This window comes from Capsicum annuum, chromosome 7, assembly GCF_002878395.1.
Source record: "Capsicum annuum cultivar UCD-10X-F1 chromosome 7, UCD10Xv1.1, whole genome shotgun sequence".
Taxonomy (NCBI): Eukaryota; Viridiplantae; Streptophyta; class Magnoliopsida; order Solanales; family Solanaceae; genus Capsicum; species Capsicum annuum.
The window spans coordinates 54,082,972-54,227,150 of NC_061117.1; positions in this window are offsets into that span (position 1 = coordinate 54,082,972).

Sequence of the window (144,179 nt, forward strand, 5' to 3'; positions counted from 1 at the left end):
TTCCGACTAATAGGTTGAAATGAGTTCGGGTGTAATGGGACCTAAACCAAAGGTCTACCTCACCAACAATTGATACTTCGGAGCTATTGGCACAGTCAGAAATTGTATCTGAGATTGTTTTACTAAATTTTTTACCCAGTGGTCATTTGGAACCAACAAAATTTTTTAAATAGGGAATTGGTTCTAAAATCAAACGAACCATTGGTAATTGAACTGTCAATCTAAGAAAGTTATAAATGACTTAGGGCACTATAGGAAAGACCTAATAGTGAAAATAATAAAAAATATGAAAAATAATCAAAAGGGTCATTACAGTTTCATAGGGAATTGCTTTGAGGACTTTGTCGAAGGTGCTTGCTTTTTGACATGTTTGATTATTGTACCAAGAGATGTTGAAAATATTTTCGAGACATCTTTGAATCAATATATATTTATATATATATATATATATATATATATATATATATATATATATATATATATATATTTAATTATGTCTTATTGCATATTTAGCAAGTATGTTAGTTCTAAATATTTTGTCCGTACCGACTCTAAGTTGGCTTATTAACTTTGATTTGACAACGTTAGCCAAATATAAATTTATAAGAAATATATACCTAATGCAATATTTATTGATGGTTACTCTATACGATCTATTATGACTTCTTTTCATTTGTTACTTTTTTATTCTTTTTTGCTCTTTACTACTATCTTTCTTGACCAACTAACTATGAAAAGCATCTAAACACTAATTATTGCTAAAAAATATAAGTGTTGGGCATGTGCTGGCATAAGCCGCACCCATCTAGTCCACCTATAATAGCCAAAAACTTATGCACCTACCTTGACTTCATCAGTTGAGATTGTTAAGTTGATTAATATGCAGATAATTAAGTTGATTACCAATGAACTATTATTTAAAAGTGATAACTAAACTGTCAATTTATGTTAGACACATGTCTTCAAAATTCTTTCCTTAAATTATTAAGATTGCTTAAAAACAAAACCTTTTATATGATATTAACAAGCAACCACTTCTATGCTAGATTGTCCACTAACCACTAGATTATAAAATAAAGAACGGAAATTTATGGAATATCTAAATTTGTTCTTAAGAGGTCTTTTCCAAAATAAAGCAATGCTACTTCTTGAATGTATAATTAATATTATGAGGTTTATCAAATAATAGTTAATGTGGGATTTTCACTTGTAAGACAATTTAAGATCGATATTTGAATTTTGTCCTTGTTTAAAAATTACACAAAAAAACTTATCACAATCACAATTGGATTAAAACATTTTCATAGGCTATCCTATATTTAAAAGAAGGGTGACTTACATAAATGTAGGAGGTTTGCACCCTAATTTTAGGGAGGCACCAATGTTTCCAAAATTATATGATATGTTTAAAGTGTACACATATGGGATTGTGTATCAGAAATTTCGTATCTAGGACAATGTACCTATAACTATGTATCTCAAATAATTTTAAGCATTGCGTATCTGAAATGGTTTTAGATCTGTATATCTTAGATATTTTAAGTCTTACGTATCTTAAATAGTTCAAGGATCTATGTATCTTAAACATATTAAGGCTAGTGTATCTTAATATTTTTAATACCTAAATATCTTAAATATTTTCATGCCTGTGAATTTAAGTTTTAAATCTTATGTATCTTGAATAAAAATAAAAGACACCCAATCATAGATACATAGTCAAAAATTAGTAAGATACAAGAAAAGATACACCATCAACCACCCTAGTTACACCAATAATCATTATCATAACTGTCAAAACACCCCAAGCTGCTGCCTCCCCCATTAAACCATCTGATAGACCACTAATCATAGGTGTATTTATACATCTAAGTGTCGTTATCTACACGTATTTAGATTAGTTTTGAGGATAACTTTATGTTCTTAATGAATTGTAAAATGTGTATTTATGTGTTAAATTACATGTTGAGAGTTTTTAAAGTGAAACAAATCAATTCAAAAGAACCAAATAGAGTTTAGATGAGAAAACTAGTTAAGCTAGCCTAAGCTATGCTTGTTCTAGTGTACTTTGATGAGCTCTATTGTATTTTATAGACTAATTTTTTATGAGATGTAGTAGGAGACCATTGGAGGAGCTATTTAAGCTAACTAAATCCTACAAATAGTCTACAAGAAGTGGAAAAAAAAGAAATAAGCGGATGAGAAAAAGAAAATAAAAATTGGATGAATCCTCACCATGAGGAGGGAGGCCTTGCACCACATCCACCATAGCATAGGAGGGGGCCTTGTTATTCATCTCCTAGGGATATTCACACTACCTTAGTTTTATAATGGACCTACTCCACACCCCCTTGGCCAAGCTATTGTCCATGTAGTGCATCCCTCTTCCCCCCCTCCAGACATCTAAAATTTGTTTTTTCACTTATTTGAGTTAGGGGAAAAGTGGTAAATTCTTATATTTAATTGGGTAAGCTTATGTACGACCTAAAGGAATATATAAGGAATATATAAATGTAATACCCCAAAAGTTCAGATATTTTTAGGATCATGCTTCGAGCTCATGAGTATTAAATTTTAGTGCTTTGGTAGTCCTATGATCAAGGTAGATGCATATTAAGGCCTCAAAAGTGTCCTAGATAATAGAAGAACCAAAACATTTCCTTACCGATTGAATTCTTAAGAAGGATCTTGGTATAGTCAAATTCAAATGATCATATCTCTCTGTATGCTATGAATTTCTGAGCTCATTACCCACAAATAGATAGATAATTTAATTATCTTTCCAATGATACTAATTTTGCCTAAATCCGATATCGGATCAAGGAATTATTCCCATTTTACTCCAGCATGTCAGGCTGGGAAACCGAGTGACGATATTCGCGATAAGCTGTCACAAGCGTGATGACTTATCACCAATGTCGTCAGCCCTGGGAAGATTTCCACCCCCAGTGACAACATTTTATGATAATTCATCATGCCCAGGATGGCCTATCACCAATGTCGTCAACCTTAACCAGAAAATCAGGATTTCACCTTTATGTGATGATATTTCATAACGACTTATCACCAGCTTGACGACTTGTCACAAATGTCGTCAGCTATTTTTTTCCAGCAATTGACAAATTTTTTTGCAAGGGTATTTTGGTCTTTTCCTTCAGTTTCCATGACTTATAACCCTCAAGGAGCGTATTATCTTCCATTCTCTTTAGTTAAACATCTCAAAATATAAAGCTCTCTCATACACTCTCAACCCCAAGATTAGGATTTTCTCTCAAGATCATCTCCTCAAGAACAAGAACATTCTCTCCCAAAGGAGTCAAACCCTAGTCAATAAAAATAAATAGCAAGCCTAAGGATTTCTTCAAGAACCTTTAGAAACATTACATCTCTTTCAAGATTCAATCACTAAGGTATGCATAGTGTTCATCCATGGATCTCTTTCATCCATGGAGCTCAAGAATAATGTTTTAAATTATAAATTGTGATTTCCCTGTTGTTGGATGACTAGTGTTTTTCATAAAGCATGTGATTAGGTTAGTTGAAACCCATGAGTTTTGGATGGATTAAGATGGTCGAATTGATAAATATACCTATGCCTTAAAAGAGTGCATGCAAGGTGTTTGAAAAAATGCCTAAGGAACTAGAAATCATGCAATATAGCTAAATTGTGACTACGTGAAGGATTCATGATATGCCCTTATGTTTCAATGACTTTCATATTGATAGTGTGCCTCGTAAATGTTGTTGTATTGTTCATGAACTAGCCTTACGAGATTATGCTATACTTACTTGAAAATCCTACTTATGTACAAGATGTATGAAAATCATGTACTTTATGAAATTCTCCAAGTTATGATATTATGAATTGTGAACTCCAATCTTGTGATCAAGTTAGTCATGTGTGTGCCAGTTTCCTTCTATCGAGTCCTGGCAGTATTTGTACCCGAAAAATATAACTGTGTGAATAGAGCCATATCATGTTTCACGACATCCAAAATCAAGCCATGATTCAAAAGAAATCAGTCAGTCATGTGACTCAAGAAAACTCATGATCTCAGTCAGTTATCAGTTATCAGTAGTATTCCATTAGTCAATGGAAATTCAATAAGTTCAGTTCATGTACAGTCAGTTAAATCATGTTTAATCTCTTCAGATGGGAGTAGGATTTAGCACCGAGTGAACTCAAGGATGGGAACTCACCTGTTATATGAGGGTATGATTCTTAGCAATCATCTTTGCGTTTCAGAACTATGTAGCCAGCATATGTTGAGACATCATAGCCTGTTATATGAGGGTAGATGCGGTGGCTTAACCTGTTATATGAGGGTTCCCACCGTTCTCACTAGAGTTACTTGTTATATGAGAGTGGATTACACGTTGTCCTTACTAGTGGCACGGTATTTACACCCTTCCAGTCACGGCAGGGATTGGACCCCAGCTTAGCCATAATGGCACATATGGGGCATGTCAGTTAAATAACTAACTCCCACAGTTTCAGTCTCAGTCTCAGTAAAATAACTCAGATAGTTCTTCAGATTTTAGTATACCAGGACTGTCAGATATAGTCAATTCAATTATAGTACGAAACTTAGGTAGTTCCATCAGATTCAGGACTGTCAAACACAGTCATCCATATTATTAGAAATCCCAGTATTAGTCATGTTAGATATCAATAAACCATGTATTATCGTACAGATCTATATATCATGTATTCACGATATCAATTACTATGTATGCATGTTTGCACTCTTATATTTATATTAGTCATTCAGTTAGCACTGCTCATATATGTAAGCCCTTTTTCATATAGCCTACCTCACTCGTATACTTAGTACTTTCAGTTGTACCGATGCAATAACGCTATGGTGCTTTCTTTTATGTTACACATAGGTTTAGAGCCACGAGTTCCAGATTAGCAGTGGTAGTCGCATTTCAGTATACAGAGTTGCAGTGAGTCCTCTTCATTTGAGTACGATATGATTTGACTTCATTTATTTTCTTTGGTTATCTTTCAGTTTATAAATTTAGTTGAAGACATGTTCCTTCAACTCCTTACTCAGACAGTATTTAGAGGCTTTTAGATTTATATTCAGATTTGTTTCAGACTTCAGTTGTTTTGGATATTTGTTACTCCATATAGATATTATGATTTTTCAGATATTTTATTTAGTTGAACCTTATGGCCTATTGTTCATGTTTTCTACATTTTACATGTATATTATGCAGTGTACAGGTACAGATATTACTCATGGATTAGCTTGTGGTCCTTTGGGGCCATAAACACCGTGTAGCATTCCGGTTCAGAAAATTAGGGTGTTACAATAAGGGATATCTAGCCACATTTACAATGGACTTTTGTAATAACACAAGATTGGATAAAGGAGAAGGCATCAAAGGCTCTACGGTAGGGTTTTTCTTCCTTTAACATTTTGTTTCTTGTAGTTCTACTTATGAACTCTATAATGATGATTATTTGTATCACTAAGAGTTTATAAACACTATATTTCTAGGTTTGTAGCTACAACATGATTGTTTAATAATGGTTTATTAGTTGGTGCATATGTATATCAAGTAATGTGATTATTCTTGTGTTCTTACTTTACCATTCTAAGGAGTCATGAACTTTGGAATAAATCTAGGCCCCAAAATGAATTGAACATAGGAGTGGAGGGACAAAATGAAGAACAGAGGGAGCGTGTATCATATATTTAATTGATTTAATACTAATCATTAAATAATGTTTTGTAGTTAGGCTAGAGATATACTTAAACTCCCCACTTGGTTAAGGAAATGGAAAGATAACTTAGTGCCTCAAAATTATAGACTTACATCCCCACTCAAATATGTTGTTGTGAGATTAATTTGTGTAGATGACTTAGTTGGTGACCATCCCCAAGTTATATTAGCAACCTCATTAATTAATAATCATGATTACCAAGATCGACTAGAACCATATTTATGGATGAAGTTTCATATCGTTGTTATTTCTATTATTTAGTTTATGAGAAAACAAAACTCAAACTTTTTTTGTTGAAAAATCACATTTTTTAACATAAATTGTAATACTAGAATTGGATCATCTTCTAAACACCAAGTCCTTGTGAGATTGACATTTGGGTTGCAAGAGTCATTTTTCTACTTGTTTGACCATGTGCACTTAGGAGAAACATTGCTTGTGACATGAAAAATTAGCAAAATTCTAATTTTTAGTCTTGCTATTTTGTTTGATAAGTGCTAACAACTTGGTCTTAGCTACTAAATTTGCAGGTACATGTTTAAGTTTTATGTAAGCTGGCAAGGAAAAGGGGTTTGGTTTATTCATATCCCAAACCTAAGTGACATTTTCACTATTTGAGGAGAAAAGTGAAACTTCTCTATCCAATTCTATAATTTCAATAGGAAGAGACCATTCCTGCAGTAATGGGTGATGAACAACTAGCCTACAGGACCATGCGTGAAATAGCTATCACACTCACCCAATGTGACCTCTGTTATCTAAAAGATGGATACAGGAGGTAGATTTTAGCTTAAATAGAATATGGTGCAACTGTTGTAGACAATCTAGCAATTTACAGGTTTGCCTCATGAGAATCCACAGGTTCAATAACAATGATTCTTGGGGATCAATGACACATTTATTCTCGTTGAAGTCTCCACATATTATTTGTGGCTCACTCTTTTTCCATTCTCACTATTGGGGATAGAAAGAAATAATTAAAATAAAAACCACTAAACTCAATCACAACTTAGGAATAAAGTTCCTTATTCAGTTCTTTCTATTCGAGAAAATGACAAAGTTAAGGAGTGAAATCTTAAGTTTTAAGTAGACGCCAGAGAAAAATATCTATCATGCATAGGAGAGCTTTAAGTCTTTTCTCAGGGATTTCCTGCAACACCAATAGACAAGTAAGGTATTAGCTCATACTTTTGTTGATAGTCTTCACTATAACACAAAATTTTTGCTAGATTTAGTGAGAAGTGGTTAGGTTTTGGAGAAAACCTATGATTTAACTATATTTTCTCCTTAACAGTATTACATAAGGTAATTCAGAGTAATAGGGTGATGTATCTAGAAGTATGGTGAAGTAGCCTATAGGTATGATCATGGTGGATAGTATCACCACATTGGCTGAATAGTTGTACTCTTTTCCAAACTAGATGATGACTCGGTTAAACAACTTGAGTTTGGCTCAGCCTTATGCCTAGATTAATGTAGTTCGGTAGGTTTAGGCTTGGTGTGAAATTAATTTTAGTAGTGGTCATTCTGCAGATATATGTGGAGAAATTCTAAAGTTAGGGAATTTTGTAGGCTATGCACAAAAATGAAATCATAATTATGGTAATGCCTAAAATAGTAACTAGCAGGGTTAGCCCAACTACTTCTAGGGCAATAATCAGGTCCAACCTTAGTAGTTTTAGCAGCAGCAAGGTATGCAAACCAACACTCATTCCATCAATATAGAAGAGACTTTGAAAAAAATTATGGCCAACTAAGAACAAATGTCTGCAGACATTAAAAATCAACAATTAAATCAAAAGAATTTAAAGACATAGTTGGTCCAGTTAGCTTAATTGCAAAACATAATACGTCAAGGGAGTTTGCCTAGTGATAAATAAAATCCAAAGAAAGTGATAACGATCACCTTGAGGAGTGGTAGAGACCTAGTTGATGCACTTCTAAAGAAAAATAATAAGGTGCAAGCAGAATTTCGGACCAAGGCATATGGAAAAGCTAGTGACAACCAAATAAGCTAACAAAAAAGGAAAGTCTAAGTACCCTAATAAAAAGTTAGTTGAGCAATCTGAAGATAGACCACCACCGCCATTCCCCCAAGAGTTTAAGAAAGCCAAAGAGGATGCTTATTTTAAGAAGTTATTTAATATATTTAGAGTACTTTACATTAACCTCTTTTTTTTTATATTTTGTAGGGAATTCCAAGTATGCTAAGTATTTGAAGGACGTGATGCAAAACAAAAGAGAGCTTGGTGATATAGTGAATGCAGAACTTATTGAAGAGTGTAGTTTTATGGTTATGACCAAGTTACCCAACAAGCTCAAGGACCTTAGGGTTTCACCCTTCTTATAGAAATTAGTTAAAATTGTCCAAGCTTTGTGTGATATGGGGGAATGTATTAATTTGATGCCCCTTTTTTCTTTTGAAATATTAGTCCTGGTAAATACAAGGCCCTATTTAGTTGTGCTACAGATGGAAGATAGAACTAGAGTAGTCCCCAAAGTAATCATAGAGGTTGTTCTCATTAAGGTTGGTAAGTTCATTATTCCTGTTTACCTTATTATTCTTTATTATGATGTTAATGACAGGTTACCAATCATATTAGGACGTCCATTATTGGCTACTGGTGGAGCATTGATAGATAATAGAGAGATGATACTCAAGATAACTTTAAATTATGAATAGGTGGTTTTTAGAGTGCATAAAGCACTCAATACACCCTCACACTGTAGATTTCTATACATGATCACAATGATAGAAGTGGATGAGTATGGGATGGAGGAGAGCAAACCTCCTATTTCCTCTTCATACTCTCTCGCAGAGTTGTCCAAATTAACAAATAAGCATAAAATTTAAAAACTTGAAGGGAAATCTTAAAAGGTGAGTACTCAAGAGGTAAAAAAGAAGGATAAAGTGGGCCCCAACAAAGAGAAAAATAATTAGAGAATGTGGATGATGTGTTGTGATTTAAGTCGTGTTCGATAATAAATCAAGTGTTTCTTGGGAAACAACCCATTTTAGAGAAGTTATTTTTATTTTTTAGTTCTTCTTTAGTATCACCTTTGGTTTTGTCTTTGTTTTGTGTTGATAGGTTGAAGGGAAGCCCAAGTACCAGAGATCTTAACCAAGGTGCATGGAAAAACCAAAGTGTGAGGTTCTTCTAACCTCATTGATGGATATGATACTACTATATAAGCCTAGAGGCCTCAGAGTATGTTTCTCTTTCTTTATTATTTGAGTTATACTTTAGGAAAAAAGTATGATTTTAAGTGTGGGGTGGAAAGTCTTTAAATTTATTCAGGGTAAAGTACACTATAGGATATTTTGATTTATTTGCATGTTTGGTTTGACTAAATCTACAAAATTACAAAAAGATTTTATCTTTGTTTATTTTTAGTTCTTGATGTTTGGTCTGTTTATTAGAAGCATACTGCACCCACACCTCAGTTTTTTTTGGTTCTTTTTTTAGGGAAAGCCCTTTGAACCAATATCCTCTTTGGCTTTTAGGAGTAGTTTTAAAATTTTTGTCATTTTGAATAGATAGAAATGCTACAGATAGGTGCTAAACATGATTACTTATTGAAAGTGTTGTAGAATTTTCTAAGACATGATTCGGACATTGAATGACTTTTATGAGGCATCCAAGCTCTTTTATTGGACTCTTGTGTGAAGTTGTCTTAAATTTCAATTCTTATAATTTCTTGGTTCAGATTCTATAGATATCCTTCTTGAGTTAAACATATGCCATGTGTGTTGAGGTTTTTTCTATATTCCATATTTGCATATTGACATCTAGAACTTGCCCGATTTGTTTGCAAAGCGATATAAAGAATGTTGAGTTTAGGAGATTATATAGGATTTGTTCAATAGACATGTTTTAAAGATACTTTATCTACCTTTTTTGCATGACCTTAGCCAACCCCATTGTGCCTTTAGCCTATTTATTGGAAGCCTAATATATAGCTTAGTCCTTTTCTTCCAACTAATTTTAATTTGATCCAAAACTCCTAAGCAGTTTATGTGAAAAATTAAGATGTTAATGAGTGTAAAATTTAGGAAGAAAAAAGTAAAAGTGAAGTTCCAATGTATTGTTGTTAGGGAGTAATGTAATGAAAATAAAAAAGTGTTCAAAAGAAGTAAATCATTTGGTGATGGCAAATACTCCCTACTAAGGATGTGTAAGCTAGCTTAAACAGACGGGGAAAAACAAAATATAAGTGGAACGATAAAAGTGGTGAAAAATATGTTAATTAGATGTGTTTAATGTAATGTAAAGTGTATTTAAGTGCATAGGGAAGATATTCACTATTAATGGGCAGAATAGTTCCTACCCATCCTTTAGCCTACGTTACAACCCTTAAAGTCCTACAAGATCTTGAGATTTTGATATTAGTGTACTACACTAAAGACAAGATTATGGTTCATCATATTTGACATGTGAATTCTTTTTGAGGGTGAGCAAAATTTGATTCTTACATCCATTATTGTGTTAAATTGCATATTTTTTAGTGAATGATAGGTGACTTGTATGTTCTCTTTGTTGAGTAATGCACATGATTTTTCCAAGTGTTGGAGTCAATTCTTGAGGATAGGAAGTCTTGAAGTAGTATTCATGTGTTTTTTCAATTGTAAAATGATATGCTTAATAAAGAATTTGCTATTCATATAGTCGTTGTAGTTTTATCTTGAGTGTCTTGGTTCAAGTAGTGATGCTAGAGTTTTAATTGGCTGATCCTAGTGTAAAGATTTGTTATAGGATGAACAAGTCGTTAAGTGTTTGGTGGTGATCTTAGGTGTATTTATACACCCAATTGTCGTTATCTACACGCGTTTAGCTTAGTTTTGAGGATAAATTGATGTTATTAATGAAGTATAAAGAATTTATTTGTGTATTTTTTTTGATAATTTACATATTGATAATTTTTAAAGTGCATTTGAAACAAGTCAAGAGTCAAAAGAATTAGATAGAGTTTAGATGAGAAAACTAGTTAAGCTAGCCTAAGCTATGCTTGTTGTAGTGTACTTTGATGAAATCTATTATGTTATAAGGACTAATGTTTCTTATGAGATATTGTAGAAGACCATTGTATGATATATTTAATCCAAATAAATCCTACAAACAATCCACAAGAAGTGGAGAAACAAGGAACAAGCGAACGATAAGAAGAGAGTTAAAATTGGACAAACCCTCACCCTGAGGAGGGGACCTTGCACCGCACCCCCTTATAATGGGAGGGGGACATGTGATTCACCCCCTATGGAGAGGGTAAAATTATTTGTTTGTTATATGAAGATGTGCCGCACCCCCTTTCTCGATGTGATTGGCTAACCCCCAGGACGTCTAAAAGTTGTTTATTAACTCATTTAAGTTAGGGAAATGTGGTCAATGGTTATGTTTCATTTAGCGAATATTATGGACAATATAAAGGACTATATAAGGGATAATTAACCACACTTACTAGGTAATTTTGGAATAACATAAGATTGGAGAAAGGAGAAGGCATCAAAGGCTCTACTCTAGGGTTTTCTTCCGTTAACTTTTTGTTTCTTATAGTTTTACTTATGAACTCTTTAATGGTGATTATTTGTATGACTATGAGCAGATAAACACCATTTTTATATTTTTGATGCTACACCATGATTTTTTATAAAGGTATATTAGTTGGTGAATATTTTTATTAAGTAATGTGACTATTCTTGCATTTTTGATTTTCTATTATAAGGAGTCATGAACTTTTGAATAAATCTAAGTCCCAAAATGAATTTACCGTAAGAGTGGAGGGATGGAATGAAGAACAAATGGAGTGTGGGTCATATCTGTAATTGTTTTAATACTAATTATTAAAGGATGTTTTACGATTAGGAGAACGATATACCTAAAGCCCTACGTGGTTAATGAAATGAGAAGATAACTTAGTGTATCCAAATTAGAAACTCACATCCCCAATCAACTATGTATTTGTGAGAATAATTTGGGTATATGACATAGAGGGTGACCATCACCGAGTTATATTATCAACCTCGTAAATGACTAGTCATGATAAATACCTACATGGGCATGAAACCATAGTTATGCATGAATGTGAAGTAAATACCTCAACCCTAGAATTCTTCGCATATTGTCTACAATACAAGTTTTATATAGTTGTTATTTATATTATTTAGTTTATAAGAAAACAAAATTCAAACTCTTTTTGGTTGCAAAATTGCATTTGTTTAACTTAAATAGTAATAATAAAATGGTTCGTCTGCTACACACCAAGTCTTTGTGGGATCAATATTTGACCTGCAAAAGTCACTTAAATACTTGTTTGAACATGTACAATTGGTTGTGTCCTAGGGAATACCAACCACTATCATCACTGTAACACCCCATGCTCCTACCTTTTCTGTTACTCCATCTGACGAATCACCAACAACCACCATCACCACTATAATGTCCCACACCGCCAACTTTCTTGTTACACTATCCATTAAACCACCAGTAACTACCATTACCACTTCAACACCCCACGATGCCACCTCCACCATTAAAGTGTCATATGAGCCACTCGCCACCACCATACCAATGCAACATCCTATCTTTCTTCTTCTTCTTCATTATCATCTCCTCATTCTTCTATAATTTTAAGGACCAAATAGACCTCACTATTATGGATGAACTAGTCTCCAGAGAACACACTTATATGTCCTAATTTTTAAAGTGGAAGAGTGAAATTGGAGATAATTTAGAGTGGAACATACATTCCCTAATTTTAAAAGAGGAAGATAGACAACGACCTTATCTTTACTGAAGATACATGAGTGTGGGTAAGATTAGTGATTTTTTGTTATTAAATTTTAAGAAAAAATAGCATAAACACATACTTTAACTTACCATATTTAAACAAATCCCCACCCGTACAAAGTAATTACAAAAATCTCTACTATCAGTTTCTCTCTCTAAAAATTTGATACATAGCACCACACCCCTATTTTTGTAAAATTAACCAAAAATACGACTGGAATCTTGGTTATTCATCGGTGATTTATCCTATTTGGAAGATTTTTAATTGAAGTCCTCTTCCTTTGCACTCTATCTTTAATTTTCAAGCTTCTACTATTTTTCAATCTTTATTTAAACTTCTTCTCCAAATCATTAAGGGGTTAGTTTGTTTTCAAATTTTTCAAGTTCAGTACATCTTAAATTTATTATTATTGAATATATTTTAGTCAATTAATGAATCAAGACCATCGTTTAATCTTGGTATAACCCAATTAATTGAGCAAACTCTAATGAAAGAATTAGATGTAGAAAATCCAATGCCTACTTTAGATGATATTAATCAACCGAAAAATTTTATTCCGGGCCATTTTGATTCCAAAGATAATAATTTCCTTGAAACTAGATCCAAACATCATAATAGCCCTGGTGTAACAAAGAAGTTATGGGAAAAGTAGGGTAATAAAAGAAAGAACCAGTGACTCCATCTTCAAAAAGAAAAATGAAAAAATATACATCACTTTGGCCTCTGTCAAAGGTATAAAAGTTATGAATCATCGGTCGTTTTGTACTTAAGATACTTTGGAATAATAGGTTTTATTGAAAATCCATAAGAAATTATGTATCTGCCTCTTACCTTTTCAATCTAATACATAACAATCATGTATCAGGTTACATAATATCTTAAAGATACATAAGTGTTGTATATTAGTGTGGTTTTGTTTGAAAGATACATACGTTGTGTTATGTTGTGTTATATAGTCTGTGGTATGTTTCTTATGTTATGAATCATCAGTTAATAATGAAATAATTTTTTTTGTTAATTTATTGGTATGTAAGGCATGAAATATGTCCTGTAAGATATTCCATCTCACCTTTTGAGGTTTGACAGCTCATGCAACTAAAAAATTCTATTGAATTTTAAATAGTTTTTGAGTAAGGAAGTTATTAAGGTATTTTGAAAAAAATGTTTTGGTGTTTTGTATGAATATACCAAATTGTAAGTTCCAATGTCAGGTAACCTAAGGCATTTTGATGCTCTAGTTAGAACTGGACAATCTTGATGAAGTTTATGTATAGGTAAACGATAATGTGTTCAGATTATCCATATTTGAATTTGCTCTTATTATCGATTTGAATTGAACTGGTAATACAACAAATTTTGAATATCTAGATTCACCACCTAGTGTGTTGATGGAAAAGTATTTCCCTAAAAAAGATGTCGCGTGTACGATGAAATTTATTCAATGTTTAAAGTTTAGTAATTTTTACAATGATTAGAATGCCATCCAGATGGCTATCTTGTACTTTGTTTATACCTTTGTGCTCTGTCAAGTGGAGAATGCACCTATGGCCGTTGTTGATTTTAAAATGGTTGCGAATGGAAGATATAGTGTCACAACCCAAACTCGTAGTGAGTTGTACACACACTACTCACTCAGTGGAAGAATCATCTACCATAAAATATCATCTTTAAATACTCACCTAAAAGATATAATAAAAGTAATCCATCAATAATTATCCAAGTCTAAACAAAATTCATAAGTACAACTAATTGTAGAATATTGAACTTAAACAGTATAAAACCATCCTTAGAACCTGAAAGTCATCCAACTAAAACATCAAAGATTGTCAAGAAGAGGTTGCAACACCAAAATTAAAAGAAAGTGAAAAATTTCCAATAGAAAGGACGATGTCATAAAAGAAAAATCTCATGGTACCCCAGATATGCCGCTCACCTTGAAATCTGAAGTCAACTGCTGAAATCACAAGTGAAGTCTTGTAAGACCACTGGAATATGTGTTGAACTAATAAAAGTAAGAGTAGGTATATTATCGACACAGAAGAAATCAACAATGTACTGGTAGGGTCATTTGGCCAATTCAAGATGAGAATATGTAGACTTAACTAAAATATAGTACAACAAATTAATCCATGATAAAATTAACATACACTTAGCACAACAAGTATTAAATAAGAAACTTAGATTTTTAATCAACAAGTCAACATATTATCACCAATTCGATTTTTGTCAAGGCAAGTTGAGACAACTCAAGATAAATTATACAATTGTCAACCATATAAATATATTCCCCAGTTCACTCATGAAACTGTCCAACTCACCCGACCCTTGAACATACATGCTATGGATAATATATCCACTCTCTAGCCATGACCTATAGGGAAAATTTTTTTATCCATGTACTAAAATCCAGACACAAGTGTCTGCCAATCTTATTTTGCCATAACCCATGTGAACATTCTAGTTATCGAAACATTCCACATTAAACAATAATGTAGGGTAAAATCATACAATAACATAAGATTATTTGCACTGACCACACAAAATAACATGAATTAAAAATCCACACTACAAGGTATTTAACATGAGTATATAACACAAATTGAATTAAACTACAATACCATCACCTACCTCGATCTAAGCTTGCACAACTCCTCTAAGCCGGAGCTTTATTTGTTCGTAAACGTTTTTCTTTATCTTGGTCTTGAACACACATATAAACACATAATTAAAGAAAGGGAAAAGGCATCGTTTCCATCCTAAACTATACACAAAAGTCCAGTTCATACTTAAACTATACTAGTGACCTATTACATACCTAAACTATAAAAAAGTTATATTTTTACACCCTGTCAGGCATTATACCACTTGCACGTAGTGTGGTTTTGTACACGTGCCTGCCACATCAGCACCACATTAGCATGATATGAAAAAGATAATAAATTTATTATTTTCATAAATTTTTCTTTTTTCTTTTTAATTTAAATTCTTTTTCTTTCTTCTTCAATATCCAGAATTTTCATTGTTGTCCCAAACCTCCATTGTTATGAGGTCAATTTTTTTTCTTTTTCTTCAATATCCAAAATCTCCATTGTTGTCCAAAACATTCATTGTTCAATTTTTTTTCTTTTTCTTCACTACCAATCGAAGATTGTGTTTCCTCTGCAAATAGCCTACTGGACTACTAATGCAACTTTGCACTCCTCTTTTACCTTTCATACGGTCCACCAATCCATATCAACTTCGGGTTATTAAAGCTATCAAGCCCAGAAACCATGTTTAAATTTTTTTCTTCTTAAATTGAGTTTTGGGAAGTTTCAACATATTTATACTTTTGGGAAATTGAAGGAAAACTTGTTTTGCCTGGAACTGAGAATTATAAGGATATTCCATTAATTAAAGATTTTATTTTACTGAGTTTGGGACTATTTAAAGAAACAAGTTGTGTCCTTTGTTGGAAAAATCAGTTGCAAACTTTTCAATTCATCTAAAGTGATTGAAAGTTTGTATCTTGATTTAATGGAGAAAGAATTCGATGAGAAAAAAGCATGGGCTATAGGTCCATTTAGTCTGCTGATGCTAACGGAGATGATAAAAGGCTCCAACAAATATCATGAGTCATTGGATTCTGACGAACCCATTTAAGCTTAGTTCGAAATTAGTGATCTAGAATAAATCTATAAAAAAATATTAAAAATTTAAAATTTGTTAGCTAAAACAATAATGTTGACGGATTAGATGACTAATCAATGGTATTGTGAGAAAAATTGGTGGTTATAGGTGAAATTGACATTGATTCAATTGGGTGGGCGTATCGGGGTGTGAAAAATTCCCATTATTTGGGGGTGGGATTAGAGTTTAGGGATGGTGAGTGATGAAGAAGATGTGTTAGTTGGGGTGAGGTTGGAGTTTAGGAGGTAGGGGTGATGAAGAAAATGTTTGGGGGTGGGGGTGATGAAGAAGAAGATGTTTGGGGGTGGGGGAGGGGAATTTTTAATTATTTTTTTCATTATTTTTTTATTTAGATGCGCCTTTTTTAATTTAAATAATTATGTTTTTTCCACGTCAGATTCAGGGGGTAAAAAATTTCACTTTTAAGAAGGTGTGTCTTAGACTTTTTGAGTATAGTTTAGGGTGAAAACGATGCCTTTTCCCATAAAGAAATGAACCACCATGTTGAGAATTATAACTCACACTCAACCTCTAAAGTTAAGTTCATGATCATTCCCTTCCTGTTCTAGGGCTTTTCTACCATAATTTGCCTAAAATTACCAATTGCATAGACAAATTAGGGTATTAGAAAAATTCAAGGGTAAATTAATAGTTATTAATATAATATCAATAACTTATTACTTAATTTTCTCCCTTGAACTGGAAAACAACTAAAATCAACCCTAAACCCCTCCCCAAACTCTGTAACTTAGCAATTCCAAGTCTTAATTATAAAATAGTAGTTAATGAGCATCAAATTCTTACCTTGAAAACCCATATGATGAAAATATAGCGGAAATCACCCCGAATTGGCCATATTTTACCCCAAAATGAGTGTTTGAAAAATGAACTATTTTGAAAAAAGATAAAGAAATATGTGATTTTCACCACTAGAGTGGCATAAGTTGCTATAGGAGTGTCACTATAGCAGCACTTGGCACTATAGTGGTCATTTACTAGATTTAACTATCGCTATAGCAAGAATTTATTCACTATAGAGATGGTTGCTATAGCAACATACGTGCTGCTATAACAGTATCGATAGGATAGAATTTCAAGTTTTGCCTAAAAATCTCCATTTTTTCAACATACCTTATTGTTAATTCCTACTGATTCCTTATCATTTTAACTAATTAAAAATCAAATTAAACACCGCTAAACTTGCTCAAATCATTCTCGAATTTCTCTAGACCATACCTTCCTTTGATTTTGCTTGAAACTTTCCTAGCCTAAAATTATAACTTCAAAATAGAGAGGAATTTTAACGTAAAATTTCGTTGAAAGGCTTATACATAATGATAGAAATGATCATTACATATAGAAACTTTCCATAGGGATTAATAGCCTTCTCCAAATTGATCCATTCATTGAGGCAAGATGTGATTGTCGTAAAATAGTTGTATTAATTAGGAGGCATGTTGTAAATAAATGTTGTCTTGAAGTTGCGAGAAAGATAGTTTAATGAAAGGTTTATACATAATGACAGAAATGATCATTACATACAGAAACTTTCCATGGGGAATGATAGCCTTCTCCAAATTGATCTATTCATTGAGGCAAGATGTGAATGTCGTAAAACAGTTGTATTGATTAGGAGGCATGCCATAAATGAATGTTGTCATGAAGTTTTGAGAAAGATAGTTATATGTAAGGGTAAAAATATTCTAAGGATACTGAACTGGGAGGTCATTGGAGTCAGGATACAATATGAATAATTTATGGAGGCAATGTTTAGCAAGTTAACATATTAGTTTATTCAATTGTAGTTTCAGTTGTTACACCGAAATTATTATTATGTTTAGTTCATTATAAAAACTTCCAAGATACATCACCTACTACATTAGTACTTATGTATCCCAAGAAAAAGAACCATGCTACAAAGAACATATATCTATCAATTATGTATCTTTTAATTATCCAAAGATACATCTAATAAAAAATATAAAAGTTATATAGCTGACATATTTAACCTTTTGATATAATTTGTACTCATATAGATGATACACAGGTGTTTAATTATTATTGTAATTGATTTTTGATGATATAACCATCATTTTTAGTGTGTGCACACTAACCTAGTTTCTACAGTAGGGGAACTAAGAAAATCTTTACTTTTGAACCCATACATCTATTGCACCATTTGATCCTACAACATCATCTATATCCACATCATCTCTTGATATGCCAAAAAAATTAGTTGCTGAATATAAGGTTCCTAGTGTTATGTTTGAATATGATGATTTTAATGACTTAAATACAAAACCATTTGTTGATCTGTTAAAGAAAGATAAAGTTATTTTTGGTACATATTTTCCCCCCTTGATGTTCCATGGTTTCATGATACTTTCAATGCTTAAAATAAGGAAATTGTGCAAGTACTTAGGTATCTTGTTGGATGAGATGAGCTTTTGTATTGATTTTGTAGGAAAATAGAGTTCATAGAAGACAATGAACAAAAATAATGAAGAGAAGTTGGGAGTGGTACCAACGATCCAATCTATGGTCGTAGGTAGTACCTACAGACATGTAGGTAGAGATGTAGGTAGAGTTCCTAAAAGTTCTGAAGCTGGTTGTTTTACTCTGATTCCCATGAAGCCTACCTATGAGGTGTAAGTAGAACCTATGATCCATAGGTTTCCTCTTAGGTAGGGGTTCTACAGTTTGAAGATTTCTCTGATTCCCATGAGCCTACTTACGCCCCATAGATACAATCTATGACCTGTAGGTTGCCTTATGGGTTGGTGCTGATTAAGGTTCCTAAATTATTCTGGATAGGTTTTTTGAGTGTCTATAAATACCTATTGGATGTTTATTATCTGTTTATGAACTTTATACACTTTTTAGATTGTTTTGAGTTTCTAGGTACATTATTGATCTTGGAATTATTGTTCTTGGTTTTTAGGATTTGACATTAATTTGAGATTTTAAGTTTTCATTATTATTCTTCATAAGTTCATTCGTATTGTCTCATCTATGGAATCTATGTGTGTTCTTAATCATGAGCAGCTAAACCCCATAACTAGGATTGTTCGAACCGTGATGGATTAACCAAGTAAAGGAAGTTCAAAGTCATTCTAAATTGGTGTTTTTGCATATATTGGGATGTCTTTTATTTTTATTTCTTTTCTTGATGGTTGCAACCGTTAGGAACTTGCTTGTATTTGATACTTGCTCGAGAACGAGGTAGAAATTAGAGAAAACAAATCACTTCAGTAATTTGAAGCTTTCAATCTTTATCTAATTAATTTGAGATAGAAAGGCGATAGTTAATCTAAGATCCAAAATAATGGTTAGTAATACGACACTCTGAAACTGACAGGAGGTTAGTGAAATTCACTCGAACCAAAGTTGAGAGACGGGTAGATGATACCTAACTTGTTATATTTTTTATGCAAGGTATTGAGATAGTCAGGCTAGCAAGATAAATCTGTAGAGTTATGAACTTAGGGTAACATAATCCTAGTGGTTTTCTCATATTGATAACAACCCTAATTGCCCAACATTGTTGCCTTTACCCTTACTTTTTCCGAAAAACACCCCCATTTACTTTCTATAATTTCTAATTACACTAGCAAGCTCAGGATAGATTTTTGACTAATTTCATGTAGGATCAAACCCAAACTATGTTGGTTTCTATATTTGACAAGTGACTGCTTTATAATTTTTAGGAGGTAGAATTTGGACAACATCAAATTTTGGCATCGTTTCTGGTGAATACAATTACAAAATAATTGATTGAGGTTGTTGAAGTTTTTGGTTTCATTTGTTGATTTTGATTTTCTACTTCTTCTAAGTCATACAATGGTATATGCCAAATACTCAGAGTAAAGGCAATCCCCTAATTCCATTTAAACCTGATCTTGAACGAACCTTAATACAAAATTATAAGATGGAGAGAGAAGAAGACTATAATCCTGGAGCTTGACATGAAGGGGTTTATGATGACCCAACTAGATTGAGTTAGCCACCTCAGCATGGTGTTTAAGAAAATGCTGCATAAACTACTTCCTGGTTAATAGCTAAAGCAAATATGAGTTTAGCACTTTTCCTACGTGCGAAAGAAAGGGCTAGACAAGAGAAAAAAGAACGTTAAGTATCACTCAACATAAATATATTTAGGAGGAATAAAGTTCAACCATCTGATTTTTAGTACTTGTTATTTTATTATGATCTAGAAAAAGATTTGAGGTATGTTGAACCAATTGATATTGGAGCTATTATTTCTCTAAATTGCCCTATGTACCAAAATTTGACATTATGAGTGTAATGATTCAGTTGCTTAATTTGAAGGGAGTGTTTTCCGGTTTGCCTGTTGATGATGCAAACATACACATAATGAACTTTATTGGGATTTACACTTTGTATAATCTGCTAGGGGTGAGTCAGGAAGCTCTACGACTTAGGTTGTTCCCATTCACGCTTACAGGTGAAGTGATGTTATGGTTAGTAGAGCTACTCATGGGTCCATTACAACTTTGAATGAGCTGAGGACATAATTCTTAGATTGATTGTTCTCGCATCCTAGAATGCTATAGTTGAAGGATGATATTTATAATTTCGAACAATTACATTTATAGGCATTGTATGAGATATGATTGAGGTTCAAGAAGAAGCTAATAAATTTTCCCAATCATAAAATTTTAGGGAGGAATTTATTAAAGATATTCTATAGAGCCTTGAATGTTGATACCAAGACAGTGGCTAATGCTATTACAAGTAGAGCTTTCATGAGTCTGTGATGGAATTAGGCTATAGAGATTTTAGCTCAAATTACTAAAACCAACCGAGGGTGCCATACTCGGAAGGCAAACGGGTCAGTCAGTTTATGCTATTGGTTCTTCCAGTGAGTAGCGAACCATAAATAAGATAGTGGCTCAACAAGTATCACATCCAAGGATTAAGATTGGGTTGCTTACCAATAAATTTGTAGCTATTAGAGCATAAAAAGTGAATGTAGATGGAGCACAAGGTAAATGTTTGAGATATGACGAGTCTAATTTTGAAGAGAAAGCAAAGTACTTTGATAAAAAAATAGCGGGTTCTCAAGCCAAGGGTCAAGGGTCTAGCCAAGACACTTAGAATCAGAGGTAAGAGAATCAAGGTTGGAATTACTATGGATACATGTATAAGGATAAGAGCAGAGAATGTGATGGTGATCAGAGGAGAAATAATGATTACATGGCGAAGATTGGTCTTTATATTCCATTGCGAACCATGATGCTAACTCTAGAATGGAAGAACTACTTACTAAGATTGTGAAGGGTTCAAAAAGCCAAGAGAGTTACCTAAAGTAGATTAAGGAATATATATAAGGGTTGAGCTAAAAAGCAGAATTTTATGATACCGTAATTAAGCATCTTGAGCATCAATTTGAGCAGATGCTCAGTTGTGTTGAACCAATATAAATTGATACTTTTTCTAGAAATACCATTTAGAATCTAAAGTGCTATATCTTCCCAATCTTTGGTTGAGAAAGAGGAGGATCCTGGAGCTTTCACTATTCCTTGCACTATTGGGTCCTTAAATTTTGCAAGAGCATTATTTGACTTAGGAGCTAGTATTACTCTCATTCCACTAGTTGTATACAAGTAGTTAGGGTTGAGTTCTCCTAAGTTGATCTTTATGAGACTATTAATAGTGGATCATTCTATGAAGAGGATAGTTGGTATATTATGTGATGTGTTGGTAAAGCTAGCTTTGTTCATATTCCCAACTGACTTGTAATTCTCGATTGTAAGGTAGATTTTGACATCCCTATCATTTTTGGAAGGCCCTTCCTAGCCACGGGTAGGGCATTGGTTGACGTAGAGATGGGATAAATAAAATTCAGGCTCAATTATGAACAGGTCACTTTCAATGTGTGTTAGTCGATTTAGCAGTCAAAAGATATATGAGTGGTGTCTATGATAGATTGTGTAAATGAAGATCAAATGATTGCACCCATAAAGAAGATACTTGGTGTCGAGGCATTGGTGGTAGTGATCATGAATTTTTGTAGCAACGGTATCATAAGTATGATGAGATGGTGAGCGGATTTATTAGTAGAGGTTCTTATTCTTATACGCCAAAGAAATTGAATCTTGATTTGAAGAATATAGCAACCCCACCAGCTCGCCCATCTATTGAGATCCACCATCCTTGGAATTAAAGACCCTCTTCTTTAATTTGTGTTACGCATTCTTGGGGCCCAACAGTACATTGCCAATTATCATTGCTTTAGATTTATTAGATACGCAAGTTGAGGCCTTGAATTCAATGTTGTAGATGTTTAAATGGGCCATTGGTTGGATTATTACTGATATTATCAAGATTCCACTCAAAATTTTCATTCACAAGATTTAGCTTGAACTAGAGTGTGTGAATATCATTAAGCATCAACATCATTTTAATCTACTAGTGAAAAACAAGATTATTAAGTTGTTAGATATATGTGTGGTTTACCATATTACCAATAGCAAGTAGGTGAGCCCAGTTCATTGTGTGTCGATGAACAGTGGGATTATTGTGGTCCCTTATAAGAAGAATAAGTTAGTTCCTATGAGACCAATTTTGGTATGGTGTTTTGTATGGATTATCAAAATCTAAATACTTGGATGCAAAATGATAACTTTCCTATGCCATTCATGGACCAAATGTTAAGCCATCTTGCAGGTAGAGAATGGTATTATTTTCTTGATGGTTATTTGGGGTATGATCTAATTTCTATTGCTCATGAGGGCCAAGAGAAAACCACTTTTACTTGTCCATATGGTATATTTGCATTCAAGGGGATGCCTTTTAGTCTTTTTAAAGATATCTCCACCTTTCAACATTGTATGATGTTTATGTTTTCTGATATGGTGGAGGATACTATTGACATCTTCATTGATAATTTTTCTATTGTGGGTGACTCATCTAATGATTTTTTGGCTCACTTGGATAATTAACTTTAGAGATGTGAGTAGTAAAATCTAGTTCTAAATTAGGAGAAGTATCACTTCATGGTTAAAGAGTGGATAGCTCTTGGGCATAAAATTTTAAAGAAGGGGATAGAGTTGGACAAGGCTAAAATTAAGGTGCTTAAAAAATTACCTTCACCAATTTTTGTAAAAGGTATTTAATGTTTCCAGGAGTCATGTAGTTTATTTTTGAATATTCATTAAGGACTTGTCTAAGATTGCCAATCTATTGTGAAAACTATTAGAGAAGATGGTGAAGTTTGTGTTTGATTATGCTTGTCTCAAGTCTTTTGAGTTCCTAAAAGAGAGGTTGATTTTCTCCCACATCACTTTGTCTCTAGATTGGACCTTTTTATTCGAGGTGATGTGTGATGGAAGTGATGTATCCCTAGGAGCGGTACTAGTACAAAGACGCAAGAATATATTTCATCCCATTTATTATGCTAGTAAAGCACTCAACCCTATACAAAAATTTACATGATTACTGAACAAGAATTAGTTGTGGTGGCGTTTTCTTTTTACAAGTTCTAGTCCTATTTGATTGGAACCAAAGTTATTGTGTACATTGACCATGCAACTCTTAGGTACCTTATAATGAAGAAGGATGCTAAGCCAAGATTGATTTGATAAGTGCTATTGCTTAAAGAATTTGACTTTGAGGTTAAGGATTAGAAGGGCACAAAAAATTAGGTTGCAGACTATCTATCTAGCGTAGAAGATGAGGCAATGCTTAAATTAGGGGATGATATTGAAATTGATGATACTTTTACAGATGAGCGCATCTTGACAACATCACAAGACTTAATACTTTGGTTTGGTGACTTTGCCAGTTATTTGGCAAGTGATCTCATCCTAAAAGACATGTCTTTCCTGCAGTAAAAATGATTTATGCATGAGGTACAAAAGTTATTTTGGGATGATACTTACTTATTTTGGATGTGTGCACATGATGTGATTTAGAGGTGTATTCCTGAAGTTTAGATTATGAGTATTCTAGAGGCCTGCCATTCAACTCCTATTGGGGGTCACCATAGAGGTACTCGTAGGGACCAAAAGATTATGAAATGTGGTTACTTTTGGTCAATGAGTTAAAAGATTCATATGACAATGCTCGAGCTTGTGACCAATACCAAATACTGGGCAGTATCTCACGGAAGCATGAGCTCCCCATGACACCTATTCTTGAGCTTGAGCTATTTGATGTGTGGGGTATTGAATTCATGGGGACATTCGTGTGTTCACAAGGTATGATGTATGATTTCACATTTTATGAAGTACATCTTGGTGGCAATCGACTATATGTCTGAGTGGGTGGAAGAAAATATGTTTCCCAATAATGAAGGTCAAAGTGTCATAACATTTTTGAAGAAAAACATTTTCTATTAATTTTATACTCCACAAGCTATTTTCAATGATGGTGTGTTCCATTATTTCAATCATATTCTCAAATAACTACTTTAGAAATATGGAGTGAAACATAAGTTTGCAACACCTTACCATCCATAGACAAATGGGACGATTGAGGTCTCAAATCAGGAGATCATGTCTATTTTGAAAAAGACTGTGAATGCTAATCAAAATGACCAATCGAGAAAGTTAGATGATGAACTTTGGGCCTACCAGATAGATTTTAAAACTCCCATAGGTTCCTGACCCTATCTTCTTGTATACGACAAAGCATGCCACTTGCCAGTTGAACTTGAGCATAAACCGCTATAGAAATTGAAGAAGCTAAATTTTGAGTAGTGTGATGATTCAAACTTGAGATTGGAAAAGATGAATGAGTCAGCTGATTTTTACTTCTGTGCTTATGAATGTTCAACATTGTATAAGTATAATATGAAATTTTATCATGAAAAGCAAATTGATAAGAACGTATTCCAACCCAGTGATATGGTCTTATTGTATAATTTGAGAGTTTTTTTTTTTTTTCTGGCAAGGTGAAGTCTAGGTGGTCTGGATAACTCACTGTGGCAACAGTATTCCCACATGGTGCAATTGAGCTAAAGAAAGAAGGAGATTCCACATTCAAGGTGACTGAGCATCATGTTAAGTATTAAATGGGATGCAAGAAGGAGTTGAAAGTGTGAGAATAATATCCTTGGCAAAGTTTGAGTAGGCAAGGGAGATAAGTCGTGCCACAATGTTAAATCTGGCACTACATGGGAGGAAACCCATAGGATTATTGGTGAAGTCTGAGTACCCAACATAGTCATGTTGTGCCATGACGTTAAATCAAGCACTGCTTGGGAGGCAACCTAAGGTTATAACATTTACTCTATTTTTGTTATGTAGGTTAAAAGCATTGAGTAGTAACTGAAGAATGGTAAAAATTGCAACATATCAAACAAGTCTAGGTAAGTGGACCTACGGGCTCGTAGGTCCAACCTATAACATGTAAGTTGAGTCATGGGAATTAGAAGAAAATTTGGGTCTCCCTGAACTTCAACCTATGACCCCTACCTACGGCTTTGGTGGTATAACCTACAACCCCTTAGGTTGGCTCGTAGGAATCAAAACCAAAATAAGGTTCAAAAGCCTATCTATGAACCCTACCTATGGAGTTGTAGGTACAACCTATGAAACATAAGTAGGGTCATAGTTAGGGCTATCTATTTTTTTCTAAATTTTATAGGTCTAGCCCTATAACCCAACCAGGACTGAACAACCCATGTTATTAAAACCCTAAAACCCAATCCATTCACCCATTAAATCAACAGTTATAACTTTCCACTAGAAATTAAATTATTTCTCTTCCACTTAAAAGTTAAAAAGGCAAACTCTACTCCATAATACAACACTTGCACATATTACATTGAGAAGTTGGGAAACTATCCCTTTTTCTTCTAAGATCTTTATTTGAGGTAAGGTTTTTCATGTTTCAACTTTGACTGATAACTAGATTTTGATTGAAATAACTGGTGCATGAACTTTAAAGTATATTAGAAGTCAATTTACTTGAACAATGTTTGAAATACCGCTGGAAATTGAATTGATGTATGTTAAAGTGATAAAAATTGGTCTAAAAATTGAAGAATTATCTGTGTTGGATGGGAACTTTGGGAATAAATTGAAATACACAGATAGAAAACCCATGAAAACTACTACAAACACATAAATTGAACCTACGAGCTCGTAGATGGCCACGTAGGTGTCATACTTGAAGCCCTGAAAGTTTAGAGGCTTTATATGCTACCTACGAGGCTACCTACTACTACGTAGGTACAACCTACATCCCCTCGATAGGGTTTGTAGGTAGCCTCTAAGTTAGAGTCTCAATTTTTTTTATTTTCTATTCTATTATTGTGTTTCAATTGCTGACATCTTTCTTTATAGGTACTATGTCACCCAAAGCTACACCAATGGAGGGCGTGCAGTCTAGACTTAGAGACATCTCCCAAACGGAGTGGATTTATAGAGGATTGACCAATTTATAGTGCACCTATGGATCCACTCCAAAATAGGGGACTGACATTGAGATAGGCAACTACTAGGTCTAGTATGTTGTTGGGATCTTAGCCTACACCAGCACCAATACCTCAACCGACACCAACACAGGCACCTCAGTTCGATCCCCAGGATGCCCCAGCTCATGTAATCCATAATAGATCATGGATTAAGTATGATAAGACATCACCGCCATACTTTCCCATCTCTTCCCAGTCTGATAAGGGAGAGTACAAGTCTAGTTCTAGTACAAGTAAGAAGTATTCAACTATCCCTAGTTTGAAGAGGGGTTGGAGTCTGCATCCAATAGCGATGCCTACGAGATAGGTGCATCCTAGTCTAATGAGGGTGTTGATATAGTAGAGGGTACTCAAGATGCTTTTAATTTAGCATAGGGTACTCATTATGCTCTTGATTCAACTTTTACAGCTCAAGAGTCTATATACATCTCCACCGTATCAGCTGCTTAAGCCATTCAAAGATGGTGTATGGTTGATATTTAACTTATTTATAATAGGGATAGTGCTATTACTGATAAATGTAGACCTCGACATAGTATTGTTTAGGAGACTCATATTAAGCTCACCGCTTTAGCAGGTTCTCCAAACCTAAAGGACGCTATTAATCAATATTGACTTGGTTGGATAGGTGATCCTTTAGGATTATGCTACCCAGAAATTGTGTGAGAGTTATATGCATTATATGAAACTTTTGTAGATTTGATCACCCAACTAAGGGGAGAACAGGACCAGCCCCACTGACTTATAAACTTGTTAGAAGGATTTAGGTTGATTTATCAGAGGAGACCGTTCATCGATTCTTACTTAGGGAATAGCTTGTGGGGATATCCACCATTGTATGGAGTAGGAATACTATGAGAGACGCTGATTATAAAGAGAATATGATAGACCTAGTGAGATGGGTAGCTAAATAGAAAACTAAGCTTGGTACTAATGCCCCTTGGGTCGAGAGAAAAGAGAGATAAAGATGGTGTTGCTGTACTTTGTAGTACAGTTTTGGTGGACCATTGTGAGGCATCAGTTGAGCCCAACTTCTACAGATAGTATGCTCACATGAGATAGAGCTGTATTGATTGCTAGCCTCATAGATAGATATGCTATTGATTTTTCCATATAGATTAGAGCTGATATTCATAATAGGGAATTTTGTTAGTTCACCACCATTTCCTTCCTTGCCTAGTACTCAGATTGTGTAATGCAATGAGAGTGTTAGATATTTTAAAGGTTTATCACAACGATGATGCCAACCCTATTGCACTACAAAGAGCACAACTATTGATATCTTCAAGCAGGACCCGCTTTGAGGGATATTCTATTTCAGCTGACAATGTTAATAGACCGAAACCTAGTGGCAATACAGATACAAGTATCTAATAGGTAGAGCCTTCGACTACTACAGTCAGTGAGGGGGATACAGGCACTTCAACTCTATTTTCTACTTTTACGTTACCCTATCTTTTGCCAGTTTTAGGTATTGTAACTATGTATCGAGATTTTTTATGGTAGTCGGTGGATCGATAATAGGAGTTGAACGATTGCCAAAAAAATATGGTGACCCAATTGGCCATATTATTTGGTCAGAACTGGCCATGGATACAAACGACATTAGAGACATCTAAGGAAAAAGTAGAGGCTAGGATGATAATTGCCATGGAGCAGTTCATGAGAGCTTCACAGGAATATATTGATAGTTTTAAGACCAGAAAAGGATATTAGCTTTGTGAGGCTCAAGTGCCCGACATATGAAGCCTACATGAGAAGGTGGCTCCGTTAAGATCAAAGGTGTGCTCTTTATCTGACAGCCACATTCTAGTCTTTCCTTATGGATATTTGTGCAGTTGCTTCCCAGAAAACCACCATTAATTTTTTATTATTTTGCTTAACATGATGAGGCCCAAATTATTGGGGCCAAGAGGGGACGTGAGTAGGAGGAACAAGGTAACTCAGACAAGGAGTTTAGGCATGCCGTGAAGAAAGCCACCATAGTGTTTGTGATTTAACTTGATATTGACAAGCGGAGGAGTGCCCAGATGGCATTAGGTGCCTCTTCTAGTCACGCACCACACCACCTCCTAGAGATAAGCCACATGATACCTCGAATGGGGGTGAGCCATTTCTTACCCCTAGAGCATCCCAGGTATGTTCCTATACCCTTTTGTTTATTATTTTCTAGTATGCACTATGGGATAATGCATCAACTTTCAGTTGGGATTTGGTTTTTACCAACCACTTGAGGTTTTTATTGCTATTTCTCTTTTACCCAAGGTGTGCTATCGTAATAAAGATGACATGTTCAGGTATTATGTTGTGTCATGATATATATTATGTGTTGGTTTTTTTAATTAGAAGAAAAATAAGAAATCTAAGTGAAGTTAACATGTCTTGTTTTTTTTTGAAAAATATCATACTGCTCCTAAATACTTTTTGAACTGGGTGTTGTGAATATATGCGTGACCTTGTTGAATCTTGTTATGGAGTTAGTATTAGGAATAAAATAACCATATCTTAGCATTGCATGAACTGGATAGGTAATAGGTGATAATATCACCATGTAACATATGTGTGTGAGGCATTTACCTATTTCTCTTTATGCATTTAATCCAGAGCTTGCCCAGTTAGTCTTGACTAGGTTGTAGGATAGTTGGTTGGGATATAATCATAGGTTGTGTTTGAATAAATCTACTTTTATCCTAAAAGAAAAAATAAGAATAAGTATCCCTTGATCCCTAATTTGTGTCTTAATTGACCTACTTTCCTGTTTTAATCTTTTCACCTTCTTATTTAATTACAATGAATTTATTTTGGACCTAGTCTATCCTTGGACACTGTGTACCTCAAATCAGGCAAATCAACTAAGTTTTGGGTGGCAATTATAGGGTGCATAGTTGAAAATAGAAATAAAGAAGGGTGTTGAATAAAAGAAAAGAAAGTAGGGTTGGGTGTGGTAGAAAAATGTGAAAAAGAAAAAAAGGAATAAATAATAAAAAAGAAAAATTAAATACAAGGATTGAAGAAAACCGCACCCAATACGGATAAGTAATAAGGGATAAAAAGGAAGAATAAAAAAAGCATGATTAAGTAGTGGAGCCAAGAATGTAAGTGTAGTGTCAAGGAGGTTGAGTCACCATATCCCATATGTACCATACTAGCCCTCAAGCCTATATTACAAGCCTAGAAAAGTCCTATAGTGATCCCAATCCAATTATCCAAAATACTAAAATATAGAAAATAACAAGCCTATGGTATTTTACGCACATTATTTGAAATTATTTTGAGAGCATGAGTGCTTTGATGCATTCCCTGCATTGACATGCATTATGATCCTCTTTAGAGTTAAGATTTTCTTGTTATGAGGGAACGTGGATTGTATTGTTAACTGCTTATTTGTTTTGGTAGTGTCAGTTGTATATATTCCTGGATGACATCACTTTATTCCTTTGTGTCATGCTGCGGTGCTACATGAATTCACATAATGGTTTTAAAAGTTATGAATAGGAGGGGGTAAGCAACTTAAGTTATAATAAGTTGACTCTTGTTGGTGGATTATGCTTCTTTTAGTTAATCATCTTGTTTTTCTGTTATGTGTTAAATTCCCAAGGACATGCAAATGTTCTAAGTTGAGGGTGTTGATGTGCCATGAATTCATGGCACTTTTGATATTTAAAACAAGGAAATTGAACAAGTATTTAGGTCTTCTTGTTAGATGAGATGTGATTTTCTGTTGATTTTACAGGAAACTAAAGTTTAGAGTAGAAAATCATAAAAAATAATGAGGAGAAGCTAAGAGTGGTACCTATAAGCCAACTTACGGTTCGTAGGTAGTACCTATGAGCTCGTGCATAGCAACAAAGGTAGAGTTCCTGAAAGTTCTAAACCTGGTTGTTTTACTCTAATTCCCATGAAGCCTACCTATGAGGCGTAGGTACAACCTAGTGTTCATAGATTGCCTCGTTGGTAGGGGTTTTGCAGTCTGAAGATTTCTTTGATTCCCAAGAACCTATTTACGCCTTATAGGTACAACCTACAACTCGTAAGTTGCCTCTTTCGTTGGTGCTGACTCAAGTTTCCTAGACTATTTAGGATAGGTTTTTTGATGTATCTACAAATACCCATTGGATGTTTTATTATCACTCTTCACACCTTATACACTTTTAACATAGTTTTGAGTTTTGAGATACATTATTGATATTGGAATTACTGTTCTTGGGTTTTAAGGATTGACATTAATTTGAGATTTTGGGTTTACATTATTATTCTTCGTAAGTTCATTTGTATGCTCTCATATGTGGAATCTATATGCATTCTTATAATCATGTGTAGCTAAACCCCATAATTAGAGTTGTAGGAACCCTGATGGATTAACAAAATAGAGAAAGTGCAAAATAATTCTAAATCAGCGTTCCTTCATGTATTAGAATTTCTTTTATTTTGATTGCTTTCATGGCGGTTACCAATGTTAGGAATTTTCCTATATTAAAACTTGCTCAAAAAAGAGGTAGAGGTTAGGAAAAGGAAATCACAACAGTAGTTTGAAGCTACCAAGCTTCATCTAATTAACTTTAAACTAAGAGGAAATAGTTAATTTGAGATGTAGAACACGGGCTAGTAATGTGAAACTCTAAGAATGAGAGGAGATAAGTGATATTCACCTGAAACAAGGTTGAGAGATGGTTAGGTGATACATAACTTGATAGATTTTGCATGCAAGGCATCAAAATAGTCTGACGAGCACGGTAAGTCTGCAAAGTTAAGAAGTCAGGGGGAACACAATCCTAGTGATTGTCTCACATTGATAACAACCCTAATTGACCAACATTGTTAGTATTACTCTTACATTTACAAAAACTCCCATTAACTTTTCAAATTTCTAATTACATCAGTAAGCTAGTGATAGATTTTTGGCTTATTCCCCGTGGGATTGACCCCAACCTCGTTGGGTTCTATAATTTACAAACTATTGCTTTAAACTTTCTAGGAGGTGTAATTAGGGAGATATCAACTCTTGACAAAGAGAAGGAAGACTGATCCAGTACCAACGAAAAAGTTTGTTCAATGAGAAACAAGGAAAACAACAACAGATTCTCCAAAAGTAAAATAAACCTCGTGCACTTTAAAATTCCTCATGTCCCCATGTTGAAGCTTCTAGCGACATACTTCCTGGGTTCGTTCATGCTATAGTATCCTTTGTTGGTGGTTTTACATTACCTAATTTACTAAGTATTAATCCACAATCACCAGCATTCGCTTCATAACCACGTGTGCCAGAAAAGTTCCTACATACTACTGTAGTCATGAAGCTTAATAATTGGAAAATAAGATGTAGATCCATTAAAGTCCTACGCCCAAACCTATGTGAGTATCAGTTGAAATTTATAATTTAAAATCATTCAAGTAAGATTCAAACTTAATCTGTAATTGTTTATGTTATAAGGTTTGCCAAAAATCATCTACCTTGAGACATAGTCACTAAAAAACACATGGACTTCATGAATGCTTTGAAGTAGAAGAACCATGTTGAGAAGAAAGTAATTAGTTTCAAATTTAAGAGCCTTGTATTAGTTACAATTTAATGAACATGAAAATCTTTTTTAACAAATTGTTGTTGAAATTGACAGTCCGAATAAAGATGAACATATAGATGGAAAAAGAGATCTTGATCGATCTCAGAAATATAAAAGTTTAAAAGATCATCCAAAAGAAGATGATGATTAGGATGATGCTAACATTAACGTGTCTTGGGAGAGATTGTTACTGGTATTTATACCAGAAGGTAAAAACTATTTAAACAACTGATGTTTTATTGTACTTATATGTATCAATTATACAAATATATACATATATATATATATATATATATATAATACATCACTTTTATATAGTGCATTTATTACAAATTTAAAAATAACATAATATGTCTGATACATCAACAAATATTATCAATCTTAGTTCATTATGTGTCCTATGCATATTATTTCAATATCAACATATAAATTACAACAATTATGTATCTTTTAGTGAAATATTTGGTATTGTATTTGTGTGTTAAATGACATGATTATTTTCAGTATGATGCCACTCTACCTAATACAATTAAACAAGTTAGAGTCATACTTTTTTCTTCTCCAACTACCTTCATAATAGCACAAACATTGAAGGCTTTCAGTTTGTCCTAAAAAATTGGCAGTCAATTTTACCTCCATGACAGTCAATGGCCAACAGAATTTCGAACAACCGAGGTAGTTCATAATGATGATATAGATACCTCTTGCTGCAAGGATCAAACAACCTTAAAAAATATTCAAGTCCCCATGCCTAATAGATTTTGGTTCATATTCCAAAGGCAAGGAGGATGTTACTTTAGATGTTCATTAGAATTATCCTTTTGAAGGTTTTATCATTTCAGACGAGGCTCAAACATAGTTAATCAACATTTACTTAGAATAGATTGATGATGAGCTATTAAAGTATCATGCCAACAAGTAAGTTAAATCATATATTTTAAGAAAATTTATTTCATAAACTAATTGTTATACATACATGATGTTAACACATAACAATCATACAAGAAATCAAAGGACCACCACTACAAATTAAGAGCATTGGGTATTGGATTTGATATGATGGAGGCTATTATGTACATCCCAAAATGAAGAATTGATTCTATTTTTGTTCCAACATAAAACATGAAGGAATGATGAGGTATAAATATAATTTTCCAAATACATTATCAATACCCTTATCCTGCCTAATACATTTATCTGAAAATGTATCAGTGCTCATACAATCAATTATGATCAACATAATATTTACTTATAAAATATTACACATACGTATCTTGGTATGTAGAAGATTGGTTTTCTTTAGTTAACTTATTTTTCTAACAGATGTTATTTTTATTTTAACAATGGTTGATACAATGTGCAACACCTAGATGTTATCTCTTAATACCTTTGAGCAAAGTCGAAGGTACAAAATCATAAATAAACTGATGCATGTCCATAAACTATTTGTTCAAAGTCTACATAGATAAGACATATATAAGGTATTATCAAGAAATGGGGACTATAGTTCTATCATCTCAAGAGGATTATCAACAATATTTACTTATTACTAAAAATGAGAAATACTTTAAGTAACATCATCAAAAGTTTTAGCATCCCAGCTATCCTATCTTGGCATTTGATCGATAAGGTGTACATTCCAGTAAACTGCGATGGTGAGTTCCATTATGTGGCCGCTCTTATTGTTCTCAAACAACGATGCATTTGCATTTATGATTTGATATTATCAAAGAGACATAGTGAACCGATCTACAAGTTTGCTATAATCTAGCCTACTTACCTACATCTCAGTGGGTATTTTGACCTATAAGTTCATACGAACTGGTCAATGATTGAAGCATACAAGGACAAATCAAGTGATAGTCAATTTCTACAAGGTCGTCTTTTTGATGTTGAATATCTGAAAGGCATTTATCAACAATCAAGTGTAAGCTTGTAACTATCTTGAGAAATTTTTAAATAATTGATAATTTTACATTACTTATATATGTATCTATATGTTAGCAGTTCTTTTAACACCAGATTCATGTTTATGCAGGGATTGTGGAGTTTTTGGTCCCGCGTACACTGAGTATTTGAGTTATGGACTACTAGTACAAAATGACTTACTTTATGTTGAATTACTCTATAATAAATACACAATACTTTTGTGGAACTGGGGAGTTGTGAAGGCTCAAAAAAGTTATGTTAGTGATAGTGATGATCCACCATGAGTAAAGCTGAATTTTATACCACCAAATGAATTATAATTGGTTAACATTGAGTAGATATGTATCAATTGTGAATATCTGGTTAATTTTAGAAAATATACTATTTGGTTTTTGTGAACTATATTTAGATATGATGTTCGTAGATACTAATCAAGGCATGTTTTATTTTTTGTGTTTCATGTAACTTCTTTGTGGACATGATGTTTATCATGCGTTATATACTATTTTGTTTATATATCTTTTATCTATTTAATGAAAATCATTTTACAGCAATCTAAGCACAATAATGTATCAAGATCTTTATTGTTTGATGCATCTGAGAAGCAACTATACTGTCAACGTACATTACTATACTGTCAACGTACATTACTATTTTGTGATGTATCTTTTCTATGATATTTTCAAGATCAGTTGAGATATATCTTTTCAACATTATTTTTTAGTAATGTATTTGTTATAATAGATTGTAATGTATTTTTTGTATTAAGAACATTTAATGTACCATAGCTATATATATCTATGAATAGTTGTCCATAGTTGAACTAGTGTGAAAGTAATGTATCATCATCAATACTTTTCCCAAGTTATGTATCTTTTGAATTATCAATAATATATCTTTTATAAATCTTTTATTCGCTATGTATCTTTATACATGGTTGATTTTAAAATGACCAATTTATGTGTTAAATATAACAACATGAATGTGTCTCTTGAATTCCTAGCCATAACATATCTGTAACGCCCCAAATATGGTACTCAAAATGTTATACGGTGCTCACGACCCCGAAGAACCACAAGCTAACCCATGACTAATATCTGTACCTATACACTGTATAACATACTAAATATAAATGCAAAAATAGAGGCTGAAAGGCCATAAGGTTCAAAACTGTATGATTGATAAAATATAACATCTGAGTGAGGTGATAGAATACCCAAAACAAAAATACTGTCTGAACATACAGTAGTCTGAAAAACCTCTAAAACATAACTATCTGGATAAGGAGTTGATGGGACATATCCCCAACTAACTCCAACTTATAAATTAATTAATGAAATAATAAATAAATGATCATGTCCTCAAAAGATGAGGACTCACTGATAAATCTAACTGCTGAGACTGGAATGCTACTAATGCTTTGGAGCTCGTGCTTCTGAACCTATGGTATAAAACACCATAGCACAAATGCGTCAGTACTTTGAATGTACTAGTATGCTTGGAAGGTAGGCTGAATGCATGGGGTTCATATGCATGAACAATACTGGTTAACTGACTAATATGAACATGAGAATACATGCATAAATACGTTGTAACTATATCTGAGATCGTGATAACGTGAATTAACTGATAACTAACATGACTGAAAACTAAATTCTGATGAATGATATAACTGATGACATGAGTGTCTGTATCTGACAGTCCTGAATCTGATGGAACTAGCTGAGTTCTATACTATTCTGAGTTAATGATATCTAATAGTCCTAAATTCTGTAGAACTATCTGAGTTCTATTACTGAGATTGAATAATTGTATCTGACAATCCTAAATCTGAAACTAAAACTATGGGAAGTAGTTATATAATCGACATGCCTCTAATACGCCATTATGATTGAGTTGGGGTCCAATCTATAACCCTAATTGGAAGGGTGTCAATACTGTACCACTGGTAAGGACAAACTGTGAGTGACCCTCATCTGATAGTGTCCCCAAAAGAGAATTATAGGGACCTCATCTGATAGTGCTTATCCACCTCATCAACCCTCATCTGATGATGTTGATGTCTCAACCTATTCTGGCCACATAGTTCTGGAATGCAAGGATGACATTTAAGAATCACACCACCATCTGACAGTGTGTGTTCCCATTCTTGGGTTCACTCGGTGCTAATTCCTACTCCCATCTGAATAGACACTGATCATGAATTTTTGAATTGAACTGGACTGAATTAACAGAGTTTCGTTGACTGACAAAATAGTATTAAGATTACTGTATCACTGAGCTATCCCGAGTCATATGACTGATAGAGTTCTATTGATCATGGCTTGACTGAGGATATTGTAAAAACATGACACGGATTCTAGGCACACAACTATATTTTTTAGGTACAAGTACCCCCAGGACTCGATAGAAAGAAACTGACAAAGCATGACTTTCTTGAGTACAGGACCAACATCAACAATACATAATCCATTGGCTAATGCATTTCATCAAACACTTGACATACATAACTTGTACATAAATGGAGATTTCATATTATCATACTAGTATGTCACTTTCCTTCACATAGGCATTTAATCAAACATGGGGGGAGCATACTATGGTTATACAATCATCAACGCATCTAATAATCAAGGATACATCAATCAACTTGTGAATTGAAGGGTTTATCATAAATACCGCATAATTCCTCACATACTAGAATTAATTCTTGTAATTAATAGTCTATAACATAGAATGAAACCAAACAACAACATGAACAACACTTTTCAATTCGTTCAAATCATGAACATTCGTAAATATACAAATTTTTGATTTTTGAAAAGAGATTCTTGAGCTTCATGGGGGAAAGAGACCCATGAATCAACACATGATTTACCTTAGTTCTTGATTTAGTGAAGATTGATGGAGAGACTTTCTTGAAATTGAATTCCCAATTGAAACCCTAGCTTGTTCTTTAGAGAAAATTGAGAGAAACAAGTATATTTTGGGTTACAAATAGCTGAATCTCATGTTAAAGGACTTAGACAGGGGTGGGAAATTGACCCTTTTAACCTTAGACACATCTTTTAAATTGGTGAAAATTTCCCAACCTGGACCCCTGGCGCGACGCGGTGGTATCGCGATATGTCACTGGAATTTGACAATTGGGAAATAGGAAAATGGTGCGACGTGGAGCCATCGCGTTGCCACTTCATTTGCAACCTGAAAGTTTGGCGCGACATGGAAAAATTATGCTGGGACACTGAAAAAAGGGCAATTGCCATTTTATCTTGTGGCACGGCGCGCCACTTACCAATATAGCGTTGTTTTATAACTGGGACTTCACAACTTCTTACCCGGTTATTGGATTTAGGCAAATTTTATATCGATGGATAGCCTCTTGAATTTTCCATATGATAAAATCTTGAGAATTCCCTATTGAATAAACATCATTTAATTTAGAAGCTAATACTTGATATTCTTGAGACAAAATTAGTTAGGAAACTTCGGGGTATTACAATATCACACAAAATGGTTGTCATCAATGTATATTAAAAATCCAATAGATAATATATGATTGTCTCAACATGAATTTATGTAAAAAGGAACTTGAACTATAATTTCCTAAGTAACATAGAAAATTTATAGTAACAAATTATTCTATAATAATATTCAATGCCCTTATATCTAGTATTGTTCAAAAACACTACATTGGTATGAAACAATAAGTTCCAAATCATCTCAATCAAGTAGGAAAAGCTTATATCACTTCTCCTCTGGAAATAAATTACAAGTATATCCATTGTATATCCATTGTGACCTTAATGACCACATCTTCCGCAACAATTTGTGCTTGATGAGGACTCTCATTAGATTTTTTTTCCTTGATTTTTTTGGCCTTCCCAGTGGTCTTTTGTACTTTGATGGTAAAGTCACTTCCTCTTCAACGTCTTTAGGAACATTCAAATCCTTCATATCAGGTATTGGAGTCATTAGTACTTCATATGTCTTGATGAGTGTTTTTCCTTATAGTAATCAGAACAGTAGGGTCTCATATTTTTTATGTGCCTGCTCTTCAAAACTGCAATCGAGTGCGGACATGGTATCTTTTAAAGGTGAAAACTTCCATAATTGCATGTATTACTCTTAAGATCCATGATATACCTTATACTAGCTTCGTATATAAGACATACACTGATGAAGCCTTAACTTGTTGAAACATTCACTAGTTAATCCACTATTTGGTAAAAAGTACAAACACAAAGCATCTGATACATAACAAAATAAATGAACTTTATGTACCTAGAATAAAAATATGATATATCTATAATAACACAGTCCACAAATTCACATCAACATAACAAAAAAATAGATATAAGAATTAGAAAGATTTATCATCACTTCAGATATGCTATCTTTTTGTTATGTATTTGCATAATTTAACATATGTACTGGTGAAAACATACCATCGACTAAGAAGAATTTGCATCATTTTGAGCTAGAATTTATTCAAACCTTCCACCCAATGTAGTCTTGGCATGTGATGCTATTGCTCCATTCTTGCAATTCCATGATCCAAAGAGTATTTCCGCATCTTCCAAAAATCCTGAGATAGGTAGTACACACACCTCTACCAGAAAAAATAATACATTTGATAATATTTAATGTCATCATTCTCCCTCTATTTATTGGAACATGATATCTTATCCACTTATCATATCCAGTATTATATAAGTAATCGTTGACCCTATGAATGACCTTGTCAACTTTAGTCATAATATACTCAAAATCCTCTTGTTTGTAAGCCTTAGCCATTGAATAGTATAGGTTACTAAGTCATTTTCTTCTCTTCCTAAATTTTGTGCAAACATTCTTCCAAAGATTCAAAATACATGAAAAATAAGGAACATTAGGATAGACAATGATTACAGTTTTTATAATGCTTTCTTTCTGATCATATATGAGACACATATTTTCACATTCTCCAAAGTCAATTCTAAACATCATGGAATAACATCATTCAATCTAGAAACTAATCCTTAATATTCTTGAGACAAAATTAGTTAGGAAACTTTGGGGTATTATAATATCTCCCCCTTGGGAACATTCATCTTCAAATGAGAATGACTGAGAGGGGAGAAAAAATAAGCCAAAGTACATACTAAACATGAATACTAAAACATGACTACATAACTAACATTTCTGAGATTCGTACAGAGCATGCATATCTGATGCATGATTTCACGACTAAGCTGATACATGAATGCATGACTTAAAGTACTGATAAGCTGATCACATTTATCTGATACGTTAATACATGACGGAATTGATTACATGACTGAGATTTCTAATAACTGAGTCCTGAGATTTCTAATAACTGAGTCTTCTCACAAGGAGAATGCATATCTGATGCATAAACAGATGACTAATCTGATGCATGAACATATAATTTGATATGCAATGGTACTTAGTACAAAGTTTAAAAATGGAATCGTGAACATGAGTCTAAAACCAAGTTGTTACTGAAATCTGGATAAGAAAACTGAAAAGCTTAAGGAGAACTATTACCTTGAGCTTGATCTGAGTCAGCGGAGAAGAGGTGAGGGTACTTGGTACGCATGTCCGCTTCTGTTTCCGAAGTAGCTTCCTCAATGGACTGATTCTTCCAAAGAACTTTGACTAGAGGGACTTCTTTGTTCCTCAGTCTACGAGTCTGGTAGTATAGCATTTCCACTAGAATCTCCTCATAAGAGAGGCTGTTCTAAACATCTATGCTCTAAATAAGGACTACAACTGCTGGGTCACCTATACACTTCTTAAGCAAAGAGACATGGAAGAATGGATGAACTGAGGCTAGATCTAAAGGCAATTTGAGCTCATAATCTACTTTGCTGAAGCGACTGAGAATTTTGAAGGAACCAAAATATCGGGGATTGAGCTTTCCCTTCCTCCCAAACCTATTTACTTCCTTCATGCAAGAGATCTTTAGATTGACATAGTTATCAACCTCGAACTCGAGATCCTTTCTATGCACATCTGCATAAGACTTCTGTCGGCTCTGAGCAGCTTGGAGTCTTTCTCTGATCAACTGGACTTTCTCTAAGGCATCAAATACCAAGTTAGGTCCTATCACCGAGTCTCACTAACTTCATACCAACCGACTAAAGATCTGCATCTCCTACCATAAAAAGCTTCGAATAGAGTAATCCGAAGACTGGAATGATAGCTATTATTGTATGTAAACTCAATCAAAGGCAAGTGGTCATCCCAAATACCCTTGAAATCAATTACACAAGCCCTTAGAATATTTTTAAGGGTTTGAATGGTCCTTTATACTTGACTATCTTTCTGAGGATAAAAGGTTGTACTGAGATGAACTTGGGTACCAAGACCCTTTTGGAATGCTTTCTGAAAATGAGAGGTGAACTAGGTACCTCTGTCTGAAATAATGGATAATAGAATAAGGGTAATCTGACCAACTCCCTAATGTAGAGTTTGGCATAATCCTCGACTGAATAAGAGGTATGAATTGGAAAAAATAGGATGATTTGGTCATTTTGTCTACAATGACCCAAACTAAATTATGCTGGTGATGAGTACGAGGAAAACCTATCACAAAGTCTATGGTCACTTCTTCCCACTTCCAAGTAGGAATATTAAACTCCTACATGGACCCACTAGGCTTTTGATGCTCTATCTTAACCTACTGATATGTAGAGCACTTAGGCACAAACTCTAAAAAATCTCTCTTCATCCCACTCCACCAATAGATCTCTCTCAAGTCATGGTACATCTTTGTGGCCCCTGGATAAATAGAGTAGCGCGGACAATACACTTCTACAAGAATTCTCTACTTTAATTATCTACACCTTGAACACAGACAACCCTAATAATGCAATACACCATCTCCCCCTTGGGAGAAAATCTCTACTTTCTGGTCCTTAACTGACTCTTTCAACTTGACTAAATTGGGGTCTTTATCTTTTTTCTTTCACCTCAGAAACTAAAAATGATTCTGAACTACTCTGAACGCATATGTCACCCTTCTCTGAATCAAAAAAATGATTCTGAACTACTCTGAACGCATATGTCACCCTTCTCTGAATCAACTAAGTGAACGCCTAGTCTGGCAAGATGATGGACTTCCTGAGCTAACTTCTTCTTACAGTCCTTGACATGAGTAACACTACCCATAGAAAGTCTACTGAGAGCGTCAGCCACTACATTGGTCTTGCCTAGTTGATAAAGGACACTCATGTCATAATCTTTCAAAAGCTCTAACCATATTCTCTGACGAAGATTGAGATTTTTCTAAGAAAAGACATACGGATGGCTCTTATGATCGATGAATGCATCTACATGAACTGCGTACAATTAATGCCTCCAAATCTTTAAGGCAAAAACTATGGCTGCTAACTCAAGGTCATGAGTAGGATAACTCTTCTAATGGGGTTTAAGTTGTCCGTAGGCGTAGGCTATGACCTTACCATGCTGTATGAGGACACAATCCAAACCTACTATGGATCACAGTACACTACAAACCCATCTGGACCATCTGGAAGAGCTAAGACTGGGGCTGAGGTGAGTTGTGTCTTAAAATCCTAAAAGCTCTTCTCACAAGGATCTGACCACTGAAACTTGACTTTATTCTGAGTCAATCTGGACATAGGGGATGAAATAGATGAAAATCCTTCAGCAAACCAACTGTAATAGCCAGCCAAACCCAAGAAATCCTGATATCTAATGGAGAGACAGGTCTGGTCCAGTTTCTTACTGCTTTGATCTTTTGAGGATATACTTTAATGCCATTACCAAAAATTAAATAGCCAAGGAATTCTACTAACCTTAGCCAAAATTTGCACTTACTGAATTTGGTGAACAATTGATAATTTCTGAGAGTCTGAAGTACAATTCTGAGATGGTCTGCATGATCACACTCATTGCGGGAATAGACCAGAATATCATCTATAAAAACTATGACATATATGTCCAAGTACTGCTTGAACATATGGTTCATCAAGTCTATGAAATTTGCGGGGGCATTGGTAAGACCAAAGGACATGACTAGGAATTCGAAGTGACCATACCAGGTACGGAAGGCTATTTTTAAAATGTCACATTCTCTGAATCTGAGATGATGATAGCTGGATCTGAGGTATATCTTAGAGAAATATCTAGCACCCTAAAGTTGGTCAAACAAGTCATCAATTATGGGGGAGGATACTTGTTCTTGATCATGACTTTATTGAGTTGACGGTAATCTATTTATATTCTGAGAGAGCTATCTTTCTTTCACATGAACAAGAATAGTGCACCCCACGGGGACACACTGGGCCAGATAAATCCCTCATCTAAGAGATCCTTCAACTACTTTTTAAATTCTCTAAGTTCTGCCGGTGCCATTTTGTATGGCGGAATAGATATAGGCTGAGTATCTGGAAGAACATCAATACTGAAGACTATTTCTCTTTCGGGAGGAATTCCTGGAAGATCTTTGGGAAAGACATCTAAATATTCATTCACTACTGGGAGTGATTCAAGAGGGAGTTTTGAAACTAGTGTCCTTAACTCAAACAAGATGATAGACATATCTTTTAGATATCTTTTTCCATGCTTGAATGTAGGAAACAAGCTGACCTCTGAAATCTGAAGTACTACCCCTCCTCTCTGGGATGGGTTCATTCGGAAATTGAAACTAGACTATTCTATTTTTGTAGTCGACTGTGGCTTAGCAGGAATGAAGCCAATCCATACCGAGAATGACATCAAAATTAGTCATCTCTAATTTGACTAATTCTGCTGAAGTGACTCTCTAAAATATCATAACTGGGCAGTCCCTATATAACCACTGGACTATGATGTTTTACCCACTGGGGTAGAGATTGAAAAGGGCTCTGTTAGAATTTCTAGACTGCTTCCAAAATCAACTGCTATATAGGGAGTGACAAAAGATAAGGAAGTTCTTTGTCTAGCAAAGTGTAAACATGCACATGAAAGATCTATAACGTACTGATAACCATATTAGGAGAATTTTCCTGATTTTGCTGGGACTGGAGAGCATAGAGTCTATTTGGGTGTTGCCTACTAGTAGCACTGGATGTGGTACCCGGCTTATTTGAGCAATCGAACTGAGCTGAGGAACGGTTCTGCTGACCTTAATAACCTGACTGGGAATAATCTCTGACTATGTGTCCTGGTTTGCCACATCTAAAATAGACATCGCTACCAGCTCTGCAAATAGCCTTATAGTGCTTACCACAAGTCTGACAAAGGGGATTAGTTCGGGCATTGCTGATACTTCCCTAAGACTTAGAGCCTTCTGTCCTATATCTATTTCTATCCCTGAACTTAGGAGCTGGAGCACGGGCTAAAGAAACAGCTTGAACTGATGACTTAGGATGGAACTGAGAGTGGTTTGCTCCTTCATATTTAGGCTGAGCAAAGTTGAAACTACCTGTATTTGCTCTCTTATTCTATTTCTCCCTCATCTTAACTTTTTGATCTCCTTTCTACTGAGATTGAGTCATAAGCCTGGCTAAAGTCATGTCACTATTCAACATCGCAAACCTACAATCGTTGACCACACTATCGTTCACCCTAGAAACAAACTTACTCATCTTGGCCCTATAATCTGCAACCACATGAGGAGACTATCTGGCTAATTGAGTAAACTTAAGAGAATACTCTTTCACTGTCTTGTTTTCCTGCCTGAGGTTGATGAATTCTAACACCTTAGCCTCTCTCAGCTCTTGGGGAACTAATTTATCTAAGAATACAGTGACAAACTCCTACCACTCAATAGGCCCTGCATTATCTGGACTTTCTAACTTTTACTATTTAAACTTAGTGTGGGCAACATCCTGCAAATGGTATGCAGCTAGCTCAACACTGTCGATAGGAGTAACCCTATGATATTTCTAACCTTTTAAACTTGATTGATGAATTCCTGAGGCTCCTTATCTGACTTAGACCCAAGAAAGGATGGAGGATTCATTCAGGTGAAGTCCCATATCCTGGCAGCAGCTGAATTGGCCACTGGGTTGGCCGGAACGACGGCTGGTCGTTCATTCTGAGCAGAAACTGACTGAGCAAGAGTAGTAAATACTGCTCTGAACTCTATATAAGAAATATGTTCACCCAAAGGTTCTTTGGGATGAGGGGCTGACTGATTTCTATTTTTTCTTTTTTGAGGCATGTTCTGTAGAAGAAACGGAGAGATGGATTAGACTGAGAGATTGACTTTAGATTATGCTCACTGGCACGACATGAATACTGAAAGAAGGGAAAACTATTTCTAAAACATCTTATAGCCTCCTGTAGATAAATATGATGTATAAGACACCCATGTACAAGACTCTACTAGATGCTGCTTTCTGACTTCCTAGGACATTATTGAACCTTCGGCTCTGATACCAAGTTTGTAACTCCTCAAATATGGTACTTAGAATGCTACACGGTGCTCATAAAGGACCACAAGCTAACCCATGACTAATATCTATACCTGTACATTGTATAACATACTAAATATAATGCAGAAATAGAGGCGGAAAGGCCATAAGGTTCAAAACTGTATGATTGATAAAATTTAATATCTGAGTGGGGTAATAGAATACCAAAAATAGAAATACTATATGAACATACTATATTTTGAAAAATGTCTAAAACATAATTGTATGGATAAGGAGTTGATGGGACATGTCCCCATCTAACTCCAACTTATAAATTAATTAATGAGATAATAATTAAATGATCATGTCCTCGAAAGATGGGGACTCACTACTAACTCTGACTGCTGAGATTGGAATTCTACTAATGCTCTGGAGCTCGTGCTTCTGAACCTATGGTATAAGACACAATAGCGCAAATGGTTCAATACTTTGAATGTACTGGTATGCATGGAAGGTAGGCTCAATTCATGGGGTTTATATGCGTGAACAATACTGGTGAACTAACTAATATAAACGTGAGAATACATGCATGAATACATCGTAACTATATCTAAGATCATGATAACATGAATTTACTGATAACCAACATGACTGATAACTGAATTCTGATGACAGATATAACTGATGACATTAGTGATTGTATCTGACACTCCTGAATCAGATGGAACAAGCTGAGTTTCATACTATTTTGAGTTGACTGTATCTAACAGTCTTAAATTATGTAGAAATACCTGAGTTCTATTACTGAGACTGAATGACTGTATCTGATAGTCCAAATTCTATAATTGAAATTATGGGAAGTAGTCATCTAACCGACTTGCCCCTAATATGCTCTTATGGATGAGTTGGGGTCTAATCTATAACCCCAATTGGAAGGGTGTCAATACTGTGCCACTGGTAAGGACAAACTATGAGTGATCCTCATCTGACAGTGTCCCCAAAAGAGAACGTTAGGGACCTCATCTGACAGTGCTTATCCATCTCATCAACCCTCATCTGACAATGTTGATGTCCCAACCTATGCTGGACACATAGTTCTGGAATGCAAGGATGACTTCTAAGAATCACACCATCATCTGACAGTGTGTGTTCCCATCCTTGGGCTCACTCAGTGCTAATTCCTACTCCCATCTGAATAGACACTGATCATGGATTACTGAACTGAACTAGACTGAATTAATTGAGTTCCGTTGACTGACAGAATAGTAATGAGATTACTGTATCACTGAGCTTTCCTAGTCACATGACTGACTGAGTTCTATAGATCATGGCTTGTCTAAGGATATCATGAAAACATGACACGAACTCTAGGCACACTGCTATATTTTTTGGGTACAAGTACCCCCAGGACTCGATAGAAGGAAACAACAAAGCATGACTTTCTTGAGTACAGGACCAACATCAACAATACATAATCCATTGGCTAAGACATTTCATCAAACACTTGACATACATAACTTGTACATGAATGGAGATTTCATATTATTATACTAGTATGACACTTTTCCTTCACATAGGCATTTAATCAAACATGGGTCGAGCATGCTATGGTTCTACAATCATCAACACATCTAATAATCAAGGATACATCAATCAACTTATGAATTGAAGGGTTTATCATGAATACCGTGTAATTTCTCGCATACTAGAATCAATTCTTGTAAGTAATAGTCTATAACATGGAATGAAACCAAACAACAACATGAACATTACTTTTCAAATCAATCAAATCATGAACATTCGTAAATATACAAATCTTTGATTTTTGAAAAGAGATTCTTGAGCTTCATGGGTCAAAGATACCCATGAATTAACACATGACATACCTTAGTTATTGATTTAGCAAAGATTGATGGAGAGACTTTCTTCAAATTGAATTCGCAATTGAAACCTAGCTTGTTCTTAAGAGAAAATTGAGATAAACTAGTATATTTTGGGTTCCAAATAGATGAATCTCATGTTAAAGGGCTTAAATAGGGGTGGAAAATTGACCCTTTTAACCCTAGAAGAGTCTTTTAAATTGGTGAAAATTTTTCGACCTGGACCCCTAGCGCGACGCAGTGCTATCATGCCGTGTCACTGGAAATTGACAATTGGGAAATAGGAAAATGATGCAATGCGGAGACATCGCATTGTTACTTTGTTTGTGACCTGGAAGTTTGGTGTGACGTGGAGAAATCGCGTTGGGACACTGGAAAAGGACAATTTCCATTTTATCTTGTGGTGCGGCGCACCACTGACCCATATGGCACTGTTTTATGATGGGGACTTAAAATAGTCATAACTTCTTACCCGATTATCGGATTTAGGCAAATTTTATATCGATGGAAAGCTTATCGAATTTCCCATATGAAAAAAAAGTGACAATCATGAGAATTCACTATGGAATATACATCATTCAATTTAGAATCTAATACTTGACATTCTTGAAACAAAATTTGTTAGGAAACTTTGGGGTATTACAATATTGCACAATATGGTTGTCATCAATTTATATTAACAATACAACAGATAATCTATGATTGTCTCGACATGAATTTATGTAAAAAGGAACTTGAATTATAATTTACTAAGTAACAGAGAAAATTTATAATAACAAAATATTCTATAATAATATTCAATGCCCTTATATCTAGTATTGTTCAAAAACACTACATTGGTAAGATACAATAAGTTCCAAATCATCTCTATCAAGTAGAAAAAAATCATATCACTTCTCATTTGGAAAGAAATTACAGTTATATCCTTTGTGACCTTAATGACCACATCTTCCACTACAATTTGTGATTGATGAGGTACTCTCATTAGATTTTTTTTACCTTGATTTTTTTGTACTTCTCAGTGGTCTTTTGTACTTTGATGGTAAAGTCACTTTCTCTTCAACGTCTTTAGGAACATTCAAATCCTTCATATTAGGTATTGGAGTCATTGGTACTTCATATGTCTTGATGAGTGTTTTTGCCTTCATATCAGGTATTGGATACACAATGATTACAATTTTTATAATGCTTTCATTCTGATCATAAATAAGACACATATTTTCACATTCTCCAAAGTCATTTTTCAACATCATGGAATAAACACCATTTAATTTTGAAGCTAATACTAGATATTCTTGAGACAAAATTAGTTATGAAACTTCAGGGTATTACAATATCTCCCCCTTGGGAATATTTGTCCTCATATGAGACTATCCGAGAGGGGAGAAACAATAAGCCAAAGTACATACTAAACATGAACCTTGAAACATGACTAGCTAATTGACATTTCTGAAATTCATAAAGAGCATGCATATCTGATGCATGATTTCATGACTAAAATGATACATGAATACATGACTGAGAGTACTGATAAGCTGATCACATATATCTGATGTATGAATACATGAGGAAACTGATTACATGACTGAGATTTCTAATAACTGAGTCTTCTCACAAGGAGAATACATGTCTAATGCATGAACACATGGCTAATCTGATGCTTGAATATATAATTAGATATGCAATGGTACTTAGTACCAAGTTTAAAAATGCAATCCTGAACATGAGGTTGATACCAAGTTGTTACTGAAATCTGGACATGAAAACTAAAAATCTTAAGGGGAACTATTACCTTGAGCTTGATCTGAGTCAGCATATAAGAGGTGAGGGTACTTGGTACATATGTCTGCTTCTTCTTTCTAAGTAGCTCCCTCAACGGACTGATTATACTAAAGAACTTTGACTAGAGGGACTTCTTTATTCCATAATCTACGAGTCTGGTAGTCTAGAATTTCCACTGTGATCTCCTCATAAGAGAGGCTGTTCTGAACATATATGCTCTGAATAGGGACTACAACTGCTGGGTCACCTATACAGTTTTAGAGCAAAGAGACATGGAAGACAGGATGAACTGAGGCTAGATTTGAAGGAAATTCAAGCTTATAAGCTACCTTACTGAAGCGACTGAGAATTTTAAAGGGACTGAAATATTGGGGACTTAGGTTTCCCTTCTTGACGAACCTATTTACTCCTTTCATGGAAGAGATCCTTAGATAGACATAGTCACCAACCTTAAACTCGAGATCCTTTCTACGCACATCTGCATAGGACTTCTGTCAGCTCTGAGCAGCCCGAAGTCTTTCTTTGATCAACTGGACTTTCTCTAAGGCATCGAATACCAAGTTAGGTCCTATCACCAAGGTATCACTAACTTCAAATGAACCGACTAGAGATCTGCATCTTCTATTGTGGAGAACTTTGAATGGAGCCATCCAAATACTGGAATAATAGCTATTGTTGTATCCAAACTCAATCAAAGGCAAGTGGTCATCCCAACTACCCTTGAAATCAATTTTATATACCCATAGAATATCTTCTAGGGTCTGAATGGTCCTTTCTACTTAACTATCTGACTGAGGCTAAAAGGTTGTACTGAGATGAACTTGGGTAGCAAGACCTTTTTGGAATGCTTTCAAGAAAAGAGAGGTGAACTAGGTACCTCTGTCTGAAATAATGGATAATGGAATACCGTGTAATCTGACCAACTCCCTGATGTAGAGTTTGGCATAATCCTCGACTGAATAAGAGGTATGAACTGGAAGAAAATGGGCTAATTTGGTCATTTTGTCTATAATGACCCAAACTGAATCATGTTGGCAATGAGTACGAGGGAAACCCGTCACAAAGTCCATGTTCACTTCTTTCCACTTCCAAGTAGGAATATAGAACTCCTACATGGACCCACTAGGTTTTTGATGCTCTATCTTAAACTACTAATATGTAGAGCACTTAGACATAAACTCTAAACATCTCTCTTCATCCTACTCCACCAATAGATATCCCACAAGTCATGGTACATCTTTCTGTCCCCTGGATGAATAGAGTAGTGTGCACCATGTGCTTCTGCAAGAATTCGTTGCCTTAAGTCATCTACACCTGGAACACAGAGACGGCCCTGATAACGCAATACACCATTTCCTTCTTGGGATAAAACCTCTACTTTCTGGTCCTTAAACGACTCTTCCAACTTGACTAGACTAAGGTCTCTATCTTGCTTTTCTTTCACCATAGAAACTAAAGATGATTCTCAACTACTCTGAACCCATATGTCACCCTCCTTTGAATCGACTAAGCGAACGCCTAGTCTGGAAAGATGATTGACTTCCTGAGCTAACTTCTTCTTACAGTCCTCGACATGAGTAACACTACGTATTGGTATTCTACTGAGAGTGTCGGCCACTATATTAGCCTTTTTCGAATAATAAAGGACACTCATGTCATAATCTTTTAAGAGCTCTAACCACCTTCCCTAATCAAGATTGAGATCTTTCTGAGAAAATACATACTGATTGCCTTAATGATCGATGAACACATCTACATGAACTGCGTACAAGTAATGCTTCCAAATCTTTAAGTTTAAAAACTATGGCTACTAACTCAAGATCGTGAGTAGGATAATTCTTCTCATGGGGTTTAAGTTGTCTGGAGGCATAGGCTATGACCTTAACATACTGCATAAGGACATAACAGAAACCTACTCTGGATGTATCACAGTACACTACAAACCCATCTGGACCATCTGGAAAAGCTAAGACTGGGGCTGAGGTGAGTCGAGTCTTCAACTCCTGAAAGCTCTTCTCGCAAGGATCTGACCACTGAAACTTGACTTTATTCTGAGCCAGTCTGGATATAGGGAATGTAATAAATGAAAATCCTTCAACAAACCGTCTATAATAGACATTCAAACCCAAGAAACTCCTGATGTCTAATGGAGAGACAGGTCTAGGCCAGTTTCTTACAGCTTTGATCTTTTGAGGATATACTCTAATGCCATCACCAGAAATTAAATAACCAAGGAATTCTACTAACCTTAGCTAAAATTCACACTTACTGAATTTGGTGAACAACTGATGATTTCTAAGAGTCTGATGTACAATTCTAAGATGGTCTGCATGATCACGCTCACTGCGGGAATAGACTAGAATATTATCTATAAAGACTATGACGAACATGTCCAAGTACTTCTTGAACACACAGTTCATCAAGTTCATGAAAGCTGCTAGGGCATTGGTATGACCAAATGACATGACTAGGTATTCGAAGTGACCATACCGGGTATGGAAGGCTATTTTTGGAATATCACATTCTCTCACTCTGAGCTGATGATAGCCGGATCTGAGGTATATGTTAGAGAAATAACTGGCACCCTAAAGTTGGACAAATAAATCATCAATTCTGGTGAGAGGATACTTATTCTTGACCGTGACTTTATTGAGTTGATGGTAATCTATACACATTCTAAGAGAACCGTCTGTCTTTCTCACGAATAAGGCTGGTGTACCCCACGTGGACACACTGGGCCTGATTAATCCATCATCTAAGAGATCCTTTAATTGCTCTTTTAATTCTCTGATTTTTGCAGGTGCCATTCTATATGGAGGAATAGATATAGGCTGAGTATTTGGAAGAAGATTAATGCCGAAGTCTATTTCCCTTTTAGGAGGAATTCCTGGGAGATCTTAGAGAAAGACACCTAAATATTCATTCACAACTGGGGCTGATTAAAAACTGGGAGTTTCGGATCTAGTGTCCTTAATTCAAACAAGATGATAGACACATCCTTTAGATATCATTTTCTATGCCCGAAGGTAGGAAACAAGATGACCTCTTGTAACGCCCCAAAATCGGTCCCGAGATGTCACACAGTGCTTAGGATCATAAGTGACCCCAAGCTAACCCTTCTACTGGCATAACTCATAAGCAACTGAACAAAAAGTATAAATCTATACAAATCTGCGGAAAATAACTCTTTTCTGAATATGATAGATATAAAACTAAATTTACAAGATTACAACTCTGCTTCTACAACCAAAACTGAAACGGAATACATTAACTTCTGCTGACTGTCTAGAAGCCTCTACTAGTACTGACTATAGGTAGCTTGGTACTGAATCCCAACTATCCCAACTCAATACGGCTGGATAAAGAAAATACAACACTTCTCGAACTGTATAACTAACTCAAGCCCTTGAATCAAAAGAACTCATCACCTGCTGACTGGATACCATGAACTGAATGGATCTGAAGATATACACTATACCTTGTACCTACATTCCAAAAAAATGTAGCCCACATATGAATATGTGGGTCAGTACCATGGAAACGTATCGAGCATATGGGGGTGCAACGCATATATAAAATAATATCTTAATATCATCACAGTTTCTAAAATTATGCATGCTGATATAAAGGACTCACTTATCTCAAATTAAAATCATCATAATCATAAGAGAGTAAAATATATCGGGTGAAACAAGTGAGTCATCATAATAAATCTCAATTCACTTCCATCTCAATTCCAAATCATCAAAGCAATCAAATCTCATAACAATCCTCTTCGGAATATATGTTCATGGAATCATTCAAAAATAATGACTTTCTCAAACTCAGTCTTTCAATCAAATATGTTTTCATCTCAGATAGAAGAATAAGACTTTTCATATTAGCTAGGAGAATACACACACACACATATTGGGAGTCTCTTACAACCGACATAAACCATGTGAGCTACATGGATTCCAACGTCCAACTCACATTAGGGAGAGCTATCTTATCCTTGCCATCGGAGTAGGACCTTAATCTTTTGTTCACTAGTGATCACTATATCAATCAGCCTTAGGCTCACATCCTACGGGGAAATGTAGCTCTAGGGAAGTACCAATCGCAACTATACCTCCCACTCAGTTCTAAAGACTACTCTTGAACTTAGCTCAGATCATTTCAAAAGAAAATCTACAACAACAAAATTCAACAATTCATATCGGGAGCCATCATGCTACCCCTTTTTCATAATAAATTAACATGTGGATTTCTTTTCTCATTCGAGTTCAAAAATAACTCTTTCAAGACCAAAAGGTCAAATCATTCAAATATCAAGATGTGTATAACACATTATTCACCAAAGATCATAATCTCAAAGAGGGTTTAAATCCCATATATCAAAACTTGAGCAAAATATTTCAAGATTCATACTTTGTATAGTAAACAAGTATAACTCACATTAAAATCTGGAAATTCAACTTAAAACATGATATTAACATCAAAACTCAAGGAATTTATCTTTAAGACATCATAAAAATATCATAGTTTCTTGAACAAGAATATAGGATAATAGTTTCCATCTCAAATTCATAATTAAACAATTAAAATCATGTATCTTCGTAAAATAATACAAATTTTTGGGCACAAGAACGAAAGGATGTTTTTGTTGAAAATCCCGCATACCTTTATGGTAGTGGATTCGTTGAAAGATTGGACCCTCAATATTGATTGTGCAACCCTAGTTGTTTTTCTCCTTTAGTGAGCTTGGATGATGAACTTAGATTGATAATAGGGTTATGATGTGTTTAGATTCTATTAAATTCATAAGGTTAAGTTTAGGGGTGTGTAAGGAGTGCCAAAAGACTTAATTTCCCTCAAAATAACTCAAAACGGAGTATTTTTACTACCCGAAACACCAAGTGTGTGCCACATTGCTTATCACACACATTTATGTATGCGCAGCATTGCTTGTGTTTTTACTACCTGAAACACCAAGTGTGCGCCGCATTGCTTATCACACACATTTACGTATGCACGGCATTGCTTATCGCACACATTTAAGTATGCACTGCATTTCTTATCGCAGATATTTAAGTATGTGCCGCATTTCTTATCGCACACCTATTCCAGTAGCCATGTGCGATTCATTAGGCGACACACTCTACTTCGCAAAGCCATAACTCCTTGTTTGGGTGTTGGATTTTGATGAAATTGGTATCGTTGGAAAGCTAATTCGATTCTCTATAATTTGGTAGGTCTTGGAATGAAAAATTCCATGTATATTAAGAGATATTCATGTTTGAAGTTGACCCTTATAGAATTGAATGTCCAACTTTGGATGAATCAATTGGTCTTAGCTCAACCTTGTTCTAGGTCATTTCTATAAATATTTTCCACCTCTAAACTACTCCATAGACTAGGATAATGATCATGCAACTTGTATTCATGTGACAATCATATGGATTAGAGCTTAGACGAGCAAGAACGACGGTTAGAATTCTAGCACAAAAATATGGGGCATTACATTATCTCCCCCTTGGGTACATTCATCCTCAAATGTAGATAATTAACCTGAAACACAGAGGAATATTAGTCTTCAAGCTATCATGTGTAACTAATAGAACTGAATCACTGGATCTCAATAATAATGAGCTATTGAATTGGTCTACAAGTGCATGAATCCTCAAGAAATATAACTATATGGCTAAGATAGAAACGAGAGTGTCAACTTATGAGTAACCATTACTTTGCACTGGATCTGATCTCATGAGAAAGGATGAGAGGTTTATGGCATGAAAACTCGGGGTATTACAACATCCCCCTCTTGGGATCGTTTATCCCCGAATAATAATAATTTGATGAAAATACTAGGAAGAGACTCTGATACTACACATGATACTTACGAACTGAATCATGACTTAATATCTAAAACTGAAACTGATGCATGAACTGAGATGAATTCATAATTTAATTGGACACAAACACATTGCCTCTTGGAATGTACATACGTATAAGACTGCGGATAGTAAGAATAAGTGGAAAATTAAGAATCTATAGGAGCTTATCTTCTTGCTTGCTAAACTAGATTACAGGATATATGGACTGGATCATACTGACTACCCATACTTAAATGGAGTATTTCTTTAGCACATTTCTACGAAATTCTATTGATATTAGGGAGCAAAGAATTTTGAGCATGCTCTGAACAAGACATTTGACTAAGGAATTACAACATTGATGTAACTCTATAGCATGGAATATAATTATATAACTCATAAAATAGGATAGGATTGCGAGGCTGTAGGCAACGCAACTTCTTACTTTCAAGCTTAGCATCACTTCTCAAATGCTCTCTCAACTATACTATTCTCTTTAAATACCATACTCATTTGATTCAACTTATAATTCTCATATTGGCACTGTGAAATCTTTCTACTAAGGTCTAAACTAAACTAAGTTCTATCGCCATGATCAAGCCTAACACTAAATCACAAGATACAATATGCCAAACCACAGTACTAGTCTAAACCACAAGGTTCAATATTCTATATCTTCTTAGAGCTCACACCCTAAGCATAACATGCCTTACCACTTCAATGACTAATTTAAAACTCTTGATATGGATTCAGTAGTGCATATTGCATTCATTATCTTACACCCAACATGACATTCAAGCCTATCATTAAAAATCACATATAACTTTAAGGCAAATACCCCTAAAGGAATACTTCATATATTCTCTAAACCTTTATCAACAATAATTTTCTTGCACTATTCTTAAAAACATACACACAATTTCTAACTAACCATGACATATATCAAAGACTTGGCCTCAATCTTGCTTCACACTTTAGCCCAAGATAGAAAAGCATAAATAATCTTTCTTAATGAGGGTCATCAACTCTCTCACATCTAAACCATTGCTTATCCACTATCATCACCACTATCTTAACATAGGAAGAGGTCATCGAAGGGCTAACACATATGAACTAGAAGCACGAAAACTACAATACATAACATTAACAGTTATCTTTGTACTGAGGAATAAAATATCAAAGGCATGGATTTATTAAAGAAATCTAAGCTGAGGACATGCATGATATAATTTGAACTTCACTAGCATCTTGGGTTTAAAAACTGGTCATACTTTGAAACATGAGTTCATACTTATCATGAGCTATTCAACATAAGATTGGAGTTCATAGATTAATGAGAGATAACTCGAATCACAGAGTGAAGCTGATACATGCTTGCTAGAAGCTGAGAATGGGCTTGAGCATGCATGATGGGTATAAGCATAGGTATTTGGCATGGATTTATCATGCAAGTGATGGATTTGGTGTTGTAATGACTGAAATCCAAGGAATACTCTAGAGTAAGAAAGGATCACTATCTCATCATAACTCATTATTGACATGTATCATAATTTAATTATCAAAACTCGGTTTGGTTCTTCACTAATCATCTCTCCCTTAGGTTAAAGCTGGTATTCTAAGTATGATGGTCTACTCCATATCCTCGAGATTAAGCCATAATTTCATCATTCTATTATCTACACATAAATGTTAAACTCACAAGAATAAACTAATTTCGAACTTACCAACTTCATTCTTGAACAACACATCCATATGCCATCCTTAACTTTCTAGCTTCAATAATCATCATCAAAGACTTATACTCTCATTTGCAACCACACCTACATCTCTAATCACATAATCATAACCTTCCAAGATCACACCTCTATTATTATATTTTTTTTCCAAACCATGAGAATAATAATCATACTAAAAAGGCTCAATATCTTCAATCATAACTCCTTAACTTAGCTATTAAGAAAATCATAAATTATCTAACTAGCCTTTCTGCACCTAGAAACTCAACGTTACTACTAACCCCACAATATGCAATAATCCTGGAAAAATAATGCATCCCCATAGCACCTTGGGCACACCTCTACACCATACTTAATTACGAACACATGATCTTACACTCTTGCATACACTGTTCAGGCCTACTAGATCACCTCCATATAACCAGCATCAACAACCGAACCATCAACTGTTCAAACTTAATATCTAGAGATAAACATGATTTACAACCCAATCTCACACACAATTTTCACTTCAAAACTATAGAACATAGCATTAAGAAAAACTAGTACACAATGACAATCGATCATAATCATACGGCCTATCTTATTCATAATCTGTTAACACATCCTCCTTCTTCACATCATTACTATTTACCCCTCTTCATACCTAAATTACTTTCATATCTCTATAAATTTCAACTAAACTTCCTCTTGCCATCTCAGGAAAGCCTAAAAACAATACTCAACCACCAAGTACATCCATCAAAACCTATACTTTCCTAGTACAACAAATACCATCAATAACTTTTTTCATATTTCAAGCAAACAACAATCCACCTTAACTAATAATCTCCTTCTCTAACTTCACTAAACTAAAAAACAAGGGTATATCACTTCATTACTAATTCAATCATAAGTAAAAATTCAGCTATACATACTCAATAAATTACCCTTACCACCATTCTTGCCACTACACTTCTAAACCCACAAGTTCAACTAACACAAGACTTTCAGCTAAACGTTACTACTTCTGTCACTACAAAGAAACCCACACTTTCAACTAACACCAGAACAACAAGATAAATAACAAGTTGCTAGTGAATCGAAATAGGCCTCACACGGCTTCACTAGACTTTGGTTTTGTATTTTGATTAAGAAAATTATATGAATAACAAAACAACTATGCTAGTGAATCGAAAAAGGCCTCACACGGCTTCACTAGACTTTGATTTTTCACAAAATATAATGATAACAAGATTACATAATACAAGAGATAAAAAATTGACACACGACATTCAATGATCTAAGAATACACCTTACTCTGTCTTAATTGAATAACTCAAAAGAACAAGGGTATAACTTCAAATCTGAGGGACTTATAACATACTAGAAGGCTCCTTTCAAGCCGCTTTATGAAACTTCTGAAACTTCTGCCAGCAAATATAAAAGCATTATCTGGAGAGGAAATTGGAACTTACTAAACATATTACCTCAAGAACAATACATAGATAGAGAAGTATAGGTTATCATTATGGATTTTGAGGAGAAATTTGAAAGCATATCTGACTCGAGCTTCGTGCACGATTTCTACAGGCCTGATAAAGCACTTCAATTTTCGGAACTCAAAAGTACTGATAGGATACTTTTGTAGCTCTCTTACAATTCCATAACTATGTATGAAGAATTAAGCTCAACTATTTCTAATACCTTGGAAATAAGGCAGAGATAGCCTTACTAGAGTAAGATGAGAACCTGACTCAATACATAATATTTTCAATGATTTAACTCATCAAAATCATCCAGAAAATACCAAGACTCATTTCAACTTCAATATCAATATTTCTCAATTTGCCATCCAACTCTCATTTAAAGGTACTTGAGACATCAACCCATAGTAGGGATATAAAATTTCCACTATCAATTATAAATTCATAATAAGGAAATAGTGGAATGATAGTATAAATCAAGGCTTAACAAATTAAATCATCATACTCTCATAATCAAATAAATTTTGGACATATTTCCATCTCAACATCGTACACATATCGGATGACATAATCTCATAGCTCATGGATAATAATATAAGATATAAAACCATATTTCCAATTCATGGTAAAATATGTAAAATCTCATGTCAATGTAATTCAACAAAAATACCGGGCACAAGATCGAAAGGATAATCTTGTTCAAAGCCCCACATACCTAAAAATGGAAATGATTATTAACTTTTGACTCCGGAACTTTATTCATGAAAATAAAGGGTGCTTCTCGAAGCCCTTAACATGATCAAATCGAATCTCAAATCAATTTGAAATTTCTACGGTTCAATCAAGAAACATAGAACGATGAAATTTGGAGTAGTAGGGTTGGGGTTTGAGACTTAGAAAATTTTGGAGAAAAATGAGCTATTGAATGATCTTAATGGGCTTAAATCCATGGTTTCAAGATGGATTGGAGTGGGAATGACCAACATACCCTTAAAAATTAAATAATGTCAAATCTGTCCTTTGGTGGACTGTTTTGATAGGCTGAAGTAGATCGATCATAACTTTTTTATCCAATGGCCAAATTGGATGAAAGTAATTTCATTGGAAAGAGGACTTTCAGAGATTTCTGTTGATATATTGTAGCTCACCCATATCATTATGTACAAGGAGTTATGATCGTTTGAAGTTGACCCTAAAATTCGCCTGGCCTTAGTATTTTTTTTCCTGCACATTTACTGTTCACCACTATTCACGGTTAGATCGGAATGATCATAACTCATCACTCAAGTGTCCGTTTTGGATGATCCACATATTGTTGGAAAGCTTATTTGATGCTCTACACGATGACGGGTCGCATATCCAGAAATTCCACACAAAAAATTATTAATCACGATAAAGAACAGAATTCAACATATTTTCGTCCGAGATCTTAACAAAAAATTTTTCCGGGGCATCACATCATCTCCCCCTTGGTAACATTCATCCTCAAATGTTGATAGGTAGGTCAAGAATACTATGAAAATAAGTATATAGAGAAAAATCATCTTGCCCAAGCATATACTCCATTCCAGATTTTTTTGGATATCGTAGAAAACACACAAGCCAAGATAAACATAGCAATAAGGATTAAATCAAAAGAGAATGATACCTTTGACATGCTCAGGATTCGTAGGAAAGAGGTGGGGATATTTGGCGTGCATATCCGCTTCGGCTTCCCAAGTAGCACTCTCTGCGGATTGATTTCGTCAAAGCACCTTAACCAAAGGAACTTCCTTGTTTCTTAGCCTACGAACTTGAAAGTCAAAAACCTCAACCGGAATCTCTTCATATGAAAGACTATCTTGAATACCCGAGATTTTTGAAGGATCAATCACAACAGAATTACCAATAGACATCTTAAGCATAGAAACATGGAAAACCGGATGGACGTTAGATAACTCCGTGGGCTATTCAACCTTATACGCTACCTTTCCAATGCGATCCACAATCTTATAGGGACCAATGTAACGGGGACTTAGTTTTCCTTTCTTCCCAAATCTCTTCACCCCTTTCATGGGTGAAACTTTTAAGTACACTAAATCACCAACATCAAATTCAAGGTTTTCTCCTTACATCTTCCTATGATTTTTGACGACTTTGGGCAGTTTTCAAGCTTTCCTGAATTAACTTAACCTTCTCCATGGCCTCGAACACCGCATCCGGTCCAGTCACGGCAGCCTCACCAACTTCAAACTAACCAATGGGTGATCTACACCTTCTACCATAGAAAGCTTCAAACGGGGCCATTCTAATAGTAGCATGAAAACTGTTATTGTAAGCAAACTTGATTAATGCTAAGTGCTCATCCCAACTACCTTTAAAATCAAGCACACAAGACCTCAACATAGCTTCGAAAGTCTAAATGGTCTGCTCGGCCTGACTATCTATTTGCAGATGGAAAGTAGAACTTAAATAAAATTGGGTACCGAGACCCTTCTGGAAAGATTTCCAAAACTGAGAGCTAAACTGAGTACCTCTGTCAGAAATAATAGCCAAAGGGATTCCATGAAGTCTGATGAGTTCCCAAATAAATATTCTAGCATAATCTTCAGCTGTATACGATGAATGAATAGGCAAGAAATAAGCTGATTTCATCAGCCGATCTATGACAACCCAAATTGAATCATGTTAGCGACGAGAAGGAGGCAAACTAACTAGGAAGTCCATATTCATTTCTTCCCACTTTCAAGTAGGAATGCTAAACTCTTCCATCACGCCACTAGCCTTTGATGCTCTATTTTAACCTGTTGACATGTGGAACACTGCTCCACAAATTCTGCTATGTTCCTCTTCATACCGTTCCACCAATAGATTTCCCACAAATCATGGTACATCTTGGTAGCACCAGGATGGATGGAGTATCGCGTACCATGTGCTTTCGCCATAATCCTCTGCTTCAAGTTATCAACATCAGGAACACATAATCTTTCTCGGAGTCTCAAAATGCCATCTCCCCCTTGGGAGAAAACCTTCACCTTTTGGTCATTAACTGAGTCTTTTAACTTGACCAAGGTAGGATCCCTGTCTTGCTTCTCCTTCACTTCTGAAACTAAAGAGGATTCAGAACCGCTTTGCACTCCTATACTATCCTTAGCATCACCAAACAACCTAACCCCCAATCTAGCCAATGATGTACCTCACGGGCCAACTTTTTCTTACCAATCTCCACATGTGCTACGCTACCCATGGACTTCCGACTAAGGGCATCTGCTACTACATTGGCCTTTCCTGGATGATATAGCACGCTCATATCATAATCTTCCAACAGTTCTAACCATCGTCTCTGTCTAAGATTCAACTTCTTTTGGGTGAATACATACCACAAGCTCTTATGGTCCGTGAAGACGTCGACATGGACACCATAAAAATAATGTCTCCAGATTTTCAAAGAAAAAACCACGGTAGCTAATTAAAGGTCATGGGTAGGATAATTCTTCTCGTGAGGCTTTAGCTTCCTGGAAGCATAAGCTATAATCTTGCCCTTTTGCATCAATACACAACCCAAACCGAATCTGGAAGCATCGCAATACACCACAAAACCATCAACACCATCAGGCAGAGTCAACACAGGGGCTGAAGTGAGTCGAGTCTTCAATTCCTGAAAACACTTCTCGCAAGATTCAGACCACAGGAACTTCACTTTTTTTGGGTCAAACGGGTCATAGGAGACACAATAGATAAAAACCCTTCAACAAAATAACGATAATAACCAGCTAGACCTAAGAAATTTCGAATATCAGAAGGAGAAATAGGTCTAGGCTAACTCTTTATAGCCTCTATCTTTTGAGGATCAACTCTAATGCCTTCGAAAGAAACAACATGACCCAAGAAGGCTACAGAGTTCAGCCAGAACTCACACTTACTGAACTTAGCATACAACCGATGAGTTGGAAGAGTTTCCAATATGATTCAGAGATGATCCGTATGATCACCCTCACTTCAGGAGTAAATAAGAATATCATCAAGGAACACTATTACAAATAAATCCAGATATGGCCGGAATACACGGTTCATAAGATCCATGAAAGCCACAGGAGCATTAGTTAACTCGAAAGACATCACTAGAAATTCAAAATGACTGTAACAGGTTCGGAAGGATGTCTTGGGGATATCACATTCCCTAACCTTAAGTTGGTGATAACCGAATCTGAGGTCTATCTTCGAAAAGTAGCTCGCACCTTGCAATTGATCAAACAAATCATCAGTTCGAGGAAGAGGATATTTATTATTAATAGTAACCCTATTAAGCTACCGATAATCAATACATATCCACAAAGAACCATCTTTCTTACGCACAAATAGGACAGGTGCACCTCACGGGGACACACTAGGTCTGATAAAGCTTTTGTCTAAAAGATCTTTCAATTTCTCCTTCAACTCTTTAAGTTTCGTAGGAGCCATGCAATACGGAGGAATGAAAATAGGCTGAGTATTGGGAAGAAGGTCAATCCTGAACTCTATCTCTCTATCAAGAGGTACTCCAGGGAGATCTTCTGGATAGATATCAAGAAACTCATTAACAACATTTATTGACTGAATGGTCGGGGTTTCAGAATTAGTATCTTTAACCCAAACCAAATGGTGGATGCAACCCTTGGAAATAAACTTCCTAGCATTGAGATAGGATATGAAACAACCCTTAGGAATCACAGAACTCCCGGACCATTCGAGGATAGGTTCATCAAAAAACTGAAACATGACCACACGAGCACGACAATCAATAGATGCATAGCATGAGTGAAGCCAATCCATACCCAAAATAATACCAAAGTCAAGCTCAATCAAATCAGCATACATAACCCGATGAAAGACAATAGTGGGATATTTCTTATATACCCGCTTAGCAATGACAGACTTTCCTACCAGAGTAGAAACCAAAATAGGCTTAGAAATTAGTTCAGGATCCATTTCAAAATTTACAGCAACCAGAGGTGTCACATAGGAAAAACTCAAACCGGGGTCCATCAACACACATACATCAAAATAGAAAACATGGAGCCTACCAGTGATAATATCGGGAGAGTCCTCCTGCTCCTAATGAGGTGGTATAGTATAGAAATGATTTTGGCGTTGACCGCCAGCAATACTAGATGAAGCAACCTGAGGAGAAACTGGACGGGCTGCAGGAGGTGGGGCACTGGTAGCCTGACTTTGGGGACGGGCATCACGACTCCGCTGTTTGGAATACGAGCAGTCTCTAAGTATGTGGCCCAACTTGCCACAACCAAAATAGTCCCGCTACCCCATATAACACTCTCCAAAATAGTCTTTACCACACTTAGCACACGAAGGAGGATGAGGCCAGTTGCTTACACTGTCCTGAGACCTGGAAGGTACTGACCTATTCCCAAGCTCCTGACTGCCCTGATATACAAGAGCACTAGCTGAGGAAGGTGCAGGTATAAATGGATATCTCTGAAATTGAGGGCGACTCCCTCCAGAGAATCTAGTCTGACCAGACCCCTATTGCTCCGATCTGACTCTCTTAATCCCTCTTACTCTTTCTATTTCCTTTATCTTGTCTGACTCAATCTGTTGGGCGTGAATAATTAACCTAGGAAGATCAATCTCCCTGTTGATCATAGAAGGTCTACATTCTTTCACCACATAACTCGACACCCCAGTTAGAAACTTGCTCATACTAGTCCTCAAGTCAGTCATCATATTAGGAGCGTACTTAGATAGCTGATTAAACTTAAGACAATACTCCTTAACCGACATGGAACCTTGTCTCAAATTCATAAAATCCTTTATCTTAGCTTCCCATAACTCAAGAGGAAAGAATCTATCCAAGAAAGCATCTTAGAACAATTGCCAAGTCATCAGAGCGGTATCTTTCTCTCTAACCTTATTCCATATCTGCACCCAGTCATAGGCAACATCCTTCAATCGATAAGAAGCCAGCTCCACACTTTCTTCCTCGGTCACGTACATAATCTGTGTAATTTTCTTCATTTCAACAACATACATTTTCGGCTCCTTACCTGCTCTCGGCCTATGAAACTCTGGCGAATTCATCCGTATAAAGTCATGAATTCGTGCTGCTGCCAAATTATTTTCCTATAGAGGGGGAGCGATGGCCTGAGTATTGGCGGTAACTGCCTGGGCTAGCATCAGAAAAGCTGCCCAAAATTTGGTATCGGATACCATCTCATGTAATGGATCAACGGGTTGAGGTTGGTTGTTGTTTTCGCAAGCTCGACGTGGAGGCATTTTTTGTCATAAGAATGCATGAATTAATAGCAGAAGGAAATAGTTGTAAGCATCAGAGACTCTTGTAGAAAGAAAGAAATGACTTTTTCTAGAATGCCCCGCAGCCTCTTGATCATAGGTGTGGAATGCTACACACCGATGCTCAAGACTTTATGTAACGCGGCTTGTCAGACTCTCTAGGACTCTTCACAACCTTAGGCATTGATACCAAGTTTGTAACGCCCCAAAATATCATCCTGAGATGTCACATGATGCCCAAGGCTACACGTAGCCTCAAGCTAACCCTTTAAGCCAAAATACTACCCTTGGGTTCCAACACAATAACATACATGCTATGGTAAGGATATATATATAAGTACATATCATATCATATCATACATGGCATGGAATATCATTAGACTGTACACATAGGGAATGTCTATACACAAACTAACCCAACAATACACTAGTCTGACATAGCCTCTATACAGCAAAATCAACAAGCCATTAGGACAAACCCCCAACTGACTCAACAGACCAAAGGGATCACAAAACAACAGCACCAAAACTAGCAACTTGGTCCTCGAACCATGAGGACTCTCCACTGAAGGAATGTAGATACGGTACTCGGATATCACTATCACGGCTGCGGCTGAGTACCTGAACCTACATCATGGTAAGAATGTAGTCCATAGAGAAATATGTGGGTCAGCATAAGATACGTACTAAGTATGTGGGGGCGCATGCTAAATATAAATAATATCATAAATTTTGTAAAAACGTACATACGAACCATAATGACACACCTGGCTTGAGTGACATTGAATCATGCAACTCATAACATCTTAGATTGGAAATGTAGGAGAAAAACTTCATAAATCATTATAGATCATCATAGGCAACTTAACTTACCACATTAAAACTCAGAGTGACTCAGTATTTCAATAAACATGACTGTTATGGACAGGGGAGTTTCCTATAACTGACAACTCCACGTAAGCTACGTGGAATACAAACATTTGAAACCCCCATTGGCGGGAGCTTAATACTCTTTGTCAAGGACCACGACCTTAAAACTACAATAATCATAATCGGGCTCTCTAGCCAATAATATCATCATTAAATAACTCTACGGTGGCACATAGTTTAGGAAAATACCAAATTTCCCTCTCGGTGCTAAGTACTACTCCCCGACAAGCTTAGAATGCGTTAGAAAATCCACCACAACATCACAAGGGTCTATCATAAAGACCAAATCAAATCTTTTTCTCATTTATCAAATCATATCAATTTTTTGATTCATAACACATTTTAGCTCAAAACATTTTAATCTTCCTCAACATCAACAAGGTATCAATGCGTTGAACCATAACTGACTCGACATTTGGATAAGGATATAAAGACTCAATACATAATATTTTCAACAATTTAACTCATCAAAACCATTCGAAAAATACCAAGACATTGCAACTTCAATATCAACATTTCTCAATTTGCCATCCAACTCTCATTTAAAGGTACTTGAGACATCAACCCATAGTAGGGATATCAATTATAAATTCATAATAAGGAAATAGTGGAATGATAGTATAAATCAAGGCTTAACAAATTAAATCATCATACTCTCATAATCAAATAATTTTTGGACATAATTCTCTTTCAACATCATACACATATCAGATGACATAATCCCATAGCTCATGGACAATAATATAAGATATAAAACCATATTTCCAATTCAAGGAAAACATGTAAAATCTCATGTCAATATAATTCAACAAAAATACCGGGCACAAGATCAAAAGGATAATCTTGTTCAAAGGCCCACATACCTAAAAATCGAAGATGAATATAAACTTCCAACTTCGGAACTTTATTCATGAAAATAAAGGGTGCTTCTCGAAGCCCTTAACATGATCAACTCGAATCCCAAATCAATTTAAAATTTCTACAGTTCAATCAAAAGACATAGAAGGATGAAATTAGTATTAGTAGGGTTGGAGTTTGAGCCTTAGAAAATTTTGGAGAAAAATGAGCTATTGAATGCTCTTAATGGACTTAAATCCATGGTTTACCCGGATGGATTGGAGTGGGAATGACAAAAATACCCTTAAATATAAAATAATGTCAAATCTGTCCTTTGGTGGTATGTTTTGATAGGCTGAAGTAGATCGATCATAACTTTTTGCTCCAATGGCCAAATTGGATGAAACCAATTTCATTGGAAAGAGGACTTTCAGATATTTCTGTTGATATATAGCAGCTCACCCAGATCATTATGTAAAAGGATTTATGATTGTTTGAAGTTGAACCTAAAATTTGCCTTGCCTCAGTATTTTTTTTCCTGTACATTTACTGTTCACTACTATTCACGGTTAGATCTGAATGATCATAACTCATCGCTCTAGTGTCCATTTTTGATGATCCACATATTGTTGAAAATCTTATTCGATGCTCTACGTGATGACGGGCTACATATCAAGAAATTCCACATAGAAAAATTATTAATCATGATAAAGAACAGAATTCAATACATTTTTTGTCTGAGATCTTAACGAAAAATTTTTTCGGGGCATCACAAGTATTGACTCAATAGAATAAAATAGTGAAAAAACTTGTATGATATGATCAAATCCTGACATTGCTCAGATAAATAGTGATTTCTAATAAATGACTCCAAATGCTTCAACTCCATAACCAATATAATGACCCTCAAGGTCATTTTCAACTTTTCTATACATTTTCATTGTTTAGAGATTCCTTATAGCTACCCCAAGGTATTTTTGACTTTCTTGAGATAGCAACTCAATTATCAAGTAGTTCATTTGGTTTTTACAGACAATTTCTTATTTTGAAGTCTTCATTAGTAAGGATTAGCTATCAGGAGAAAATGTTAGGCTAATGACCTCATATCCTAATTTTGACAGTTCTATTAGCTCCAAAGAATTGATTTTGGGTTAGATAAACCTTTGTTTTGGATCCTAAGGATTTTAGACTCATTTTAAGCTATTGGTCAATATTTGGTAAAAGTGGACCTTTGTTGTTGGACCCATATTTCATCAAAACAACCCTAGATGGAAATTTTTACTATGCCATTGAGTTAAGAATGTAAAATTTGATAAGGTAACATAGTTTGTTTGCATTCACGTTATTCTGAGTAAATCTCGAGCGGCTAGTAGATACTCGGAAAATTCCAAGTTAAGAAGGTGCATGGACTCAGCTAGTGCATCCACTTAAGCTGGCCATTGGTTGCTTAAGTGGCCAAGTGGTCACTTTAACAGATATGGCTGGACCAAGATATCACAACTTGAATTTGGTCCTGGTTGCGACAGGCATCTCAAGTATACCGAGGACCGAAGACTTCCCTTAGATCCTATTCTAATATGATTGAGAACACCTAACAATGAACAAATACCAATGTAAAGCAATACATGAAAGATAACTCAAAGATTTATATAGATCAAAATCCAAATCTATCCACAATATCAAAATCTAATAGGAAATGACAACCATAATACCCAAGTCCACAATAGTCCAACAAAGCATCTAACCAAAAACTGAGTACCAATAAAGTGTCGAGACATGCCCCCAACCATAGCCAAAATAAATATGAGATAAAGTCTATGAAATAAAAAACCAAACAAGAAATGATAGCTTTCAAAGGATAGAAGCTCATCACTTCAAGTCAGCTCAAAATTAACCCATGAACACCTGATCACTGTGTAGGAGGAGTAGAAGTATGGACAGTTACTGTATCTCATGGGGATACAACATTTGAAGACAGTTAGCAGTTGGAGTGCTAGCATGTAAATCATTGATAAAGAAACAAATAATGACTTGTATAAATAATTCAAACCAGTCAGAATTAATTGCACATAACCATATCTAGATACTTACATATATATATATATATGCATACACACACCATACCGGGAGAGGGAACAAGGCTTAACATGAATTTTTAAATACTTCAGCCGAGATTGTGTAGCTTGACCATCATAAAATCCACCCACGGGCTATATGTGTCTAGTGTCACCCCCTGAATGGGCCGTAGTGGGTGTTAGTCGCAAGAACTGGAGATATTATAGGAGGCTAGGGATTACGATGTACCCTTCACCCTCTATAATAAATTGTAAATCTATATACTTGAAGAATTCCCTCGTACCCCACAAGCACACGATCACTAAAACTAACCCTCATGTCAGTAAATATGAGTTTCTAGTATCAGTCCTTCAGAATCACACCTTTATGGCTAGCTAACACAACCCCCATTAATTCCCAATTAAAATATTTCACACATAACCCATCCACTAATTCCAGGAGTCAATTAATAAGGAATTATTAAGTGGTATCATCATACCCACTATAGCTTGCAAGCAATGTCATTAGCAAACACTTAGGGGATTCCTTCGTATTCCGCAGACTCCATTATAAAAGTCACTTGGGGGATTCCTTCATACACCATAAGGTTTTCATAAATCATTCACTTAGGGGATTCTATCATACCCCACAAGATTTTCAAAACCATCCCTAACCATTTAATCTCTTATGCCATGCATTAGTTTTAAGAAAGTAGACCAAACCTATCATTTTCATACCAGTGCATTAATACAAGTAAGCAAACAAAACTTGGTGACAAAATAATATTCATTGATGATTTCATAAACAAGTTGAGGACACATTATTTCCAAATCATAAAACAAGGAATAATCATCAAATTGGGCTTTAGTCAGGACCCCACAATTTAATTATTATTCCCATGCATCACATAATGTTCATAAATATTAATAAAGAATAAATTTTTCATAATAAACCATGAAAAATTAATTTAATTACCAATCATGTCAAAAGCCCTCAACTATTTCCAAACTTACATCAAATCCATGCCATAATAATCAATTTATGCTCATAAGAAAATATAAGTTCAAGGGAAAGAGATACATGCCTTAATTGCCAGGAAATTCAAAGAATACCACACCCTTAGGACCCTAGATGATCACCTCCTTGAACCTTAGCCTTGAGTTAAAAGGGGATTTTGAGAGAGAATGTTTAAGTGTGAATAATGACCTTTGCGTATTAAAAACTGATGATAATTTATCCTTATATGTTTTAAAAGTCATGTATGAGTTAAAGGACCTTACTGCCCTTCTCCCTTTTTTAATTAAACAAAACAGTCACAAAAATACACAGGTCCGTATCATGGACTACATTATGGTGACTATCTTCTGCGTCACTGGGTTATTGCAAAGGCTTACTGCCTCTATGACCCAAAACTACCCCGAACCCCATTTGAAAATTCTAAAACTCCCCCAAGTTATCCTTTTTACATCACCGAAAATGATTTGAGTAAAAAATTGAAATTATATGCATGGAAAGGCCAAAAGTAAAATACCCAAAATTTGAGGGTGTTACACAAGCTAGGTCACTTTAGAGGGACCCTTATCACTAATTCGGGTGTCACTTATATGATACCTTACCTGCATTTTCAAAAGGTAACCTAGATAGGGTACTGCTTTAGCAGTGACCACTTAACCGACACCTAGGAGGGCATTAAATTTATCCTTTTACCTAATATTCTCCCATTTGTCAAAAGTCTCAAGAGACAAAAGTCCCTAGAGAGTGTAGGAAATTAGAAGACTAATCTTTAGGTGATCATAGGATATTAATAAGCTTGGAATAATTTATCCTCCTTGTAAGTCTTTTTAGTTTCCATCTAATTCTTGGTTTAATTCCCCAAATTAGTGAAAAATCCCTAGTTCTTGTTGAGTTTATTGTGGTACTGTTTGAGCTAATAATTTTCCCATTCTTGTGGGTAAAGGATCCTCTAGTATAGAGGGATGTGTTGACAGTTTTATAAGTATGATTCCACAAGTAGACCCCACATGGGTTTTGACTTGTTGGATATGAAGCATAAAAATGCAATATGGGTACCATTGTTCTAGTATTAATGCATAGATTACTATTTTGATAGTATTGAATTGTGTAGAAGATTTTCAAAAGGGGAAATCCCTAACTTAGTAGACTTTATCGATCTTTATTTGCTATCCTAGAAGCTAGGCTTAAATTTCTCTTAGATTGAGCATAATTATATTATCAATATTATATTGTTCTAGTTTTGGGTTGGGAACTAGGAATTGGTGGGATATTTAGTGTGATTTGGATTATTTTATTGGTTAAGGGACCCTAATTATATGCAACTTACTAAACTACTCATTACTTAGGAAAATTGCTATCTTAGGATAGAAAATGTTTTATTAGAACATTGAAGTGAGATTTGACACCGTAGTCTACTTCGAGGTAGATTTCTCCTTAGAATGGGCTTCACAGTTTAGAAGTGGATTCGTCCGATCCACCCTAGGCCAAATTACTATTGGCTTGATGTGGACTCAACAGGAAATTATGAGTTATAATAATTATGTTCTTGAGATTGAGGAGACTTTAGGCATATTATGACTTATTTTAGATTTTGGTTTTAGAGATGATAAGATCAATTCATGTCCAAAAAATTATGATAATAAGGTCAATTTTAGTCAGGCATTTGTAGTGATAATATTCTCGATTCATGTCTGACTTATGAGATACTATTTTTGGTTTGAGTGTGGCATTGAGAGGTTATTTTGGATGGTAATGGAATAAGTTTGAGTCCAGTGTGTATGGTAGGAAGGATCCATGGTTAAGGTATCGAGATTTGGATGATTGGAATATTTATTATTATTAATTCTTATTAAGTGTATCCACTTGGCTTTTGGGGGCTCACTTTGGATTATTTACTTTCAATTATGTCTTCTGGCTTATAGGGGGCAAGTTATTCTAGAAATAACTATGTTCTTTTTAATATTATTATTTTAGTTGTTTACTTTTAGTATTTGAGACATTATTCTTGGTTTCCCTTTTTTCCTTGACTTAACTTATTATCTCAGATTTTATTGTGTTTATGTTATGATTTCGCTCAGTCAGCCAATGATGCCTACTGAGTACCTATGTCCTTGAAACTCAACTACATTTCTATACCCTTTTGGGGAAGATCTGAGTATTAGTTGCAGTCAGTGATACTGTGATAGTGTATTTTAGAGTGTGGAGATAAGGTGAGCTCTCGGAGCTAGAGTTGACTTTCTCTATTTTGTTTTTGGTTAGTTTCTCTATTTTAAGTTTATTATATATTTGACTTTCATAATACTCTTATTCTTTTGGTAGAGCCTCTTGTACTGACCTTACTAGGTCATGGAATGTTATCACCCTTCTTCATTATTTATCTCAAGTTATGTTATTATTCTTATATTTTCTAACTTGTACTCTATTTACTTGAATAATTTTAGTGTTTATGCTATTTTCCAGTAATTATCCCATTACGTGTAGTTTTGAGAAATAATTTGACTTACCTATTGGTGGGTTAAAGTATGTGACATCATGACTTATAAAATTGGGTTGTGATAAATTAGTATTAGAGCCTAGGTTCACTAATATTGTTGGTATAAGAGAAAATATCTAGTAGAGTCCCGAATCAAAATGACAATGCTATTTCTTATCTCTGGGAGGTAATAGGACATTCATAGGAGAACTTCACTTTTTTCAATTATTTTGTGCTAAGAGTTGTGTTTATTTCTAATATTTATTTGGTTTCACTCTTTCGAAGATGGATAGGATGCGAGCTACTTCTACTAGAGATAACGGGCTAGAGTCTGCATTTAGAAATCCTAGTGGAGGATGTAGACAACCTAAAGGTCGGGAGAAAATAAAAGTTTTTTCCCCATCTAGAAATTAGGAAAAAGAGCCTTCACCAAACTCTATTCCTACTCCCGTACCAGAGATTTCTCCACCTCGACCAATGGTAGGCTAGGAAGCAACCCAGACTCTATCAGGGTTTATTTTTTTATTATTACTTAGAGATGTTCCAATTCAGCTATTGAGTTTGGTTGGTGGTGCATCATCTAACGATACTCAGCCTATGAATTAGAGTGGTACAGAGGTTGGGGTGGAAGCTATAGCCACAAATCCTAGAGATGAGATCCCTACAGTGTTAGTAGTTGCTCAACTGGTAGTTTCCCAACCTTCTATGTTTATTAAGGAATGGAAGATGTTGGGTAGATTCTTGAGATTGACTTTGCCTAGGTTTTTTGGGGTACCGAGAGAGGATGTATATGATGGCTTGCGAGGATAGGCTCCATAATTTAGGCCTAGTGGTGACTCAAGGGGTTGACTATACTATTTTTTTGTTGGATCTAGCAACTCGACATTAGTGGAAAGGTTACTTTTATTCTAGCACAACTAGATCTCCCTAGTTGATATAGACTCAGTTCTGTGAGGTTTTCTTGAAAAGTAAATGCCTTGTAACCTTAGAGAGCACCTCAAAGATTAGTTTTTAAGATTAGAGTAGGGTTTTATGATCATCTTAGAGTATGAGGCTCAATTTTATGAGTTAGCCAGGCATATTACATATACCTTACCGATCGAGTCTAAGTAGATCTGGCATTTTATTTGGGGTTTGTGAATTTATTTTTGTATGGATACACAGAGTTTGGTTGCTGCTAATAGGTATTTTGTTATTGTTTCAAATCATGCCCAGATTATGGAGGAGATCCATAATGAGGCTCAAGAGGGCAACGATAAGAGGCTTTATTATGAGGATAGTTTTAGTAGGAGTCGGAGTGTCTCACGGTTAAGAAATAGCAGTTATCAGGGTCGGCATGCTCAATATTAGGATCAGTTAGTAGGCACATTCATGTCGTACTCTAGCTTACAAATGGAGGTCATCCTAGTTATAATGATTGTCCAAGACAAAGTAGTGGTCAGCCTTTGAAGAAAACATGTTCCGGGTTTTCTAGATGAGGTAGTTATTTTGGGTCAATCAGATCTTTTTGATACAGTGCAACACCTGAGGTGTGTTATGAGTGTGGGGCCTTTGGCCATTTCTTCAGAGAGTGTCCTAATATGGAGAAGTTGTAACTGTTGTAAAGAGTGTTCCATTTATTAGGGCAGTACTGCCCTCAGCTAGAGATGGTATATAGGGTCGGTTCTCATGAATATCTTCAGTATATAGGAAATGTGGTAAGTGAGGTCGTTTATATCCTATACCTAGTAGATCGAATACATAGTCTTTGTATGTTGTTATTATTGGTCTGATCTCAGTATGTCATCTATCATATTTTGCTTTATTTGATTCGGGATCCACTTATTCTTATGTTTCTTCTTCTTATGCACCATAGTAAGAGTTGTCTTGGGATTTTTTATTTATGCCATTATATGTGTCTACTCCAGTGGGTGATTCTTTAGTAGTGGATTGAGTTTATAGTTCATGTGTTTAGTCTGTTCGAGAGTTTGAAACTCAAGATGATCTTATTGTACAAGATATAATAGATTTTTATGTGATTCTGGGCATGGACTTGTTATCCCCCTATCACGCATTCTAGGATTATTTTGCCAAGACCATTACCTTAGCCATGTCCAACATGCCCCCAGTCGTGCTGCAAGGATTTATTAGTCATGAGTCAATGAGTATTATTTTTTATGTTTAGGTTTGGAGACTTATATCGAGAGGTTTTGAGTCTTATCTCTCTTATATCTGTGATGTTAGTGTGGAGAGTCCTTCACTTGACTCTGTTCCTATTGTTCATGATTTTCCTAATGTTTTTCCAATCGATTTTCCTGGTTTTCATCTTGAGCATGATATTGAGTTTATTATTGATCTTGAGCTGGGAAACTGACCTATTTCTGTGGCACTTTATTATTTGGATCCTATCAAGCTTAAGGATCTAAATTTTGCACTTTATAAAATTCTGGATAAGGATTTCATTAGGCCGATTTGTCGCTTTGGGGTGGCTCCTAACTTGACTTTCTCTCCTTCCTTTATTTTTGGATGGTCTTTCTATTTTGAGACTATTCCATATTTGAATTATATAGTATTCTTATTATTTGGTTTGAGGATCTTCTACTGACCTTACTAGGTCGTGGGAAGTTATTATCCTTCTTCATCATTTCTCTTCAGTTATGGTATTATTCTCATATTTATGACTTGCACTCTATTTACTTACATACTTCTGACGTTTATGCCATTTTCTACTAATTAGCCCATTACGTGTGATTTGGCTTACCTACTAGTGGGTGAAAGTACATATCATCATAACTTGTGAAATGAGATTGTGACAACCAGAACTGCTCTAGTGTAAAGAGAACTCAATTGGAAGATGTCTGATATAATGGGTCTAATAGATTCAGAGTCTAATGTTCCTAAGGAACCTTTTAGGAACTAGTTCATTAAGTGTTCAAAGGATATACATTCTAAAGTGGAACAAATGAGTAGATCACCTCCAATTTTATATAGGCGCAATTCTAAAAGATACACCTTGCTTTCATATATGCCAAGTGCTACATTCACATCCACATTAATCCGAAGAGATGTAGAATGCTGGATGTTCCTAAGTATAGCATAATAACTAATCCGCATAAGCATGTAACAACATACACCATGGTGATTAATGGGAACAATTTGAACCCAAACAATATGGTATTCTCTGTTGATTGAACATTTTGTAGACCAGCTTATACGAGCATATATCAAAGATTTAAAGTAAACATTTATAAAGTAGACATATTGAAGATTGCACTAGGTGATATGAAACTGTTATAGGCATTCTTTGAGATTCCAAAATGAAATAATGTTACTACTAATGGTTATCTATTAATGGGTAGCAGAAGTCACCAAGGAATTAAATCACTTTTGCTTAGGTGCCTCTCAAAAGCTAAAGGAGAATTTGACTGACTTCAAAGAAACTATTTAGGCTATGTACCCAACCAGTATAAGTGTAAAATATGAGTTGAGGATGAATAGGTAATCTGATGAAGATATTGGCACCAATAAGTGGATCCCAACACAAGATACACCTCGAAGAAATTTTAAGTTTGATTTAAGGATCAGTTCTAACTATATGATCTGGTAAATGGATAAATTCTTAAAAGTTAATCAAAGTAAGAACAAAATATATGATTTTATCAATAGTTAGAAGGTTATTCTAAATAGACGATTCAAGATATGGCCAAAATGATAATGCTATGAAAATAGTGGAATCTTTTGTAACACCTACCTAATAATCAGTGAAAGACACTGATGCTCCACCACTTTAAGAGTATAGATTTAATACAGTTATCATGAGTCTCGTCTACACAATAAGAGAGATTGTACAAACCCTTATAGTAATTCTTAAAATTCTATATGTTTTTTTTACTGTTTTACCCCTTTTTGTAGCTACATTTAAGGCATTTATGAGTTGTGTGAGTAGATTAAGTAGTTCTCAAGGTGGATAGTTTGATTTAATGTAGGTTTTTCTTTTGAAGGTTCTTAAGTTAGTAGGATTAACATTGATCAATATTTGATTTATTAGCTATTGTATGAGAATTTTGTTAGATCCATTAACTCCAGAACATTAATTTTGGATTAGTAGAGTGGTTGTCTTGTGTCTCAAATCTTTCAGTGCGATTTTGTGCACTAAAATAAGATGTTGTTTAAAGTTTGCCTAGAGTTGACACTGATCAAAAATTAATGATAAAGATCTCCATTGGAAATTTCTATGGTTCCATTGAGTTTGGAATACTAAATTAGTCTAGTAACATAGTTGATTTATTTATTAGGGTTCGAAATGAATTCCTAGGATCCATTCAACATATTTTTGGACTTTGCTTTCTACTGGTGCAAGACCAATTTTATAGTATGATATCAACGCCTTTGATGCAATAGTGATGCGAAATTAGCTCCCCTATTATGATCATGGTGATGGGATCATGATTACAAGAAAGGGTTCATGGGTCGAGTCAGGGCAGTGCTTCCCCATACAACCAAGCAATCACAATTACAATTGATTCAGGTTGGTAAGCATCACTATCTTGATGGGTTTTCCCATAATAGAGATAAAGATATATCACTTGGACAGTTTAAAAATACCATTTAGGTCATTAAACCACATAACTTAATTGTTGAGCTTTGGGACACGATTTAGGTGCTTCAAAAGGATGTTTTGAGGGTTTTTCTTTAGGTAAGGTCCTATATCATAAATATAGCATTTCAATGCTTCTTCGTTAGGTAACCACCTATATTATAAAATTACCCCAATGATTAATTCCTGATTTCTTCCTCAAATCTTAGGTTTTCAACTTAAAGTTTTGGGGTTTTTTCTGTAAAGCAAAATTTTTCTATTTTGATGATTTCTACCCCATTATCTTTTAAGAAATTTAGATTTGAATTTCTTAAGTTATGAATAAATTGATTTTGATAAAAAGATCTAGTTTTACCCTTTGGTTCTCGAGGCTAATTTTTGGGTTGAATTTTGGACTCAATTTATAACATTAACAATATCGTTATAGTTGAACTTGTCTTTATGCATATAACTTATTTTTGATAGATTAGAAGTAATCTAAGGCGGCTCAAATTGGAAAGGCTGGTTAGTAATTTTTTGGAGACTTACAATCGGGCGTCGAGGTAAGTTATGACTTAACTTTCTTCAAATTTTACTTGGTAGAGGACTTCTTGTGTAAATCATATTGTGTGATGTTTGACTTATTTATTGTTATAGTAATTGATTGATTTTTTTTAGTGTGATGCCCGAGTGGTGGCATATGCTGATTACGAATGTAAATGAGATGATTTATTATTTTGATGTTGGGGGCTTTATTAATGATTTGTTTGTAATTTGAGAAGATTGATTCATATATTTTATTATTTGGCCTACTCCCCACATTATTGACATACTTCGAGGTTTGAATTTATTATATGGTCATACCTACTCATTCATACTTACCTTTCAAAGTCATATGGTGGAATATTTACTTGGAATATGACATTTTAAGTAAGTTACTCCTTGCATTATAAATTCTATATCATCATGGAAAATAATCTAGCTAAAAATAACATGGGCAAAGATCCGACTTGTTTCATTATTTTCACATATACATCACCATGGGCAAAGATCCTGTTGAACAAGACCATGGGAAAAGATATGACTTGTTGTTGTATAGCATCCCACATCATTGTATTTTTATAATTTATTCAACTTACAGTTTATTAAGATATACTATGACATTTTCTATTATTGAACTAATATGACTTTTCTGCATGCATGGTTATTTTAGTGTTCTTATTCAATTTAGTTTTTTTACTTAAGCTTAATAAGCCCATGATACCTACTGACTACAAATGGATCAGAATCGCCCTTATTTTTTATATTCTTTCAATGTAGATCTTAGATTTAGTGCTTCTTGAGGAGTGTGATTATGTTAGGTGGTTGTATTATACAAGTTGTGGTGAGCTTCAACCTTTGGAGAATGCCTAACTTTATCTATTTCTTTACATTTTGGGTATTTGATCCTTTGCAGATAGTGATGTAATATGTATTTATTTCCATCAAATTTTGAGTCACTCGTGTATACTCCTATGAAAAACCCTAAGATTTGGACTCTGGTAAAATTTCTTGAGTTTTGGAACTTTTTGACTTGGTACAACTCTAGGGTACCAATCGCACCCTTGAATACAACTCGTAAGATGTCTTGAGGGTTCATTCGTACCCTAGGTTGTATGGTTGTCTTGGATACTGCCTAATATATGACTCACTAGGTATGAATCATATGGTGTATGACCATCTTGGTCTTGTAGAGTTTTCCCTAGATATGGTAAGTGGGTACAATTGGGGATGTCACTAGTACCTTTAAGGTACGACAAAGGAGGTGTGAGTCGTATAGAAACCCGTAGGTAGGGTATTTTCATGGTCTTAGGTACGAGTTGGGTTACCGCTCGTACCCTAGGATACAGATGGTAAGGGGGAGTCATTCCTCCAGACGTGGCTTAGTATAATTTTTTTAAGACAAGGGTAGTTTGGATATTTCCTACTCCTAAACCCTTATTTCCTCATGTTATATAACCCTTGGTGGCCTTCTATAACACTTGTTAAAGGGTCAAAACACTTTAATTACTCTCTCAAACTCTTTCTTAAGGATTGGAGGCTAGGGTTTCTTCACGTTTTCTTCAAAGGGCTCAACGGTCGATATTTCTTCTGTGAATCTTCTTGTATAAGGCATATTCAATGAAATAAAAAATTGAATAATTGGAATTCATAGTTATGATGTACTCATTCTCTCATTGTTATATCCAACTAAAGGCATGCGTATTGTGCTTTAAACATTGATTTATGAATCATTAATGGTGGTTTTCGTAATATATGTTAGGGTTCTTGATGCTAATGGTTTGGTATTAGTTTAAACTATGTTTTTACATATTTTTGGTAATGGTTGTCATATATGGCTATTGGTTAGTTATGGTTTAACAAATAGGTCTTAGGTAACCCAAATTATGGAGGTTTATGCATTGGTTTTGGTCTTGGTAAAATAAAATGCTTTAAAGAATGTTTTTACTCTAATTGTTGAACTTTCATTGGGACTCTTGCATGGTTTGTTTTGGAAATGGAACTCTAGATGGTTTTGGATTGTTTTGCATGGTTTAAATAATATAAATGCTTTAAATTTTTGGCATGGTCTAAAATGGTTTGGAATGATTTAAAGGGTAAAGGTTTTAGTGGCCATGGTTGGTCTATTTTAAAAATCTTGCGGGATACATTGAAATGACTTAAGTGAATGCATTAATGGAATTGGTTTAAATGGTTTGGAAAGGTAAAAGGCTAAATGGCTATGCTTTTGGGAATATGGATGTTCCCCAAGTGGTTTAATTTGGTAAATAGAAGGGCATTTGGAAGTCCCCTTAAACCTATATATGGCTGGCTATGGATAATACTTGCAAGTAAGGGTTGGTATGATGATACCAATATCAATGGCCTTGGTTAATAAATGTATAATGGTTTGGTTATTTTGAAATTTGTTTTAATTTTGCAATAATGGTGGGAGGTCTAGCTAAGCAGTGAAAGGTGAAGGTCTCCGGAAGGGGGGGGGACCAAAATTAGAAAATCATATTTGTAGATATGAGGTTGGTCTTGGTGACTATGTGCATAATGTCACACTATATTAGGCGGATGAACTAGTTATCCCAAGGGTTCCCTCCCTGGTCATGCGGCTACACACACTGGGCCCTTTCAGCATAGAGAGCTGAACCCATATAGCCCTTGAGTGGTTTAAGACGACAAAGCTACACAACCCAGGTAAAGGTTTTAAAGGCATGCTAAACCTAATTCCCTTTCCCGGCATAGTTATATATATATATGCATGGTTGTATGCATCATGGGTGGTTTTACTTTATTTTATAAATGGCATTATCTTATCCTTACCTTGAGTAGATGCTAATGTTCACCCACTAACCCACCTTTGGGAAGCTATATACCCGGGTATGGAGAGACCGACCATTCTACTTCTCTTGCTTAGTGATCAAATTCGGGGACAGTCGATGTTGGATTGAAGTGGTGAGCTTCCGTATTTTGGAAGGCATCTATTTTATGTTATGTTTTACCTTACATATCTCTTGTATTTCATAGAATTTGTTTTTTTGCTATGTTTGGGGCATGCCCCGACTAAGTACTCTTTGGTTGGTTTGGAGGCTTTGTATGGACAATTGTGAACTTGGGTATGTTATGGATGGCTTATGTTATATACATATATATATATATATATATATATTCATACACCGCCTTATTGTTATAATATTGTCTTATGATTTCTACATTGGTTCTAGTTTGTTATTAGTGGTTGGACTTGGTTGGGTTGGTCTTAGATATAGACCTATCCTAGTGTGACCACATTGGTGAATATACTATCTTGATATATTTTTGGACATTAGCTAGCTCAAGGTATATAATTGGTGGTCAGGTTGGGTAATAGGGGGGCAGTTTTCGATCTTGGTTGGTCTTGGGATTGCCCATTATGACAAAGACGTGGTTTGGATCATGTTAAGTTGGTATAAGAGCTGTAGGTTTGGTGTCATGGGGTGTCCACAAAGCTATGTTGAGTAGAGTCTAGAGTATGGGTGTATCGTGGACTAGACTTATAATCAACAGGTTACAAGACATTTAGGATGTTTCACTTTATTGGTTATTCTACATTTGATCTATGGAGTCTAATGTCATGAAATCTTCTCTGAAACTTCTTTTGTTTATCTTTTGGGATCATTTCCTCTCAACGATCTAAAGTCCGTGGAAACTTACATATTCTACTAAAAAATTAACATGGATGGATCTAGTTTAACTCATGGGGCACAGACCCAATCAGGGGTCATAACTTCTAGTTTTCCCAGTGGGGTCGAATCCACATCATCCTATTTTTTATAGATTTTGTGGTCGGTTACACCATGGGTGTTATGAGAAAGGTAGAAATTGGTGTTTTGGTTGTGGTCAATTGGGTCACACGCCATAGGAGTGTCCTGTAATGGATTCCACTTAGGAAAGTCGGGCATAGGTGCTTTTTCTATCCCTCGGGAGTCTGAGGTATCTTGTGATACTGACATAAGAAGGTCAAAAATTCTTCTCTTTATAGTGTGTATCGTTTACTTGTATTAGGGTCCCCTCTCTTCTATGACCTCATTGGTGGTTGTGTACTTTGGTTTACGTCTCAAGATTATATCAGATTCTTTTCTATTTCTACCCTGGTAGATGACTCTATAATGGCCAAAAGAGTCTATGAGTGCGTGTGGTACCATAGGAAATAAAGTGTTCTCAGTGGATTTATTTGAGTTGAATATGGCAGATTTTAATGTCATTCTAAGGAATGGATTGGTTGCACTTGTGATATTCTTTATTAGATTGTCAGATCTATAAAAAGGTTGCCTTAGGTTCCCTAGTGAGTCGGTTATGGAATATGAGAATGGTTTCGTTTGGGTCCCTAGTTTTTAAGGGAAATATTATATCTTAAAACTTAGATATTGGTTTCCAAAGGGATGGTCTTATTAGTCGGTCTGAGCTAAAGATCCTAACTTAGAAGGTCCTTCTTTGGGTTGGTTTTGGTGGTGGATAAATTTCTTGTTGTCTTCTTGACGACCCTCATCCTGTCTTTCTAATTGGGAGGTTGGTATGGGATTGCTCATGTTTTGGACACTTGTCCAATTTCTATTCTTTCTTTATAGAATGGTTTCAGTTGGGTTAAAAGGGGTTTGAAGGTAAATAAAGGGATATTTTAGATAGAGGTTCCATCTATCTTTGTGTTTCTCTGTGAGGTACTTTCGTCCTTTCAAGCATAGGGGGATGGTTTCTCAGGGAGTAAATAGATTGTTAGAGGGTGACTAAGGAATTTGGGGTGTCCTTCTAGTGGAGGAGGACCTTATGTGTATTTTCTATTTTATATGGGGTACTTTGATAGTAGTACATGGTGGTTGGTAGATCTTAGGATAGAATCTAGATATTTGATCATGGTAAAGAAAGTATGTTAACTCAAGAATAAAAATATGGGAGTTGTAGAGGTAAGCTGGTAGGTTGGATAAGGATAATGATTTAGGAAATACAATAGTGGGAGAGTTGTGCCTATAGGCTAGGAGTTCAAGTTGTCTAGTCATTCGACAAGTTAGATCATGGATCTTGCACGTATCTTTTTCCCTATACTTGTACTTGATTGCTGGCATGTAATTGATTATTAAAATTTATTATTTTAAATGTGAGTTTTGGCATAATTGAAGGCTTTGATATGATTACTTATTTAATTGATTTTCAATGGATTATGATGCATTATTCAAGATTTATTAAATATTTTTGAACATTGTGGGATGCATAGGAATACTAAATGGATTTTGGGGTACTATGGATTTTCCCAATTACTTGGTTTTGGTCTTGGAAATTAGATGTCCTCAAACTATTTGTGAAATTTTTGTTGAGCAAAATTTGGTCATATGATTTGACTATTCTTAAATATTTGCATTGCATAAGTGATTAAAGGGACATAAATTTGTTTTATTTGGATTCAAATGATTTTTGAAAAGACCTTGGATGCCATGTTTTGATCTTGAATGATTTTGGTTTAATTGGAAACCTCGAAGTCCATTTGGTCTCATGGTTTTTGCATGTCTATTTCGGGCTCTAGGTAGCATTGGGATGAATTTTGGTGGTTAATCTAAAATTCTCTTTTAGTAGTGGACTTCAAGGAAAGGTCGGGTTGCATATTTTAGTGATACTCCTCCCTCCCAATTAAGAGAGTACTCTACTAGTGTTGCATCTATTCATTTAGCGCTTATGCCTAAGGTTCACATTTTTGCATTCACCTTATTCTATGAATATGAGTCTTGACCTTATGTTAATTTACTCATGTTATAGGTGGTTGTGTTTCTTTTGGTGTTCAGTCTAAGGACTGCTTTCATGGTATGGTTTGGTAGGGATAATTCTCCCTTATGGTCTAGGTAGTTGCTATGAAATACTTCATGCCTATGGTGTCGTGTTTGGTTTTGAGGGTCTTTGTATTGCCTTGGGTAGCGTGGATAATTCTTGTACCTCAGTTTCTTAAATAATGCTTCTTGTGTTAGGATGGTAGTGGTATTAGAGGTGTGATAATATTGTGAAATGGGGAATATAGAAGCCCTTAAGTAGGGGAGAGTCTCCAGTGACTACCAGAGTTAAGGTTTTGAAAGTTGAGGCAAGGTTATAGTCATGAGAGGTGGTTAGGAAAGGGATAAGTGGTGGAAACCCTTGTTAAAATTATAAAAGGTGTTGGATGTTTTGGTGGATAGATCGTATCGTGGGTATATAAGCTGTAGGCTTGAACGTTGTAGTTGGTGGATATACTAATAAGTTGTGTTAAGTCCCTGAGAGGTTTGATAGGGCATGGTTTTATGAGTTATTCTATGGAATAGTAGTTGTATAGTTTAGGGTGTTCAATTATAGGATGGAGGTTTTGCTCATAGTAAGTGGATATAGGTTGGTCTCTATCTTTTACTCCTTGTCTCTATGGTAATAGAAGTAGAGTAGTGTGTCAGGATAGATGTAAGAAGTGGAGCCCGGTGGCTTAAGTTAACTCTTTTTAGCTTTGGATAGGCTTGAGCATGGAAGTGGTGGCGTATAATTAGACTCAAGCTCTCATAATGATGTGTCTCAGTAAATTCTAAGATTAATTGGACTTATTTTAGCGTGAGGTCACTCACCCGGTATTCTATGTGTTTTCTTGGGGTAAGGTGTGGATGGTCCTTGTTTGGTTAGTCCCTTTGGCTATTTTTGGTATCTCGACTTTCTTATTCGTTAAGGAGGTTCCCGATAAGGATCTTGGGTCAGTAAGTTCACCGGTTGCAAACAACAAGGTATAGCTTCAGTAAAGGTTCCATAGTGAAACCAAAAGTCTGAGAAAGCCATTTGGGGATGCGGAAGAGGACATAGAGTCTAAGTATCCGTGTTGGTTCTTTGTTTTGGGAATTCTTGTGTAAGGTATGTGTTCATCAAACACATCATTTTTTTCAAACTTTTTTAAAGGAAAGATTAATCTACTTGCATCTTTGTTTTCTAACTTAGTTAGAGATCAGAGTGGAGGTGTTGGAGTGTAAATCGTGCTTGGGGCATGTGATGATTTTTTATCTTGGTTTGAGTTCTTGTCCTCTATTTTGATTGAATAAAAGTTTGATGTGTGTTAATATGTTAAGTCATGCTTGTTCTTACCGTTACTGAAACACCCTAGGATTTCTACCATTGAAAAATTTCTCAACTTTTGGCCCTTTTCGACTTGGTACGACTTAAGGGTACCAATCATACCCTTGAATACTACTCTTAGGCTGTCTTGAGGATTCACTCGTACCTTAGGCAGTATGGTTGGCTTAGCTACTACGCAAGATATGACTCTCTAGTGTATGAATCATATAGGAGCATACGAATGATGTAGTTCAAGTTGTATGGTACATGATCATCTTGGTCTTATAGAGTCTGCCCTAGATACGGTGGATGGGTATGATTGGGGTGGAATTCATACCCTTAAGGTACGACTAGGGAGGTGTGATTCATTTAGAAACCAGTAGGTAGGGTCTTGGCATGGTCTTGGGTACGAGTTAGGGTACTGCTCATACCCTAGGATACGGATGGTAAGGGGGGTCATACCCCTGGACGTGAATTATTTTAGTTTTTATAAGTAAAGGGTAGTTTGGACATTTCATACTCCTAAAACCTTATGTCCTCATGCTATATAGCCCTTGGTGGCCTTCCATAACACTTGTTAAAGGGTTACACCATTTCAGTATTCTGTCAAACTCACTCTTGAGGATTGGAGGCTAGGGTTTTACATGTGTTCTTCAAAAGGCTCAAAGGTCGAGATTTCTTCCGTGAATCTTCTTATATAAGGCATGTAATCCTTCCCTCATTGATATTTCCAACTAAAGGAATATGTAATGTGCTTCAAACATTGATTTATGAATCATGAATGGTGGCTTTTGGAATACATGTTGGGGGCCCTTTGCATGTTTTTGGTAATGGTTTGCATATGTGGTTATTAGTTGGTTATGGTTTAACAAATGGGTCTTGGGTAACCCAAATTAAGGTGGTTTATGCATTGTTTTTGGTCTTGGTAAAGGTATGCCCTCAACATGTTTGATAAAATGCTTTAAAGAATATTTTTACTCTAATTGTTGAACTTTCATTGAGACTTTTGCATGGTTTGGTTTGGAAATGGAACTATAAATGGTTTAGGATGGTTTTTCATAGTTTGAACGGTTGGAATGGTTAAAGGGTAAAGGTTTTGGTGGTCATGGTTAGTCTATTTTTAAAACTTTGCGGGATACATGTAAATCTCTCAAGTGAATTCATTAATGGAATTGGTTTAAATGTCTTGGAAAGGTAAAAATCTAAATGGTTATGCTTGTGGGGAACATGAAAATCCGCCAAGTGGTTTAAAATGGTAAATAGAAGGGCACTTCGAAGTCCCGTTAAACCTATATATGGTTGGATATGGATAATACTTGCAAATAAGGTTTGGTATGATGATACCAATATCAATGGCCTTGGCTAATAAGTGGATAATAGTTTGGTTATTTGGAATCTTATTTTAATTGGGCAATAATGGTGGAAGGTTTAGCTAAGCCGTGGAAGGGAGATATCCCAGGGGGGACAAAAACAGGAAACTCATATTTGTCGATATGAGGTTGGTCTTGGTGACCATGTGAATGATGTCACACTATATTAAGGGGATGTACTAGTCATCCCAAGGGTTTCTTCCCTGGTCGTCTAGCTACACGCACTAGGGCCCTTTCACTAGGAGGAGTTGAACCCATCTAGCCCGTCGGTTGTTTAGGATGATAAAGATACACAACCCAGGTAAAGGTTTTAAAGGAATGCTAAAACCAGGTCCCTTTCCCGACATGGTTATATATATGTATGGGTGTATGTATCATGGGTGGGTTTACTTGGTTTTATAAATGGAATTATCTTATTCTTACCCTGAGTGTATGCTAATATTCACCCACAAACTCGTCTTCAGGAGGCTTTATACCCACGTTATGCAGGGACCAACCATTCTACTTCTCCTTCTTAGTGATCGGATTCAAGGACAGTCGATATTGGATTGAAGTGTTGAGGTTCCATATTACGGAAGGCATATATTTCATGTCGTGGTTTACCTTACATACTCTTGTCTTTCATAGACTTTGATTTTTGGCTATAGTCGGGGGTATGTCCCGACTAGGTACTCTTTGGTTGGTCTAGAGGCTTTGCATAGACAACTGTGGACTTGGGTATGGTATGGAAGGTTTATGTTATATTTATATTAATGCATTGGCTTATTGTCATGACATTGTCTTATGATTTTTGCATTGATTTGAGTTGGTTATTGGTGGTTGGATTTAGTTAGGTTGGTCTCGGATATAGAATTATCCCAACATCACCACATTGGTGAATACGTTATCTTTATATATGTTTGGACATTATCCGTCTCAAGGTATGCGATTGGTGGTCGGGTTGGGTAACAGGGGAAGGGGCGGTTCCTGGTCCTGGTTGGGCTTGGGGTTGCCCATTAAGATAAGGCCCTGGTTCTGGTCGTGTCATCCCGACAGCTAAGTCTTGGGAGATTTTATTCAATGTACTTATCTATTTTTGTTTGTGATATACATTGAGTTGGTGTTATGGATATTTTCTTGTGTATGAGATATTTTCTTGCTTTATTTTCCATTTATCTGAGTTTGAAATCTACATGTGTCATGTCCACCAAACGGTAGAAGGAAACCAAGTTTCCTCCTTCTTGGGGCAGCTTAAATTCAAATCCATCAACCCAAAAGCTTTTGCAATATGTTGAAGTAAAGCTCCTTAAGAAAAAAGACAAAGGTCTTTGTAAATATTATATGGCTATCCCAAGTGAGAATCTTTCGACCCAATACAGGCTTTTGGTAATGTAGTTAGATATCAAGAATAAATTAAAGGAGGGAGTTATTAATGATCTACCTAGTATCAAATAGGGTAGCTTGACTATGGCTAGTTCCCTGGAGATGAGGGAGAAGTTGATGGATATGGGATTCTAGGAGAGTAGTAGGGATGTAGGCAATATATGCCATAACACTGTTAGTCATATTAGGGAAACTACTATAGAGGTTCTAGGTGTCATAGGAAGTCAATCTAGCAGGCATCGAGGGGACTTGTGGTGACATGGGAAAGTGGAAGTAAAGGTGGAGGCAAAGAAGGAAGTTTACACGATTTGTGTAATGTACATCCGAGATAGAGAAGTAGAGAAATAGGGAGGAGTATAAGATGGATAGGAAGGAGGCTAAGTTAGTAGTTTTGAAAATATAAGACAACAACTTTTAAAAGGTTTTACTAAGAATCAGAGGATAAAGGTGGAAATAAGAGGTTATATAGGTTAGCAAAGGCTAGGTAATAGAGGGCCCGTGACCTTGACCAAGTGAAGTACTTCAAGGGTGAGAATTATAAAGTATTGGTAAATGAGGTAATCATTAAGAGGCGAAGGAAATATTACTTCCATAAACTCTTAAACAAAGTAGGGACAAAGACACTGCGATAGTTAACTTGGATCACTAAGAAATCGATCATGATTATGTTTATTGTAGGCATATAAAGGCTGAGAAGGTTAAATGTGTTATTTGTAGGATGCATAGGGTTATAGAGACTAGGTCAGATCATGTTCTAGCAAGCTTTTGAACGAGCACAAGCGAGGCATGTATGGAGAGGCTGACCAAGTTATTTAATATCATTTTGAGGATCGAAAACACACTCAAAGCTTAGATATGGAGTGTAATATAGTTGTATTAAGTTATTAGGTAACATCATGAATCTTTTGGAAAGGGTGGTGGAGTTGAGGTTGAGAATGAGCATGACTATTTTAAAGTAATTAATATGGATTCATTCCAGGTCATTTGAATACTAAATCCATTCATCCCCTGAGGAGACTGGTTGAGAAATATCGGGAGAGGAAGAAGGACTTATACATCATGTTCATCGATCATAGAAGGCTTAGATAGATTCCTAAAGAGATTCTATAGAGGTGCTTAGAGGCTAGAGGTGTTCTTATGGGGTACACAATATCAATAAAGGACATGTACGATAGGTCTAAGACTTGGGTAAAAATGGTGGAAGGTGACTCAAACTTTAATGTATTGATGTTGTTGAACCAGGGATCATCTATTAGTTTAATTTTATTTTCATTGGTGATGGATGTAGTGATGTGGAAAATCAAAGGTAAGGCACCATGGTTTATGTTATTTGCAGATGATATAGTTTTGGATGATGAGACCTGTAGAGGAGTTAGAACTATTTAACAACCTTCATCGTGTTTTTTTATAGTTTTCTATATTTTAACTATTTTGTCCTTTATCATTGTTCCTTTATATCATTTATGAGTTGTAAGGATGGTTGGTACGACCCCCAAAATATTTAGGAGATATTTATACTTTATGGTCTTGAGTAGATTTTAAAGTTATATAGTGGAATTTGGTCAACATTTTATTATTTGAGCATCATATGTGAGTTTTTCCAGATACATTAGATTTGGAATATCCATTTTGGGTTAATAACATAGTTGGTTCGGGTTCCAATACCTTTTTGTGATATTTCTGTGTTTAATGAAAATACTAGTTTTATTTACCTAAATTTGGTTTTGAGGGTAACTTGTTAATACAGACCTCCTTTAGTAAATCTAATGGTTCTGTTGAGTTCGGAAAATCAAAATCAGCCTAGTAGCATTATTGGTTTGTTTCTATGGGGTCCCAAATGAATTATGAGGATTCATTCAAAGAGTTTTTAGAATCATCTCCATCTAGTCATTGTTGATTCAACTGTAGATCCTTTTCTTCATTGTATTTTCAACCCTTGACTCACATTCACAATGAAATAATTTCTTGTACATTGCGTTCGTAGCTGGAAGAATGCATTCACAGTGAAGGACGATTATAGGATAGGGCTGGGTCAATATTTGTTCTTTTCATTCACAATTAGAGGCTCATGTTTGCAAAGATTTAGGCTTGGTCAGCCTCTCATTTGTGACAAGGGGGTGGCATTCACTAGACCAAATGACCCTTATATAACTTCTTATTCCCTTTTTGGTTCCAAACCTTATTTTCACCATTTTTAGAGTCTGGGACCTGGTTAAGATAATTTTAAGTGGGTTTTTAAGATTTCAAACATGGGTCAGTTTCTAGACCTTGTTTTCATCATTTTCCATTGATTATATTACTAAATAATCTTCAAATATTCGCTTTTGAATTTGAGATTTTGGCGTTTTACTCGGTAAATTAAAAAATGATTTTTTTAGTTATTTCAAGCACATTTTTTTCTTTATTTTCCTTGAGATTATAGATTTTGAACACCTATACTATAGGTAACTTGATTATTTATTAAAATTTTAGTTTTACCCTTTTGCTTTTGGGGTTGATTTTTGAGGTAATTTTACACTCCAAACTAAACTATATCAATATGTGTATCGTTGGACTTGTATTTCTGTGTACATGCCATATTTTATTTGATTAGATGTGTTTGTTAGTGATTATATAGAGTAGATATTCCATTCTATTTTTTAGATCGTGGTTTGATTTTGTGGGTCTTCTTTAAGGCAAGTTGAGATCTAACTTGACTCTTTTTTAAGGTATTCATAGGTTATGAGCTCATTGCTTGTGTGTTGTGAATCATAAAGGGTTTGGGGTTTCTGCCTTGATGAGATGATGAGGATCTCCATAGGTACCAGAGTCTAATAAAGGGTTAAAGTAATAAATTAGATATTTTGACTACTTTCTCTACTCTTTAAATATGTTTATGGTAAATTATGTTGATATATGACCTATTGATTATTAATAAATTGATAATATGTATCTACTCGATGGTTCGGATAATACTGCTTAGTGGAACTTGATGGGAATTATTGGGATTTAGAAACTACTTAAGATATAAATAGATTGTAGTTATAAATTTGAGGTTAAAAAGAGGAACCTTGACTTAATTGCTACTCGTATTGCGAATAAAGTGAAATTTAGAACATGTTTGTTGACAAATATAGTTCTCTTTCTAGTATATAAGTCTAGTTTTGTCATAATTTTTAAATGGAGTAACTTGTCATGTAAAACATGTTATGAATTGGGTATATCCTCAATATTTGTCTTACTTTATTGATTATCATAAATGAGATGCCCGCATAGGGAATTGTGTTAATCTTATTGCTATTTTGTATGATCATGATGCCTGCTTGGGGACTTGTGTGAACCTTATTATTGACCTGATTAATTATTAGTATTATGATTCCTACTAGAGTATTATGTGAACTATATTATTGATTTGAAAGATTATTACTGTGATGCCCATGTAGGGGCTGATGTTGGTCTCGTTTGAGTATTAATGGTTCCTTGTTATTATTGTAATGCTAGTGCAAGGGCTGGTGTTGGTTTTGTTTGAGAACTAATTATTCTTAATCATTGTGTTTCCATGGGAGGGCTTATCTTATGAGTTATTAAGATTTGGGCAATTTGAGTTCATTCATGTCATTGTTGAGTTGATTATTTTATGTTGCTAATTTTTCTATGATCATTCATACTCATTCATCACTTATTTTTATGAAACTGATAGTACTATAAAAAGTGAATTCTAAAAATGAATGATTTTATAAATGTCTTAACTAAGGGATATGTCATCGAGGCTAATTGGCTAGATTGTAATTAGTACATGGGCTATGAACCCCTACGGGTCCTTTCCTGGATCTTAGGCTTGGAAAGTGTGTATAGGTTGTACTTTGGCCATTAATTTCATCTCATATGATCATGTTGGATTACATTGCACTTTCTCTTGGGTGATATTATGGTCAAGATATTATTATATGTTGTATATTGATCAGGACTTGATCTATTGAGACTGTTGTGTTGGATATACTGGTTACAAGATATGCATTTTCTCTATCTTTTCCTAGGATACTATTTTTGTATGAAGTGTGTGTATATTACCGCGTTGGTGAAATTCTCCCCTGATGTGACTTATTTTACTCCTAACTAATATTTAACCTTAATGTGTTGGCCCTAATTAACTGATTTGATTACATTTGTTATAGTTGATATCTGCTAGATAGACTGGAACTTTTTGAATATAGGTTTATTTGCATTAAAATGGATAGTTTGTGTGGTGATCCTTACCATCACTCTATATTAGGGTCAATTTTCAACAATGCTTGTTGAATTCATGTGTTTTGTACTCACCCTTACTTTTCTTTCGATTTCTTATACCATGTGCATGTTTTGAAGAGTACTGAAGTATTAATTGTATCCTGCTACTGTTGGCTTTATGGAGATCGAGGTAGCAACTATGGGATCACAGAGCTTACACAAATCCCTCTTTAATTTATCTTATGCATTTATTCTTATTTAGGATATTTCAATCTATTGTATTATATTTGATATTATAGGCTTCTACTAGTGACAATCAAACATGGGATATTATTTTGAGATTATACATGGCACCGAAAATATTGTTCAAGAATTCCCTCTTGACTTTAATTCTCTCATATATGGTATGGACGTGTTCTTCTTTTGATTAAGATTAAAGCTTGTACCTACGGTATGTAGTAGGGGAGAGTCTGAGTTAGAGGTCAAACTAGAGCACCATGACCAACCAAAGGCTAGGATGAGTTTGCCTCTTTGGGTCGTTACTCATGTTGATGGGTCTATTGAGGCAGAGGGGTTGAGACAAATATAAAAACCATTTGTATTTATGTCCATATCTATGCTTGAGGATTGCTTAGTATGGGTATTGGGTTTTCTTGAGGGAGTGTCCCAGACTTTCATTGAATGCTCTACTTCGAGGCTTTAGATGCTAGATACATAGTTGCCTACTTGTCATGATCCGAGTCTACACCCTAGATGTAACACGGTGCTTAGAGCCATAAATGATCCCAAGCTAACTAAAGTGATACCATAAATAGTAATAATACTGAAATGACCGAATCACCCAAGTGGTAGCTAACTAAGTATAAAAATGATCATCCAAAATCAATATAAGTCTAAATAAATTAATAAAATACATACCATGTTTGACATAAACCATAAAGCTAAAATATTTACTATCTGTTTGATATCCTCTACTACAAATAAGTTATTGGGAGAAAACCCCAACTTTATATGTCTGAAACTAAAATAAAGTACTAATAATAATAATACTAAAGTCCTGTCCTTGAATAATAATGACTCACTATTGTTTGTTACTGGGAAGGTACAATAATGTACTCATTCCAGGCCTGGTGTTGAGCACTGGAACCTATGTCATATGATGATATAGGGAAAAAGAGTATGAGTACAATACTTTGAATGCATTGAGCATGTGATGTAAGCAACTACAAAGTAAACTGAGATATGTTGAAAGTAAATTACTGAATTAAAAGATTACTGATATGAACCATAATGCAGAAACCCAAAATAATAAACATAGATACTAAATATGAGGATATTCTAGAAAGTATGAAGTAATATAAATAAGATTAACTTAAAATAAATGCAAATACTAAATTTGAAACTTTATTAGAGAGCTTGTTAACTGACATACCCATCTATGCTAAATAAGGTCCAATATTTAACCCTATTTAGGTGGGTTTTCAGTACGTTGCCAAGGATAATGAACCTGACTAATGTAAATCCACTCTTGATGTTTATTAGAGTAAGGTATCAGCCTCAACTGGTGGGTTATCCATCCTTAACCTATGCTGGAAAAATAATTTTGGACTTAGGGACTTTAATTAGAGGTATCAATCTATACTCAAATGAGCCTTCATTCCTACATCGAATCAGTACTAAGTACTACTCCAAAACTAGTTTGTTATTGATAGCTCATAGAGTACTGATGTTCTAAAATTGAAATAGGATATACTTTACCTAAAAGTATGCTAAAGGTTAGTATGATAAAAAAAATATTGATTATGCTTTACTAAAAATGAGGTGCTGCAATTGGGGTCAGAACCTATCTAAACTAAATTATAATTTAGGTTTGTAGATTGAAAATCATTCATATATACATACATACATACATACATATGCATATGCATACACAAATACATATATATATATATATGTATATGTATATATATATATATATTTGTGTATGTGTATGTATTTATATGTAAGTAAATTAAGTATATTGCGATCATGTGTTCTTAACCGGTAGAACTTAGTAGATGAAGATTTAATTCATAGGAATATACTGTAAAGCCAGGCTAAGAATCACGTTACAAAATGCTAGATTATACATGGTACCGAAAAGAATCATTTAAAAAGATGTACTTATAAATTCATGATCTCAACAAAATTTAAACAAGAGGGAATTCTTGAACTAAAGAGGAACCCTTAAAATATGGTATCTTAGTTTGAGATTTCAATGAAGACTTACGAGGACACAAAGGCAAGAGGGAACCCTCGATGAAATCGTACATCCTTGGAATGAAAAACTTTTGCTAGAGAGCTTGAACTTTGATTTGAGAGAAAGAACCCTATTTTTGGTCTTTTGAGAAAAGAGAAATTGTTTTTTTTTTCATATTTTCTTCAATTGTTTATGAAAGAATGATGGTAAAGGTGTCATGATCCAAATTACTAGATCGTGACCGAACCTATTCTGATCTGCCTAGATAGGAGAAACCCTTACAAAAATAAGCGAAAGTCTTATTTAAACAATTTTAAAAGAAAAACATTATTTCAAAAAACATTTACAACTAATAAAAATAGAAGCTACCCAAGAATCTAGTCTAACAGGTATCAGAACTATTAGGGAAAAGTAAAACTTGACATAACTTCCACCATGTGTAATAGAAGTGGGAGATAATGAGAAATCAAAGACATAAAAGTCATGAAACCAACACTGATTCCTGCAAAAGACCATAACCCAAAAAAGGTATAGCAAGAGTAGCATCAGTACGCGTAACACATACCAGTAAGGTTCATTGGTTGATCTAAATTATATTGCACAAACATATGTTAAATATTGAAAATAAAACATGCATTCTATTAGAAATATTATCCATATCCCAAACTTTCCACTTACCTCTGACTAATTTCATGTTATAAACTCTGAGATACCACTCTTTCCTTTATAACACTATTACCCGAAGCCCTTATATCTAGCTTTACCCCCTTTACGTACCACAAATTCTAAGGGATGAGTACGTCAATGACCTCTCTACCCCAAGGTGAGACCATTAATAATCCACCTAAATACATGGAAAAGTCCCATTTGTATAGTAACCTATCAACCGGGCCCCCCAATATTAGACTGAATTTAAACTATAACTTACACATGTCATTCCCTATCCTACAGATACAAACTCCTTCTTCACCTTAAAAATATTTGTCATATCCACATCTAAGATAATAATATGATTACATAGCCAAGTTATATGAAGTCAAGACATGTCAACCAATCACCTAGTCTAGACAAGTCAAGCATGAAATCACTCAAGTCAACACCAGGTCAAAACAAGTTAAGGAAATGTCACACATATAAGTATATTCTCTAGTTCACTCATGTATCCATCAAACTCACCTTATTATTTTACATACATGCTATTTGTATCATACCCACCATCTAGACATGACCTGTAGAGGACAAATTTTGTCCATGTGCCTAAATCCCAGACATAAGTTCCTACCAATCTTATTCCACGTATAAACCATGAGAATGCCTAAACTATGGACATTCAAGAAATAATAAAATAGACAATGTAGTATAAAATCAAGTATCATTCCTTACTGGAAATATCCATGACCATATATATAATTCATTTGGAGGGTAACCATACCTACATAACATGCACTAATAAGTAATACTAGGAGAATGTTATTATACTCGTGCAACTCCAAGATATTAAGCTACAAATCATCACCAACCCTAACGTCTAAAGCCTTAAAGATGACACCTATAACATTAAACCATTCTGAACAATGATATAAGTTACAACCCTTGATTCTATAGAAACTTACCAACAACCTACATAGTATCATCACTTTCCATTAAGGTTTAGTTAAAAATGGGTAAATTTCACTTACACCGCTACTCCAAACTTCCAGTCTAAAACAGTGAGACAACCAACATATAAAAATAATTATAGAATAACATGATAAAGGTGTACAAAAAATCCCCCTCCTACTTGTTACCTAAACTTTAAAGTGATTTTAGCAATCCTAATTCCCTACCTGAAGGCCTAGACATGAAATCTCCCATCCATTTTATGTCACATTCATGATTTCTATTTCAAATATAGACTACTCTTCTAACTTTTTCTTACATGGATGTCAACCAGTTGTTGGAAGGAAGAACTAATTCAATTTCCAATAGGGTACCAAGATTATAGATGCATTATTTGTCAAAAATCTATGGGTTCGCACCCATCTGCACCCTTTTCTCCTCTTCTTCACAATTCAAAGAAATGTACGGAAACCCTAAGGGTTTTTGGAGCCTTTCCACAATGTTTATTTAACTCAAGTGGGGAAAACATAACCTTAAGTTGGTTTATGTACTGCATCACGTTGCTCTAGAAGGTGAAAATTTTTTATACCGTCAGATTTCTCTAATAGAATGATATCAGCTCGAACTTAATTCTTTTAAATTCTAGAATTTCCACTTGTATGTCCCCTTAAAAGTTTAAGAATATAATCTTGGTAATATTCAATCCTCATACCCATTTTGTAATATTTCAAAATGATGATAGATTATAGGAATATACTGTAAAGTCAAGCTAAGAATCAAGTTACAAAATGCTAAATTATACATGGTACCGAAAAGAATCATTCAAAAAATGTACTTATAAATTCATGATCTCAATAAAATTTAAACAAAAGGGAATTCTTGAATTGAAGAGGAACCCTTAAAATATGATATCTTAGTTTGAGGTTTCACTGAAGACTTATGAGGACACAAGGTAAGAGGGAACCCTTGATGAAATCTCACATACTTGGAATGAAAAACTCTTGCTAGAGAGCTTGAATTTTGATTTGACAGAAAGAACCCTATTTTTGGTCTTTTGAGAAAAGAAAAATAGTTTTTTTCATTTTTTCTTTAATTATTTATGAAAGAATAGGGGTAAAGGTATTATGACCAAAATTACTAAATCGTGAGGGAACCTATTCTGATCCACCTAGATAGGAGAAACCCTTATAAAAATAAGCGAAACTCTTATTCAAACAATTTTGAAAGAATAACTTTATTTCAAAAAACATTTACAGCTAATAAAAATAGAAGTTACCCTAGAATCTAGTCTAACAGGTACAAGAACTACTAAAGGAAAAGTAAAACTTGACACAACTTCCACCATGTGTAATAGAAGTGGGAGCTAATGGGAAATCAAAGCCATAAAAGTCATGAAACCAACACTGATTCTTGAAAAAGACCATAACCCAAAAAAGGAATAGCAAGAGTAGCATCAGTACGTATCACACATACTGGTAAGGTTCATTGGTTGATCTAAATTAGATTGCACAAACATATCTTAAATATTCAAAATAAAACATGCATTCTATTAGAAATATTATCCAGCTCCCAAATGTTCCACTTACCTCTGACTAATTTCTTGTTATAAACTTTGAGATACCACTCTTTCCCTTACAACACTACTACCCGAAGCCCTTAAGTCTGTCTTTACCCCATTTATGTACCACAAATTCTAAGGGATGAGTACGTCAATGACATCTCAACCCCGAGGTAAGACCATTAATAATCCACCTAAATACATGGAAAAGTCCCATTTGTATAGTAACATATCAACTGGGCCCCACAATATTAGACTGAATTTAACCTATAACATACATATGTCATTCTCCCTATCAAACGGATACAGACTCCTTCTTCACCTTAAAAATATTTTTCATATCTAAGATAATAATATGATTATATAGCCAAGTTATAAGTAATCAAGCCACATCAACCAATCAGCAAGTCTAGACAAGTCAATCATGAAATCAATTAAGTCGACAACAGGTCAAAACAAGTTAAGCAAATATCACACATATAAGTATATTCCCTAGTTCACTCATGTATCCATCAAACTAACCTTATTATTGTACATACATGCTATTGGTATCATAACCACCCTCTAGGGGAAAAATTTTGTCCATGTGCCTAAATCCCAGACATAAGTTCCTACCAATCTTATTCCACGTATAAACCATGAGAACGCCTAAATTATGGACATTCCACAAATAATAAAATAGACAATGTCATATAAAATCAAGTATCATTCCATACTGGAAATATCCATGACCATATATATAATTCATTTGGAGGATAACCATACCTACATAAGAAGCACTAATAAGTAATACTAGGAGAATGTTATTATACTTGTGCAACTCCAAGATATTAAGCTACAATATCATTACCTACCCTAACATCGAGGGCCTTAAAGATGACACCTGAAACATAAACCCATTATGAACAATGATATAAAATTACAACCCTTGATTCCATAGAAACTTACTAACACCCTACACAAGATCATCACTTTCCATTAATGTTTAGCTAAAAATGGGTAATTTTCACTTTCACCGCCACTCCATACTTCAACTCTAAAATGGAGAGACAACTAACATATAAAAATAATTATAGCATAACATGATAAAGTGTACAAAACATCCCCCTCCTACATGTTACCTAAACTTTTAAGTGATTTTAGCAATCCTAATTCCCTACCCGAAGGCATAGAAATGCAATCTCCTATCCATTTTATGTTACATTCATGATTTCTATCTCAAATATATACTATATTACTAACCTTTTCTTACCTGGATGTCAACCAGTAATTGGAAGGACGAACTAATGCAATTTGCAATAGGGAGCCAAGATGATAGATGCGTTATTTCTCAAAAATATATGGGTTCACACACATCTGCACCCTTTTCTCTTCTTTTTCATAGTTCCAAGACATGGAAGGAAACCTTAAGGGTTTTTAGAGCCTTTCCACATTGTTTATTTAACTGAAGTGGAGAAAAAAAATAATGTCTACGTGGGTTTATGTCTTGCATCATGTTGCTCTAGAAGGAGAAATATTTTTATACCGTCAGATAGCTCTAATGATATCAGCTCGAACTTACTTCTTTTAAACTATAGAATTTCCACTTGTGTGTCCCCCTACAAGTTTATGACTGTAATCTTGATAATATTCAATCTGCATACATATCTTGTAATATTTTGAAATGATGATGGATTATACGAATATTCTATAAAGTCAAGCTAAGAATCAAGTTACAAAATGCTAGATTATACATTGTACCAAAAAGAATCATTTAAAAAATGTACTTACAAATTCATGATCTCAACAAACTTTAAACAAGAGAGAATTCTTGAACTAAAAAGGAACCCTTAAAATATGATATCTTTGTTTGAGATTTCACTGAAGACTTACGAGGACACAAAGGCAAGAGGGAACCCTCGATGAAATCCCACATACTTGGAATGAAAAACTCTTGATAGAGAGCTTGAACTTTGATTTGAGAGAAAGAACCCTATTTCTGGTCTTTTGAGAAAAGAGAATTTGTTTTTTTCATTTTTTCTTCAATTGTTTGGGAAAGAATTAGGGTAAAGGTGTCATGACCCAAATTACTAGATTGTGAGGAAGCCTATTCTAATCCTCCTAGATAGGAGAAACCCTTACAAAAATAAGTGAAACTTTTATTTAAACAATTTTAAAAGAATAACTTTATTTAAAAAAACATTTAACTAATAAAAATAGAAGCTACCCAAGAATCTAATCTAACAGGTACAATAACAACTAAGGGAAAAGTAAAACTTGACACAACTTCCACCATGTGCAATAGAAGTGGGAGTTAATGTGGAATAAAAGCCATAAAAGTCATGAAACCAACACTGATTCCTGCAAAAGACCATAACCCAAAAAAGGTATAGCAAGCATAGCATCAGTACGTATCACTCATACTGGTAAGGTTCATTGGTTGATCTAAATTACATTGCATAAACATATCTTAAATATTCAAAATAAAACATGCATTCTATTAGAAATATTTTACATCTCCCAAACGTTCCACTTACCTCAGAATAATTTCACATTATAAACACTGAGATACCACTTTTTCCCTTACAACACTACTACCCGATGCCCTTAAGTATGGCTTTACCCCCTTTATGTACCACAAATTCTAAGGGATGAGTATGTCAATGACCTCTCTACCCTAAGGTAAGAACATTAGTAATCCACCTAAATACATGGAAAAGTCCCATTTGTGCAGTAACCTATCAATCGAGCTCCCCAATATTAGACTAAATTTAACCTATAACTTACACATGTCATTCTCCCTATCCTACGGATACAGACTCCTTCTTTACCTTAAAAATATTTTTTATATCCACATCTAAGATAATAATATGATTACATATCCAAGTTATAAGTAGTCAAGCCATGTCAACCAATCACCAAGTCTAGACAAGTCAAGCATGAAATCAATCAAGTCAACACTAGGTCAAAACAAGTTAAGCAAATATCACACATATAAGTATATTCCCTAGTTCACTCTTGTATCCATCAAACTCACCTTATTATTGTTCATACATGCTATTGGTGTCATAACCACCCTCTAGACTTGACCTATAGGGGACAAATTTTGTCCATATGCCTAAATCCCAGAGATAAGTGCCTACCAATCTTATTCCACCTATAAACCATGAGAACGCCTAAATTATGGACATTCCACAAATAATAAAATAGACAATGTAGTATAAAATCAAGTATCATTCCATACTGGAAATATCAATGACCATATATATAATTCATTTGAAGAGGAACCATACCTACATAAAATGCACTAATAAGTAATACTAGAAGAATGTTATTATACTCATGCAACTCCAAGATATTAAGCTACAATATCATCACCTACCCTAACGTCTAAGTCCTTATAGATGACACCTATAACATTAACCCATTCTAAACAATGATATAAATTACAAGCCTTGATTCCATAGAAACTTACAAACACCCTACATAGAATCATCACTTTCCATTAGGGTTTAGCTAAAATGGGTAATTTTCACTTTCACCGCTACTCCATACTTCGAGTCTAAAATGGTGAGACAACTAACATATAAAAATAATTATAGCATAACATGATAAGGTGTACAAAACATCCCCTTCCTACATGTTACCTAAACTTTAAAGTAATTTTAGCAATCCTAATTCCCTATCTAAAGGCTTAGACATGAAATCTTCCATCTATTTTATGCCACATTCATGAATTTTATCTCAAATATATACTACTCTACTAACCTTTTCTTACCTGGATGTCAACCAGTTGTTGGAAGGATGAACTAATGCAATTTCTAATATGGTGCCAAGAGTACAGATGTGTTATTTCTCAAAACTCTATAGGATCGCACCCATCTGCACCCTTTTCTCCTCTTTTTTATAATTCCAAGACATGGAAGAAAACCTTAAGGGTTTTCAGAGACTTTCCACATTGTTTGTTTAAATCAACTGGCAAAAAAAATAATGCTTAAATGGGTTTATGTCCTGCATCACGTTGCTCTAGAAGGAGAAATATTTTTATACCATTAGATTGCTTTAATAGAATGATATCATCTTGAACTTAACTTTTTTAAATTCTAGAATTTCCACTTGTGTATCCCCTTACAAGTTTATGACTGTAATCTTGATAATATTCAATCCTCATATCCGTCTTGTAATATTTCAAAATAATGATGGATTATAGGAATATACTATAAAGTCTAGCTAAGAATCATGTTACAAAATTTAGATTATACATGGTACCGACAAGAATCATTTAAAAAATGTACTTATAAATTTACGATCTCAACAAAATTTAAACAAGAGGGAATTCATGAACTAAAGAGGAACCCTTAAATATAGATATCTTAGTTTGAGGTTTCACTGAAGGCTTACGAGGACACAAACGCAAAAGGGAACCCTATATGAAATCCCACATAATTGGAATGAAAAACTCTTGCTAGAGAGCTTGAACTTTGATTTGAGAGAAAGAACCCTATTTTTGGTCTTTTGACAAAAGAGAAATTGTGTTTTTCATTTTTTCTTCAATTCTTTATGAAAGAATGAGGGTAAAGGTGTCATGACCCAAATTACAAGATCATAAGGGAACCTATTCTGATCCACCTAGATAGGAGAAACCCTTAAAAAAATAAGGGAAACTCTTATTTAAACAATTTTAAAAGAATAACTTTATTTAAAAAAGTATTACAACTAATAAAAATAGAAGCTACCCTAGAATCTAGTCTAACAGGTATCAGAACTATTAGGGAAAAGTAAAACTTGACACAACTTCTACCATGTGTAATAGAAGTGGGAGCTAATGAGAAATCAAAGCCATAAAAGTCATAATCCAACACCGATTCCTGCAAAGGACCATAACCCAAAAAAGGTATAGCAAGAGTAGCATCAGTACTTATCACATATACTGGTAAGGTTCATTGGTTGATCTAAATTAGATTGCACAAACATATCTTAAATATTCAAAATAAAATATGCATTTTATTAGAAATATTATCCAGCTCCCAAACATTCCACTTACCTCTAACTAATTTTATGTTATAAACTATGAGATACCACTCTTTCCCTTACAACACTACTACCCGAAGCCCTTAAGTCTGGCTTTACCCCCTTTACGTACCACAAATTCTAAGGGATGAGTACATGAATGACCTCTCCACCCAAAGGTAAGACCATTAATAATCCACCTAAATACATGGAAAAGTCCTATTTGCATAGTAATCTATCAACCGGGCCCCCAATATTAGACTGAATTTTACCTATAACTGACATATGTCATTCTCCCTATCCTACAGATACAGACTCCTTCTTCACCTTAAAAATATTTATCACATCCACATTTAAGAGAGTAATATGATTGCGTAGCCAAGTTATATGTAGTCAAGCCATGTCAAAAATCACCAAGTCTAGACAAGTCAAGCATGAAATCAATCAAGTCAACACCAGGCTAAAACAAGTTAAGGAAATATCACACATATAAGTATATTCCTTAGTTCACTAATCTATCCATCAAACTCACCTTATTATTGTACATACATGCTATTGGTATAATAACCACCCTCTAGACATGACCTGTAGGGGATAAATTTTGTCCATGTGCCTAAATCCCTGACATAAGTGCCTACCAATCTTATTCCACCTATAAACCATGAGAACGCCTAAATTATGGACATTACACAAATAATAAAATAGACAATGTAGTATAAAATCAAGTATCATTCCATACTGTAAATATCCATGACCATATATATATTTCATTTGAAGGGTAACCATACCTACATAACATGCACTGATAAGTAATACTAGGCGAATATTATTATACTCGTGCAACTCTAAGATATTAAGCTACAATATCATCACCTACCCTAACGTCTAAGGCCTTAAAGATGACACCTATAACATTAACCCATTCTGAACAATGATATAAATTACAACCCTTGATTTTATAGAAACTTACCAACACCCTACATAGTATCATCACTTTCCACTTAAGTTTAGCTAAAAATGGGTAGTTTTCACTTTCACCGCTACTCTATACTTTGAGAGTAAAATAGTGAGAGAACCAACATATAAAAATAATTATGGCATAACATGATATGGTGTACAAAACATCCCCTTTCTACATGTTACCTAGACTTTAAAGTGATTTTAACAATCCTAATTCCCTACCCGAAGGCCTAGACATGAAATCTCCCATCTATTTTATATCACATTCATGATTGGTATCTCAAATATATACTACTCTACTAACCTACTCTACTAACCTTTTCTTACCTGAATCTCAACCAGTTGTTGGAAGGACAAACTAATGCAATTTCCAATAGGGTGCCAAGATTACAGATACGTTATTTCTCAAAAGTCTATGGGTTCACACCTATCTGCACCCTTTTCTCCTCTTCTTCATAGTTCCAAGACAGGGAAGAAAACCCTAAGGGTTTTTGGAGCCTTTCCACATTGTTTAATTAACTCAAGTGGAGAAAAAAAATAAAGCTTAAATGGGTTTATATCCTGCATCACATTGCTCTAGAAGGAGAAATATTTTTATACCATTAGATTGTTCTAATAGATTGATACCAGCTCGAACTTAATTATTTTAAATTCTAGAATTTCCACTTATATGTCCCCCTCCGTCAGTCCATAGACGGACCGCCAGGTGTACCATCAATTGTTATCAGAAGCTTCCTTCCAAAAGAAATCTGTGATGGTAAAGATGGCGGACCTTCAGTCCATCGACGGACCGCCAGGTATACCGTCAGATGTTATCCAGAAACTGCCATTCGGATGAGTCGAGTGATGAGAAAGATGGTGGACCATCAGATCTTGGATGGTCCGTCATATGGACCATTAAATAGGACACGATTTTTTTATTTTTAAATTTTAATTTTTTTTTGGCTGGGATATAAATACCAACTTTTAGGGTTAAGAACACATCTTTTACCTTTTACAAGTTTTCTTCTCATCTATTGAACTTCTTGGTATCCCAAGTACTTTAGGGAATTTTAGTATCAAATAACTGATCATTGAAGATTCAAGAACTGATTCTTGGGATTCTTTGTTAGTCGACATTCCACTTATTTATGAATAATAAATAATGAATTCTTTATCTTCTATGGAGTGTTATGGCTAAATCTCATAACTAGGGTTATGGGATCCTTAATGTGAAATCCACCTATGGGTTGGGAATCAATTTGAGTTCCATAATTGAATAACATTGCATAAACCTTTCTTCAATTTCATGACTTTTGTTGGTTGCAAACTTGAAGAGTAATCCCTAGAACACCACTTGTCTAAGAGGAAAGTGTTTGTGGGGAAAAGAAGGTGTTTACATAAATTCTAAGGGCCTTAACCTTTAGAGTAATAGCTAATGCCCTAATAGGATTAGCTTACATGAGAACTAGGTTGAAAGAATAAGGCATCCTATGAATTTGAGAGAATTATAGGATAATTTATCCATTAAGGTTGAGAAATAATGGATATAGAATAGGATTTAACCTTTCTTACAATTGAATTTGTTAAGTGGAATTCATAAATAATTCACAACCCAAATGATGCTGGCATTTTGGTGACCATAACCCTCGTTTGATTAATCTCATAAAGTTACAAAATAAGGATAAAATCATTAGTTGAATGAATCTTGTTACAACTTATCATTCTACGAATTAAAGAGAAACCAAACCCCCATTTTGGTTAAGAAACTCTGATCAATAGTCTAATAACAATTACGACACTTAGTGAGCACAATATTCCCTGTGGGATTCGACACTCAACTGAGTTAGGTTCTATATTTGACAGCAACCACTTATATTCTCGTAAGAGAGTTATAATTTGGGCATATCAAATTTTGGTGCCGTTATCGGGGAATACGGTTGTCAACTAAGTTTGTGATAGTTAATAGACCCATTGTTCAAAGATTCTCAAACTTTACTTTTTGTTTGTTGTTTTTATTTTGAACAGGCTAACTCTTGTGCATGATAAATACATGGAGATCGGGTTAACCATTAATACCTATAACTCTTGAACCACATCTCATTGGCAGAATGGATGCACAATGAGACCCTGAAAGAATAACTGCTCAAAAGGAGCAGGCTAAGTTAGCTGCATTGGCAGCTATGAAAGTAAATCAGTAGAATGCTGATAAACCAGGTCGGGCACCAAATCCTGATGATGAAAATCTGGGTGATGATGAGCTATTAAATCCAAGGCGTGCAGATGATTTGGCTGCACCTGTCAACAGAGATCGCCATGCTAGAATGAGACCCGAACGCAGAGCTGTACAGTTTGCTTTTGATAATGACGATGATGAACTAGATGGGGATGGTGCCACATGGGCTATTATTCCTCCACCCTTAGCACTCGAAGCCTAGTTCAACATTACTAGCACTATATCCAGTTGCTTCAACTCAAAGGGTTATTTGGTGGACTTGTAGGCGACGATCCAAATATGCATCTGATTAATTTTATCTCAACATGCAAGTCATTTGACAATCCAGGAGTTGGTTAAAATGCAATTCATCTGTGCCTATTTCCATTGTCTCTATTTGGAGAAACACTCTATGGCTCAATGGGCTAACTCCCGACTCTATCATAAATTGGAGAAAACTGAAAGACGCTTTCCTAGAAAAATTCTTTCCTCTATCTAAGAGAGAATAATTGAGAGATGATATAAGCAATTTTAGATAGCTTCCAACTGAGGCTCTCCACGAGAACTTGGGAGAGGTTCAAGAAAAAGCTTATGCGGTGCCCAAATCATCAGATGAAAAATGTCCATTTGATGGAGATATTTATAGAGCCTTGAATTCAGTGACCAAGCCAGTGGTAGATAATGTTGTGGGTGAGTCATTCATAGATCTCACCTTTATTGAGGCATCTGAGATGCTAGATCGTATGACAAAGCAGAGTAGAGCTTGGCATACCAGGGATTTTGAGGTAATAAGCTCTACTGTATCTATTCGTATGACTGCAGAACAAAGGCGAAGGGAAGAGGAATGTGACCAAGATATGGCTCACATGAAAACACAGATGAACCTTCTCACTAACCATTTATTATCAGGGAAGAGATAGAAGGTTAAAGCTGTTGCATCACAGGGAAGAGCTGACTCCAATTCCAAAGAGGAAGCAAATTACTTACCAATCAGGAAGGTTTCCGAGGCAGTGGCCAAGGAAACGAAGGTTGGAACTATTATGAAAAATCTGAATACAAGGACTGAGACTAAGGGAATTGGAAGAATAAGAATGATAAGAGCAGTTTGTATGTCCCTCCTGGAAATCGTGAAGCTGCTACATCTAGCTCTAGGAAGATGCCCATGGAGGACATGATAGCAAAGCTATTGAAAGGAGTGGAGGCAACCAACACGGGAGTAGCTAAGGTAAAAAATAATTTGTCCTCAATGAATCAATTGGTTGACTTGCATTACACTTTAATAAAATAGTTGGAACAGCAAATGAGTCAACTATTGGCAGTATTCAATCAAAGGAAAGCTAGCACTTTACCAAGTTACACTGTGCAAAATCTAAAGAAAGATGGATAATGTTTGGCCATTACTACCAGGTGTGGTAAGGTGTTTGAAAATCCATGCAAGGGTAAGTCTGTGATTGATAGTATGGAGGAGAATATTGTTAAAGCGGATTATGATGATTATGTAGAAGTTGAAAATCAGGATGAGGTCATTCATGATACCACACCTAGCTGTCAGCAATCTAAAAAGATTGATAATGGGAAGCACAATGAAAAGGAAGTAGTGGAGAAAACTCTTCCAAAACCACCACCCCCTTTTCCTCAGAGAATGAAGAAGAAGGCCGATGATACTAAGTTCAGTAAATTCATGACCATGCTGAAGCAGCTGACTATAAATGTGCCTTTGGTGGAGGCACTGGAGTAGATACCAGGGTATGCCAAATTCATGAAGGACCTTTTGACAAAGAAAAGGGCAGCAAGCTATGAACTGATAGATAATTGCCATCATTATAGTGAGATTGCCATAAGGTCCTTAGTACAAAAGTAGGCAAATCTAGGTGCTTTCACTATTCCTTGCACGGTTGGGTCTTTGGATTTTTCCAAGGCCTTATGTGATCTCGGGGCTAGCATTAATTTGATGCCACTAGCGATTTATAAATAGTTGGGGTTGGGAGATCCTACACCAACCAACATACAACTTGTAATGGTAGATAGGTTGGTAAAATAGCCTATTAGGGTTCTGTATGATGTGTTAGTGAAGGTGGCTACCTTCATTTTTCCTGCAGATTTTGTTATTTTGGATTGCAAGGTAGAGTTTGAGGTGCCCATAATCTTGGGTCAACCTTTCCTCGCAACTGGAAGTATGCTTATTGATCTACGAGCAAATGAGCTTTTATTTCGGATGAACGATGAAGTGGTGCATTTCGATGTATGAAAATCAATGAAGAGGCCCAAAGAAATGAATGTGTTCTCTATAGTTGATATTTATTATGAGGAAGAGTTGGAATTATCTTTAGAGGAGCATTTTAATATTGAGCCATTGGCTGCTGTGCTCCTGAACTTTGAGTGTGAGGATATTGATGAGTACGAAGAAAGTGTCTGTGGTTTGATAGGAATGGGTTCCTATTCTTATGCCCCCAAGAAGCTGGATCTTGACCTTAAGAATCAACCTTCACCAACGGCGAAGCCATCCATTAAAGAGCCACCAATGTTAGACTTGAAGGAGCTACCTAGTCATCTAAGGTATATGTTCGTGGGTAATGGAAATATGCTGCCAATTATTATTGTTGTTGATCTCAGCGAACAATAGGTGGAAGCTCTCATCTCTATTCTTAAGACATACAAGAGAGCTATTGGTTGGAGTATTGCAGATATCATTGGTATTTATCCTAGCATTTGTATGCATAAGATTCTATTAGAGAAAGATTGTGTACCCACTATTGAGCATCAGCATTGCCTAAATCCACCTATGCAAGAGGTGGTGAAGTAAGAAATTATCAAGTGGCTAGATTCAGGGGGTGGTGTACCCAATCTCAGACAGTAAATGGGTGAGCCCTGTACAGTGTGTACCCAAAAAAGGGGGCATAATGGTAGTGTCCAACGAGAAGAATGAGGTAATTCCACTCAGGCCTGTCACAGGTTGGAGGGTGTGTATAGACTACCGAAAGCTAAATTTATGGACACTGAAAGATCACTTTCCAATGCCATTCATGGATTAGATGGTTGATCGATTGGTAGCCAGAGGCTGGTACTATTTATTGGATGGGTATTCCAGGTATAATTAGATCTCCATTGCTCCTGAATATTAGGAGAAAACGACGTTCACGAGCCCATATGGCACATTTTCTTTTAAAAGGATGCCCTTTGGATTATGTAATACACCGGCTATATTCCAGAGGTGCATGATGTCGATTTTCTCTTATATGGTTGAAGAAACCTTGGAGGAGTTTATGGATGATTTTTCAGTGGTTGGAGATTTCTTTGACTTATGCTTGCTGAATATAAGTCAAGCATTACAACGGTGGGAAGAGTTTAACCTGGTCCTTAACTGGGAAAAATTCCACTTCATGGTGAAAGAGGGTATTGTTCTCAGTCATAAAATTTCTGCGAAAGGTATTGAGGTGGATATGGCCAAAGTAGAGGTTTTTAAGAAACTACCTCCCCCCATCTCTGTAAAAGGGGTGCATAGCTTTCTTGGACATGCAGGATTCTATCGCAGATTTATAAAGGATTTCGCGAAGGTTTAAAACCCATTGTGTAAACTTATTGAAAAAGAGGCCAAGTTCTCTTTTGATGATGACTGCAGGCAGGCGTTTGAATGAATTAAGTTGAAGTTAGTGGAGGCTCCAGTTATTATTTCTCCCGACTGGACAAATCCGTTTGAACTAATATGTGATGCTAGCGGAGTGGTGCTTGGAGCTGTGTTCAGCCAGAAAAAGGATAAGTTATTTCATCCAAGTTACTATGCTAGCAAAGCCCTGAATAGGGCTCAAAAGAACTACACTATCACTGAACAAGAACTTCTGGCTGTGGTTTACGCCTTTGAGAAATTCAGGGCGTATTTACTAGGAACTAAGGTGGTGGTCCACACGGATCATGCAGCTCTGAGGTACTTAATGGATAAGAAAGATGCGAACCCAAGATTGATCCAGTGGGTATTGTTACTTCAAGAATTCGACTTTGAGGTAAAGGATCGCAAGGGGTGCGAAAATCAGGTGGTTGATCACTTATCCAGACTTGAATGCAAACAAGCAATCAAGGACAACTTAGATATTGATGATTCCTTTCCGGATGAGAAGATACTAGCTGCTAAGTTTGAGCAAATTCCGTCGTATGCTGATTTCACAAACTACGTGGTAAGTGAGGTGATGCCAGAAAATCTTTCCTTTCATCAAAGGAAAAAATTCCTTCATAATGTTACCCAGTATTTCTGGGATGAGCCTATCTTTTTCGGTGATGTACAGATGGTGTTATTAGGTGCTGTGTACCAGATGTGGAGATGTTGAATATTTTGGAAGCATGCCACGCTTCACCTGTTGGTGGTCACCATGTAGGCGACCACACTACTCAAAAAGTACTGCAGAGTGGCTACTATTGGCCCACACTATTTAGAGATGCATATGAGCTTGTTTGTAGATATGATCAATGTTAGAGACAAGGATCAATCTTCGAACATCATGGGATGCCAATGTCCAAGATGATGGAAGTAGAGTTATTTGATGTATGGGGCATTGACTTCATGGACCCATTTGTAAGATCGTATGGGTTAAAATACATCCTAGTAGCTGTAGACTATGTATCAAAATGGGTAGAAACTGTGGCATTGGGTGACAATGAAGGAAAAAGAGTTGTGGCATTTCTGAAAAAGAACATATTCTCCCGCTTTGGAGTACCAAGAACAATCATAAGTGATGGGGGATTCCATTTTTGCAATAAAGTCTTCAGGGCTGTGCTGGCGAAGTACAGAGTAAAATAACACCGTGTAGCAACTCCTTACCACCCATAAACTAGTGGGCAAGTGAAGGTGTCGAATCGCGAGATCAAGACCATTCTCGACAAAATGGTGAATGCCAGTAGACAAGATTGGTCTTGAAAGCTTGATGACGCCTTGTGGGCATATCAAACTGCTTTTAAGACACCAATTAGCATGTCACCATATCAGCTAGTTTATGGGAAGGCATGTCATTTGCCAATTGAGCTGGAACATAAGGCCTTGTGGGCTTTAAAAAGGTTGAATACACATTGGAAAGAAGCAGTTAATCTAAGATTAGAGTAGATTAATGAGATGGATGAATTCCATCTCAGATCCTATGAAAGAGTTGACTTGTACAAAGAAAGGATGAAGAAATACCATGACCAAAGGATTACACAGAGAGAATTTACGAAAGGTGATTTGGTCCTTCTTTTCAACTCCAAATTGAAGCTATTTCTGGGTAAGTTGAGGTCTAAATGGTCAGGACCATTTAAAATTAGCCAAGTCTACTCATCTGGAGTAGTCGAGCTTGAAAACGAAGATGGTAGTGTCTTCAAAGTGAACAAGCAAAGAATCAAACTTTATATTGGTCCAAAAGACTTAATAAAAAGTGTTGATGTCTTTTACCTCGATGAAATCTGAGTATTCAAGATACCCAAGTCGTGCCACGATGTGAAAGCAGGCGCTAGTGAGAGGAAACCCACAATATGTTGTTGTAACCATAAGTAGAGTCTATTTTATGTTTTTGGTAAATTTTGATGTGTGCATGAAGTGTGCAGGATAAGAAGTGCTGTAAAGAGGAAAATTGGGTGCATTTAAGCTACTGGAAAGTTGCAGCGGTACACTTGACGCCCCACCAAATAGATGATGGACTGCCACACTCAACCATCACAAAAAGGAAGGAAAATGCATTCACTGGGAAGGGCATGACAGCATAAGTGGCGGACCGTCAAGTATATGGTGGACCGTCAAAAAAGCCGTCAGAAGTGAGACTGCTGACCTGCACTCTGGTAAATAATGATGGCCAATTAGGTAGACCATCACAACTGTGGTTGACCGTCCCATTAACCGTCACACCAAAATAAAAACTCATCGACTCAGTTGAGGGATGACGTTCCCAGTGGTGATCCATCACACTTATGATGGACCTTTAATTCAACCGTCACTTTAACCCTAATTCCAAATCGGGTTGGGTTAAATTGGTACTCCTTATAAGTACTTCGTAATTGACCCAAAATGAGATTTTAAGAATAAAAGTGAGCGGGTACACTCGTTGTAACCGTTCCATGACCTTTGATTTTTCCACTTCTCCAAGATTCAAAGAACCTAAACTGAGTTATCCTATCTGAGACTTCTTCACTCCTCCATCATTTTTCTATTTAAGATAGGTCATTCTTTCCCCATCCCCATAACGAAATAAAGAGTAACAGAAGTGATAGAAGTTACAAGTATTTCAGTCTCTGAAGTCTCTAGCAAGTAGAATACTGCAACATCAAGGTATGAGCATTTATTTCTCTCCTCTTATTCATTTGAAAAGTAAAGGCATAGATTGTTTCATAATTTGGTCTAATGGTGTTGAGTTTGAATAATTTATGCTTAAGTTTAATTTAGTGGATGAAGTCTTGCTTAAAATGTGGTTTTAATGTTGTTGCTCAAGCTAAAAATTCATTAGATCTTAAGCTACGCTAAAAATCAGTCGAACCAATAAATGTGCCTGAGGACGAACGTCTGACGGTTAACATGGCGGACCGTCAACTTTGTGATAGACCACCAAGTTAACCATCCTAAAGGTCAAAGAAAATGAGTTTCTGGATTGTATTTAACGGTCAGACTGGTGGACCATCACATTTTCGATGGACCACCAAGTTAACCATCCCAAAAGTTAGAAAAATGAAACATACTAGATAAAGCTAATGGTGGATCTGACGGATTGTTCCACCACTGGTGGACCATCAAACTCCCGTCAGGCCTCACTGTGAGGTATTTTTGCCTTTGTTTTACCTTGCACTGATTTCTTAATCCATTTTCAGGTCAGATGGCTCCTAAAAATACACAAACCAAGGGAGGAAAATCTCAGCGAGGTAGAAACACATTCGCACCAGCCTATAACACCAGGCAAATGGAAAGAGAATCCATCATAATCCCCCAGTCTGAGGAGGGGAGTGACAATAGCATTAGTTTCATCGATTAAAGCCCAGATGAAGTGACAGTTTCTTTAACTCAATCATCACCTATAGAAGGTGAAACGGAAGCGGCTAATGTGGAGAACCAAGGAGAAGTTCCTGAACCTGATGCTAACAACGTGATCGGACGAAAGGATCCCCAACTACGAGATGCTATTAGGTGGCAAATTGAGGGAGCACAAAAAGAATTCTATGATGGGTTACATCCCACTGCTTGAGGGATCCGGAGATCATTCTCTAAAGAACATCATATTATGGCCACGGAGCTTCATGAATATCCGGAACTGAAACACCAATTCAATGATTAAACCCGGTGAATTTTGTCAAAGTTGTGAAAAATCAAAAGAGGTTCCAGAAGCAGTTAGAAAAGTGGGCTGGAGATTTCAAACCTTTTGTGGATAAAATCATAGACGAAGCAGTCAGGCCATTTCAAACTATTCAAGTGAGGATGGATTACATGGAAGCTCGCATCAACAAAAGGCTAGATTCACTATCTCTTCCTAATCTTGCCAAGCTCATGGCTGAATTTGAGCAGGCAAAGGCTGACATAGCAAAGTTAAAGAAGAAACAATCACAACTGCCTGCATTAGATCTAACTCTGGCAATAAATGATGATTATGGGGGTATTCTGGATCTAATGGGTAGACCAGTGAAGGATAAAATCAAGTAGCAAATGGATGAACAAGCAGCAAAGAAAGAAGAAAAAAGGCGAAAGAGAGAAACAATGTAACCTGAGGAGTTAGACCAGCACAATCTGAGGAGAGCTATGAAGAAATCAAAGAAGGAAGCTAAAATAAAGCAAAGAGAACAAGAAAATGAAGTGGCAGGAGTTTCTACTAGTGCTACCCCAAAAAGGGGGCGAAGTGTAGGTTCAATTCGGGAAACCATCCCTCAAAAAATATCGAGGCTGAAGTTGTGAGTGATCCTACTACCATAGGGGCTAAAATTTTTCAAGGTAAGGACAATGGAGACTCACCGCATTTGACAGATGCCTCAGAGGAGTAAGAGGCCACGTAAATATCCCATTTCTTATATATAGTAATTTATTATTTTGAGGACAATACATAGTTTTCTGTGTGGGGGTGGGGGTATTTACTCCATGGTTTGATGTTGTTGCCAATATTATGAATCCAATCATGTGTTATCTAGTAGAAGCGGTATGTCTAGGTTGTTTTTATTTTTGCATTTAAATTCTGCAAAGCGTAATGTAACTACAAGTGTTTAATCTATGAATTGGTTCTGTTTTAGCACTTAGTTATAAATATGGAGAATAAATGATGTTGGCATAAGACGTTAAACATTTGTCTATAATTATTTACTTTTTCAATTAAGCATGTGAAAATAACCATCAATAATTCTGTATTCAGCATTGGTCTATAAAAAAAGTGCATGAATCATGTAATGAACATTCGGAGAATTATAAAGGATGTTTAACTTTGATGCCTATGGGTGTGAGGATTTACTTGCAGTTCTTTCATAGGATAAGACCTAGAACTTGCCCGAGCCATGGATACAGTCTTCTAGTGGAGTCATTAGGATAGGATAATAGGCCTCCTTGAAGTTCTAAATCTTCTAACCTTAAGAAGAAACCCGGCCTGAAAGATTGTTCCTGGTTGAACCCATCTTGTACCTTTAAGAATTGGTTTAACTTCCTGCCCTTGTCAGTAACTCTCCATAGGACTTTAACAACCAGATCTGAACTTAGCCAAATGCTAACATTGTATATTTTAACTTAGACGAAGCATCTAAGTTGAGGGTGTCTAATGTCAAGCAAAATCTTTAAAAAAAATAAAAAAAATAACATAAGTTGCAGATTGAGGGTGAAAATATGCTAAGGCAAGGAGAGTTAAGTTTCAATGAGTCACTTCACCTGGATTCATACCCCCCTAATCCTAAACCTTGTTGTGAGCCTTGAAAAGATACGTTTGATCCTAGTGAGTCAACCGTGAGGACGTATTATATGGCCAGGGCAAGCCTATGGGTACTTAGGCTATGTTTGAATTTTTTTTTGTGAGTGTGAGAGCTGGACAGTGTCCATATCATATAATGAGTGGTGGACTTCTTTATTGTGAGGGCAATTGAAGTTTTACTAAATTTGCTTTTATCCATGGGATGTAACATTCATGCTTGTGTGCTGAATTATAAAAAATGTTGGGTATGGATTCTGTTGTATTAAATGCATGAGATTAAGCTGATGAGTAAATGTTTGCATAAGAGAATGTTTCAATGGTTGGTTGCCCGTCATTTTATTGTTCATGTGCGCAAGTTGGTGTTGAGTTGCTTGAGGAAAAGTAATGATCTTAATTTGAGGGTGTTGATGTTCCGGTGTTTTACGGAACATTTAGCATCATTTTCTTAGGAAAATTGTATGTTTTCAAGAAAGCAAAGTGATATTTAATGAAGGTTTTTAGTGTTTCAGTGAAAGGAGATAACCATAGAAGAAAATTGGAAAAAGTAGCAGAAAAAGGGAATTGACCATCAAAATAATGGACCGTCAGGTTTATGATGGACCTCTATATATACCGTCAAGTTGAACCATAATAAGGACTCCAGAGGAGTCGAGTGACAGACAATATGGCAGACTGTCAGACATGGGACAGACTACCATATTAACCATCAGCTTTTATCTAGAAGCTGCCTTTCAAAAGGACTCCGCGACGGTAAAGATGGCGAACCGTCAGTCCATTGACGGACCGCCAGGTGTACAGTCAATTCTTATCTAGAAGCTGCCTTCTAAAAGGACTCCACGACGGTAAATATAGCAGACCATCAGTTTATCAATGAACCACCAGGTATACCATCAGATACTATCTAGAAACTGCCATTCGGATGAGTCGAGTAACAAAAATATGGTGGACCGTTAGATCTTAGATGGTCCGTCATATGGTCCATCAAATGGGATGCGGTCTTTTCTATTTTTAAATTTTAAATTTTTTTTTAGCTGGGATATAAATACCAAATTTTAGGGTTAAGAATGCATCTTTTATCTTTTATAAGTTTTCTTCTCATCTATTGAACTTCTTGGTATCCAAGTACTTTAGGGAATTTTAGTATCAAATAACTGATCATTGAAGATTCAAGAACTGATTCTTGGGATTCTTTGTAAGTAGATATTCCATTTATTTATGAATAATACAAGAATGAATTCTTTATCTTCTATGGAGTGATGTGGCTAAATCTCATAACTAGGGTTATGGGATCCTTAATGTGAAATGCACCTATGGGTTGGGAACAAATTTGAGTTCCATAATTGAATAACATTTCATAAACCTTTCTTCAATTTCATGACTTTTCTTGGTTGCAAACTTGAAGAGTAAGCCCTAGAACACCACTTGTCTGAGAGGAAAGTGTTTATCAGGACAAGAAGGTGTTTACATGAATTCTAAGGTCCTTAACCTTTAGAGTAATAGCTAATTCCCTAATAGGATTATCTTATATGAGAACTAGGTTGAAAGAATAAGGCATCCTATGAGTTTGAGAGAATTATAGGGTAATTTATCCATTTAGGTTGAGAAACTAATAGATATAGAATAGGATTTAACCTTTCTTGCAATTGAATTTGTTAAGTGGAATTCATAAATAATTCACAACCCAAATGATGTTGGCATTTTGGTGATCATAACCCTGGTTTGATTAATCTCATAAAGTTACAAAATAAGGAGAAAATCATTAGTTGAACGAATCTTGTTACAATTTATCATTTTACAAATTAAAGAGAAACCAAACCCCAATTTTGGTTAAGAAACTCTGATCAATAGTCTAATAACAATTAAGACACTTAGTGAACAAGGTATTCCCTGTGGGATTCGACACTCAACCAAGTTAGGTTCTATATTTGACAGCGACCGCTTACATTCTCGTAAGAGAGTTGTAATTTGGGCGTATCACTTGGTCCTAGTATATATAGGACACCTAAACTCTTATGTTGACACCTTAGATGACCTTAGGGATTTAACACACAATTAAGGAGGCTGCAATTAGAGGTTTTAGTCCTTTAATTTTTTTATTTTTTGATTATAACATGGATTCGTCTATTTTGATTACGTGTATATCCATGAGGGGCTAAACACCATAACTTCATTATTCGTTTTTTATTTATCATTATGTTAACTATTTAAAATCTTTGTGACCCTTATAATACATTCTTAATCCTATCATGAACCCATAAGGAGGACTTATTTAATAGAACGAGGGATAGATGGAATAGGACCATAATATCTCAATTAAATAAAGTTATTGTTTTAATTTAGGATAGGAATATACCTAAGTGCCCTATTTTGTTCAATTACAGGATGGAATATGAATTAATTTAACTTAGTTCTCGCATCCCTACTCAATAATGTAGTTGTGGGGCTAAGTTAGATAGTTGATTAGAGGTTTAGAAGGCCATGGTCATAATATCAACACTGTGAAACAACAACCAAGATAATTAACCTAACCAACAAAGTTATATAGCTTACTATGATTGTTCGCAGTTCTTTAACTCTAGGTTTTCCCCTATTATTGTCCAAGAACTTTATTTTACCGCATTGTTTATGGTTACAGTTATTTTTAACTATCCAAATATTTGTGGTTACGTTAGCACTTCTTTAATCCTTAGAGTCAAACTAGAATTGGATAGCTACTTAACACAAGTCCCTGTGAGTTTGATATTGGCTTTCTTAAGGCCACTATATTACTTGGGTGACCAAGTACACTTATGTATGCACTTAGACGCAACATGTTTTTGGCGCCATTGTTGGGGACTTGTATGTTAGAAACTACTTTAGTTTTAGTTTTGCTTTATGATTTCTTAAGTGCTAATAACTTTATCTTAGCCTCTGAATTTATAGGTACATGTTTAAAAAGCTAGTAAGCCATTAAGGGATAAAAAGTTAGTTAAGACATATCCCAAGCCTGAGAAATGCTTACATGAATTAAGGATAGAATTAGTCCTTCTTTATTAAATTTTGCAAATTCAACAAGAGGAAAAAGTTGTTCTTGCACCCATGGTTGAAAATCCTCCAGCTCGCAGGACAGTTTATGAAATGGAATTCCTGCTTGCGACTAATGTTACCTCTATAATATGAAGACCCGCCATATAAGGTAGATTTGAGTTTAAACAAAATATGGTCTAACTTTTGCATAGTAGCAGGCAGTTTACTGGCTTGTCACATAAAGTTCCACAGGTTCACTTATAGAATTTTTTGGATATCAGTGAGATGTTCATACCCACTAGGGTATCCAGTGATTATATAAGGATGAAACTCTTCCCCTTCTTACTTTGTGGAGAATCAAAGAAGTGGTTGAACGCTGAGTCGGCAGGTTCTATCACAACATGGGATGACTTGGCCTAAAAATTCCTAATCCATTTCTTTCTATTCTACAAGACTGTAAGATTACATAATGAGATTTTGAGCTTCAAGAATAAGCTAGATGATAACTTGTTATCATGCTTAGGAGAGATTCAAATCTCTTCTTTGGGATTATCCACATCACCAATATTCCAATGAGGTATTAGCTCATACCTTTATTGAAGCTCTTCATCATAACACAAAAAAATTTTAGATTTAGCTCTAGGCGGTTAAGCATTAGAGAAACATTATGATGAGTCCTATACCTTGTTGAACTGTATTTCTTAAGAAAATATAGACTGGCATGGTGACATATCTAGAAGTTTAGTAAAAACGACTATAGACATGATTGAAGTTGATAGTATCAAAACCTTAGCTACCCAATTGTCAGCTATGCAAAATCAAATAATGACATAATTCAGCAAATTAGGTATGAACCAATCTCCAAATCAAGTGAATGCAGTGTAGTAAACCACAGGTAGTATGAGATTTGTGGAATTAGTGGCCATTCTAGAGACTTGTGTGGTACAAATTTGAAATCGGTAAATTTTGTAGGCAATTATCATAAGCCAAACTGTAGAAATGTCTACAAACAAAAGTGGCAGAGTCAACCTAATTATTCATTGGGAAATAATTTGACTCCACAGTTTTATCAGTTTCAGCAGTAACAGCATAACTTACGGGCCTATAACATTGAGAAAACTTTGAAGAAGATCTTTCTGGCCAAGCAATGGCTGCTGAAATTAAAAATTAGCATGTGGCCCAATAGAAGTCAGAGTAGTAGTTGGGGAAACTAGATCAGGCATAGAAATATTAGGACATAAGGTGGACTTCTAAGTGATATGGAGCATCAAAAATAATTAATGGCAATCGCCTTGAGCAGTGGAAAATACCTTTGTGACAAAACTACTAAGAAAAATAAGAAGGTAGATGCAAAGTTAGTTCCTCAACAAGTTAAAAGTAAGGATGTTAAAAATTAAGGAGAGTCTAACTACCCAAAAAAAGGATCGCTGAAAGACCACATGCACCGTTTCCTACATAATTCTAATAGTCTATGGGGGAACCTTATTTCAAGAAGTTTTTTGACACATTCAGAGAACTTTACATTAACCTTTTTCTGTTAGATATTTTGTAGGGAATGCCCAAGTATACTAAGTACTTGAAGGGTGTGGTGACTAACAAGATTAAGATATAGGACATTAAGACTGTGGCACTTATTGGGGAGTTTAGTTCTGTGGTTATGAGGAAAATTCCCAAGAAACTGAAGGACATAGGGAGTTTCACCATCACCATACAAATTGGTGATAGTGATGTGGTCAATGCCCTAAGTGACTTAGGGGAAAGTATAAACTTAATAACCCTATCATTTTTCCACACTTTTGGTTTAGGTAAGTTGAGACCATGCTCTGTGGTGCTCCAGATAGCAGATCAAACCAGATTCCAGCCTAAAGGAATCATTAAGGATGTGTTTATTAAGGTTGGTAAGTTTATTATCCTTTCTGAAATTTATTGCTCTTGATTATGATTCAGATGACACAGTATCGATCATATACGGATATCTATTTTTGAAAATAAGAGGAGCACTGATTGATATGAGAGAGGGCATTCTCAAGATTATATTGGATAATGAAAAGGTGGATTTCAAAGTCTACAAATAACTGAACCCAACTTCCTATTATAAGGATTTATGCATGATAACTGCCATAGAAGTGGATAAGTGTGGGGAGGTGGAAAGTGCACCATAAAATACCTCTTTAAACGCTCTTATAAATTTACCTAACTCATCAATTATGCCTAAAAGGGCGATGTCAAAAGAAGAGCCTAAAAAAGTTATTGATATGAAAAATATAGACCTTGGGATTTTACACTCAAGAGTTTAGAAATGAATAAGAAAATAGCCTCTGAGTAGGGGGGAAAAGATGAAGAAAAATGCTTGAGAAGTAGTGATGTTGGGTCGTGCCCCGATAATAAATCAAGCATTTCTTGGGAGGCAACCCATGTTAAGGTAGGTATTTAATTTTAGTAATATAGTATTTATTTCACATAGTTTTTGTTTTTGTTGAGTCACAGGTCGATGGGAAGTCTTAGTACCGGATCCCCAAGCTAAGGAGCATAGCAAAGACTGGGTGTAGGGTCCACCTGACCCCATTAATGTTGAAAAATGCTACTAGCCAGACCTAGAGGGCTCAGGGAGTATTTGTATCCTTACTTCTGAGTTTACATTGGAGATAAAGTGAGTTTTTAAGTGCATTGTGGGAAAATTCTCAAGGTTTTAGGTAAAGTGATTCTATAGGACCAAAATTCTTAGCTGTTTTCTAGCTTTTGGTAAAATTGAAAAAATTATAAAAAGATTTTATTTTTAGTTTTAGTGTAGTTGGTGTCAATCTAGTATTTTTTTTCTTTTTAGAAGTAAATTTAAAAAAAAAATGTTAGTTAAGTGAGTTTTTCTTGTTGTTTCTATGTATGATTACATCATGCAAGTGGGTTTGAATGTAAAAGCATGTTGTTTGTGTGAATAACTACTTTTTAGGCTCCGAGGCTCCGGAATATGACTCTTGAATATTGTTGACTTAATTTTAAATTCATGTGATTGTTTAGTTGAGAGTGTGTAATAATCCTACTTGAGTTTAGCATATGCCATCTATGTGTCAGGATTTTTCTACCTTTTTTGTTGCATTTTGATATCAAGAACTTGTCTGGTGTGTGTGTGCAAAACAAAATAAAGAATGTGGGTTTAGGAGATGATATAGGTATTTCTTTGATAGCCATGTTTGTACCTTCTTTTATTTACCCTTGTGCATAATCTTAGTTAGTCCTGTAGATCTTTTAGATGACATGCTTTGGTAGCCTCGTAATGAGCCTCTTTCCCTTCTTTGATAGATCTTAAATTGATCCAAATCTCCAAATAGATTTAGTTAAAAAATTAATAAGGGTAAGGAGTGTAAAATTAAAAAAGAAGAAAAAGGTGAATATGAAGCCCCCAAAATATTAGTTGTTGGTGTTGAAAAATTCAATGTGCAGTAGTGGGAGTTGTGTAATAAAAAGAAATAAAAGTGTGCAAAAATCTAAGAATATGTGATAGAGCTAGCATACTCCTTACTATGTAAATATGAACTAACTTAATGAGATAGGGAATAACAAAAGAGACGTGTGTAGGTAGAGGTGGTGGCAATTGGTTTGTTAGAGATTGATCTCAATGTCATGTATGATGTATTAAATTGCTTAGGGAAGATAGTCACCATTCTTAGCCAAAATAGTTCCTACTTGTCCCTTAGCCTATTTTACAACCCTCAAAGTCCTAATTGATCCTAAGCATCAATATTCTGATATTAGTGGAGTAAACACAAAGGAAAATCATATGGTTCATCTTACATAACTTGTAAATTCTTTGTGAGAGAGCATAATTTGATTTTTATACCAATTCTTGTGATAAATTCCAATTATGTGAGTGATTATCAGTAACTTTCTTGTGGTGAGGGCACATGTTTTATGATAGTTGAGTGACTTGTATGATCTTTATGATTGAGTAATATGCATGAGTTTTTCAACTTGGTGAGTCAATTCTTGAGGCTAAGATATGTTAAAATAGCATGCATGATCTTTCAAGTCTATATAATGTGCTTAGTGTAAGACTTTGTATATTTGTGGTCATTCTAGTACTAGCTTGAGTGTCTTCCTTATAGTAGTAGTATTGGAGTCTTTTCATGATATTGATGCTTAAGGTAAAGAGTTTTTCGAGGACGAACAAGGCTCTAAGTATGGGGTGATGATTTTAGGTGGATTTATGCACCTAAGTGTTGTTATCTATGCTCATTTAGCCTAGTTTTGAGGACTTCTCGTATGAGTAATGAGTTAATATTGATATGAATGAGCATATAATTGTCAAGTTATGTAATTACAATTTTTAAGGTGTGTTTAAAATGAATTTTGAGTCAAACACTAAGTTAAAGTTCTAATGCGAAAACTAATACTCTTTGCTTGAGCTATGTTTCTTTCTAGTTAATCGTGTTGGATTCTATGTGGTTTTGATCTCTAATTTATGGTGTTTGATGTTATATGATTCTTCGCGAGTTGATAAAGATGATAAATGGATGATATAAAATCTGGAAAACAAGAGAATAATCACCACAAAGCTTGGACTTGAAGGACAAATGCATTGGACTAAGCTTGATGAAATCTGGAATTTTTGGACAAATTGGCGTGCACGCTGCCTAGATGGTGCATGGTATAGAACTTCCTTGGTGGAATTTTAAATTATTTTTTACAGTGAGCTCTATGATTTAACATGTCATAGACAATAGGAAATGCGACAAGGTCGTGGCACGTTGCTATGTTAAAAATGGCAGCTTGGTCCTAGTATAAATAGGACACTTAAACTAATATGTTGACACCTTGGACTACCTTGGGGATTTAACACACAATTAAGGAGGCTGTAATTAGGGTTTTTATTCCTTAATTTTGTTTATTCTGGGATTATAAAATGTATTCATCTATTGTGATTATGTGTATGTCCATGAGTAGATAAACACCTTTTTCCACAGTTAAGGCCAAGAGCATGATTACTCTTTTTATGAATTGAATTGGTTGAGTTTATTTATCATTGTTGGTTTCTTATTTATTCTTGTGCAAACTATTTTAAGGATTTTCGACCCTTAGAATACATGCTTAATCCTATCATGATCCCAAAAGGAGGAACGATAGGATAGAACGAGGGATGGAATAGGATTGTAATATCTTAATTAAATGAAGTTATGATTTGCATTTAGGATAAGACTATAACTATGTGCCCTATTTTGTTCATTTATGGGATGGAATATGAATGATATTAACTTAGTTCTCGCATCCCCGCTTAATGATGTAGTTGAGGGGCTAAAGTAGATAGTTGATTAAAGGTTCGAATGCCATTGTCACAGTATCAACCCCATGGACCAACAACTAAGATAATTAACCTAACCAACAAATTTATATACATTATTATGATTGTTTGTAGCGCCTTAACCCTGGGGTTTTCCCTATTATTGTCCAAGAACTATATTTTACCACACTGCATACGGTTATGTTTTGTTTTAACTCTCTCAACAATTGTGGTTAGGTTAGCACTTGTTTAATCTTTAGAGTTGAATTAGAATTGTATATATACTTATCATAATTCCCTGTGGATTTGATACTTTGCTTCTTAAGTCCACTGTATTACTTAGATGGTTACGTACAATTGTGTGTGCGCTTGGGCGCAATTCTAGCTAGACAGTAATGGAGGACTATTGTTAAGGGTAGAAAAAATAAATTATCTTACCTCTATAGTATTATCTTACTCATAAGTTTCCAGAGGATTTTATTTGGTGACATGAGGAGTACGCGGGTAAGAGGCCCTATAGATATGACATTGGTAGCAACAATCATGTTAGAGTCCAGATTTCTCAAGGTTATCCTTAGATACGATTAGGTCATGTATTTAAGTTCTTTAGATCCAGTTAAACAAAATACTATTATTTTAGTTTTCATCATATTTTAAAATCTTGAGCACCATAGGAGAGATTTCCCATAGTGTAAAGTGAGAGATACATCATTAGTGGCATGAGAGATAATAGGTTTCAGATTATGTTCCCTAGGATGGAATTAGTGCAGGAGCTTTTGGTACAGTTGTTGGTGGATATAAGTATGGTTTAGTACATTATTATCTATCTTGGTAGTATTTGATTGTGCTTCTACATTCTCCTATGTGCTTAGTTATTCTGCATTGGTTTGATGTAATTCTTAAGTTTTTTGCCCTAGCTTTTCATATCACTACCCTAGTAGGTGATTCTTTAGTAATGGATCAGGTGTGCTAATCCTATTTTGTGACTTATTTAGAGTATATAACTAGGGCTAGATTTGATTTACTTGGATATTATGGATATTAGTATGATTCAGGCATGATTTTGTCAATTATTATGCTTTGGAATAGTGGTAGAATGATAGTAGGTATTAGAATGTTCAGATTATGGGGTGTATTTTAGAGGTTTACATTAAGATATTAATTAGGATCAATAAAATAATTTAGTTATTGGAATGACAAGTTGTGAATAGTTAAATCTCACAACTATACTTATGCATGGAATTATCTCCAAGTGCTAGCGAAAGTGTGCATGTATAGGTTATTTGTCTTATATGGCCATATCGATTCATATGATTTGGATTCGTACATTGATGATGAGTTTGATCATGTGGTATGACTCAAGATATCAATCAAATTTGTTAAGAAGACCATGTGATAGATTAGACTTGTAGTACGACTAACCTGGATAGATTGAAATTATGGGATTCTAGTTAGATAGAGGAGTATTTTCACGCATTCGAGCCTTGAAATTCTTTACTACCTTGATGATGAACTTTTTCCTATGTGTAAAGATATATGGTGTTATGAAATACCCCTCAGGTAGACTTGAAGGAACTAAATTTATAAGGATATTTGATTTTGATTTAGAAAGTTATGAGTTCATCTTTAAGGATTGGGACTTTCATTTAGAGTGGTGTAGTTACTTGGTTTTAGTTCAGTTTATGATGGTATTACTTTATATTTTGAATGGGTTGAGCTTATAATTTTGATTTTTTGTGGTAAGGCTATATTATGGTGGTGGATTATGCTATGGTATGGATTGGAAAGATAAGAACATTTACGCATATTGTTTTAGAGGACTTTGAAGTATTGGTGCTTGAAAAAGCACATGGGTTGAGGTATTAATGAAGTATGTTACTCAAGTATTTTGACGTAGAGTATGTGGTATTATTCCATGCTTCTTGTGTTAAAGAATACAAAATGGGAATTAGTCAAGAAAAATATAAGGAACTTGTACATCGAAAATTTTAAATATTTTAGAATTATAAGTACGAGTTGGAAATTTTGTGTCATGGCAATATGGTTCATTAGAGACTCATGGAGTGATTAGTAGTGACTTTTCTAAGATTGAATTTTTGAATTGGGTGATGTTTAGTGATATATAGTAAATCTTGCACCTCTACTCTGGTTTAATTATTCATCATTATGATAGGTTGTTACATTAGTGTTTCCAAAAGAGTGACTTCATAGATACATAGCTATTGCCGACTTTAAGTTGATTTATGCTTGTTTTGTTGATAAAAAATTGCACAAACTATCGTGAATGGGTTTCTTAAGAATTTAGCAATGTAAAAATGGTACATGTCGTGTTATGGCAGGTTTTGTGATGATTCAGACTTTTCTCCAAGGGTTGAGCAAATACATATTACTAATTGAAAGGTGATCTAAGTGTGACGTTTTAAAATTTGTGTGAAATTGATTTATTGTTCTAACTTAGTTGTTTCAACTTTAGGAGACAATACTATTCGATTTGTCATATATGGTATCAAGATTGGATAAGTATAATTCAACCAAAAATGTGTAAAGTGCACTTGAAAATAGCATAAGAGTTCTTATTAGATAGAGGATGGCATGATTCGATATTGTAGAGACTGACAAAGTGGCTCCATGTATTCTTTGATATTTTGTTAGTATTATGAAGATAATAATTTTGTATACAGTTAGCGTCTTGGGGTGTTATTAACAAGATCAAGTAAAATGGGTATATGCAGAACTTTTATTACAATCAACTCAGTTATTTGGGGTATAGAGACAATTTAGAAATAAGGAAAATTAAATACATTGAGAAATTTAATTTCAGAATCTAGAGTTGCGACCATAAGAGTTAAATATGAAGGAATTCTAGTTTTCATAGTGAGACCAGCGGTTTAATTGTGACTCTATTTGATATTGTTTGTATGAGATGTGTGGCTGTAATTTTGGTACCTTCTTAGTTTTGGTACTTTTCTTACCTTTGTGTTTGAAAACAAATGTGAGTCTTACTGATAGATAGTGTAACAACCCGCATTGGGATTTTTAGAGTTTTCTATGTTATGATATTTTTTCCTACCTCATTATTGATTTATATCATTTATGTGTTGTGGGGATAGTTGGTATGCCCTCATTCGAGAGTGGTTTATATATTAGTTTATGGTTTTGTGTAGCCTTTAAAATGATAAAGTTGACATTGGTCAATATTTTGTGATCCAAGTGTCAGATGAGAGTTTGTTACTTACATTAGATCCAAATATTTCATTTTAGGTTAGTACCGTAATTGGTTTGGGTTTTGAGATCCTTTAGTGATTGTTTGTGCGTTTGATCAAAATACTTAATTTATTGGCCTAAACTTGGTTTTTTTTTTGGGGAGGGGGGGTAACTTGTTGATAACGACCTCCTTTAGTAAATTCACTTATATTGTTGTATGTGAAATTACCTGTAGCACTATTGGTTAAAATCCCTCGGGTCAATTCTGGGAGTTTTTGGAAATATTTCCTTGTTGTCATTTGTTGATTTTAGTGCAAACCCTTTCTTCCTTTAATTCATGACCTTAGCCTTGCATTCATGATGAATGAATTCCTTATGTGTCACATTCATGGGGGAAGAATGCGCTCATGATGAAAGATGAGTATGGGTTAGGGTTGGGTCGATCTTTCGCTCAAGATGAAAGACGAGTATGGGTTGGGGGTTGGGTCAATCTTTTTCTTTGTGTTTGTGGAGAAAGTCTTTCTTTCATGAAAATTTGGGTGGGATCAACCTCTTATTCGCGATAAGAGGGTCGCATTCACGAAGGCCAAATGACCCATGGATAGCTTTTTATTCCATTTTTCGCCCAAAACCTTATTTTCACCATGTTTAGAGCTTGGGAGCTTAGATGGCGATGATCTTAAGGGGATTTTTGAGATTCAAATGTGGGTAAGTTTTTGTACCTTTTTTTTCATTATTTTTCATTGATTATATTACAAAATAATCTTTAGATCTTTGCTTGTAAACTTGAGCTTTTGATTTTTACTCGGTAAAGTGAATATCGATTTTTCAATAATTTCAAGATTGATTTCTACTCAGTTTTCCTTGGATTTCAGATTTAGAACTCTTAAACTATGGGTGATTGATCTTTATTATAATTCTAGTTATACATTTTATTTTTGGGGCTGATTTTTAGGTGATTTTAGACCCCAATCCAAAGTATTTCAATATGAGTATTGTTATCCATGTATTTATATGTAGATGTCATATTTGATTGGATTGGATGCATTTAGTGGTTAGTCAAAGAGTAGAGCTTTCATTTGATTCTTTAGATTGTAGTTTGCCTTTGCAGGTCTTCTTTAAGGAACATTGAGATCGACCTTGACTCTTTATGAGAAGTTTATGTGTTATGTGCTTCTTGCTTGTGTGTTGTGAATCATTAAGGGTTTGAAGGGTTCCACCTAGATGAAATAGTGAGCATCACTGTGGATACCGGAGTCTAATAATGGGTCAAATTAATAAAAAGGATATCTTGAATTTTCTCTCTACTGGTAATATATTTATGGTAAATTGTGTTGTTATGTTACCTATTGAACATCAAAAAATTTATAGTAAGTATCTACTTGATGTTAAAATTATGCTTAGTGGATCTTGATAGAATAATTAGGGTTTAGTAACTACTATAGGTACAAAAAGATTGTAGTTATGAATAGGATGTTAAAAAGCGGAACCTTGACCTAGTTTCTATTAATATATTGTGAATAAAAGTAAACTTTAGAACATGTTTATTAATAAGTATAGTTTCTTTATTAATATTTGAGTCTAATAGTATTATAATTTGAGGGGTGAAACTTGTCATGTATAGCATATTACGGGTTTGATAAATCTTTAATGGTTATGTTATGATTGATTATTTTGATTGGAATGTCTGCATAGGGACTTATTTGATTATTATTGTCGTCTTGTTTGATCATCACCATTTGGATGCCCTCTAAGTGACTTATGTGCACTATATCATTGAATTAATTAATTAATTAATTAATTATTATTATTATTATTATTATTATTATTGTGATACCAGTGTGGAGGCTTATGCGAATATGCGAACTATATTATTATTATTTGAGAGATTATTATTATGATGCTCGTGTTGGGACTGGTGTTAGTTCTTTTTTAGTATCGATAGCTCCTTATTATTATTATTATTATTATTATTATTCTAATGCCTGTGCGAGGGCAATGATGATTTTTTTTAGAACTAATTATTTTTTATCATTATGTTTTCATGAGAGGGCTTTTGTCATGAGTTATTGAGATTATGGTGATCTGAGTTCATTTATTCCATTGTTGAGTTGATTATTATTTATTGTTGGTTTTACTATGATTATGCATACCTATTTATCATTTGTTTTTATGGATCTAATATTAATATGGAACTTCGATTCTTTGTGAAATAAAATGTACCACTACAATATTTTAGTCCTATTGCCACTCTTTTGAGGTGTGGCCTAAAGTAGCAGAAAGTATGGCCTTTGATCAAAGGCTATGCTTTCATACTTTAGGCATCCCTTTTTAGAGGGTGACCTAAAAAAGGAATAACCTTGAACTTTAGGTCATGCTTTTCAAGTGTTGTCATATCAACTACATTTTAAAGTGTGACCATTAAGGTATAATGGCCATGATTTACAACTTCTCAATTGGCAACACATTTATCTGATAAAGCTACACATTCAAGTTTGGCATTTTCTTTGTTATTGGGCACCCTTCACAAGCGTAGCCTTGCATAACACCTCTATAACAACACTTAAAAGAATGTCTTTTTCTTTATTATTGGACACACTTCAAAATTGTAGCCTTTTATAGATCCTCTATGACAACACTTATAAAGTGTAAGCATGTTTTAGGTACATACCATAATTTAATTAATAGGACACACTTTTGAAGTGTGGCAATATTATCTAAAATTTGATAGTTCAGGCCACATTTTACAAAAATGGCATTAGGCATAAAATGTTAGTACGTAATTTCTAATTGAAAAATAATTATGTTGGTCGAAATGTATACATCACTAATCGCATTACATATACATACATATATATAATCTCACGCACCAATTAGCTAAAAAATAATTCAAATGCATAGATTTGAATTATTTCCACTTATTGCGTATGCAGTCTCACCTCCTGCCTTGCTGACTTCATCAACTTTTGGCTTCCCATCTACTATCTTAGCAGCTTTAATTGAAGGCTTTGACACTTTTTGCTCTGCATAAGAGAATGAGATAAGACTTTTATTTATATAGTACCACTAAAGGTGCACAACCTGTGTCAGCACGAGCCTAACATCAACTATGTTTCGAGTATTTAAAGTTTAAAAAAAATACTCAAAATTTGATACCAATTGGATGCTAAATTGTATGTATCATGAAAAGTTGGGAGACATAAATATACCAAGGTTGGGTAGATAAGATAAATACATTTTCTAATGAGCCATGTTTTACAAGATAGTTGTACATTCATTGGGTCGATAAGGTATATATATTTGCTAATGAGACAAGTTTTACATGATAGTTGTGTATATTTTGTTTAAATAATAACAAAATTTGATGCATTGTGTCGAAGCTTGACTAAGGTGTAGTCTTAGTTGTTGTTATCCTTGACTACAAGGTTGAGACCTGTTACAATAGGTAGAAAAGGTAAGAAATTCACATTCATAAAAATATAATTGAATTAGAGTTACTTGGATTGCTGGAGTGTCAAATTGAACGCTCTTTAACTATTGGTGTAGTTACTTTTAACATACAGGTGCAGATCTTACTATTGTTTACCTGGAAATAGAAAATGAAGGTATAGGGAATGTGCAAGTAAATATAAAGCCAAATTCACTCTTTAGGAGAAGAAAATAATTAGGTAATTTTGTAGTAAAGCTATTAGCAGACCAATCTTGTGTCAACCATACATGGTACAGGGAAAACATTAGAGAAGAAAATTAAATACATATAGAGTGAAATAGATTGCATCAGATTGTTGAGCTTAATATCCTTTTGAGTATAAAATGGCTTAAGTAACTAAGGAAAATTGGATTATATATAGATGCAAGTAAAAATACGTTTTGTCAAGTCAAAGGATGTCACATAAAATGGGATGGATGGAGTACCAAACAACAAGACTAAGACGATATAGAGGATACGACGAGATACTACAAGCCATAGTAGCACAAAGTGTAATAAAGAATGATCAAACTCACGTTTATTGAAATCAAATAGATAATTTTCTTGTTAGTTATGTGGAATTTGTCAAGAATAAGCAAATACACAAAAGCAAATAGTTTTCAACATTTCAAGTGCATTACTTTTTATGTACTAGCATTTTACATGTTCATATCAAGTTAACAATCTTAAAACTGTGTCAGTCTACTGAGCAACAATTATTTAAGCTTTTAATTGTTGGTTCTCAAGGGTGCAAGACCACCTCCATGGGTATTTATACATTTAATTAAGAAATTTGTTCAATTTTTTTTGTAGCAAGCTTACTGTAAAATATACATATATACATGCTTCAGTTTTGAGGCCAAGGATTTAACACCTTTTTCTTCTGTTATTGAACTTTTTCCCCTTTCTTATAGGATCAATAAGATTGGCCAGGCATATCACTTGAAACATGAGAACTTTGTTTTACACTGGATTCATGCAACTTTTGTTTTAGATTTTATATAAGTTATACTCAAATTTCATATTAGTATGATGTATAATATCAGAAGATGAACAATAAAAGAGCGGGATACTCCTGTCACCTGACCTCTTTGATACAATTGCAGATATACATTAGGACAATCTGAACAAAAGACATATGATGGTGGTGAATACAAAAGAGAAACCCCTATATGCAGTAAATTGTCTGAAAAAAGATGAGAAAAATGATTGACTGTAATGATCAATTAACTAAAGTTTATTGACCACATGAAATCAACTTAAAATAATTTAGGCTAAAATTAAATTCAAAAATCATTACTCAATAGAAGATAACCATCATGAATTGAGCTAGAGTTCTAGTTATGTCTTTGACAGAATAGACTAATTTTGGCCAAAACTATTTAGAATTTATTTATTTATTATAATTATTTGACTCATCACCAAGAAAAGTCTCAAGAAAAGAAGCAACTTGGTTACTGTATGGAACATTATCTCCGTCAGTTGGCTAAAAACAGAGTTGTTGCTACAATTTCAGTACATAAGAAAATTATTGATAGGAACACTGAAACAAAATCAACAGTCAAATCTGTAAATTAACCCCAAAGAAAGGAATAATAGTATGCTTAATCAAATACCACACAACTTTATTTGTGAAAACTTGACTCTAAATTTAAAAGTGAACATATGTCCTAATTTTAAAATTTTGGTTGCTTTTCAGTTTATATTAAGATTATACCATAGATTGTAAAATGCAAAAATGTCTACCATTGTCTTATCAACACCAAATAAGCTCATATAAATCTTGTTAAGTCAGTTTTTGTTCGTGCATCTCGACGTCTTATAAGAAAAATCGTTATCTGTCAAGGAAAAATAAAAAATGTCATCTTGAAAGTAGTAAAAAGCAGTAATGGCACCAAATGATGAAAAGATTTCCTTGGTAATATTGATAAGAAAAGGACCAATACATGATTGAGAATAAATTGCATGCTTATGAATTAAATTAGATCATTTCTTTTCTATGTCTGCCACCAAATTGACGATGAAAAAATAAGCTAAATTAAAGTTGTGTTCAACTTCTTTCGGAAAAGAGCAGTAAATCTTCTTGTCTTGGTTAAATAAACCATCATTAATTCTCAATAAATAAAGGTTCTTAGTCAATCTCAAAAGCTCAAAATACAGAAAACTGGCTTAAATGTTTCTCATCTAATATGCTTTTTACCTATTTTGAACTTTATTATAACATAGTAGCTACCATTCAGTAGGTAGGTATACCATATTTTCACCCATATAAAGGTTTATTTCCCCATTGGCCTACTTTTGGACATACCATGCATTACAATCTTTCAATAGGGTCACATATGTATCAGCCAGAAGTGGACCAGCAAGCGTCTCGGGTCCTTCGACCAGGATATGTGTAATGAATATCATCTCAGAAAAAATATGGTCAATGCTACAATAGTTGGTATCTTACTTGAGCTTTACCTGACAAAACAATGCATTAAAATAAGTGAGTAACTTTCAGCTAATAAATTATTATTAATATTGAAAACAATGCCGAATTCGCTTGGTTCCACTATCTGGCGGAATATTACTGAACTTTGAATAGAGTACTCGAATACTACGGAGGTTTGCATTGAACACGTGTATACTAATAAAATCTGAGCAAAGTATACAACCGAGGCTAGAGTGCTAACGATACCGAGATTACTCAAGTTCTATAACTTTCTGAGAGTCCTGAGTTTTACAACTCACGGAGTTTTGAGAATCATGGCTCGACTAAGATCATCGCGAAGACGGACACGGGCTCTAGACAACAGCTAAATTGCCAGGTACATATACCCCCATGACTCGATAACAGAAAGGTAAAACATAACCATTCATGACCATGGGGATAAATTCACCATCACAATCACTAAGGCATCACTTCAAGCATTTAGGGATTATAAGCACGCGATAACTTAGGGGGGGAATGCTATTGGGTCACACTTCATTCAACAAGGTCTTGCATCAAGCACTTAGCACATATTTGGGGTCTTAGCATGTATCGGAGAACACATAATTGGGAAAACTTCATGTCACGTCACAACTCATCCATCAAACACCTAGCATGTATCAAAGAGCACATAATTGGGGGAATTCCAAACTATCGTGTCACAATTCATTCACTGACGCTTTTCAACAAACATTTGGCATGCATGAGCTTGCACACAAATGGAGGGGGGAGGTTTCCTAGTCAACATGCTATATTGGCTCTAATTCCTTCACATAAGCATTTCATCAAATATATGGGGAGCATGCTTTGCTTATTCAACAATTTCTTCACCCAATTGGCATGAACACATCATCTAACAAGCAATATGAAAAGGGTTTATCATGGATATCACATGAATATCACATACTAGGGTCCAAGCTTGATAACCTTGTAAACAAACACGAGTCACAACTCAATCATAGCATGACAATCAATTTCAACTCATATGAATCATGAAAAATCATAAACATAAGAATCTTTGAACTTCAGAAAAGGGTTCTAGAGTTTCTTAGACAAGAAGGACTCAAGAGTCAACCTATACATATGACTATCTTTCCCAACAAGTCACATCTACTCTCTTATATCGACATAACTGTCCATTATCTCTATCGCAGCGTAAGGAAGAGGTCACTAAAAAGTTAGAACATGAGGACCTAGAGTATGAAGGGACATTGAACCTACTTGGCACTCAACTGACTCTTGAGGACTTTAATAACACAAACTTATTAGAGCGGTTTAGCCCAAGAACATGCATGATACAAATCTAGGTTTTGCAAATCACTAAAAGCATTGATCAAGTACTTAAGTTACGAGTTGCATGATCCGAATTTAGAGTTCAAAACTCATGGGATGTGATCCCGACTGCCAAATGCACCAGAACCCCTCATTTCAGGACTATGAGAGTACATAATTCTCTATCATATACATGAACATGAATTAGGATAATAGAATAGAAATGTAAAACATGACCAGGTACTGGGACAACAGAAAGCACTAAAATCAAATTAGGGTCAAGCATCAATCCTTCTTGAAGCTATTCTATGGCTTACTGGTACATCCACTAGAGTCTTAAGGTTCGATCCCATTATCGGTCCTATCATTTCCCCCTTAGACTTAAGCCATCCCTCCAAGGTGGTAAACAACCACATAACTCTGGTCCGACTGTCATCACCTTGCTCTAGAGTCGGGATATAACAATGAACATAAATAAAAGAACTTGACCCAAATGACTGCACTTCAGAGCATAAAAACAACAACAACTACAAACCCAATATATTCCCACATAAGTGGAGTCTGGGGAGAGTAGATTGTACGCAGTCCATACCACTACCCTTAAAGGAGTAGAGAGGTTGTTTCCAATAGACCTCCGGCTCAGGATAAAAAGGTAGCATACAAAAGCAGTCAAATCCTAGGACACTATAAAACAGCATAGGTACGACATTCACAACAAATTTTACATTGCTAAACTGAGGATATTAAAGTTCACCTAATTACCTACTATGACAAATCTACACCCTTAGCCCTCTATCCTAATGCTTTTCCTCCAAATATTTCTATCCAGGGTCATGTCCTCAATTAGTTGTAACTGCCCCATGTCATGCTCTATCACATCATTCCCCAAAGTGTGATGCCAACTCATAAAACTACCTCCTGAGATATACATCATCCGTCTATAACCCCAATAGTCTTCATTTACTACTTAACGCTTAGAACGGGTATCTCCCATTCTCTGACGGACCACACCACCCCTACCATAGCCTACAACTACATTGCCTATAAATTATGTTTCTAAACCATGAGAATCGAAATCACACACAACACCTTCATTCATAATGTCACTAGTCCCACCTAGCAACTTAGCCTTACTAACCAGACAACATGCAATAATCCTCAAGAACAAAGCAGCCCCATAGAACCTTGGGCGTACTTCTACATCATACATATAACATCAAACTTGATTATGAATCAAACAAACTTAGGCTCTTACACACACTTTTCAAGCCTATTAGATCACTTCCCTATAACTAGCACCATTAAACAAGAAATCTCCGGCTCCATTTCATGACCACCAATTATTTAAGCTTAGTTTCTAGCGCTAATCTCACTCAGACTTCATAAAATAAAAGATCAAATTCACATGCCTACTCAAACTTCATAACCAATAATAATCAATCACAATCACATGGCCCATCTTATTTCTAATTCATCAACACACCCTTCTTCTACAAATCATTTCTATCCACCTATTTATACAGCCCCAACAAAGCTCATAGCCCTATAAGTCTCAACTAAACTCCAACCTATAATCGTAAGGATGCCTAAATCAATAACACCCATTTACCAAGTACTTTCATCAATAACCTGTACCTTCAAATGCAATAGTTACCATCAATAACTCTTTTCATACATCAATAAAAAATATTTCCCCTTAACTAATGACTCCATCTCTACCTCACATAAATAAACAACCAAGGACACAACACTTCATTAATAGCCCACACATGTGCAAAACAATTCAGCTATACATATATATATATATATATATATATAAGTTTAACAAATGGCCCTTACCACTTCTCTTGTCACCACCACTCCAAACCCCTAGTTCCAACCAACACAAGAATAACAGGATGCACAACAAGTTGCTAGTGAATCAAAATAGGCCTCACACGGCTTCACTAGACTTTGGTTTTATGTTTTGAATAAGAAAATGAGATGAATAACAAAATAAATATGCTAGTGAATCGAAACAGTCCTACACGGCTTCACTAGACTTAATTTTTTTCTTTTTTAAAAGACAATGATAACAAGATTACATATTGCAAAAGATAGAAACTTGACACACAATATTCAATGATCTAAGAATACATATCTCATTTTGTTTTACTTGCAAGACTCATAAGATTGAGGCAATAACTTCCATCACGAGGGACTCCTGACACACCACAAGGCTCTTATCAAGCCGTTTTAAGAGACTTTTGAAGATTCTTACTAGCAAATCTGAGAACGTTATCTGGGAAGAAATTGGAACATAGGAAGAATGATATCTCAAGAGTAATACATAGGTAAGGAAGCATAACTTCACATCATGGATTCTAAGGAGGAATCTGAAAGCACCTCTTACTTGGGCTTAGTTCCTGACTTTTATAAATCACAAATAAAGCACTTCAATCATCGAAACTCAAAAAAATTGATGGGATACCTCTAACTCGATTATAATCCCACTACTATCTGTAAAGATTCAAGCTCTAAATTTTCAATAAAACATGAAAAAATCATGCCATTTGACTCTTAATTCATGGGAAATATAAAGATAATGCATTCAATAATAAGGGCCGAAAAACCCCAATTCAAATTCATGTAAAACCTCATAGAAAAATCATGATGTGAATAAGCCTTTGGGCATAAGGTTGGAAGGGTTACCCTTGTTCAAAACCTCATATATCTTAGATTATGACATTGGATGAACAAACTTTCTCTAAACTCTTCTTCTTATCCTTGAAAGAGAGGATTCTTGCCACACTTGACTTAGGAAACTTGAATCTCAACTCAATTTCAAGAATCCATGGTGAGTTCTTAGATTCTTTAGAGAAGAATTTTTTTTTAATTTGATTTGAAGGAGAAAACCCTAGCTTATTAGTATTAGAGATGGGAAAATGAGGCAGCTGCTTCACATAGAATATATAGAAGGGTTTAAAAGAGGGGAAAAGACCAAAATATCCCTTAAAAAGGGGTTAAAATACTGTGTTACTACGATGGTTTCAGCGACGGTCCATTGAAAGTTTGGCGATCTACCATTTTAGTCATCGCATGATGGCCAGGATGAGTCCACACTGCCTCAGAGCGACGGTCAAAGTGATGGTTCATTGAAAAATTGGCAGTCCATTATTTTGGCTGTCGAACGATGGCCAAAAAAAAAGAAAACTGCCTTGGTTTTGATGGGATGATTGACGGTCCGTCGCAGACTTGATGGTCCATCGAATCATCCATCAAACTTGGGTGATTTCAATAATATTCAGTAAAATGGCCATAACTTCCTCGTTCAATGTCGGATTTTGATGAAATTGGTATCGTTGGAAAGCTAACTCAATGCTCAACATGACAAAAAGTCAATATTAGGGAAATTCCATATGGTTCAAAATATTTTATACTTGGAAAGACACCTCTCAAACTTTTAAGACTGGAATGACACTTCACTTAACATGATCTAAGGCTCAAACTATGAGAAAATTTTGCAGGGTTTTACAAATTTACAGGGTAACATCAATTCTTGTGCATAATCATGTATCCTGCAGCCAATTAAAAAGTCTAGTCCACTTCAATACCAACTAGTAATGCTTAATTTCATATACTAGACTCAACCTAAAAAAAGTTTAGACAATCAAAAAACCAAAAACACTTTGTGCATTTTTTAAAAGAAAGAATAGTGTAAGACACAAGATTTATTTTTCCACTCATACTTCCAATTACGGCTACACTAAAAGGTACAATTTCATTATCTATCTTCAAAGGCAAATAAAAGGAACTTTTTTCTTTATCAACCGATACTCAAACATTAGTTTGCCATAAAAAAATTAAACTTACTGTTTCAGGTTGAGCTTGCAGTGCCTTAAATTCTTGCATTTTTGTAGTTAAGCCTGCTTGCCTCATCTCTTCTTTCTTTTTAATCTCATAAAAAACCTACAACAAATGGCTCAAATTTAATATCTTCCACAACACCGAAAGCAAAATTTTGAAAATAGAACGTTAAAGATAAAACCTTTGTCTTCAAAAGAGGATAACTTAATCAAGAATACCATAAAATACCTCACGACAACTCAACCAACAATGAAATACCTCACAAAATTAATTAAATAATACCACTGAATGTTATGTTACAAAATTCAACTTCAACCAACGCTCTTCTCCCTCTTCAATACACCTCCATAGAGAAAAAAAGAGAACATACAAAAATATAAAGGTTTTGAGAATCATGGAGATTTTTATTCACTGTGAACTCCACAAAACATAATTTTTCTGGAATATAAATTAAATAAAGACAGACTTAAGCTTGGCCTTGGCTAAATTAAGGTGTTTATCCATGTATTGTGCCTAATTTAAACTTTATAACAATAGACAAATCATAAATTTTGATACTTAAAAACTTTCAAACTACTAAATTCTCCAATCAGTAATAGTCCTAAACATATTGTAATACACTAAATAGCAATTTTCAGTTAGGTCAATTAGGTCAGCCAAGTTTATCGCCTGTGAAGAGAGTATTACTACTGGACCAAATGATTATTTCGTTCAAGTGTACAACTACAAAATAGATGAAAAGACTAAAGAACATGCTACTCTTCCTTATGTGTTGTCATATTCTGATGACATATTGATAAATCTCTAGGACTGGGAAAAAGACTCGGCTTGTATTTAAGTATGATATCGGTCAAGTTTAAACTTGGTAGATTACAAAATTAAAGTTAAAATAAAGGGAAAAGCATAAAGTATTCAAGTCCCATCTCGTACATGGCTACTGATACACATGGTTTTTCAAAATGTAATTTATGAAGCCCTCTATATATTACAAAGTCCATGCATGATCAAAAATAAGAAGAAAATAAAAAGAAAGAGGTTAATTAGAGCTTATCATAGGACGTCAACTAGAGGAAACCCAATTTTGTAAAATCCAAAGCCAATTTTGCAGATACAGAGAAAAACATCCCAATCTAATTCTTGAATGCTTGAAAACGAATAGGGAATCCTAGGCTCAATTCTTCAATGCTTCAATCAAAGTGAATCGAGAATATGAGCAATCGAAGATGAATATTTAACCTTAAACCCTCACTTTAAATTGTGCAATTAGAGCTGAGCGATCGAAGAAATCGATTCAAATTGTGCGACCTAAAACCCTTACTTCAAATTATACACTCTGAATGTTTTCAAAGAGATGATTAATTGAGCCTCTGATGTTCAATACCTAATTATTAAATGGTCAATCTATTCAAATTGTGATAGTGTGTACCAACCTAAAACCCTAAAAAAAGTTGCTCAAAAATCATCTTTATATGATAATGTGTGTTTATACCAGTTTTTGGGTTAATGTTTCTGATAGTTGAGGGTTTTTTGAGATGAGAGAATTATTTTTTTATATTTAAGTTTTTATTTTTTATGATTTCTTTTTTCAGTTATTAGAAATTGAAGGGAATAAAATATATTGGATGGAATATAATATTTTAGTGTTAAATATTAGGAGGAAATACAATATTTTGGTGTAAATATTTGAAAAGTTATAAGACAACACTTATAAATTATTGTTTTAAAATAATAGAAATATCATATTTTAAAAGTGTAACCAAATTTGTAAAAGGCATTGCCAATTATATAATGATATGGAAACACTTATAAAGTGTAGCCTATAGCATTAAAGAGTATGCTTTACAAGCGTTATCAAAATTATTGTAGCTTAAAGTTAAAAATTAATGCTATATTTTAAAAGTGTGCCAAAAATATTTTAGGCAACACTTTACAAGTATTGTCCAAATTTAGTGTGTCCTTAGGCCAAAAAATCTGTAGTGAACCATTTTATAAATGCCTTAGCCAAGGAATATGCCAGCAAGGTTGATTGACTGGATTGTGATTATAATATGGGTTTCGAACTCCCATGGGTCCTCTCTAGAGCTTAGGCTTTGAAGGTGTATACAGGTTGTACTTTTTCCATTGAATTTTATCTTATCTCACTATATTGAATTGTATCACACTTTCTCTTGGGTGATAGTGTGATCAAGATATTATTATATGTTGTATATTGACTATGGAATTGTGACACACCAGGTATTGGCTATCATAAAATTCTGAGTTTTGAATTCACTGTCTTGACTACGAATCACCCTACAAGTCTTAGCATGTCATTGCGGGTCATAGGACGCCACTTATAGGGTGTCTAGTAAAGGTAGAATAAGTTATTATCTTGATTACGAGTGGCTCTAAATAAGTTGTAAAGACTATAAATGAGTCGTATCATCCCATCCGTATCTAAACCAGTGTGTGGCCTAATTGTTTCTTTCTTAACTACGACTTAGACCCTATGGGTCTTAGGGTCACCTGATGAGTTGTATGACGTAAATAGTAGGGTCACTAAAGAAGGGTCCTTAAGCTACTATCTCGACTACAACTTTTGATGGATGTAACGTGTCCTTACGAGTTGTATGGTGACTCGTAGTCACTAGGGATAATTATGATTTAAATTAAGGGCACTTTGGACATTTCCCCTTTTTCCTAAAGCATGACCCACTACTTAAAAACCCTTTAGGGTGTTATTACCACTCAAAAATAAATTAAAATAACTTCTCAATCACTCTCAATTATCCAAGGTCAAGATACTTAGGCTTTTAAAAAAGTTGATAAATTAGAGCTCCTAAGGAAAAATTCTCTCCATAACTCTTGATATTTCAGGAATGTTACTCTTTTCCAACTATTACTTTGTGAAAACATATGTTTTAAATAGTTATCCATGTTGTTTTAATGTTGGTTTTGGAACATGGGTTGAGGGTTTTGAATGTTTCTTTTTGAATAATGTTTTGCATGGTTTACATATGATTGTTTATACTTTATATATAGTTTTGAACTTGTGGGGTGCATGGCTATGCTAAATAAACTAAGGGATTGTGATTTCCCTAATTTTTGTGAATATTGACAATTGAATTGGTAATAACCTAACCCAATTTTGTAGAAGTGATTTTGAGTACGAGTAAAATTGCATGGCATTACTTTTGAAATGATTACATGATGTAAAGAGGTTATTGAAACATGACAACTTGTATTAATGAATGAAGGGATTTGTTCTCCAGAGTTAATGGAATTCAAATGTCATGTTGATGTTATCTTGCAAGTGTAGTTGGTACGATGATAACAAAAATATATGCCTAAATGTATATTTTGGTTCAATGAATGGGAATGTATGATAAATGCTTTAATAGGTCTTAAAGATAGTTATGCATCTGGGTCATGAATGTGGAAGTCCCAAAGGGATCATAACATGAAACCACATTTGCCGGTGCGGGGGTCAAAATAGCCTGGGGCTTGAGTCCCCTTGATTATGATCGGGTGGTTCGAGTCCACCTTATTTTATGATCAGAGGTTTTATTCCCCAATAATACATTAAATGATTGGGTTCTTAAGTCACCTTAGTATATGATTGGGAGGTTTAAGTCACCCATGCATACATATAAGATCATTCTCTAATTTGTAGGGCTAGACGCACTGGAGCCCAACCAGGGTATGAGAGCTGGGTCTCATATAGCCCATAGGTACTTATATATTATAGTTAATCTACAAAATCTAGGCTAATGTTTTAAAGTGCATGTTAAGCCTTATTCCATATTCCAAAATTTTTAATAAGTTATATGTATGCATACATGTATGTGAACATGTACATTGAGTTGAACTGGGTTTTTGAATAAATATTACTTTATCCTTATTGTGCGTTATATGCTACGTCTCAAACCACTAACCATCTCCGAACATTGTACAAGGTTTGAAGGTAATCCTACTATTTTTGCATAGTGCTTGGTGGATCGGCTAAATTCATCAATCGTTTGCAATGAAGTGGTGATCTTCTATTTTTTGATAGACTTGATCATTCCATTAATTTCATTTCATAAACATGAATTAAGGAGTTCACATTAATATTATCATTGTTATTTTTATTGTCATCGTCATGATTGGGGGCATGTCCCAACTTAGATTATTTTTGGATTAGTAGAGGCTTGCTGGATATTACTATAGATTGGGTATTGATGTTTACATTCTTAGATATCTTTGAGTTTTTAACCTTTTCATATTGTTATATGTTTATATTTCAACTACTGCTAGGAGTGTTATATCATATTTAGATAGGCAAAGGGGTGGTCTCTAGTCCTCGGTGGACTTAAGATACCTGTTATGTCCAGGCCCTGGCTGGGTCATAATAATAATTTCAGGAATTGGTCGGATGGTGAAAAGATGGTAATAGAGATTAGGTTTGTTATCATTGGGCATCCACAAATCCATGTCAAGTAGAGTCTCATTTATGGGTGTATAGTATGCCATACTTATAAGGGAGAGGCTATAAGATATTTAGGAATGTTTCCCTTTCTTGTTGTTCTATTATAGGCTATAGAGTCTATATTTTTGAATCTCCTCTAATCCCTATTGATTCGCATTTCAGATCATGCCTCTAAGAAGATCTGATGCACATGGAAAGCCCATTGTCCTATTTAAGGGCAATATTGATGGAGATCGTTCTACTTATGGAGTTCAAACCCGGTCTAGGGCTCCAGATCCTGATTGTGCTACCCCATATGGAGTTCGACCGATCTCTACCAATCCTTCTTAATCCCTTTAGACTAATAATGATCATGCCCCACCGCCCCAGAGAGATATTTCTAATGGTGAGTTTCAGCGATCTATTCAACTGTTAAGCCAGATAGTAATATCTCAGTCATGTTAGTTGGGTTATGTTGGTAATATTGTAAGTCATTTAGAGTTTACTCTAGTTGGGCAATTTATGAGGCTCAATCCTCCAATCATTATTAGATTTAATTTTGAGGAGGATCCGCAAGGATTCATAAAGTAAATAGAGAAGTTCTTCTGAGTAATGCATGCTTCTGACTCTAAGGGTGTTGAATTTTTCATATATTAGTTTAAGGATGTGGCATATCAATGGTATGAGGAGCGGGATAAGTCTAGAGGTGACTATGTTGAGTTGTCCTTATGGAATTAATTCTCTGGTGCCTTTCTTGATTGTTTCTTTCCTCAAAAGTTGAGGGAAACAAAGGTCGAGGAGTTTGTGAATTTGAGGCAAGGCAGTATAACTATAAAGGAGTATGCCTTAAAGTTTCACTAGCTATCCTATTACGCTTTTGAGTTAGTATGTTCCATTAGAATGAGGATAAAAAAGTTTGCTTCTGGGTTATCCCATGAGTTGGTGTTGGAATGCAAAGCTGCCTTATTAAATAATCACATGGACATTTCTAGGTTTGTGGTGTACATAAAACTAGTGGATAATGACAAGAAAGGCAGATAAAAATTGGGAAAAGGTAGAGTATGAAGTTCCAGAATTTAAAATAGGGTGGAGGTTAGAAAAATAATGGCGGTGATAACAGGCAACGGTCTAAGAAAAGGTAGGGAAAATTTGGTTCCTATTTTATGGATAGTGCTCCATATCCTAAGTCATCTGGAAATGATTATTTTTAAAGAAATAGTGTATTTAGGTCATAGGGTTCCCACTATTAGGCTAGTAGAGCTTAGTCGGCCCCATTTTATCCCCCTTACTAATTATGTGGGTAGGTGCATCATGGATTTTGTGAGGAGGGGAGAAATAAGTGCTTTAATTATGGTCAGTTGGGCCACCTACAGTGGGATTATCCATTATTTTGGGTTGATACTAGGGCTAATAAGGTTTTGGTTGCCATATCTTCAGCTCATGCACCAAAAGATACTATTTCTGGCTCCAGCACTGGTCAGAGTTACCTTTATGCTCTTGCCACTCACTAGGAATCTAAGGCATTTTCGAATGTTGTTACTGGTACTTTATAACTCTTTTCTTATGATGTGTATTATCTGTTTGATCCAGGGTCTACCCTTTCTTATATGAACTCCTATATAGCTATCCATTTTTGTTTTGGTCCCAAGTGTATTTTGGATCCCTTTTTTGTGTCTACTTTGGTGGGTGAATCTATTGTGGCTAGAAAAGTCTATAGGGGTTGTATGGTATCTATCCATGGTAAGAAGACGTTAGTGGATCTGATAGAGTTGGACATATATAAATGTTGATGTCACTTTAGGGATGGATTAGTTACACTTATGCTATACGTCTCTTGATTGTAGGACCCAAAGCGTCAGTTTCCAATTACCAAATAAACCCATAATTGAGTGGGAAGGTAGTTCCCTAATTCCTAAAGAGAGATTTATTTTGTATATAAGAGCCCAAAGGTTGATCTCCATGGGGTGTCTATACCATTTAGTCTATGTTAAAGATTCTAGTTCTGAGGGTCCTTCATTGTAATATATCCTAGTGGTCTGTGATTTTCCTGATGTGTTCTCTGATGATCTTTTTGGTGTTTCTCCTAAAAGGGAGATTGATTTTAGGATTGATCTTCTTCCATACACTCGTCCTATCTTCATCTATCTAAATAGAATAGCTCTAGCTGAGTTGAAAGAACTAAAGGAGCAGTTGAAAAACAATCTTAATAAGGGTTTTATTCATCCTAGTGTTTTCCCATGGGGTGCTCCTATGCTCTTTTTACGTAAGAAGGATGGGTCCCTCAGAATGTGTACAGATTATTGCTAGTTGAATAAGCTTATGGTGAAGAATAAGTATCCTGTTCTTAGGATTGATGACCTATTTGACCAGGTTCATGGTGCTAAATACTTCTCTAAGATTAAACTTCAATCGGGTTAATATCACCTAAAGAATAGGGAGGTGGATATCCCTCAGACTACTTTTCGTACCCGATATAGCCATTATGAGTTCTTTGCATGTCTTTTGGTTTGACTAATGCCCTGACAACATTTATGGATCTTATAAATCAAGTCTTCCATATGTTTTTGGACTTATTCATCATTGTGTTCATTGATGACATCTAGGTGTATTTTAAGAGTAAGAAAGATTATGTCAATCATCTCTAAATAGTATTGTAGACCCTTAAGGATCAACGATTGTTTGCTAAATTTTCTAAGTGTGAGTTCTGGTTAAATTTTTTGACACACTTAGGTCATGTTGTATCTAGTGAGTAGATCATAGTGGATCCACAAAAACTTGAGGCTGTTAAGAAGTGGCCTAGACCCACGACTCTAATCGATATTTAGAGCTTCTTGGGTTTAGCCATATATTATAGAAGGTTTGTGGAAATTTTCTCTTCTATTGCTGCCCTATTGACTATGTTGACTTAGAAAAAGGTTAAGTTCTTGTGGTAGGATGATTGTAAGGGTAGTTTTGTGAAGTTGAAGGATAAGTTGACTTTGGCTCCAATCCTGACTCTATGGGAGGGTACAGAGGGTTTTATGGTTTATTGTGATACATCCCATGTAGAACTGGGTTATGTGTTGATGCAGCATGGTAGGGTTGTGGCCTATGCTTCTAGATAGTTAAAAGTTCATGAAAAGAATTACCTGATGCACGACTTAGAATTATTCATTGTGGTCTTCACTTTGAAGATTTAGCTCCATTATCTGTATGGGGTTCATGTTGACATATATTCAAATCATAAGAGCTTCCAATATGTGTTTACCCAAAAGTTAATAAATCTCAGGCAAAGGAGATGGCTTAAGTTACTCAAGGACTAGGATATGAGTCTTCACTATCATCCAGGTAAAGCCAACGTGGTTGCTGATGCTCTTAGCAGGTTATCTATAGGAAGCTTATCTTATATGGATGTGGAGAAGCAAGATTTGGTAAAGGATATTCACCAGTGGTCTAACCTTGGGGTTCATCTCTTTGACTCTGAGGTTGGAGGTACGATAGTACAAGAAGTGGTGAAGTCATCCATTAGTGCTAAGGTGAAAGAGAAGTAGGTTTTGGACCCTACCTTAATACAGATTAAGAGTGACGGGGGCCAGCAGAAAGTGATGATTTTTTAGATTGGTAGTTATGGTATCTTGATATACCAAGGTAGGTTATATGTCCCTGATATTGATGGGCTACAAGGAAGGATTTTAGTTGAGTCTCATGAGTTGAGGTACACTCTTCATCCTGGTGAGACAAAGATGTACCATAATTTGAAAGAGATCTATTGGTGCAATAACATAAAATGGGATTTAGTAGGTTTTGTGGCCAAATGTATGAATTGTCAACAAGTGAAGGTGGAGAACTTTAGACCTGGTGGGTTGTCTTAAGAGATTGAGTTACCTGAATGGAAGTGGGTAGTGATAAATATGGATTTCGTTACTAGTCTTCCGTGATCCCGCCATCAGTTTGATTCAATTTGGGTTATAGTGGATATGATAACTAAGTCTTGTCATCTCTTACCTATGAGAACTAATTACTCTGTCGAGGATTATGCAAGGCTGTTCATTTACGAAATCTTCTAGTTGCATGGTACGCCTATTTCTATTATATCTGATCATGGTACTCAATTTTCCTTGCACTTTTGGAATTCTTTCTAGAGAGTTTTGGGAACTAAGGTGAACCTTAACACTACTTTCCACCCCCCATATGAATGGGCAAGTGGAGAAGACTATTCAAACTTTTAAGAATATGTTAAGGTCTTGAATGCTTGACTTTGGTGGTAGTTGGGTTGATCATTTCATTCTCATAGATTTTGCATATAATAATAGCTATCATGCAAGAATTATGATGGTTCCATTTGAGGCTTTGTATAGCAGGAGTTGTTATTCTCTTATTAGGTGATTCGAGGTTGGTGAGGTTGGGTTATTTGGTCCTGATTTGGTTCACCGGGATATGGAGAAGGTGAAGGTGATTCAAGATAGGCTTAAGACCACCTAAAATCACAAAAAGTCATATATGGACATGAGGTAAAGAGAGTTAGTATTTGAAGTTGGTGATTTGATGATCTTGAAGGTGTCTCCTATGAAGGGAGTGATATAGTCTGGAAAGAAAGGAAAGCTTAGTCCCCATTATGTGGGCCCTTGTTTGATTTTAAAGAGAGTGGGTAATGTGTCTTATATGTTACATTTGCCTCCTCGGTTAGGTTTCGTTCACCTAGTTATTCATGCTTCGATGTTGAGAAAGTACGTAAGTAATTCTTCCCTAGTTGTTCCATTGGAAAGTGTTGGTATTTTGGACTTCTTATCATATGGGAAGCTCCCAGTTTAGATCTTGGATCGAGAAGTCCATTAGTTGTAGACAAAGGCTATGGCTTCAGTAAAGGTTTTATAGAGGAACAAAAGTTTGAAGAAATGACTTGGGAAATTAAAGAGGACATG